The sequence below is a fragment of the Alosa alosa genome, chromosome 14, assembly GCF_017589495.1.
Source record: "Alosa alosa isolate M-15738 ecotype Scorff River chromosome 14, AALO_Geno_1.1, whole genome shotgun sequence".
Taxonomy (NCBI): domain Eukaryota; kingdom Metazoa; phylum Chordata; class Actinopteri; order Clupeiformes; family Clupeidae; genus Alosa; species Alosa alosa.
The window spans coordinates 32,744,414-32,846,702 of record NC_063202.1 but is presented as its reverse complement, the minus strand read 5'-3'; the positions used below and the strand labels follow the sequence as shown (position 1 = coordinate 32,846,702).

The window sequence follows — 102,289 nt, the reverse complement described above, 5'->3', positions numbered from 1 at the left end:
CCAAACAATATTGCAATGTTCATGTTCTGTAAGTCGCTTTGGATAGAAGCATCTACCTAAAACAATAACCATAATATCAGACACATGGCTGTAAGCACTCATGCTGAATTTCATGTCAAGCAACCAAAGATTCTTTCTTTCTGTTTGGTGGCTTTGCTGCCGATTTGCCGTTGCTAGCAGATATCGCTATGAAACTTCCCCAGTTGATTACTTACATATTACATTAATATGAGAAAAAAATGTATTTCTGTAATTTGATGTTTACATATGCAAATTAGGCACTATCTAATTAAATATGCACTAATTTGCACACAGCCAGTTTCAAAATGATGTTTTCATTGTGTTCACATATTAGATGGGAAAAGAATTACAGAGGGATTTATGGATAACTACTTTTGTTATCCTGGAAATCAGAATATGCTGTCAATAGCCTTAAAATATTATTCCTAGCCTGATTTATAAGACATTATTTTTTAGGCATAAAATGTCATATAAATCAGGCTAGGAATAATATATCAACAAACCCCCTGTAAAAATCTTCTAAATATAGGCATAAGACTAGAACATCTGGTGTATGTTGCTTCTGAAGTGGAGATTTCTTGCTCAGAGTGGGAGAGGAAACTCATTTTGAGAAAACAGCCTTGAAACACAGCCAATGAGATTCAGTTCTCAGCCTAGACTCGCCTTTGAACTTTTACGATTGGTTGCTGATAGAAAGGAAGTGTCCATTTGGATCACATAGCGTCATGCAGGATAAACAGAGTTTTCCAACGGTACTACACATTATGTTTCAGTAGACCAGTAGGCCACGGCTGCCCTAAGGAGGAGACTGGCTCCAAAGTTTACTCCAAGGTTTAGTGGCTCCAAAGTTTACTCCAAGGTTTAGTCTGAAGATCAACTGTGCCCACTTTTGTGATGAATGTACAAACAAACTTTATTGTCCATCCTCAGGATGGGGTCTTGAGTCCAAGTATCCAGGGTGGTTTGCCAATTTCAATTCACTGTGTAGGGAGAACCCTTTTGAAAATGAAAAATCCATTCTAAAACTTTTGTGATTGATCTGAAAACCATTTTTGCTAAATTTGGTGAAGATCGGAGAAAATGTGTGACTTGTGATGCTTTAGTTTCATTTTCAATAAAATCCAATGTGGTGGAAAAAACAATATGGTGGGAATTGATGCCCCAAGGATACATTATTTTTGATAATCCGGCATATAGGTCAAAAGTTATGTGTGTTAACGCATGTCCAACGTTGACTGCTCAAGGTGTAGACATGAAACTTGGTGAAATGAATCATGGGACTGTCCCAAATCAGTGAGCCAAATTTCCCAACTTTTTACCATGGGCTTCCATAGATTTTCATGGCGGAAGAAAGATGTGTAATAATTCGGTTTTGGATTCAGCCAAATCTTAAGGTTTTTTATGGTCCAAACCTTTTTTTATCAACCGATCTGAATCCCACACAGTGTTTCCGCCGCTGCTAGAATATGAGCGGCATCACAAAAGCACATTAATAATCAATCAATTAATAAATAAAAGAAAAAACATACAATGGTTAATTGCAGGAACAGCAGTTGGGTAAACGTGCTCGTTCCTCTCCAGGTTTGATGTCAACAAATAATAGTAGGCTAACTTATCTATTGGCTTGCATCTCTCAAGCCTATGTCATATTTAATATTTTCTTAAAATAAAAAACAAGTACATTTACATTAAGTCCAATAATCTTACAATCTCTAGATGCTTCAGTGTGGTGAAAAGATCATCAGCTGAGAAAGGTAGCATTTGCTTATCAGTTTGATACTTCAAAAAAAGCTGGCATTCTTGAACAATTAAGAGGAAAATGTTGGCTTTGACCAGAAACATAGGGTCAGTGCATGCCTTTCCAATAGTTTCAAAGGACTTGCTTTTTGGATGTGGTACTTTACAGTCATTAAGTGTAGGTTCAATGTCCCACTGTTCCCAGCTTTAAAAGCATTGTGTATTATGTGGAGACCACAACTCCCTATGTTCAGGAGTTTGGAGCCAGTCTCCTCCGAACCCCTGGACAGTGTGTTGAATAATTTCCAGTTAACATGTGGGCCATCCATGGATAGCTGCAATAGCCCATGGATCCCATGGAACAGTGTTGCAGTTGGTATGTAATTGCTTGTGGAGGGCAATAGCACATGCATATCTGAGAAAATGTGAGTCAAAAAAAGTTGAGCTAACATAGTCTCAATCCCAAAAACTGAGATATACATGTAATTGTTTTATCTGGAGGGGGCGGTTCAAACTCTCATCGAACAGTAGGACGTATGCATTTGTAGATTTTACTTTTGACAAAAGTAGGGATGATAAATGTGGCACAATACCAAAGTTTGAAAAGTAGGCTGCTTTGTCATCCCCACAACTGAACTTAGAGGCTGTTGCTGTCTGGAAACATGAGGTGGAAATGCCTTTCCCTGCACAGCTGTTGAAGGAGCCATGCTTCTCGACCAAGTCAAGCCAGAGTCCTGCATGGATCCATTTTTGGAGACCCACCCCCGCAAAGTTCAGCACCAGATCCGACCCGTCACCCGTGATATCAAAATTAAATCCGCACCTGCCCGCCCAGACCCGTTAATATTTGCCCCGTTACCTGACCCATGACTGCGATAAATCACACACAAGCTAAAATCATTCCAAATAAAGTGCTTTATTTTTATCTTGAACAATCTGCGAAGGGCAAGCACAAAGACATCTGTGTGACGTGTAGATATGTGGGGTTTTGCTAAAATGACTTACTGCTACTGCCACCTTTGTGTGTGTGTGAACTGTGACTGGCAGTTTACATAGTTCAACAGCTTTATGAGCAAGGTAGAGGACGAGGTTGGCTTTGGTTTCCTTCAATCCCAGGGGAGCTTTAAAGTCTTTGATTGGTGTAGAGTCTTGTATTTTGTATCCCTCATCATGTGCTTTTCCCTTTGTATGGACCTGTCTTGTCCTGACTTTCATGGAGTTTGTGATGGTATAGTTGTTAAATAATAAGTAGCCTATATGTCATTGTAGCCTCGTGCCTTACTTTCAACATTTTCAAAGAAGCATTCTGCCAGATCTGGGCAAGAGTTTATGTCACTTTTCCTGACAACCATCTCCTGCACAACAGCCATGTCATCTATTAAGATGCTATCCAATGTGTGTGTTAATTGCACTGAGCTACTCTGTAGATTGTTCAGAGGATGCTGTTTCTGAAACCAGTCACAATTCATGGATGAAGGCAGACTTAGCTGTAGTGGGCAGCATTAGGCTTGCATATAATTAACAAATTCATATGTTCCCACAATTTCCTGCAAGTCCTGTTAACAGAATTAATGAAGACCAAAGAGCTCATTGTGGACTTCAGGAAGTCTAAAGCTAGCACACACCCCCATTCTCATCAATGGGACTGAAGTGGAGTGTATCACCAGCTTCTGATTTCTGGGTGTCCACATCTCTGAGGACCTCTCTTGGACCCTCAACACCTCTACCCTGATCAAGAAGGCTTACCAGCGTCTCTTCTATCTGAGGAGGCTAAAGAAGGTCCTCCAACCTCCTCAGATCCTGGAGAACTTCTACCCCTGCACCATCAAGCGTATCTTTACCAACTGTGTCATAGTTTGGTATGGCAACTGCTCTTCCCACGACGAAAAGCACTGCAGAGGGTGGTGAAAACTGCCCAACGCATCACCGGTTCCTCACTCCCCTCCATTGAGGCCATCCAGAGCAAGGCGCACAGCAGGTTCAGAGGAAGCTTCTTTCCTGCAGCTGAACTCTAGCTCTGCATCCCGGTGACAACCAACCAACTAAGCCCCACCCCCGCGCCCAATGCCTCCTTGCCTGTGCCTGTTGAGGTGTTCATGACCATGGCAACCTTGACAGGCAGACCCCCATGTATGTTGTTCATACATTGATATATTGTTTTGTTTTTTTGCACTTCTGGTTAGACGCAAACCACATTTCCTTGTCTTCATACTTGTACTCTGCAATGACAATGAAGTTGAATCTAATCTAATCTATTGTGGTGAGTGCAGAACATTACTTTAATTCAAATGATTATTAGGTTATGTGAAGGAAACTTTTAATCAGTCAATGTGTTTTTGCCGGGGTTTTGCCGGGCATAATGGTGGTTACACCCATCACTGGTTGATAATCATGACATCTCATGTCACCCATGGTCATATTTATTACCTAAGTCATTCAATTTTATTAGAAAATGTATGTATATAATGATAATACCTAACATATATCCATTGAAAATGTTTTTGGTGTTCCGCCATCTTGGATTTTGGACCTGTCCAGTCCGGGAAAAAATTGGAAACTGGTTTTGCAAACTATAGGGCAGCCATCACCAAATGGCGGACCGCGGTCCGAGTCCAGACCGTGACGTGATCCTATCCGGACCCAGACCATAATAGCCTAATTTAGATTTTCACGTAAGATTTCAAAGCTGCGCTAAATGTTTCGTTGGTTAGGATAACAGCATTTACTTCAGGTCAGCTTCAGGAACCATCATTTCGCTTGCTGCTACTCAGCCAGTGAAATCTGAATTCTGATAAAGTCGAGTCAGTGGGTAAAGTAGCCTACTATGGAGAAGAGACTGATAGCCTGAAACAAGCGAGGAGAGGAGACGGGACGAGAAACAATCAGATGGATATCTAAGTTAACGATAAGTAAGTTATTTTCAAATCATCGATTGCTCAAAGAGGAGAAAGCTAGACAGCGAGAACAGAGCTTTATATAACGATACGGGGCAATACCACGCAAAACTGTCACGTCCGTAACGCCAACTAAATATGGATGTGACAGTTTTGCGCGGAATTGCCCTGGACCTCTTCTATATATTCTGAGACAGGCGATTTTAAGCGCCAATTTGAAGCACCTCAACTAGACAAAGCATATATTTTGAACAAGCATAGGGTAGGCTAGGCCCATTCAACAGTGAACTGAGACCACAGAATATTTTACGATTTAAGAATGCAATATGATTGATCCACCACAATCTAGTTAAGCCTACATGCATTCACTGCCCAACAACGTGATATTCCTGGGTTTCCAAGGATTTCGGGTCAACATAAAAAAAAAAACGAATGGGTTCCATTAATCAGCAAAGGAACCAGCTGTGGAATATCCATCCTTGTCTCAGCTCAAATTTTATTTTCAGTTCACGTTAAGATCTTAAAAATAGCCAAGGCTACTGAGTTTTTCTCCCCAATTAGGCTACTCTTATCTTGCCTTATTTCTCCTCATTTCGAATGTGGCCTTTTAGGCTACTTATTTTATTTCACATTAAACATTAGGCCTAGGCCTACAATCTTCTGTTTCTTGAATTTCCCCTTGGGGATCAATAAAGTATGTATCTATCTATCCTAATATTATAGCCTACATACATATACATAGCCTAAACACGCACGTTAAACATTATGATGCTCTGGACCTTTGCTTGAGGAAATTTTCCGTAACTGGACCTCGCTGAAGATTAATTGAATACCCCTGGCTATAGGGTCTGAAGAAGTGAAAAAACATAATTTGCAAAAATCTATATGAAATGTTCCAAACACCTTTTTTTGCTACATATCGCCCTGCACTAGTTTGTTACATGACTGTTTTTGCAAAATGCTGTACTCCAGATGTTGATATTAAAAGTATTTTTCCCCAGACTTGTAATGTGAACCTTTACTTTTTCCTATGAATAAAGTGACATAAAATAATGATTGCATATCAATTCATCTTTATTTATTACTTCATTAGTTTCAATTCATTATGCTGCAAGCATTTTTGCTCAAAACCCTTTGATATACACATTGACAAAACATATCTAATAATGCCCATTCTAAGAGGTCATTCTTACCAAATAATAATATTATGGAAGTTGGCATAGACATAAAATAACAAAAACATGAATTACCAATGCAGGACTGGAGTGGGCTGCATAAGTTGATGTCCCATGTAACATGAAGGTTGTGTTAGCACTGCAGTGATGTAAGTGAAGCAGTTTTGATAAGTCATTCTTCTATAAATTGGAGGTATTCCTTGTCTTTTTCTAGAATAAACAGCTGGTTGGTCAGTGTCATGTTTCATAAGGTATTCTGACTGTGAAGGAATGTCAGAGGTTAACTCCATAGTTAGTCATCTCTTGTGATGATCTCTATGAGTGTATGGGAACCATCCTATTTAAAAATGGGAGGGGTAAAGAGAAAGAGAAAACAATGTATAGAGTGGACTTTAAAAATGGGATTGTAGTGTTTGTGAGTTTATAGCTTACCTTCATTAGTTCTTTATGCTCAGGAAGGTCATCCAGATCAGGCAGATCCTGTGGGTCATGAGTCAAAGTCAACATTTGGAGTAATGTTAATATTGATTATGTGTATGTTGGCAGAATTCATGTTCAAGCTATGTATTTGTTTTCTTTGCCTTAGTGTGCATGCATATGCCTGTCAATATAGCTCACATTAATCCAGAGTGTGCTCTTATTTGAAGGAATGGGGGAATCAATCTGGTCAGTAGGCTCAATGTCACCCTTAATGGCTTCCGAGCTGGGACATGAATGATGAATGTCACTGCTCCCAGATTGTGACAGGTCCTTTTCCGATGCAGATTTCTCATTGCGGTCATTTTCAAATATTGACAGGTCAGTTACATCAGGCTCTGATGCCCTGAGGTGCATCTGAATCTTCTTAGTTGTTGAGCAACTTAATGGTTGTTTCACTGCTATTTGGGACACATCAGAAGAGTCCCACAAGAGGGTGAGAAACAGTTTGTCTGAGTGTGTAAAGCATGAATATAAAGTATATAGATGCATTAGCAGTCTAATTGGTTTGTTTACATCCTCAACTACTAATACAATATTCCTTCTCTAAAACGTAGAGAAACCCAAAATAAGACCACAGAGTTGTCTGCACAGACTAAACTTTTTGTTTTTTGTTGTGGTGTCATGGAGCGATGCAAACAATAAATCGGTGGTCGTAACAGTAAATATGTCATTTTTGCGTTCCTCTCTCGGCGTCAAATTGACTGGCATGCGAAACAAACACTGTGAAATTGTGCCGAAATCATGTAATCTGACCAAGCCTAAAAGGCTAAAAATTGGTCAACTACTATGGAATCAAAATTGACCCATACCTTTTGTACATGTGTATAGATAGGGAACTTAAATTCCTCATTGGCTAACCAAACCTGAATTGGCTCTGAATTGGCTCTTCAACCAAAACATCAAACATCAAATTTGTCTTAAAAGTGTTTGTAGTTCTGTAAAAATTACGCCTAACCGCAACAGAGATTTGTAACTGCAGAACAGATTCGTAATTGAAAGACAGATTAGTAACCATGAAATGGTTTGTACCGGTAGAATATATTTGTTGGAGTGAAGGACATATGAGTAACACTGAAAATTGTCACAAATCAGTTTTACAGTTACAAATCCTGACACACACACATACAATATGAGACACTTTTGATCCCCAAGGTGGCGCAAAAGAAACCCCTTCTTTATTACCCATGAAGTACAGTTGTGGCTATCTAAGGTTTATGATGGTAACAGCCCAGGTTTAATCATGTTTTATGAATCATGTTAATCATGACATTAAGATAGAACTTTCCAATACATTTCTTGGAGCACACAATGTTACAACAACATCAAGGATGATGAACACTTTCATTAGACAATGAATATATGTTATTATAGTTTGACTTTATACCTCTCTTCTGCAGTTCTTTGGCCTTGTTCTGCTTTAGCGCTCTGTCTCTGATGGCAGTCATTGCATCCAGGCTTTCCTGTATTTTCCTGCGTTCCCTAGTTTCCCACAGTTCCCTCTCCCTTTTCTCACCTTCTATCCCCTCTGCAGCCCAAGCCTCTGCGCAAGCCCTAAAAACACACAGTCCACAAGAGGGATGTTACAAAAGGGGTTAACAAAAAGCTAACAGTATCTGCAGTGTTAATGATATGAAAAGCCAAATAAATACAGTATTACTTATACCAATAGATATTGTATGTTTATGTAAACAACACCAAGATTACCTCCCTGGGGACAATGGCATCATTGGCAATCCTGAGATTTACATTTAGATTTATTAAAGATCCCATGCCATTAAATCCCATTTTGCCTGTTGTTTTTGAAATAACATAGGTCAAAATGAGTTTGTGACCTGTGGTAAGTTTGAAATCTATGCAGTTTGTCTGCTGTATGCAATAACCAAATGAAAGGAAAAAGCTGAAAAATTGAGCCAATCTGGATAAGCGGTCATTGCTAGGTAGCACTGCCTAATTATTATTCATGGTCCTGCCCACTTGGTTGGTTCATAACCACCCACAGAAATTCTGACAGAATTTAGATTGAGCTAGTGCTACACATAGTTGCTATGGCAGAACAACAGTGAACCTGTGTGTTACGCCTAAACAAACATTTACATTGCATCTCCTGCCTAAGAAAGAGGAGTTGAGGGAGAAATGGTTACAATTGTAAGGATCCTGTCTTGTCCTGTTCTACCAGTCTAATGTTTTTCCATCATGTCTGCTCCTCTTGTGGCTTCCTGTTTGCTTTGTTTACTTCCTGTGCCATGTGCTCCTTTGTTTGTTTTGCCATGTGTTTCTGTTCCCTGTGCCTGTGCCTCTGCCCCTCACCTGATCGTGGTTAGTTTAATTATGGTTTCCACCTGTGTCTTTTTTCTTATTCACCTGTGCCCTGTTAACCCCTGTGTATGTAAACCCTCTGTCTTCCCTCAGTCCCCTGTCGGCCATTAATGTTGTGCTACGTGGTGGTGTGATTAAAGATTCCTGTTTGTGCCTCAAACTTGCTTGCGTCTTGGTCCAGCTTTGCAACCTTGTGACAACAATATATTTTTAGAAAAATACCGGAACACTATTAAATTAGTGCTGTGTTTGCCGCATTTTGAAGACGATGACATTGCAACTTTGGCGAGTACAGCAGGGGGTTTGCATCAAAGCTGGTAATGAAACCTGGAGTTGTGCCATCACGGAGGTTGCCCACCTCTCCACCAGACGTAAGTACATTTATCTACACAAGGAAATCCTATTTAAAAAAGTTATATGTAACTACATGACCTATAGAGTGTGGTAGACACTACCATCATTTTGTATGCGTTCGATTAGCATTTTTGCCTGTTCCGGTTCGTAAGAAAAAATCCCTATGAGCGAATGAATGGGGTTTCGATCATAGACTGTATAGTCTATGGTTTCAATAATCATAAAATTGCTTCTGATAATAATGCCGGCGATTGTTAAATAACTGCTCACGAGTCCCTGCGTTCGTTTCCTTTCAATAAAATTAGCGTGTATGTTGTCTCCATGAGGACTGTATGCTATATCTCTGAAATATGACTGTTGCTAGGCCTCTGCTACCAGCGAAAAACATTAAACTACAAACTACAGTCTCCTACAGTAGCTAAATGTCTCTCAAAACAAGCAGAAGCTATCGTAAAACCACCAAATAAACGATTTTTTTCGAAAATTCTAAAACGACAATTTTTTTAATACTTCAATATAACATTTGGTAAATGTACCTTACATTATTCAGTAGCCATATGTTTGTAGATTTGAACAAAATCTAGTTTGGTTCTTACCGGGGCTTTTACTGCCTGAAATATCCGATTTTGTACCATGCTCAGTGTTTAGTGCTGGGCATCAACGGTTAGACCGAGAATTCTTGTCGCAAATCAAAATTCCACTGGAGCTCCAAGTGGATTTGTATACGCAGCCTTACAACACTGTTTACAGCTCTTTGAGTTACGGTAAAATGTAATTTTTGGTACATAGCTAATTTAGATACACTTATGGTGTGGGTGCTTGCTTTTTCTTTAGGAATCCACCGCCTTGGTTTGTATAGAAATGAGTATGAAATACAGGACGGCTGATAATAGGTGACGTTCCTATAACCATAGTTAGCTTTTCCAAGCGAGGATGACAAGTTTTCTCACAATGATCATGCAGTTAAATAAAATCAACATGTCGATTACAGAAGGGTTTAGCTGTAACAATCGGTTGAATTTTATAAATTAGATGCTATAGACTGTATTGTAAGATACATGAGAAGTCCAGGGCATTGAGTTAGGAGTTATCTGTAATGATGGATATCTCTTAACTGTCCTGCTTGCTGCTGCAGGCAGGCAACGTGCTGTAGTACGCTTATTTTTTGCGGACTACCAATCAGTGCAAACCTTATTTACATATTAAATATTCATGAGAAAAGCAGTCGTCTCCTCTACCAGGCTTTTCAGACAATGCTAGAATAGCTTGAAATAAGCCATCCAAGGCATTTCCAACCCAAATAATGTTACAAACTCGATCAATAGACATCAAGGGTTATAACAAAATTAATGAAATACTGAAGGTGTGGCATTGGACCTTTAACTGTTGCATACAGCTTCAAACCTGGAAATTTCCCAGAGTTTCCCAAAGCCACTGACCTTCACGAATAGGCTAGGCTACAAGCTAAAAGAAGGCTATTTAATTTTCTTTCTGAAAATTAACAGATCACTCAATGGTCAAATTGGCATCATATTAGTTACTTAACATGGCTCATGCTAATGCTCATGAGTCATTCAGTGACAGGGAATTTGTAATGTGTCTCCGCTATTGTTGTTCAGGCTTGTTAGTTTTTTGAACATTTGTTTTATCTAACAGAATGATGATGGAAAAGACAATAAATTGCAATTGCAAGGATGGGTGATATCCTTGCGCTATGTATGCGCAACTATGTTCCATTAGCCTAAAATCGTGAGACTGAAAGAAAATTACTTTCATGATCCTCTTAAAGTGGCAGGCACTACCCCCTTGCAATTAACTGGAACAAAGGAAACAGGAAGTGTCAGGAAGCACATAGAACATGACAACTAGGAAGTGACGCAGGAAGTAAGGTATAAGTATACTCTTTTGATCCTGTGAGGGAAGTTTGGTCTCTGCATTTATCCCAATCTGTGAATTGGTGAAACACACTCAGCACACAGTGAGGTGAAGCACACACTCTAAATACACAAGACTATAAGAAATCAATCCCATAATGATAAAACTAAAGACACAGAACCTCAAACATGGACACCATTATTGTTTAGACTATACACACAAAAAAATGTACCTTTCTTTGGGAAATACAGGCCTGTCATCCAGATAAGTCAATTGATTAAGATGCACTATCAGAGTCTTCCTATAGTGTGAGATGTTTTTGATGACTTCATTCCCCATGAGATTAAGAACACGCTGAAAAGACACAAACGGGTCATTTGAACATGACCAGGTTAGTCAAACAGGTCATCTGAACAGTGATTTAGATACAGAACTTTTTTTGCAGAATTTGCCCCTTTATCATCAATGACTTCGTCATTTAATGTTTATTGTTGTCTTCACTCATTCTTGTATTGCTTCATCCTTATTCCTCTGTCTTCCATAATGTATGATATGGCTGTATTTATGTGTGTAGTGTGCAAATAAATGTAAAAAAGCATTAAGTGCTTCTATTCCTTTTTTTGTGCTATATCAACCACCTATTGACTGAGCATCAAGCTCTTTTACAGCAATGCCCGGAGTTACAAAACATACAACAACAATAATCAAAATAACAAAACAAGAACAATAAAAAATATACAAAAGGGTAATAATAATAAATGGAAAGAAAAGGGGAATGTATAAATAATAATGAGATAAAAGGTCTAAATATTAGTCAAAGCAAGAACATTAGCAAGCCAGATAATCAATCATACCCTTGAATTGGTCTAGTGACACAAACCTATCTAACTTCAATAACTCTTGCAATTTGTTCCATTTACTGTGATGAGTTTTAAACCCATCTCTAGTTATTAAACTTAGTGAACTGTGGTAAACTGCATCAAGTGATTTCAGAGTGGAAGGGAATGCATGCATACACAGTCACCATAAGTCTTGAATAATGGTCATTCTGCTTTCTAAAGAGAAGCAAGACCTAACTGTACCTAATTTAATTTTTACCTTTTTTGTGAGATCAAGCACATGTGTTCTAAATGATAGTTTGTTAATGTGAATTAACTATATACTGATATCAAATATAAAAAGTTGATATAACAAGTTGGGACAAACATAATCTGCAAATCTCTCAGAAATGACAGACATGTCAAATGACTATTTTATAGAAAATCAAAGTTGATACCAGCAACACATCTCCAAAAAGTTTGGATGGGACGACAAGAGGTTGGAAAAACAGTTTAATGAATATGACAGAAGGAGGAACATTTTATAACTAATTGGGTTAACTGACACCATGATTAGGTATAAAAAGAACATCCCAGAGAGGCAGAGTCTCTCAGAAGTGAAGATGTGGAGGTATTCATTACTCTGTGTAAACTTCTGTCGGCAAATAATGAACATGAAATAGCAAATAATTTGGAGATTTCATCATCTACAGTTCATAATGTCATTAAAATATTCAGAGAAATCTTTGAAAACATCTTTGAGCATGTGTTGGCGAAAACCACACTACTGCTGATACAGCCACTGGTGGGTCAAGTGTTTTGAGGCTGTGGCTTACACTGACTGTGTGCCCCTTACATACAGACGCAAACATCCACTTGTCTCTTTTGTGTCATCTTAGCTATCATGCGTGTGGATTTGAGCTAGAGTCTAACATACACCAGCCACTTAGTGAGTGCACACCCAGTTCACCTGTACACCGAGACGGCTGAGGTGACTGAATGTAGCTATCAGGTGTTATTTCAACTTCATTGGAGATGACATTAGCGGCTAGCCATCCAAAAATGTTTTGTATGCAGGGCGCAACCAGAGGGGTATTTCACAAAGGCAGAATTAAGACATCCAAGAGAAGTGATAAAGCAAGGTTTGGCATAGTGTTGTCTGGTCATCCTAGCTAAAATAAATGCAGAAAATGGCGCCATTCACACAAAGTGAACAACCGCTTTTGATATAGACTAACAATGAAGTCTTTGGTCTGTTCATGCCACCTGAGAATTTTAGGGACTGCTCCCGTGATTGCATTGTTTTTCCGACTGCAAGCGTTCATTAGCTTTGCCGTCGGAATGTGCGGAAAACATGGATGCCACAACAATGGTTAAATCATACGCTAACTAATCTTAAAGGTCACAGAGAATCAAAAAATGTTTTACCTAATCTTTTTTGAATAACGGTAGTACGAAAAGAGCTAGACATTTTGAATGTTTCCAATATGTTCATAGAAATTCCTCTTTTAGAAATGTTTGCCAGAAATTGGGCCAATCTGAATGGATACATATTACGTAAAATGTATCTCACTGCCCCCCACTCTCATTCTATTTCCTCCTTTGCACACACCTGCCCTCCCACACCCTATAGACGGTTTTATGGTTATGGGATTTGGCAGACGCCTTTGTCCAAGGTGACGCATATATACAAAAACAACAAAATTTAACAGGGAACAGATAAGAATGTTGGTCAAACTATAATAAGGAGAATAGCAATAATAAACAACAAAGTCAATTCAATCAATAGCCTAATAAAATAAGCAATGAAAATTGGGGAGAAAAGCAATAATAAAAAATAATGTCAAATTAATCAACAGCCTAATGGAAATAAAACATTATGCAAACCATAACGCATAAGAAGCGCTTAAAGAACTAAGTGCATGTTGAACAGGAATGTCTTTAGACCCCCTCTTAAATGACCCAAAACTACCCCAGGAACAGAGAGCACTGGGCAACTCATTCCACCAACATGGAACCACTGAGGAAAAGAGTCTTGAATTAGACTGTTTATGACTGGTCGACACAACAGACGCTCATCAGAAGACCGCAGTGGGCGGTTGAGGAAGTCTTGATTATTGAATTAAAATAAGTAGGAGCAGACCCAGTCGGTGTCCTATAGGCCAAAGTGAGAGATTTAAATTTAATTCTGGCTACTATTAGCCTGGAAAATCCAGACCCTGGTAATCTAGAAAGATTAAGGGTCTGGCCACGAACAATGTAATAGCCCAACTCGAGGGGCGGCAACAAGCGTGCATTTAAAAATCTCACTGCACGCAATTGGATAACATTAGACCAATGTTTACTGTCCTCCAATGTTGCAGCGTTGTCTTCATCAGTTTAGCTGGTTCCCCGGGATTCAAGGGGTAAAAGTAACGTGCATCATTGCCAGGGTGTCTCGCAGAGACAATTCCATTGTGCTCTCGCGAGAACTCTGGATTTCCAGGGTAGGCTACTATAGGGAGCCAATAGAAAGTAACTAGGAGAGGAGTTACATGTGTCCTCTTTGGCTGATTGAAGACCAGGCGTGCTCCAGCATTCTGAATTAGCTGTAATGATCAAGTGGGTAAGCCAGCTACAAGTTTGGAGTTGGCTAATAGTAGGGACTAGTGTGGCAAGGCTAATTTCACATCAGTTAACCATGGTTTTGTTGTGAATTGAAGGCAAATTAATAATGACTAAATTCAGAAACTTTACGTTACTCATGTAGTCACTTTATTATAATAGTATTGCTACTGTGTTACCTGTTTAATGTTTGAAGGTAAGTTAGCCTACCTGTTATCTTGTTGCTGCCATAGTATACCGTAACATGAGTGAATGAACTAAGCAGCCGGGGCAAGATATCTTTACGCAAAGTGTCAATTTCTTTGCCCAACTGAATTGTAACATGTAATTTTCTGGAGTTAGGCTATGTAAAGACTTGTCTAACGATATCCGTATTATCTGTCTCCTAATTAATGTTGTCAAATGCGGTCATTTGAATGTTGGTTGTCAGAAAGCTTGCTGTAGTGAAATGGTAACGTTCAAAGTGGCAAAATTTAACGGTGACCATGACTCGTCTCCTATTCGAAACCATCAAAACGGCCAAAAGTCTTTTTTTTTTTTATGAAACTGGTATATGTCAAATATTTAAATAAAGCTGAAAATATGTTGTCATGAGTTTGGGTGTTTTTTTTTTTTTTTTTTTTTTTTTTTTTTGTTCTCAAACTAATATTTATTTTTCTCCATGTAAATACTGTTATTTGTTTTCTTCATGTAGTTTATCTACCTTTAACTATGAAATATAATTCATGCCCATCACTTGAAATATTTCTATTGAGTTTGACATTTGAGTAGAGTAGAAATGAGTAGAAATATTGAGTTTGAGGACTTTATAGCCCAAAACTCCTTCAGCTCATAAGTCTCAATTCATTTATGGGTGAGTGTTGCCCCCATAGACATAATAGAGAGTAGATGCCTCATTGACCTTTGACAGTGGAGTGATGAAGTCTATAAATATTCTCATCACTATCTAATTTCACTTCATTTCAGGTGAAGGGGATAATTAAATCCAGTATTGTCCCGTTGTTGATTAGCCTACTTAAAACAGGCCTTGGTTTTTTTTTTATTAATGTTTACTGAATATTTTGTTTAAGTAATTATCCGAAATCCAAATAATTTCCACACCTTAAAGGGGAATTTACTGAAATTGAATATTGCTGGCTCAGAGTATTAAAACAAGATAAGAAAATATGAGACAATTTTGGGGATTTTCCTTCTTTGCATTAGTTTTAATTTTTCCATTGAAAAGAAAATATTAAAACTATGATGTTGGGATATTGGTTTTAATCTGTAACATGATTTCTTACATTTGGAAAACATAATTTCATATTACATTAATTATATCACAAACTCAAAAATAACTGCAGCTTCTTGTGATTCAGATTTGACAGTAAATTGGAAAGTGACGTGAACTTTATCCTTTTCAGATGAGTCTCAAAACATGTGAGATCACAATGAGCCTGGCCAAAATGATTGTGAAGGACTTGCAACCCATTTCCCAAATTCCCAAACTGTACGAGAAAGCACAAAAAACGGCAAAGGACTCCATACAATCAGCAAGCAGTCTGGTTTTAACAACCAGCATGTGGACTGCAAGAACCACCAAAGCTTATTTGCATCTGCCAGTCCTTGTCAATAAAATGTCCTGACAGAGTCAGTCTTGCAATCTTGCAACAATCCATGTAGCTGTGCAGCACACAGCAGACAATATATCTGAACTCCTCACAAAAATAACTGATGAATGGGGCATCACCAGTAAGGTTCATGCAGTTATTACAGATAATGGAGCCAATAAGGTCTCTGCTGTGCGTAAAACTTGTTGGATACATATTCCTTGTTTCTCACACACATTGTGAAGGACTCCATTAAGGCTGACACAAGTCTCGAGTCTAGCTTGGAGAAATGCAGTGCTATTGTTCGGTTCTTCCACCACAGCACTAGAGCGACAAACTAGAAGTACAAAATCAGTTGAACTTGCCACAGCATGAACTAATCCAAGCAGTAGATACTAGATGGAACTCGGTGTTGTCTCAGGCCTTTTGAAGAGGCCACTAAGGAGGTGTCAGCAGAGCGGTACATGTATGTAACAATTTCTAAAGTCGTAGCTCTGGTCTCTCTTCTCCAGCACCTGCTGGGCAGAGTAACAGTCTGGCTTCACAACTTGCAGCACAATGCAAGTGACTGTTCCAAAACATTGAACATAACCACACTCTTGCAGCCAGCACCTTTTTGGACATTCGCTTCAGAAACATTGTGTTCTGTGATTCTGCAAATGTGGAAATGATTAAATCACGGATCACAAAGATGCAAGCCCTGGCCTGCGCTGAAACACAGCGTCAACCAGACATGAAGCCGCTGCGACTGCATCAACTGTGACAAGTGACCCAAGGGTCACCTGCTGAGTGTTCATAATCCAAGGGATTATGGCGGGAGTTTGACAGTCGGGTTGTGGCTTTTCAGAGCAAACGCACAGCAAACACAGATGCATATACTGAATTGAGAAAATGCATGGAGAAAAAGGTGATCCCAAGGAGTGAGGACACTTTGATTTGGTGCAAAAAAAAAAATCAGAACTGTAATTTCATCTTGATTTAAACTATTTGACTACACTTCTCTAATGTCACTACATTGGTGGTGTACAACTAATTGACTGCCTGACCCTTTAACCCTTAGAACCCTAAACTGTTTTAAGGGCATTTTCACTACCTTTAGTTAGAAGGATTTATCCTGGTCATTGTGTCAAGTGCCATACACACATGCTATATATTGTGTTTTTTTTTTTTCTTCAGCAGAGTCTAGGCTACCTAAATCTGCCACAATTTCATGTATTAATTCTTGCATTGATATAATTTTGATTTTCAAATAATAAAAATACAAAAAATGTATTATAAAAATTCTTATATTTTGACATGTATCTCACCACTGCACGCTGGCAGCTCGACTTGCCTTACATGTGTGTGTAGAGCAGACTGCCCTGAATCTGGCAATATCATTGCCATTGTGTAAGGATTCTCTGGGGCTGAGCAACTTAGACATATGTGGTGTGCGCCTTACAGAAATAAATGGAATTTTTTGATTTAGTGATGAGAAATGACCTTTCTGCGCTCCATATCTGACACGAACTGATCTGACCTGACTTGACCCGAGTTTGCGTGTTAGCCTGTGTGTGCCTATGGTGTATGCATTCATAATGATTCTCTACAACAACTTTTTTACTGCATTGCCATGAACAAAGTAACGGCAAAAAAGGTGTTTCTTTGTTGAACAAATTGGGATGCAATGTGAGCCTTGAACTGGATGCCTTGCAGGAATTTGCTAGGATCTCAAAACTGGATTATGAACATGCTTTGCCATAGAGAAACACACAATAGCGTTGGATTATAAACATGCTTTGCCACAAAAACAGACAAAAAAGTGGGGTAAGTCCAGCTATATGAAGTTATTATTTTGCTGTCACTTTGTCTGTTTTATAACCCTGAAGGATGTACTTGGTATCAAATGATGGCGCTGTGTCTCCTCTTTCATCTGACATGTGTGGCATATCTATCCGATTATGGGTCCGCGAGTAATTCAAACGAGAGTAATGAGTGTGCAGCATTGGTTTGTGTACATGACGTTATTATATTGCAGTCACTTTGTCTGTTTTTATAAGCCAGAAGGATTGATATACATGGTACCAATGGATAGCCCTGTGGCGCTGTCGTCTTTCATCTGATATGCTTGCCATATCTATGCGATCACGAGTAATTCAAACGAGAGTAATGGGTGCGCAGGTGAACGCAGAGAAGTATAGACTGTAAATATGATGCAATTTAATTTCATGATTTTTTTTTTTTTTTTTTTTTTTTTTCATACTGGATCATACAGACAAGTGCATAGTCTCGTTGGAAAGCCCCACTTCTGTTCTGTCACGCAATAAAGGTTGCTGCGATGAATAGTTCCGGAGCAATGTAACAAAAAAAAAAAAAACACCCCCTTTCTTCTGACTCCCTTTGCATTAATCAGGTTCTAAGGGTTAAGGACGTGAGAGTAGCCTAATTACATTTCTGAGTGGATTAGAAGGCTTGTATCTCACTGTGTTCGGCTACGAGTGTAAATCACTTTTTGCATTGTGGATGCAATATGTGGATGCAATTGGGAATGTCTTCTATGTCATTAGTTAAAATAAATGTTAAATAACTCTAATGAAATCATTCTTGGATCATAGAGGTAAATATCTTGCAATTTTATTAATTTCTATGATTTTTGGCAGCACTACTCAAACTAAGCCCATAAGCTAGAAAACATGACAAGCTAAAAGGACATCTCCAGGTAAACATTTGCCAATGAGCTTCATAGCCTACTGTCTTGATGTCAGTAAACCAAGTAGGCCTTAATTCATTTACTTTCATAGCTTAGGTAGGTTAGCAACACCAGGTTGAGAGATGCAAGTAAGCAGATCAATAACGTTAGCCTTCTATTTATTGTCATCAAAACTGCAGAGGAACGAACACGTTATAGGGCAGACTTTGGTGTCTGCAGAAGTGTGTGGTATCTGGCTCAATATTCTGCGCGAGGGACTGTTGTGGTAGGTGAAATTTCATGGGGAAACTACGATGATTAGTCAAATTTGCGAAAGTTGGTGTTTGGACAAAATTGCGAGGTCACCTATAATTCGCAGGGATTTGCTGAATTTGCGTTAATTGTTGCGATCACAACATCACGAATTCCTGGAGGGACTGGATATCATCGTCCATTGTGATGGTTGACAGACATCACATGGGAAGCAACCATCGTGATGCCACGCCCCAACACACGCCGGGCACTAATTCCTGCTGTAACATAGGCTAAAAAAGTGGTCCCCAAACTACAGCCCGCCACCTCATTTTGGCTGGTCCCCCAAAACATGTCCATAGTGTATATATCATCCGGTCCGCACGGGAGTACAACATCGTCAAACTAAAACCTCCGCAATTTCCCCCATTCATTCTCTATGGCGAGTCTTAACAGTACACATGTAATACTCTTTTTGTCTACTGGTGGTTGTTTTGGCACCGTTTTGCGTTTGCCATCGAAAACGGAATGAAATGTAGGCCTACCTGCAAACAATGTAAGAGGCCTATGCTGACTGCATCAGTGCTCAAAGTATTTTAAAAATGTATAAATTAATTGTTAATAACTAACTAACCTCTATTCAAGTAATTTCTGGGACTTTCTGGGATAATTTTCTATTTTTTTATTCACTCGTTCAAATTTTCATACAAAGAGTTCAAAGTTATCATCAGGTGATTGAAAGTTAGAATGGTGGTCATTTCAGACCACTTCAGCACTTCATTAAATTCTTATAGTTTGAGAATGCAAAGACACAGAATTCAGAGTTCACACATTTTTTAATAAAATATACTTTTGGGACTCCCTGCTAATACTTTTGGGAATGCAAACGTTTTTTTAATAATAAAACGTAGTATTATTTAATTTTACACTGATATGGCATGATGACAATATAAACACAGCTAACAATGGTATTAAATTGCAATAGCCTATGATTAAATGTAATAGAATATTCAACTAAGGTAGACTGCTGTTCACAGCACTAAGCTATTTATGGTTACTGATATAGAACTACTCAGAGTCTTTGGCCAGGCATAGTGAGCTGGCCCTCGGAAGAAAAAGTTTGGGGACCACTGACGTACAGTAAGAACGTGGGATGCTGCATAGTGTACTACTGAAGATTTTAGATGAGTGACCGCGATAGTCTTTAGCTTTTTTGCTAGGCCCAGCGGAGGCTGGCAATGTGGAATATTCCGATGGTTGGAGCATGTGCAATGCAAGTGTTCAGATTTATTGTCTGTCTGTCTTTTACGACGATTTTCTTGGAACAGATCTTTCACACAACTTCAGTAGCCTGGTCAGTATGTATCTTTGCTGTCCACTTTCATCAGGCCGTATAACCTATATAATATATTAGGACATCGCCCAACCCTATTGTTTGCAAACGTATTGTTTGTGAAACTAAGGTCTAGGACCCGTTGTGGTCTAAATGCACGTCACACAAACAAGGATACGGAAATCTGTCTGATAAATAGTGTATTTAGGGATAGAACCTAAATGGTTATAGATCCGTTGAGATCAATTACATTTCTTTTGTTATAAGAAATGTCTTCAAGAAGAGCTTTAATTTTGACTAAACTCCCCTAAAAATAGGGTACTTAGTTTCCACTGAGCCCCGGACGGGCAGACAAATGTCTGTTCAGGAGTTTTTGACCTCATTTTTAAGAATGACTAAACAACTTTTGTAAACACAGCTCTGAAGTTCTTACCCTTTTTATTGAGTTAACCACATTATTAAGTATGAGCCAAGGGCACAGGGACTCCGAGATAGAAAGAGACTCTGAAGTAGTCCACCTTCCTTGGCCCCCAAACCAGGGAATTTGATTCAGATAGAGAGAGCCCCTCAATCAAGTCAACCCTCTCGTACATCCTAAACCAGGGGTGGGCAAACTCCGGCCCGCCAAGCACTTTCATCCGGCCCGCTGAGCATTTCATTTGGTTATCAGGCTGCTCGCTACTTTTTTCATGCGATAGAGACGACGTTGATTAGCTTTACTGCAAACTGCTTTTCACTCTCCTTAGAGAACGTTTACAATGTCAATGTCAAAACATCATGTTAAATAGAGATAACATCATGTTAAACTAAGTTAACTCTTAGATCTGCTGCAAAGGAGATAACTAACGTGAACATGCGATCCATTTAATTGGGAACGCGTCTGCACTCACGAGAGGGGGAGAGAGAGCCGCAGGTTCCAGCTGGCTTGTCATTGTTGATAATTGATATCTCCTTCTTATAAGAAACTTTTAAAAGGAAATCATGAAGGCAGCAGTAGTTCCCACTACTGACCATTTAAAAAGTGTAAGAGGGCCATACCGTAGCAGGCAGAAGATCATTGAGAAATAAACGTGAATTAAAGCGACAGTGCACAATTTATACATTTGTTAAACAGCATAAAATTAGCAGTATTTTAAGCAATTCATATTTTAAAAGAAATATTTTGTCATACTAAATTATAGGCTATAAAAATGTATTTTTTTATGTGTGTGTTGTGGGGGGGTGGGGGGGGGTGGTTGTTGTGCGGCCCGCCGGCCAATTTTCAAAACCCAGTGTGGCCCTTGAGCCAAAAAGTTTGCCCACCCCTGTCCTAAACCCATTGAAAAGGGGCCCTTGCACCAGACACACTGAAAGATACTTCCTCTTTTGCTCTGTGAGCACAGCTCAGACCTAAGACCAGCACACACCTTCGCACACACAGTGTAGCGATCTCTACTGTGTTACGGGAGCCCCGTAGACACCAGAGTGGACACAAAACGCAACACTAGGCTAGATCCGAAGTTTAAATGAAGCCTAGCTATTAAGAGTGTCTTAAGAGCAATGCACGAGTGTTCATGCTACAAGCATGTTTGGGAAACAGTCGGAAAAACCAAACGAACAATCGTAAGATGAATCGTAGAAAACCCTCGTAAGTGCGTGTATCCATCGGTATCGGGAAACCGGGCCCAGCTCCGTCCACCAGCAACAGGTCTCACCTGCAGACAATAGGAAACAGCACCACCACAGGGTAATGGAGGGACATAACACCCCACTAATGGTGAGTCCAGTCTCCATAACGATATCAATTTAATTACCAAAAACAATAATGACCCGTGACTCAATTGGCAGCCCGCGGGCCAAGTACGGCCCGTGAGGTCATTTGTACTGGCCCTTAAAAAAAAAAAAATGTAATATCTAGCAGTAGTCCTGCAGCCACTGCACCTCAGCCCATTGCACAAGTTACAATACAATTCATTATATTTGTACATAAGTTGAACGTAAGTTCCATCTTAGTTTAGTTTCAACATAAATTGGCACTACCTTGGAGTTTATGAACTACTAATATTTAACAGGTTGCACCACACAGTTTCTGTCAACAATATCACAAAAACCACGAGTACAATTTCCGCAAAACTTGGAAAAGTGGAGCAGATCCGACTCAAAGGGAATTTTAAAGTATTTCTATATAGTAGCCTGTTTTTTTTCGCAATACTAGCGAAAGAAAAACTGGGAGAGTGGACGTCTCTCTGTGTCCATTTAGTGAATGATGAATTTGTGCGTAGGCTATTGCTGATGTCACTCTTTTCCACGTTTTACAACATAAAGAAATGCATTAATAGTCTAGTGAAGTCAGAAATGAGCCTGTCTATAGGCCTCTTGGAAATCATGTTGCATGTTACATTAAATGCTCACTCAATTGCGATTCGAAGCAAAAAGTATCACTGGTAGATAATGAAGGTAAATTGCATTATAGTGATAGATAGTATAAATGTGGCGACGGCAAACGTTTTGTATGCACTTGTGGTTAAAGTGAATCGTAGACTATATAATAACAAAAGAAAGTAAAGGAGATGATTTGCACCTCCGTTCACCAAATAAAGGCCGTGGTTGTGTTTCTACAATATGTTGGCATAACACGTAATTTCTGTCAGAAACCAAGTAGTCTAGGCTAAACGTTTTCATTGTCCGTGTGAACTATGACTATGTCCATGTTCAATATGTTTAATTTTTTCAAGCAGTGAAATTTGGTTTAATGCATGGGGTAACGTGACATGCGTCTCACAAAAGACGAATCTGTCCCTCTCAAAACACAAAATAGTGTGATTAGCAATCAGAAAAAAAAAAGTCCCGGCGGAGATACCCCCGGACCCCCGTGTTATTGTTATTATTATTATTATTATTATTATTATTATTATTATTAGGCTATTATGACTGGCCTGCCCCCACTGCTTAAAAAAAAAAATCTAGATGAAACAGCTGGAACGCGGTTCATTCTCATTTAAATGGTGGGAACGTCAAATGTAACAAGTAGGCCTATAAGTCGAGAAGCGCTATGATACCGATTACACATTTAATTCACCTGGACAGTGTTTGAATCCTGTTTGTACTCACTGGAAATCTTGGACCTAGCAGTTACTGCGCAAAGCACAGATTCCATTACTATTTATCTGTTATCACAGATTTCATTAGCCATATTAGCCACCACCAACCGGCTAATGATGTTATGCATACAAAATACAACATAACACCCATATTGCTGCTGTTGTACTTCATTGTCTACAGCTGTTAATGTGATTACTCATATTTCAAGCCGTATTTCTCCAGCTCCTCAGTCCCCATTACAAACTATTTGAATAGCCCTGCTGTAATCTAAAGGATGAACAAACACACCTGACACACACAAAAACAAACAAACATGACAACAGTTACAAAGTAACCGTAGACAAGAAAACATTGACAAAGGTACTATTAGATAAAGTGTGCATCACGTATTTATCGGGTAAGTGTGGATTTACGGATTCATTCACCCAGAAAATATATATCTGTAAGCTTAAATCATCAAAAGGATCTGTGCGTTAATCACACTGTAAAGGTGCGGTAGCCCGTTACCAGTGTTACACCACATCAGACTACGAGCTATCGCTACAAACACACCGACACCGTTTCGCACACAGGCCTTTATTTTGTTTATACCGCACGAACGTGAGCATGCAGCTGGCAGTCACGGAAGCAACAGCATCTGCAACACAAACACAAAAGCGCCTTCGTCAATAAACTACTTAAACTTCAGGAGTGGCCAACTGAAGGTTTAGTACTATGGACAATAAACTTATAAACTTGGCGAACAATAAACGAACTAGCATAAAACAAAGAGCAGGGCTTACCGCTTACGTTGGTCTGTTTACTTCATGGTTTGCGTTCATCAGAAGACCCGACGGTAGCTCTCAAGAGACAATTATAGTTTTGCGGAGTGAACGTCATAGGCGTGAATGGGGCATTGTTGTGTGGGAAGAGGGGTGTTTGTGTAGTTAACAGGATATGTATGTTTATTGTGTTTGTAAAGGTGGTGGTGTTAATGTCTGGTAACCGGGTAATGTATTATATTTCATTAGAGTATTTATATATATTTTTGTATTGGTTCTAGGCTGTTAGACAATGATTGATTTTGGGACAATGATTTGGTTCTGGCCAGGGGCTAGAAGACCTGTGGCAGACCAGACAGCAGGTAGAGTGGGTTAAGGTGAGAAAAGAGCACATGTGTATGACTAGAGAAAAGAGATTTTCCACATTTAGCTATATGTAAAGTGCTATATTATTGAAGCCATTTTGCTTGGAAAAAGTTTAGTTTCAAGTATAGTTAAAAGTATAAATTAGTTTGATTGATTGATTATTATTTTATTTTTTTATTTTTTCTCTTTTTCCTCTGAGATGACCATACCCCTGTTTGGGAAGGCAGATAAACAGCTTTTGGAACATCAGCATCGCCTCGCTGCTCTGTTTTTCTAGGCCGTAAGGCCAGCCAGGCAACACACACACACAGCAATAAAGGATAACATCAGTCTTTTCAGATACAGTGGCTATGTGCTTACCAAATTCGGCATCTGCTCCAATATGTTGAGTATTTGTGGATCACTCAAACGGTTATATGAAAGGTCAAGCACACTGATAGATGGACAGAGGGAGAGATGATCTATGTCAGATGTGGTTTCCAGAGCATTGTGGGAAATCTGCAAAGTACTCAGCACCTGAAGACATGCTGTAAAATACAGAAATATCAACTTAAGTCATGTGCGAGTATGGGTGTGTGTATGTCTGTGGGTTGTCTGGTTTGAGTAGGTGTGTTCTCACAAAGGTTTTGGATGGTTTTGATGTAATTGTTTGAAACATTCAGTTGATTCAGCTTGCTGAGAGCTTGTAGGTTCTCCAATGTGTGAATAAGGTTGTGCTGTAGGAACAGACAGCATAGCTCCAGTTGGTTCTCCAGGTTCTCGATCTTGCGGATCCCATTCACTTCAAGCCATAAGCATCGCAATCCTGTGAATTCATCTAGATTCTCTATCACAGAGAAGCCTAAAAATGATAGAGGGAGAGATTCATCAACCCTTCAAGGAAGTTTTCATATGGTGCTTTAATCATGTTAAGTCCCGAGTGCATTACAATGTGCCGTTTCAAATTCAGTGTCACATTTTATTGTGCACTTTTTTAACATATCACGGCATACTCTCTGCTTGACGCTAAGATTGTGTTTAACTAGTGTATTGTGTTTAAACTGTGACATTTTGTATCATTGTAATGATAATAATGACAAAGTAATTTTGTTGAGGAAAATTTATTTTTTTAAGAAATACTGTTAATTTGATGCTGTTTAAGGTCATCCTTTAAAATATTCTTGTTTGCAGTAACAGCCAAAAAAATAAAAGTAGGTAGGTAGGTCAATATTTTTTTTTTTTTCCAAGATTCAATTTATGTATTTTTAAGACATGTCACTTTAAGACTCTTTTGCCAGCTCCACTCAAATATAGCCTATGGCTAGTGCTGTGCCTATGGCTGTGCCCTCTCAGTTTATAAATGGTCAGTAGTGGGAACTACTGTTGCCTTCACAATTTCCTTTTAAAATGTTCTTAATAAAAGGAGATATCAATTCCTAATTCAATGGAGTAGCATAATGTAAATTAGATCTGCTGCAATGGAGATTACAAAGAATATCATCTCTATGTAACATGCCGTTTTGACATTGTAAACTTTCTCTAAGAAGAGTGTAAAGCAGTTTGCAGTCAAGTTAACCACAATGTCATCTATCGCTGGGGGAAAAAATAGTGAGCAGCCTGATAACCTAATGCGCGGCAGTCTGGATTAAAGTGCGTGGCGGGCCAGATCTATGATAACCTAATAAATGCTTGGCGGGGCGGATTAAAGTGCGTGGCGGGCCGTAGTTTGGTCACCCCTGCTAGACTCTGGCACTAGCACACTAGCCGCTGGTCGGAAGAACGAGTCAATAGTTCTACATTGTTGACACACGTAGCAGTTTGTGATATCTGTCTCCTTCCCAGCATTCAATGTGCTTTACATAAACAAAAGCAAACTGTAATAAACAAATAAAAGCATAGAAGGGCATTATAGTCAAAGAATAGTTCAAAAGGTAAAGATCATAATAAAAAGAAACATAAAACACACAAGGTAAAATCATTTAAAAATAAAGAATAATTAATAAGCACAAAAAACAAAGGCTAAAGTAGTAATAAAAGACAAGGTAGAATAATTTTCAAGGCAAATTCAGAATTTGTAACTCAGTGCTGTTAGCAGGAAGCATCTGAGAACAGTTTGGTCTTAAGTCTAGGTTTAAAACTGGCTACTGTTGGGGCCTTTTTGATGTCATCCGAAAATTGGTTCCAGAGCTGAGCCGCATAGCAGCTAAAAGCTGCTTCACCATGTTTAGTTCTAACAGTAGGTTTTACTAACAGGTTTTTCAGCTGGGACCTGAGAGGACGAGAAGGTGTGTACTGCTGAAGCAGTACAAAACAACTAAACAAGCAATAGTGCTTTAAAGTCAATTCTGTGACTTAATGGAAGCCAGTGCAGGGACTTAAGAATTTGAGTAATGTGGTCAGTTCTGTTAGTTTTTGTTAGAATCCTAGCTGCTGCATTTTGTATCACCTGAAGCTGTTTAATAGTTGTGGGAGAAAATTTGGATTACTAACAAATCTTATTACATAGAGGTGATTAACAATACATTTTCATATATTATGTGTATGCTTTTCTATACATTCAATACTGTGCATCAACTTTGCTTTGTCTGTCATTTGCTCTCTCTGTGTCACGACTTTATAATAAAGGTCATGCGACCCCTTTTGTCATGAGTTAAGGGTATTCTGCCTGAGGCAGAAATATTAGGAATATCCTGACTATGATGGACTATGGTAAGAAAATGCTGAAGGATGTATGTATTGTATTGCACTAATTCTTGAAACTTTGGCAAAAACATGTCCCACTAAGAAAAGTGCTCATTCTGTTGGAAATGAATAACATTTTCATGAATAAAAAGAATCAAGGTTATAATCAGGGGGTTGTTTGCACATATGCAAGGTTCTTTTATAGGTTTATTTTTATTTTTTATTAATTTAATGATTATATTCTGGCTCATTGTCTACAAAATCAGCTGTCCTCGGATAGGAGATAATAATTTCAATTTGATTACAAAAGCAAAAAGTAATAACTGAATTGAATAATATCTTTACCACATGAAGGAGTACATTGTAATATGTATTAAAAACTACAAACAGTGTGTTTTGAACAATATTTACTATTATTTTGTGGTTGCTCAAAATGTGTCCCAAATATTCGTCACCACCGTCAGATATTTATAAAAAGCAATTACTACAACTACAAGGTCAACTACATTCCTGCGGACCCCATTTTCAAACCTTCAGCTCTACTGCATGCTTCAAGATCAGCCAAGCTCCTGTAAGTTTGCTATTTTCTCTTAAAAAATATGAACAAGTTTAACACTGCTGCTGTCGCAACCATAACATGTCACTGTCACTTTAAGACTCTTTTGCCAGCTCCACTTAAATATAGTCAACACCGTCTCTTTTATAAAAAATATTAGATTTGATAATGACGTGTATAATTTTTAAGAACAGGTCTGAGGTAGCTAGCAACAGAGGGGAAATAAGATGGCTAATGTGAACAACTCATGCATATCATGTGAAAGAGTAGGTTTTTGTCACCACCGTGAGACCGAAAACCTGACGGTGGTGACCTACAGTCTGACGGTGGCAATAAAAACCTCCAAATGGTCCTCAATGGAGGCTAGAATATAATTGTTGATCACAATAAATATCAATATGACCTGTAATGTTTTATTAACCTCTTTTCTATTTTTATTTATGTAATTCCCCCTATATTTCTTCCATATAGGCCTTCACTGCATGCTACTCTTAAGCAATATAGCGCGAGTGAGAGTGAGGATGTTCATGGATATCCTGACGGCTGTGGTTCGGCCGCAGCCACAGCCATGAGGATATCCATGAACATCCTCACAAACACGCCACATAGTATACAATATTCCTTGTAGGCTATGCATCTCCAATGACTAAAGCCAAATGAAAATGGCATGACAACATTTAACTAAATCTAATATTCACTGTAATTCCACCAAATTTCATAGTGATTTCACTCAACTTTGACTTTATGTATTTTAGGAAGTTATGGCTAGGCAGCAGCTATCTGTGGAGGAGAGCAGGATAAGAAACAGGGCATATCAAAAGAAGCTATCTGTGGAGGAGAGAAGGATAAGAAACAGGGCATATCAAAAGAAGCTATCTGTGGAGGAGAGAAGGATAAGAAACAGGGCATATCAAAAGAAGCTATCTGTGGAGGAGAGAAGGATAAGAAACAGGGCATATCAAAAGAAGCTATCTGTGGAGGAGAGACGGATAAGAAACAGGGCATATCAAAAGAAGCTATCTGTGGAGGAGAGAAGGATAAGAAACAGGGCATATCAAAAGAAGCTATCTGTGGAGGAGAGAAGGATAAGAAACAGGGCATATCAAAAGAAGCGGAGAGAGAAAATACACAGGGATGCAGAGTTAAAGGAGGAATACCTCAGAACAGAAAGGCAAAGATGGAAGAAGAGGGTGGAGGAAAAGAAGCTAAAAAATATCAATGACTTGAATGAAAGGGAAAAGAGAAGTCAGAGAAAGGCTTGGAAACGTAGACAACAAATATCAAGAGAACGTAAGAGAAAGGGCTCAGATCACCCAGAACAGCAGAACCTCCAGACAGTCCAGTGGATCAGGCCATACACGAGCCAGCTCGAAGTAGGCAGGCTATAGCAGGAGAAAGGGAAAGAAAGAAATCAAGAGCAAAATACTAGAGATGAAAGCTGTGAGAAATAAACTTCAAAAGGTAACAAAGGATGGGAACAAAATGAAAAAGCATTGGCTACGAGAACAAGCTAGGAATAAAAAAAAAAACACAAGAATCACCAAGAAAAAAAACAGTGCAAATGCTGCGGGAAAGCCAACTCAAAAACCCCTCCATTAAGAAAATTTTGTTGTCTGTCCACAACGCACTCATTCATGAATTGTAACAAAACAAGTCTACCCACAAGAGCTTGACTCTGTCAGGCAAGGTTCTAAAAAAATATCGGCTTATTCATCAGACAAGGCAATTTGGCGTGACGTATAACACACTGCGGATGAGGAGGCTTACTGACAAAAAACCTGCATACATTCAAACAATTTCTCAGAAGGTTCAGGATTTCTACCATAATGCAACAAGAATGACAACTGACAAACAGGACACAATAACACGCAAGAAAATAAAGCATCAGAGAATGATTCTAACTGATACAGTATTGAACCTCCATAAGGAGTTCACCAACAAGGAACCAAGAGTGAAGCTCAGTTATTCATCCTTTTGTATGTCCATTCTATGTCACAGCACCAAGACCGTCGGATCATAAGACATGCCAATGTCAGTACCATGAAAATGCTAAGCTGATGCTTGAAGTTCTAAGAGAAAATGCTATTGTCAAGGCTAGCAAACTGGAGGATAGTTTTGAACTTGTCTGCTGTTCACAGACAAGTGAGTCATGTCTTCTGTGCTCCTGCACCCGGTGTCTCCACAAACATACACTTCCCACACCACAGCAAGACCAGACCAATGTTGAATGGCAGCAATGGGAACGAGTTCAGGATCAAACAGCAGATGGGCTCCACTTCAACACAAGACTTGTGATGCACAGTGGCACGCTGGGAGAGCTTATCCAACGATATGAAGACAAACTGAGGACAGAAACAACAACGCACGTGTGCTCAGTTCAGAACCAGACCAGAGAGTACAGGAGCATGATCGAGAAGTGCAATGATAGCACAGTAATTGTGCACATGGACTTTTCTGAGGCGTGGAAATGCAAGTATAGTTCTGAGGTACAGTCATGCCATTTTGGTCAGAACCTCCCACAGCTCAACCTGCACACTGGCATGTACTATACAAAAGAAACGAAGACACAGTTTCAGAATCCAAGTGACAAGATGCGTCTGCCATTTGGACTCACATGGAACCAGTCCTGACAGATATTCGTTTAAAGTTTCCAAAGGTTGATATTGATACTATTCACTTTTGGTCAGACGGCCCCAGCAAGCAATACAAGAACAAGAAGAACTTTTCTCTCCTCTGCAGTGTCCCTCCAACTCTAGGTTTCAAGAGAGCAACCTGGAACTTCTTCCCAACATGGGAAGGGAGCCCCAGACGGCATTGGAGGAACTGTGAAAAGGACTGCAGACAGCCTTATACTGTGGGGGAATGACGTTGTGAATGGGAATATGTTCCATGAGATGGTTGGCAGAAGCCTCTGCAGCACTAAGCTCTATATCATTACTGAAGCTGACATGCAGCCATATGATGCACTCCTTTCTCAACCACTAAAATCTGTACCTGCAACCAGGAAACTTCATCAGGTTACACCAACACATCGAAACAACTCTGAGATCCACTGCAGATCACTGTCCTGTTTCTGCAGTGAGCCACAGATGTGTGAGTGTTTCAGCCCAACACTATTCCAGTTGACTGCCAACACACCCAGGGTACAGGTTGAGGATGATGGTCCTACACTGCAAAAGAGGAAAGATCCTTTGGCAATGCTGATGAAGGAAATGGAACAGGAGGAAAGTGAGCAAGAGCCAATGGAGCAAGAACCACTGACCAAGAGTGGTCCTGATGGGACTGTGACAGATCTATCTGCTCATGTAGTTCATTGCGGAGATTGGCTTGCGGTCATTTATGACGAGAACTGGTGGTTAGCAAAGGCTGTCACTGTGGACGCTCATCATCAAGATGTGGAAGTGGACCGAGTCATGCCACATGCAGAAGTTTTCTGACCGTACTGCAATTGTGGGGTGTATCAGGGACGAGCAAGAGGAGGAGTACAGGAGCCTGGTGGAGGACTTTGTGCATTGGTGCAAACTCAATCACCTTCAACTCAACACTTCAAAGACCAAGGAGATGGTGGTGGATTTCCACAGGTCTAAGCCTGCTCTGCTACCAGTCTCCATTGATGGGGTCAATGTGGAGGTGGTAAGCACCTACAAGTATCTGGGTCTCCACCTGGACAATAAACTGGACTGGTCAGCCAACACTGATGCACTCTACAAGAAAGGACAGAGCAGGCTGTACTTCCTGAGGAGGCTGCGGTCCTTCAATGTGTGCAGCAAGCTCCTCAGGATGTTCTACCAGTCTGTTGTGGCCAGCGTCCTCTTCTATGCAGTAGTATGCTGGGGAGGAAGCACAAAGAAGAAGGATGCTGGGCGACTTGACAGGCTGGTAAGGAAGGCTGGCGCTGTAGTGGGAGCTGAACTGGAGTGCATCACTTCAATATCTGACAAAAGGACCCTGAACAAACTGATCAACATCTTGGACAATGAATGTCATCCACTCTACAGCACTATTAAAAAGCAAAAGAGCTTGATCAGCTGGAGACTTTGCTCACTGCCATGCACAACTGAAAGGCTGAGGAAGTCATTTGTCCCCAGGGCCATTGAACTGTTTAATGCCTCACGAAAGGAAAGAGGAGAGAGACTTCTCTGCTTAGTCTGTCTGCCTCTCCACCCTCTCCATGTTTTGAGTACTGACTGCCCACTACTGCTTTACTACTGTTTTACTAATGTCCACAGCCTAATGTTTTTACTACTGTTTTACTGCTACACTGTTTTTCATGCTATATTAGCACACATGATCAATGGCTGTGGTCAGGCTTCTGCTACAATACTGAATGAATGAATGGCTATAACCCTATTACCTCAACCTGTTCTTGCACTGACATAGTTTTTTATATTACCTTGTCTACATTATACTTTACTCTCCTATTTGTCCATATTATTTATGCTGGTCTCTAGACCTTATTCTTGCACTGTTGGACTAATGTTGGACTACTTTTTGCACCTTCACCATTACACTCACTCTCTTGAACACCTTGCCATGCACACATAACTAAAGGACTATGGTTGGACTATTTTTTGCAGTTTCACCATGACACTCACTCCCTCGAGCACCTTACCAATCCCGGCCCTGTCACTACAAGCGTCTTGTGCTTGATCACCCTCAAGAACATTGGACTTTTTAAATTTAATTTATGTATTTAGTTTTGTTAGTTTTCTCATCTTCTGTCTTTATTGTACAGTGGAGTTTAGTTATATGTTTATACTTATGCTTACCATTTCTGCTGTAAGTGCATGTTGTGTGTCTTACGTCACTAAATAAACTTTCTCTCTTAATAAGCAATAAGAACAGATAAACATAATTGTGTTCACAGTATTATTGTCTATAATCATGTATGATACCAATGAATCATTCTTTAGGACATGATGTGAATAATTTAATTAGTCATGTGAACCGAGCTAGCTAGCTAACGCTAGCTTAAAATGCTATACAAGTGGATGGGAGTAGCTATGGCAATACAGCTATGCGCTAACAAGTGACTAGTAGTTGAAGGACTTCGCTTAAACTTAATATACTGTTGCAAATTCACCTGAGTATAAACTATCTACTTTAACTAATGTCAGTAATGTTATTCAGCTAGTTGTCATTTCAAAGAAATTACACTTCTCCGTTTAAAATGTTACCTTAGCTAAGAGGCTAGCTAGCATGCTAACAACCGGACAGTAACTGGCAGCAGCATGGTCTAATATTAAGTTATTTTATTACAAATCCGAACGCTAACAAAATTACACTTTTAGGCTTGAAATGATCCCAAACAATTACAGATTATGACAATTTTCCAAAAAACCCTCAACAAATCCAGAAAGACATAATGACCAATTTATTGGTAAAATTCCACAAGTCTCCATTGACATTAGTGCAGGGAGGGTTTACTCTGGTCTGCATAAAGGGGGATTTCCCCCCCTCCCCCTTGCAATAATCGAACGCGGAAATTGTCGAACGTTTGCGCCTCTCGCTCTGCTTTAACCCTCTCTGATTAGACATTGCCAGATGGCTTAGAACTCTGCCAGGTGCAAGCCTGTTGAGGAGTACGGTCACAAATATGTGATTAGAATGTTCACAAACCGAGAGTTCCACATTATGATGTCACAATTACCCTCGGAGATTCCCCCCATAGACTGTATAAGGAACACTGACACTATAGATTGTTTGCGTAGAATTCTAGAAGGAACCAGGAAAATAATTCACTCCTCAACAGGTTAAAGGTCCAGTATGTAGGAAATAATGGAAAATAAACTAACCATTCCAAAAATGATCACCATATGTTGTCAGAGAGTAAGGAAACACGATGAATGGCTTATTTGACAACATTACTTTAACCCGTAAAACCCATGAAAAAAAATGAGTTACGGGGTGGAATGTCTTGGAATTTTCGTTTATGTTTTGAACGATTCATTCTAGAATAGCGTATTAATAATGGGCTAGCGCATCCTCCTATTTGGGTTGCCAAATTAGCAAAGGCCAACTGTCAACAGCTGTCAGTTGTAGTCATGAACGCATCTCACGAGGCAGGCAAATTTCCAAAATTTAAACAAGAAACAAATTAAGTGGACATCAAAGGAGCTTCCTGAGATGGTGGCGCGTTTCGTCAAACGAAGAATATCAAGTCTGGCGAGAGCTGGCCATATTTCTCCACAACAGGTAGCCTAGGCTAAACTTCATCTGCATCGCTAACTTCAGCTAAATATGTTACGTTGGTTAGAGAGGTATTTTTTGTTTTCACTGTTTCCGTAATGTGTAGCTGGGTCATGGTTGGAGAAACGTTAAAGCAGCTGCAGGTCAACTAACATTAGCTAAGTCTTAATTACATCTGGCAACCCAGAAGAGGCTCGCGTCTGGTAGTCTTGAGAACGTTCACCAGTGTTTTGATTTTGGCCTGCAGAACGTTCGGTAACAATCCTACAAATCGCACCTTTAAGCAATTAGAGCTGTGATGTCATAATCGAAATGAGAATCCTGAACATTCCGCCATTCATTTCAATGGGGCCGAAAAATGGGAATAACGCGAAAACGAGAAGGGCCAGCGACACGAAAGTGATCGCTCAAACGGTCTAGGAGCAGTAGTTTGTACAAAAAGTGGGTGAACGGGAATAATAAACTAGATTTGCGGTTTATTTTATATATATATTTATATATATATATATATATATATATATATATATATATATATATATATAAATATATAAAAAAAATAAAAAAAAAAAAAATATATATATAATGACCTGTATCAACATGGATTGGCTTTAAAAAAAGATTTTTTTTTTCACATTACCTTTAGAACTGGTGCTGGCAAGGCATTGAACTGGGCTTCATTCGAGGATTCCAACGGTACCTCATATTTGAAAATCGGACATACGGGTCAAAAGTTCCATGCACACACCTTCATATACACAGACAGCCCAGCCCAGCCCAGCCCATTAGAGCTCTGCCAGATGGCTCAGAACTCTGCCAGGTGCAAGCTGAAACAATTAGAGCTGTGATGTCACAATCGGAATTAGAATCCTTGAATATTCCGCCATTCATTTCAATGGGGCCCAAAAACGCCGAAAAACGGGAATACCTCGAAAACGACAAGGGCCAGCGACACTAAAGTAACAAGCAAGTTACACCGGTTCGGGCCTGAATTTTTGGAGTTCGAACTGCCTCGATAGCTCAAACGGTCTAGGAGCAGTAGTTCGTCCAAAAAAGTGGGTGAAAAGGAATAATAAATAAGAAAACTTAAGAAGAACAATAGTGGGCTTACTGGATCAAACCCACTAATAAGAAGAAGAAGAAGAAGAAGAAGAAGAGGAGTGGGCTTGCTGGATCAAACCCACTAATAAGAAAACTTAAGAAGAACAATAGTGGGCTTGCTCCCACAGCGATCAAACCCACTAATAAGAAAACTTAAGAAGAACAATAGTGGGCTTGCTGGATCAAACCCACTAATAATAATGAGAAAACTTAAGAAAAACAATAGTGGGCTTGCTCCGCAAGCCCGCTTTGGGCTTTCTGGATCAAACCCACTAATAAATAAATAAAGTAAACTTAAGAAGAACAATAGTGGGCTTGCTGGATCAAATCCACTAATGAGGCCACTGTCACCACCGTCAGTTCTAAAGTCCCCACCGTCAGAGGGAGTTTTAATTGTTTTAAATTAATATGCTTACAGTATGTTTCTCCAGTGCTTTTGAGTTATTAAAGCAATAGTGTCTTTTAATACAAAAATATGTCTGTTAAATAAAAAAACATATTTTTTTCTATTTAAGCTTATAGTAAACTTTGTATGATGTTAGATCTTTTAAAGGAGTACACGTGAAACAGTATGAAAAAGGAACAAAAGTGATTTAACAGCATATGTGTGTACTAAGAATGCCAGATAATGATTTAAAAACTCTAAATACATATTAGACCAAATAAATAAAAAATAATTAGATTTTTATTGTGTCTGACGGTGTTGACAAAAACAAAGTAATAACTGGAAAAACACCTATTTTATGAAAAATATACAAAATGGGGAGCTGACACCGGTACATTGCTGAACAGCCAAGACCTTGGTCTATAATGATATACCTTCAGATGTTCAAATTCAAAATTAAAACCTGTTTTATCCAAATTCCCAAGAATCAGTGATTGACCAATTATCTGACTTACTTGGAGTAGCCACATGACTTGCGTATGGCGTATGGGTCACATGCTATATCCAAGAAGTGTACATGTATTGTTGTATTTCTGCATGTATGGGGAGTTTTGGAAAAGAACATTGTACTCCTTGACCACATAGTCTTTTTAGGAAGGCCTGTGAACAGTCTATTGCAGTAATCAACCCTGCTGGAAATAAATGAATGAGTTTTTTTTTTTTTTTTTTTTAAGTCATGTTTTGACATAAGCCCTCCAAGTTTGGCAATATTTTTTAAGGGGTTAAAAAGCCGATTTAGTTATCGCTTTCATGTGGCTGTTGAAATTTAGATCACTGTCAATTAATACACCAAGATTTGTTGCACTGGGCCCATTATGCAAAAACAGCAATCTTACCTTTGTAGTGTAAATAAAGGGCATCATTCAGGCTTGGTGTGATGTACAGTTTATTCTTTTTACAGTGGCGCAGAAGAAACTCTTTTGTGATCCTTCAATAAAAGCAAAAAACAGCATGGTATGTTAACTGAAAAATAAGTTTTCCCTTTGTGGAGATAACTTTACACAGTATATAGAATATTTCTCCAACCATAAAGGAAATTGGAGTTGCATAGAGAATTTAAAAATCTGAAAATTTAGATAAAATTCTAAATGCTGCAGTCAAAAACCTCATTCACATAATACACAAAATATTGAACCAGTAGGTGTGTTAACCCTGAAAATCTGCAAATCTAAAATACAAAATAAAAATGAGTAGGCCTAAGGGAAACATGTGGAACTCAAATATCGCAAAAACGTTTTAAGTAACGCTTGCATGAGGTTTTTCCAGACATCAAAATAGCACTATTTTGCAAAAGTAAAATGAAAACACATTTTTCCGCATTTAAGTGAGTCACATAACACTAAATGCATTCAAAAAGATGTGCGTTTTGTGTAGTCTAATGAGACTGTATTTTTATAGTTGGTTTTGAGGTGAGGACATTAGTGCAAATCTATAAGCACTAGAAAAATGTGTTTGTGGTGAAATTAGAAAATACATAATTTAGTCATTTTTTCGACCCTCGCTATATCTCAAAATGGATTTCCGCGACATAGGACTCATTTAATCGTGACGCCCCAAATATTCACCTGTGTAAAATAAAAATTCTAAATGTTTCGGTAGTGAGTAGCCTAGAAATCTAGACGCGCCCCTAGCAGCAGCAAATTACATTTCAAATTACATAAATTACTAGTCTAGCAACTCTCTGTTGGCTTGTGAGCTCCAGAAATCGAAACTCAATCAGGCCAATGAAATCGTGTATAGAGTCGTTAGGTGGGCTTAACATAATGATTGATGGCAGAGTTGCAAGGGTTTGGCTTGAATTCCCTGCTACTTGAAAACAAATGAGATGGATGTTGCTGTTGGCGAACAGTGTGACACGAGTTAAGCTTTTATTAAGTTGGCAAATGTTTGAACCAAATGTTTGAACCAACTAGCTCCGCTGGTGGGAATCCTATTGCGTGCAGAGGGAATTTGAAAGACAACTGATTATCCCGCCCCTCGGACTGAGCACTGCGAACGGTGAGTGCCCAGACCCTACATTTTAATGTGGGTCTGGCTCGTCAGGCTAGGTAGTGAGTGCATTCGTAATTAAGTTAGTAAAACTGCGTTGCCAATATTAGTGTGTGTGTGTGAGTGCGCATGTATGTGTGTGCATGTATGTGTGTATCTTCTGGGAGGGCGACAAGAACATTCACAAAATATAGCTGCAAGCAGCAATGAGGGGGCCAAGAAGATAGGCTGAAGTTGTCATGGCAACTCCATGCAGTGCAGTTACATGAGACGCATACAGTGGGCATTACTTTGAATAATAATAATAACTAGACTGCATTTCCGGCGGGAACTGCGAAAGTGTGCTTTCCCTGGTCCGGTCACCAACGTGAGCAGACAGTGGCATACGCTATGCTGAACCTGGCTTGATGCAGGCATTGTAACAGTGCCTTTCAGTGTTGGAGCAGTGGCAATATCTCAAAAGCTCTAGGAGAGGGCTATTCAACTATTGGCTTGCGGGTTGAATGCGGTTCGTTGGATTTTACCTTTGGCCTGCCTTCGAATTTACCTTCTATGACTGAGATCAAATCAATAAAATAAAATGACAGCAGTGATTGGCTGCAAAAATAAATAATGTCACACGTCTTGCGCCTGTCAAACTGGGCTATCAGGTAACCTACAGAGGAATTGAAATTATGAAATATGACCAAGGCATTAAAAAGCTGCTTGTTTGTCAGGGTACTTTTTCACTGAAATTCACAAAAATATGAGCTATGAGTGTGAATGTTATATATTCCATCTGACAAATTATGTTTTACTGGTTTATTTGACAAATAATCTATATGGATTTGCTCTATAAAGACCTTATGTCTGTTTGGGATTGTTTTGTGAGCCTGGGGTTGTTTTGAGAGCCTATTGATGTAGCCTATCTCAGATGTATCTCAGAATAAAGGAATACTTCATATTACTCTAAACCACCGTCTGTAAATCAACTGTATACTACTGTCTACATTGCACCATATTTCTTGACCTGTCTCTGTATATTTCATCACCTTTCTATACTTTGCCTCACATTGCAACACAGCTCAGATCTTTGGTTGCTATGAAGGCCAATCGTTCTAAATGGATGGTTGCTATAGCCAAAGGCCAGTTCTATCTCTGCCGTTGTCAAGCGGGCATTTCGTAGAATTCTGATTAACCTTATCTTATTTGAAACATCTCTATTTTACTTAGCCCACTTCCATACAGTGGGTCCCATTAAGAAGTGGCCACTTCATTCGCACTAACCGTGATTCACACAGCAGTATTATTAAATGAATCTGTCACCATATGCTATGCCTACGTTTGCAAAGAAAACGTTTTAATTTGATTCACATGAAACGTTACATTTAATGTACATGTTGACAATGAGTAGGCTAGTTTTGGTTGTTGGTGGTGTTATTGCATCCCTTAGTTATGCCTACAATGCAAGTTCCCTCGCGATTGGAAGCTCCTGTAGACAATAGTAGACGCATTTCAAAACATCGCGTTAGGAGTTAGGAGTCCTCGCCACTTCTTTTAAGCGGTCACAGACTTAGACTACTTTTAGGGCTAAAGTGCTAAATAGCAGTCCTAAAGTTACAAGTGACGAAGTTACGAGTGCAAGCATCTCATATCAAATGACCATGGCATTACGCTAAACAACATAAATCCCAATTAGCAACATACATCTCCTCCCTATAGCTAGCCACACAAGAAATTAATGATACTAAATTTCTGCTTAGCATGCTTCTCCGCTTAGCATTCTAATAACAGAAGAGGCACATTTATGTTGACCACTACAACATGACTCATTATGTCTGTAACTCTATAAAACACTTACTTTCATAAAGGACGCACACCATCCAGCACATACACATGGAAACCGATATTTTAGGTACTTGGCCACGAACTCAAAAGGTGTCTCTCTGAAGCTCTGTTCTAGAATCTTTGCTCTGAATGCTGCGTTGCTAGGCAACATCAAATAAACGAAATTAGGGTCTTTTCAAGGTATTAAAAGTGTACGTGTGATTTAAGAATGGATGTGTGTGTTTTGCAATTAGAATAAACAAGAAATAATATTTCCAATAATTTCCCATGATAAATTACATAATATTTGCACCTTCCTTACTTGTGAAGCTCACACCGTATTTAGTGAAATGTAATACAACGTTGCCACCTAGCGTTCAGATGTAGGCTATTTAACCAGAGAGGGTTAAAACGGAGCGAGAGGCGCAAACATTCGACAACTTCCGCATTCGATTATTGCAAGGGGGAGGGGGGAAATCCCCCTTTATGCAGACCAGAGTAAGCCCTTGCTGCACTAATGTCAATGGAGACTTGTGGAATTTTACCAATAAATTGGTCATTATGTCTTTCTGGATTTGTTGAGGGTTATTTGGAAATTTTTGTCATAATCTGTAAGTGTTTGTGATCATTTCAAGCCTAATAGTGTAATTTTTTAGTGTTTGGATTTGTAATAAAATAACTTAATATTAGACCATGCTGCTGCCGGTTACTGTCTGGTTGTTAGCATGCTAGCTAGCCACTTAGCTAAGGTAACATTTTAAATGGAAAAGTGTATTTTTTTTTTTTTTAAATGACAACTAGCTGAATAACAATACTGACATTAGCTAAAGTGAACTTGCAACAGTATATTAAGTTTAAGCGAAGTCCTTCAACTACTAGTCACTTGTTAGCGCATAGCTGTATTGCCATAGCTACTCCCATTCACTTGTATAGCGTTTTAAGCTAGCGTTAGCTAGCTATCTAGCTCGGTTCACAGACTAATTAAATTAATCATTCCATATCCCAAAGAACGATTCATTGGGATCATACATGATTATAGACAATAATACTGAACACAATTATGTTTATCTGCTCTTATTGCTTGTTAAGAGAGAACGTTTATTTAGTGAGTAAGGTGACACAACGCTTATGCAGACCGGAACTGTCCCGTTTTGCTCCCATAGAGCAATTAGTTACTATCTTGCTAGTAATCAAGGATCTTTGATTTAACATTAACGTGACATTTCCTGCTTATTCTTTTGTCAACTCCATGCTTTTAGGAAAACAATCTTTTTATCATAGTTCCCTCTTCAATGAGCGATTGAAGAGGGAACTGTAGCAGCCCTTGGATCCAAAAAGAGAGTCTCGACTGATGCATAAGGTGTTCTTTATTTAGTTCGCCAAACCAGCATACGTTCAACTTTTAATCCATCATCGTCACCTTAGCACCGTGAAAACTGTATTGAAAACATACATACAAACATCACACACTTTCTTTCACGGCTACAAAACATCATTACGTGAACAAACATTTAGAGCGACACATTAATTACACAGCAAAATAGACCATACATATGTGCAAACATTTCCTAAATAACTCACCAAGGAATGCAAAATATATGATAGTCCTTTCTTCCGTCATGAAACGGGCGTCAAGTCATTTAAGTTCATGAATGAAACGAAATCTGATAAAATCCTGTAGGCCCCAACACAGCTGCGTACTACTCACACCCGCCAGCTACCATTTAAAAGCTCATCTTCCCTTGTGCAAACTACGGTGCCACCAAAGGGACAAATTTCAACATTACAGGTGCACAGAATTTCCAGTCAATCACATACAAATAACATTAAAGGCACATACGAAATATAGAATTCATTTAGATTAAGTTACACACATTTACAAACATATTTTACTAATAAACCAACCCATACTTATTTCATTAGATCAACAGCAGATATTAAAACTCCAAAGTGGTCCTTTACAGGAACTATTCACCTATTCATATTAATATGTATGGAGCGCTGCTGACCACTGTTCATTACATGGCCCAGAATGCCTTGCATGTCTTTACAACAAAACAACACAGTAAAACCTAAATGCCCGTAAACATCTGAATGTGCATACTTGTAACATTTTTAATAATACTCTCCCATCATGATATTTAACAATAATGAAAAATTTAATTTGAATACCGTCAATGTGAAAATAACTGTACTACGTCAGCAATAAATAGCTCCTTGACATTTCAGTTTGTAAGTCCATACTATCCCATGGCTGAGCAAGGATTTCATAATTGGGCAAGGCTGCCCAGAGACATTGTGCATACTTGGAAGGCATTGTGATAGGAGTGCAAAGGTGAAAGGTGGCAGTTACCAAATACGGGAGGGTGGTTTGCCAAATGCTGGAAACTTTTGGAATATTTCTTTTTTTTTTTTTTTTTGCTTATGCACCCTCACATTGGAGTCCCGAGTTCATATACAAAATTGGTATCGATATGTGACAGTGTTCCTGAGATATGGACGACTTCCTGTTTCGGAGCTTCGCCGCCGATTTTGTTTGGCTGTGACGGGCAAACGCTTCTGAAAACTCAAAAGTCCTTTCTGTAACTTTTGTGAGGCTTGGTACGGATCATGTACGTCAAGTTTCGTGAAGTTCGGACCAAATTTGTGACCTGTGAAACCTTAGTTTCTATTCAATCCAATATGGCGGAAGAATGACAAGGGTCAGTGACATTATTTTCAATTTCCACACTACACCGGTTCCGGCCGGACGTTCCAGAGTTGGACTGGTGGCGATATCTCAAAAGGTCTTGGAGCAGGAGCTGGCCAAAAATCGGGCTTACAGGAATAAGAAAACTTAAGAAGAACAATAAGTGTGCTGCTTTGCAAGCACACTTAATAATATTTATTTATAAATCACTTTGCATTGAGCATTGAGCACAAAGTGCTTACAGACAAACATGAAGAGCATTTTTTCTATGCACAAAGTGCAACAAAAGTGCTTCACACACAAGACCCAAACAAACAAATAACAAAAATGCCTAACGGAGCGGCGTAATCGCCAGCGTACCCGTGAAACATACAACATGTGAAACATTCAAGACGGATAACAAACAAACAAAAACAAATAGATAGATAGATAGATAGATAGATAGATAGATAGATAGATAGATAGATAGATAGATAGATAGATAGATAGATAGATAGATACTTTATTGATCCCTAGGGGAAATTCAAGGTCACAGTAGCATACAGACAACATACACACACATTCACTAACAGCAGAAAAAGTAATTAAAAGTATATAATATAAAAAACACAACTAAGCAATAAGGACTGTAGAAGATAAAGAATATACTAAAATACAAATTATACTAAATAAAACTTAATCTAAATCAATTCTAAAACAGTATCCACATAGTGGGTAATTAATCAATCAGGTGCGCTTGCAATGACTAAAGCAGGGACTGAGCCTGTGGTCCTCTGTGCATAAGGTAAGGTAAGGTGCTCTTTGTGAATGAGTGTCATGGTGATGGTGCAAATGAGTAAGTCAAACAGTGCAACAGTGCAAGAATAAAGTCTATATATCTATGTATAAATAACTATATTAAGAAAGGTATACGTGTGGTCACAGTTTGGCTGTGGCATGGAGGGAGGGGTTGTGCATATGTTCTAATAAAGCACGCAAACAGTGAGGCAGAAGAAAATGGTAAAGTGGCTAGTGGACAGACAGTTGAAGACATGGAGGTGGTGAAGAGGCAGACAGACTATGCGGAGAAGTCTATTTCTCCTCTTTCCTTAAGTGATGCATTGAACAGTTCAATGGCCCTGGGGATGAATGACTTCCTCAGTCTGTCTGTTGTGCAAGGCAGTGAGCGAAGTCTCCAGCTGATCAGGCTCTTCTGCTTAACAATAGTGCTGTGGAGTGGATGACAGTCATTGTCCAAGATGTTGATCAGTTTGTTCAGGGTCCTTTTGTCAGATATTAAAGTGATGCACTCCAGTTCAGCTCCCACTACAGAGCCAGCTTTCCTTACCAGCCTGTCAAGTCGCCCAGCATCCTTCTTCTTTGTCCTTCCTCCCCAACATACCACTGCATAGAAGAGGACGCTGGCAACAACAGACTGGTAGAACATCCTGAGGAGCTTGCTGCACACATTGAAGGAGCGCAGCCTCCTCCGGAAGTACAGCCTGCTCTGCCCTTTCTTGTAGAGTGTGTCAGTGTTGGCTGACCAGTCCAGTTTATTGTCCAGGCGGAGACCCGAGGTACTTGTAGGTGATTACCACCTCGACATTGACCCCATCAATGGAGACTGGTAGCAGAGTGGGCTTAGACCTGCGGAAATCCACCACCATCTCCTTGGTCTTTGAAGTGTTGAGTTGGAGATGACCGAGTTTGCACCATTGCACAAAGTCCTCCACCAGGCTCCTATACTCCTCCTCCTACCCGTTCCTGATACACCCCACAATTGCAGTATCGTCAGAAAACTTCTGCATGTGGCATGACTCAGTGTTGTAGCAGAAGTCAGATGTGTACAAGGTGAACAGGACTGGAAAGAGCACAGTTCCCTGTGGCGCTCCCGTGCTGCTGATCACAGTGTCAGAGAGACAGTTCTTCAGTCTGACGAACTGTGGTCGCTCCGTCAGGTAATCTGTGATCCAGGTTACCAGGTGAGCGTCCACACCTATCTGCAAGAGCTTGTCTCCCAGTCTGAGGGGTTGGATGGTGTTAAAAGCACTTGAGAAATCATAGAACATGATTCTCACAGCACTTTTCCCCTTGTCCAGGTGAGAATGTGTCCTGTGTAGAAGATAAGTGATGGCATCGTCCACGCCCACTTTCTCCTGGTATGCAAACTGTAACGGGTCTGGTGCATGGCATACCTGGGGTCTGAGCATACCTAAGACGAGTCGCTCCATTGTCTTCATCACATGTGATGTTAGAGCGACAGGTCTGTAGTCATTAAGCTCACTAGGATGTGGCTTTTTAGGTACAGGGGTGAGACATGATGTCTTCCACAGTGTTGGAACTTGTCCAAGGCGTAGACTTAGATTGAAGATGTGCTTCAGCGGCTCCCACAGCTCAGCAGCACAGGCCTTGAGTAGCCTTGGACACAGTCTGTCAGGCCCTGCTGCCTTTCTCGTGTTCAGTTTCTTTAGTTTAGCGCTCACTTGTTTTCCTGTGATGATGGGGGGTGTAAGGGGAGGGGAGGGGGAGGGGTGCATCTGGGATCTGTGTGTCTGATGGCTGTTGACTGAGGTCATTGTCACCTCATTGTTCGTGATCGCTGTGTGGGGTAGGGGTGCAATATCCAGTGATGGTGGGGGTACGATAGCCTGTGATGGTGGAGGTAAGTGTTGCACTAGTATTGAGGGGGTGTGGGGGTGGGGGCTTGGGGATGACCACCTCCTTGATGTCCCTGTCAAAGCTGTCAGAGTCGTGGACGCCTCAGCAGGCACAGGCAAGGAGGCGTCAGGCGGGAGCAGGGCGTGAGGTGGTGATGGTTTAGGTCGTTGGGCGTGAGGTGGTGATGGTTTAGGTCGTTGGGTGTCACCAGGATGAAGAGCTGGAGAGACTGGGAGGTGGGGATAGGGCAGGCACGCAAACAAGAGCAGTGCCTGAGTCTGCAGGGGGTGGTGGACAGACCACTCCCATTGGAGTATAATAGTAATAAGACATTTTAAAAAGAAAACTCATGTTACAGTAAATTAGTCCAGTTGATTGCATCTAGTTAACCGGCTGAATAATCCAAGGGCAATGATGAAGGCACACAGCTGCGTCCAACTCGGAGGATTTAACGTTTTCCTGGCAGTCTGGAGACCACTGGAAGAAATGAACAGTCTGAAGTCGTACTGTAGGTGATCCTACAGATCAGCAACTCGGTTAACAGCGACCGTTTGAAATGGCCACTTCAGTTGCGCATTACGCGGCGTAAAGCTGCGTGAAACTTTAGTACCACTTTCAGCCACTGTGCGTCGCTCTGCCACGGTACATCGCTCTGTCAGTAGCCTGCCTGCCGGCCCTTCTGTAAAAGCAGGAGGCTACCTTTAAACATAATTGTTGCCGAGAGGAATCCCAGCCTACAAATTCAATAACAAAATAAATCATGCATATTTAAACATTACCTCGATTTAGGCTACTTGGGTAGACTAAATAACAGACCCGCCACAATGTGCGGTATGATGATTTTTTACGAGCAAGATGTTTTTGGTGCTCTACGTGCACTGCATGTTCTTAAATAACAATGATCATCAGTAATATTCGACCATTATTTTGTGTAAATGGGCTATGCATTGGGTTAGACAGACACCAGGGGCCATATTCACAAAGCGTTTTATCTTACCACTAGGAGTACTCCTAAACAGCAATAAAAGATTTTAGCTAGGAGTTTCTCTTATTAAGTTATTCACAAAGCCTTTCAGACCTACTCTTAGTAAGGAAAAATTACAACTTCTAAACTAAGAGTGAGTCTTCGTTGCTATGGATGACATTATTACTCATGCACAAGCTTGACTGAAGTGACCACCTTGATTGGCTGATGATTGTAAAACGGGAATGATTCCCTTACGATGATGAGTGACAGGTGATGGGTCTGAGAATGCATGCGCTACACAAGGATGGAAGATGATGAACAACTGAATAAAAAGGCCTAGCCTAAATGAATCAAGAGTAAGGCAAACAAATAGCTTAGTACTTGTAGCCTAATGAAACATACGGACTGATGTAGTATCTTTGTAACATTATTAAATTAATCTGTTACTATGCCTATGCCTACGTTTGCAAAGAGGAGAACATTTTAATTTTATTCACAATAACGTTACATTTAATTTACATGTTGACAATGAGTAGCCTAGTTTTGGTTGTTGTTGGTGGCGTGTTTCCCATACATTGACTTATTTGTGGCGGGCCCACCACAATATCAACATTGACCACCACACAATGATTTTCCTGGTTGTACTAAAAATTGTGCTTAAATCTAGTTAGCATCATAACCATGCTGCGCTAATTTGTTAAAAACTGTTGCATTCAAGTTAATTCTGCAAACCTGCCACCACAAATGGAATTCAATTCTGTGGGAAACACTGTTATGCCTACAATGCAAAATTGCTTCCTCACGATTGGAAGCTCCTGTATAGGTTTTCAAAACATGGCGAAATGCCACAAAAAAACGGTTTGTGAATGGGTCTGTGAGTTAGGAGTCCTCTCAACTTCTTTTAAGCTGTCACAGAGGTGGAAAGGTGTGATTTCTTGGGGGCAGGGCCGGATTAACAATTCATAGACCCCTGGGCACAAATGTCTGATGGCCCCCCCTGCCCCCCAGCCAACGTGAATCGGGCGGTCAGTTAATAGGCCTATATCGTGAAGATTTTTCTTGCCATCTAAGGCACGAGCGCATCTGTGAGGCCAAGCCTCACCAAGTAGCCCGTTTGTTTACAATTAACATTACATTTAATTAAACTGCGTATAGGCTATGCCGAAATAGTTTTCAACATTTTGAATATTAGTGTCGGGTGAATTAGGAAATGTTCTCAAAGTAGCCTTATGGCTGAAAGCTGCTTGGGATCCCCCCCTGTCAAGCAATATAACCATACAAACGCGCGGCCTGCTCACTCATTGTTTCAAAACGAGTAATTTAGGCTTTGTCAGAACTGGCCATTGTAGGCTACGTAAAAATAAACTTCCAAAACTAACTAAAAATATTTATCTTCTTTCAGTTAATTCAAAAGTTTCCAAAAAGTTAAAAACAGATGATGTGATGCGCGTCATTGACATAATGCGCAAATAATATAGCCTAGATATTCCAATATATTCGAATACATGTTTATTTTAGAGGGAAAATTTGAACGTCATTTTTGAGCAATTTTGACAGCCCTAGCCCTATTAACACCTTCCACCTAACCCCAGTGAGTGGGGGTCGCTATAATGCTTGGGGGACGAATGAAGCATAGCCTACAGCTTAAATTATGTAAACTTCCCACAACTTCAATATTTGACAAAATATCATGAATACCGTCGCTCGAGCACCCACAGAAAATATCGATCAAACATCACAGTTGATGTTAAATTCAGCATCTCTCATAATGTGATTGGCTATGTTGCTGTCAATCCCCTACTCCATATCCTAACCACCAATGAGAGCGTCTCTCGTATGAAAATTCCTGACACTTCCCACCTGAAGAATTATTGGAAGGCCTTCAGCCCCGAATGTTTAAAATGTATATAGCCCTGAATATCATTTTAAAAGCTTATTGTTTTGTGACCCAGCTAAACACTGATACCTCATAGAACGTAACATAGCCTAATAATGTGATGAGGTGGTCGCAACTCGCAAAAGTAAAGCAGATATAAAGAACTCACGCAAATCTAGCCTACAACACGCAGACAGCTTCATGCACAGGGGAGAGAGGGCGCGCAACAGGTGTTTTATGATTGTTGGCTTCTGATGGTATCTTGCTAATTCACTGAAGAAAGACTTATGATTATGGATAGAAAGAACATTCTGAAAAGGAAAGGAGTAAGGCAATGAGGAGCAATGCTATAGTGGAATACTCATGTTGCTTAGCAGATGAGAAGGACCTGAGAGTGCCACTGACGACGTGTAGGATATGGCAAAGTTTAAGAACCACTGCAACACGAAATATCATTTCTGTTTATAAAAAGAAAGCAAAGTGTTTTTCCTTTGAATTTGGGTTAACACAATTAACCTTCTGAGTTACGTAAACTGTTCAGGAGTCAAACGTAATTGATCATGCGTGATTTAGGCCTAGTGTAGGTGACTGAAAGTGCACAAAAATTGTGCCTTTGCTTAACAGCATTTAAGAAATGTCCTCGGGGGTGACACCCATGGGCTCCCGCAAACTGTATTGGCGTTTTGTGTGTCGGCCGCTGTTGATTTCCTAAAGTGTTAAAATGCATAGACCAACATTTACTTCTCAAAAAACGTATGACAACAATCCACGGGCGTTGGTATCGGGCATTTAATTGTTTGAGCACCCACTGACAGAAACATAAATCGGCGCCTATGATGAATGGTACTTCCAAGTATGTGATAGATTGCTGCTGGGCTATATGTCTTGGTTCATGTCTGTTAACAACTCATTGCTGTCATGGTGAAGCGCATATCTCGCGGTTATGGAAATAGCATGCACCATAGACATAGTGTTCCACCATAGACATAGTGTCCCGCCATAGACACTTAGCATTATAGGCTGTTTTGCATCCATTACAAACAAACATGCAATGTGAACGTCTGGGATTGGGGAGAGCACTAAATGCTCTACTGAATAAGCATGAAGTCAGACCTTTAAATAAAAAACCCTCTTTAATAATCAAAAAAAAAAAACGCTAATGAAGTAAACTTGTGACCATCAACAATCGTTTACGCCTGTAACTCTGTGATAACAGGACGTAACAGGAAGGCATTTGGCTGAGCAACGGAGGTTAATATGCTCTATATTTTGTCCAAATGATGTCTGTCTATCAACGTTGCACTCAGAGAAAACCGTAATGTTTAATTCGTCCTGCGTTTCTTCTACGGCTGTAAACAGGATTCACTCGCAGTTAACCAAATATTTCTTTATTAGGGCAGGCATATGTCTGGCTATTAAATTATTTCTAAACCAGTCTGCTGAAGTCTGTAGTGAAGTCTGTGTAGGGTTTTTTAGGCTCCATTTCTTTTTACGAGACACCCTGCTCACAAGAGCCATCTGCCGGTTGTTTGGGTTGTTGCAGCGTCGTTGCAGCGTGACTGGAAAAATACAAATTAAAGCCGTGTGATTCTAAGTTTCGTGAAAATCGGACAAACTATGTGAGGCGTGAAACTTTTTAAAGGTTTTTGACCAAATCCAAAATGGCGGAAATTGACGTCATAGGATGCGTTGAACTCGGCTTGGTCAAAGGATTCCAATTTTTGAAGATCGGGAATACGGGTCAAAGATTACGTGCATGGACGTGTGTCCAAATTTGACCTGTTGGTGGCGCTAGAGCGCTCGAGGTGTCAACATAAACAATTAATCATGGAGCTGTCCCCAAATTTCACAACTTTTTACCAGACGGTTCTATGGGCTGCCATAGACTTCCATGGCCGAATAATACACATCAGCAGCTACAGGCCAAAATGCAAATTTCTGCTAATTACAGCACCCCCTAGTGGTCAAAGATCACCAAATGTCTTGAGTGTCGTCTAATGGAGTCATGAGTCCATGTTTCAAGTTTGGTTATGATACATGAAAGGGTTGCTGAGATATGAGCTCACTTCCTGTTTGGCGGCTACGCTGTCGATTTCGATTGGCTGTTTACGGGCGAACGGTTTTAGATATGGCTACAAAAAGCACAACATTTGTTAGGCTTACTGTAGATGGTCTGTGTCAAATTTGGTGAAGATCAGATGAATTTGTGACCTGTGAAATGTTTTTAAAGGTGGATTATGGGATTCGCAAAACGGCCGGCAGATTTTGAAAATATACTCCAATGGTCCTACTCTCTTTCCTCCAACGCTGGCCCTTACTCCACCCATTCGAAGAACATGGACGCGCAGTCATGCACGAGCGAAAACTCAGATGCACGAGAGCGAGCCAGGCTAGTGTAGGTTGCACTATATGAGCTCTAGTCTCCATACTCTCACTCACATCAGCTTCCTACCCAAGCTAGTTCTACGTTCTTTATTCACCTCCAAAAGGGTCATAGTTACACAAATGCCCGAAGGCGCATGATTTTAAATACAGTACATGAGGAAATACAGACTTATGAACTAAGAGACGATGACTATAAAAGATTACAAGCCAATAGCCAGGACCACAACACTGCAATTGTTTGTGTTAGCTACATGTAGCTGCTAATATGCTGACGGCAAGAGCCCATAAAGACCCGTTAACTTTGTGGTTTTACTGTCGTGTAAATGACAAAAATACTCCATAACATGTCTGTGCGGGTAAATAGTTCATCAGCTTTTCAGCATAAAAAATGCCACAGCTGCATCTGTTTGTAGACCTTCCTGATCCTTCAGCTGTTGGCAACATTGGAAAGCTGCGCCTAGGATGACTTTTTCTCTTTCAGCCGTTTTGTTCGCAATTGCTCTCTCAAATGTAGATTTCCTTTTTACGTTTGCTAGTGGTAGTGGTGGTGGCGGTGGAGTCTTGTCTGCCATTATCTTCTAGTTATCAGCTAGCTCCAGTACCGCAGGATAACGTCAAACAGAAGCAACTTGCACTTCGCAATTTCTCTGACTGGGTCGCAAGCTTTGAGTATGTGCACGAAGGGGTCACGGTCATGCGAGTGAGGGGGACTGTTTGATTGACGAACTTACTGTCCAATGATTCTAGGTGGTCTTGGTAATAATTGGATGGAGTTTTTCGAACCCTGCCCGTTCCACAGACGATTGACTTGTTTAATTTACATTTCAGTGCTTTCAACTCGGTGGCTGTAAGTGGGTTAGGAATAGGATTTCAAGTGATTTTGCAAAAATGGCCAAAAAAGAGAATCCCATAGCCTGCATGCAAAAAAAGAGAATCCCATAGCATGCACCCCCGTCAGAAAATTTAGAAAAATAACCCCTTAAATAATGACTTCTAGTGAATTCTGTGTAAACTAATGGACACATTGAGACTTTAAAAATGTGAGACTCAAGGTATATCTGACTGGCACTTTGGGTCTTTCAAGAGGGGTCTATAGGCATAGCCTATCTGATCAGCAGGCACTTAGTTAATTAAGTGTTTTTTATGAGTTATAAAGGGTTTGTATATTATAGGCTAATTTACTATGCTGAGATAACTCTGATGGGATGCTACCTTGTCTCAATACATTTTTACTTTGAACTCTGGCCAAAGTAGCCTTATGGTCAGGTTTAGCACAGCCCCACACATTGTGAACCCACTTATTATAATGTTCAGTGGAACACATGAAGCTAAGTTTAATCCAGGGCTTGAAATTCATTTTTCAAAATGGGGGGGAATTCCCCCCTTCAGTGCTTCACATAGGGGGACTAATTCAGTTAGAAAGGGGGGGGGGATACATTTTACAAACTGAAATCGCATTTTCCTTATAGGCCTAACAGGCGTCAATGAGAGAACACTTACACTTACATGATTTGGGTTTCGATTTTCTAATTGGAGTCCTAAGTCTTTGTGACAACACGTCATGATACATTTGATAATGTTTGATAGTTGTTTTGGTATGCATCTTTTACGTAATTAATGCGCACTCTAGAAAGTGAAAGTAGCCTAACCTAGGCCTATATGCGTTCTGTGTCTGAGCTGTCTGTGCACGTCCGCAATTGATTACGTTCCTCAAATGGAGAACACATCTATCCCATGGTATTGTTTGCCATAAAATGCATGAAACATGCAAGTTCAAAATCCCGCCGATAGCCACGTTACATCTCCGTTTCATATTTGCCTAGGCTACTAGCCTACAATAAATGAATTGAACGAACTCAACTGACAACAGGTAAAGCTACTGATTCGGTCATTGAGACTCTATGAATACGGTACAACAAACTTTCTGTCTTTCTGAAGTTTATTTTTGTATTCCGGGGTACAGTAGCCTAATTGCCTTATGTCTTGACAATAGTTTTTCTTACCGGCTTGCTGTTTAAACTGACTGTGCCGCTCTGAACTTTCCTGCCAGGTTTATGACGTAAACCGCTACATCTCGGCTCTGGCATTGCCTAACTCGTGGGAAATCAGATTATCTGTCAATAATGGGCTTTGAAAATAAGGGATAGCCTATTTTCTTCAGTAATGGTAGCCTACATTTTATAACATTTATAGAGAAATCAAGGGGAAGTTAAATTAGAAATTAGAATCATTGGAAATTGAAAACACACAAAAAAAGATTTGGGGCTTTTGAGAAAAGATTCGGGGCTTGAGCCCCCGAAGCCACCCCCTCGCTCTGCCAATGGATTTCAATATGGCGGCTGGATTGATTACGATGACATCACAAATTGGCATGTGTCGGCCTAAGGAATTTCCCACAGCATTACCAGACACCACTAGTACATTAATTCTAAATTACAGCGCCCCCTAGAGGTCAAAGGTCACTATTTTTTTTTTGAGCCTCCTCCTGATGGGGTCATAAGTCTATGTACTAAGTTTGGTTATGATGCATGAAATACATGAAAGGGTTGCTGAGATATGAGCTCATTTCCTGTGTGCCGGCTTTGCCGCCAATTTCGATTGGCTGTGCTGACCAAACGGTTTTGAATTTGAAAAATCTGCTGGAGGGGGCGCTGTGGCGCAACAGGCTACAACGCCCGTACCATGAACAGGTCCAAGTGCCCACGGGGATCCAGGTTCAAATCCGACCTATAGCCTATTATTTTTTTGTAAATGCATGGCATGACGGTTCGCTCACATATACTTTCGGATTCGGAAAGTTTCCCAGTTTCTGATAGTTGCCTATGCTACAGTATTTTCTGATCAAATAACACCTAGGCTATAAGGCCTAGCTTTGCACCCTGCCCAAGCATCTTCTTTAGCTGATATGTGAGAGCGCAAAGTAGGCTATCATATTCAACAGATGGTGTTTAAATTAATGGTGCATCAGAAAAGGAGACATTTTATTTATTTATTTATTTTTCCCTGAAAAGTGGGGTGCCCACTGGCCTCGTGGCCTCATGAGCTAAACCATTAATGAAAGCAAATCAACCAGATGCGTTTTCATAAAATAAGACACCTTCATAAACAATAACAAGTTAAAGTTGTATCGTGAGACTGCGTGTCGTTTGGAGCAGCGTAGGCTTTATTAACCAACGTTCCTAAACCTGCTCACAGGTGCCATCTGGTGGTTGTTTGGGTCATTGCAGCTTCACTGGGGAAATATAAATAAAAGATTTGTGATTCACGTGTGAGGTCCCGTGAGAATCATGCGTGAAACCGTTCAATTTGAAGTAGCACCCACTGTAGGTAAGAACAGAATCTACGAACACTCAAGAGCACTCTTACGCACATTTGAGAACTGACTTGTTTGTGCAAAATAAATGGTTTTGCATTTTCATCATATCTGCAGGTGTAAAATATAATTGAATTTAAATGACAACTATATATTTTATAATTTATATAATTTATTTTTGAGCAAAAATATTATCATAAAATATATCCCCATAAAAATAATTCTGTGGAAATGCATGGATTCCAGTTTCTTCCAGTAGCAGCAACTGGAATCCATGCATTTCCACGGAATTATTTTTGGAATCTGATCCCTTATCATACCTGTTCATTCTTACTAGTCGCTCGACTTATCGTGACTAAATTCAAGATGGCTGCAAATGCTAAACTTCGTGAAGATACTGTCTGTATAAATCGTCTTGTAAGTAAACTACCAGTGCTTTTTCAAAGTTCTCAATGTCTCGTTTTAAATGTCAGGGCCCTCGGAAGTCTACCAATGAAGTGTGGAGATACATTGAGCCTCGTAAATGGTGTAAAACAGTGATTTATTTGCATGGCTAGCCCGATGCCGAAGCACCACCATTGAAAAAGCTGTTGGTAGCATCGGCTAACTAGCGCCAGATTTTGGAGTGCAGGGGACAAGCCGAAATGGGCTATGAGACATATGTTCACACTCGGTATCATGTTTCAACACACTTTAGGTCAATATCACACTGGAATTCTCCTTTAATAAGCAGTAAGAGGGTGGATGACAAATAAGCCTGAAAAAAGGAATTTAAAAAAACTTCAAATATCATCCCTAAAAAGTGTTTATATGTGTTGCTGTATCTCTAAACTTGACTAATATAAAAAAAAAAAATTTAAAAAAAAAGTGAAATATATATTTATATGTCAATTTGTCATGTTAGTGCCTAAAATTGTCATATGGTGTGACGTGAAAATAATTTGAAATAAAATTAAAATTAGATACTTTTTTCTACTTTAATTTATGTCACTGTACATTTTAATCACATTTGCTTTGATATATTTCCTTGTGAATATTTAGAAGAAAAACCTAAAATTTAACAAGTTATTTTGTCAAGGTGGAGAATGCTCCTAAGTGTAACCAGATATTTTAGCTTAATTCTAATATTTCTTGCAAGAACTCACTCAAAATTCTTGAGGTTCTTGCAGATACCATTTCCTTTGTGTGCTATTGATGTTTTAATGATTTTTCAATTATAAAGTCTTTTTTGTGACATTATTTAATGTCACACCAAATGACATGGTGTCACGCCATATGATGAACTGCACCACTCCACCATGTGTCAGAACAAAGCAGGGTTTTTAATGACAATAAAATCATTAACAATGAATTTTGAAGTCACTGTATGAATGGTGTATGCGTGTAACAGCAAAATAGATGAAAGTTTAGTATTTATTTTTTAAACTTACATGGCATGGTAACATAAAAGAAAAAAGTATGAGAAATATGAATTGTACAGATACATTTTTTTACCCAATTATCACAGATTTAACAAAAAACATATAATATCTGAATTTAAAACATGTTTTTACAAGAACTTTTATGTAAAAATGCAATTTGGTCATAGGGTGTGACAGAAATGTCATATAGTGTGACTTGAAAAAAGCTGTCACACCATATGATGCAGCGTCACACTATATGACATTTTGACAGTTAAGCTAATTTTCTAGACAGTTAAATACAGCTAACTATTATTTAGCATGCAACTGACCACATGGCAGCAGTGCTTTTTAAGAATTCATGAAGAATATTTGTGGAAAATAGCTACTTTTTAGGCAAATGATGTCACACCATAAGACACTAAAATTTGGCCATGATTGATGATGTCCAATTCAAAGCTTTTTATATAAAAATCCAAAAAGCAGAACTCACCTCTTGACCATGCCAATTACTCCTGACATTCTATTGTTACTTCCTGATTTAAGCAGGGTCCTCTTCCCAATAATAATGTCCAAATGAATGCCCGGTCAAAATATACAATGTAGTGTCACGCCATATGACAACCATTTTATGGACAAAATATATTTGATTATAACTTAGTTGGACAGCATGCATAAACATCAAAACTTTCTGTGGTTGTAAAAAACATCCAATTATTTTATATGCATGGTAAAACTTTAAAGTAATTATACTTTTATGGATATACACTCTTTTTAGGAGTTCGCACACATGGTGGACAGTCACACCATATGACATTTTTTATGTTTGGATGATTATTTTAAGTCAAAAGTGAAATACAAATCCAATAAATTTAATATGACAGAACTTGAACCTACCAGACCTACAACATTTCCATATCAATTCTTAACAATTACCATTTTTTATAAGTGTGTGACACATGGACAGTCTGAATTCTGCTATTTGTCATCTACCCAAGAGCAGATAAGCATAATTGTGTTCAAAGTATTATTGTCTATAATCATGTATGATACCAATGAATCATTCTTTAGGATATGATATGAATACTTTAATTAGTCATGTGAACCGAGCTAGCTAGCTAGCTACCGCTAGCTTAAAACGCTATACAAGTGGATGGGAGTAGCTATGGCAATACAGCTATGTGCTAACAAATGACTAGTAGTTGAAGGACTTCGCTTAACCCCTACGAGGCCGACCTTTCTAATTTCGTAAAATTTTTAATCATTTATTATCTCAGCTATCCAAAGACTGATTTTATTTCTGAAATCTTCCCCATAATGCTGACAACATAAGCTTCAATTTGATATGATTGGTTAAGGGGTTTATGGTGCAAAATGTTTTCGATACTTGAAGATGAGTCATGAAAAAATATTTTCACTTAAGTCGTACATTTGTACGGAGCCTGGGAAGGGTCACGTTCCCTCGCAATACTTTTTGCGTTCCCTCGCAATAACTCGATTTTGCTGCTCCCCAAGCGAGCCGCGCCCCATCCCAGGTCGAATTGGACAAATGATACTTTAAAATCCTCACTTTAATGTTACTGTGTGAGGCTGGCAACTATAATTATGCCAGTTCATAAGGAGCCTCACAGCTGTGCAAGTTGCAGCAACTATTTCTCCTCTCACGGATCCTGTTCTCTCGTGAATCCATGTTGCCGTCTGCTGTGTGTGTGTGTGTGTGTGTGTGTGTGTGTGTGTGTGTGTGCATTGAGTTAGCCTACCCTCTCCCCAGCTCTCCCTCCACTAGATCCCACTCACTCACTGTGCGCTCTGATATGACACTGACAATGAACTAATACGCTGACAGCGCTGCATGAATGGGGACTGAAATATACGGAGCCCAAGTTGAAACCTTCTTCATGGAGTACTGAAGATAAATGAATTATGCTAAAGGCCTACTTATTGTACACCTGAACATCAGGAGCCTGATGCCTAAAATTGATTTATTGCGAGTTTGGCTTACTTATAACAAACCCCATGTGATTATTATCTGAAACTTGGTTAAATAGCATTATTACCCGGAGAGAAGAAATACTCTTTTCTGATTGGCTGGTGGGGTGGCTATTAATTCTGAATAACAGGACACAGTTCCATATCAATGCTTATGAATGGTAACTATAACAACCATAGTAGGACGACGATTTGCAGCACTCTAGAATCTTTGGTTGCAGGCTTCGCAACAATGGAATCAACTGTAAACAAGCTAACTGTCCAGGCTAAAGTTGTACAACAAGCTGAACTAGTGAGCTTCTTTTTAAACGGAACCGCGTGTTTCTTTTGCTTTACAGTGGCAACCGGGTGATAAGCGGGATATTGGCCATCGAGGTGTGTCCAGTTATACGGAATTAATGGACTCAGGCGGAGGCCTGACGCTGCGCGTCGGGGAGTTTTTTTTGCCCCTCGCCCTCGTCCATTAATTCCGTATAACAGGACACCTTGGCGGCCGTTATCCCTTACGTATTTCTGACAAGGACATTAAACTTGATAACTATGTATCATTTAGGAAAGATAGAGGATCTAGAGGTGGGGGACTACTAACATATGTCACATCAAATTTGACTGCTGATCTTGCTCTTCCTGAGGAGAGCCCCCAGTATTTTGAAGGACTTTTTATTAACATTACTTTTCATGAAAATAAACGTCTAATTATTGGAAATATTTATAAGCCATCATCTGCTCCAGCAGAAACCACTGATTTTATTTTGTCTATTAATTCCCTAAACCATTCTACTGAAAAAATTATACTTGGTGATTTTAATTCCAACTGGTTAGACCGCTCTTCGCAAAAGGTTCGCACTCTTTTTAACAGTATAAATTTAACAGAAATCATTTCTGAACCTACTTCATCTCTGCTGGACTGGATACTAGTCTCCCACCCGGGCAGAATAACTCAATCAGATGTGCTACCTGATTCTTTTAGCGACCATTCAATGGTATTTTGTGTCTGGAAAATTAAAATGGTCCATCCGCCTCCCAAACTGATTAAGGTTAGGCATATTAATAAAATTAACCCTGAACACTTCATTCAAGACATCTTAAATGTGAATTGGGGAAGACTTCAACTAATTCCAACTGTTGAAGAAGCCTGGCAATTCTTTTATTCTGAATTTCTGCAGGTAATAAACAAGCATGCACCATTGATTTCAAAGAAGGTCAGAGATCAAAATCTACCCTGGATTAAAGGAGAACTTATTGCTTTACTTAAACAAAGAGACAAGGCCTGGGGAAAATTTCATAAAACCAGAGATTCTGCAGACTGGAACATCTACAAGGAGCTAAGGAATAGATGCAAAACTGAAACAAGGAATGCTAAGGCAAGTTACTTAAAGGATAGCCTAGCAACAGATTTAAAAAATCCCAAGAAATTTTGGAAAAAATGTAATAATCTTACGAACAAATCCTCAAAAACCTCCACAACCCATATTAGTTTAAATGACCAAACGGTAAGTGAACCTGTATTGATTGCTGAGGCATTCAGTCATCATTTTGCTACAATAGCAGGGCTCCAGAGTGCGACCAATTTGGTACATGCAACCTAATTTTTCAAAAGTGCGACTAAAAAAAAATCGGAGGTCGCACCGGTGCGACCAGCTATTCGAGAGAGGAAAAAGTGCCCGCATTGAAACTCTACCTTTGGTTCAATAACAGACACATATTTGGCCAATATCGTGGTTTAAACAAATCACAGATAGTGAAGGACGGGACCTCCCCTCTTATTGGCCGTGGCCCAGTGCCTGTGAGTAAATTTGAAAATGCGTGTGCTGCAGAGAGAGAGAGAGAGAGAGAGAGAGAGAGAGAGAGAGAGAGAGAGGTCAGAGACCCGTCAGATAAACAGAGTGGATGTAGTTGCATTACAGTGTGGTCACATAGGCCGAGATAAATGTACCCTCTCCCCACTGCCTTTCGGCGGCTGTTTATCGTTTTTCGTTGCCTACGATAGGCCTATAGTGAAACTTCCCTTCACCGAGTTCAGTCCGAAATAATTATTCACCAGAAAAATAGTTTGAATGTAAACCCGACGTACAGGAATGCCACTTGCGCCAAATTTATAGGAGTCATTGCAGATGAAAAAACATCTTAAAATTGCGAACAATGCATACAAGGCCTTCGCGAACGACAGAGATACAGATATCGCCGAAAAGGAGTCGTCCATTGACCGCAGTTACATGCAGGAGTAACCCGTTTTCAACAGCAATATTCGCTTTCTTGCTACGAAGTTGTGTAAACTCATTCTGATGGCATCAATCAATTTAATCCGGTATTTGGCGCAAACCGAATATCGCTGCTAAATTTAAAGCCCGAATATTCCCTGCATGTCTAACTGTGGTCATTGTGTATGGTGAATTGAATTGGACAAATTTAGATTGAGCATGGCATTGAGCATGGCAAGTCATTGCAATAGCCTATAATAATAGGCCTACCATTTTGTTACTGCATTAACCATAGTGATGTTCTTATTGAAAATTTAAAAATACTAAAATTAAAAAGTAAATTGCATTGTGGGACAGTCAAATGATTATTGCAATCATCATTGCAAAATCACATAAAAATCCCCCAGGCTACTTGGAACATCTTTTTAAATTGTGCTCAAATACATTTCTATAGAAGATGCTAGCATGGCGAGCTGGTTTAGCCAAGGCCTAAAGATCATGAAGGATAGTATGTAAGACATTGAGCCATGAGATGTGCAGTTTGAAGCCCTTTAAAGACGGGCACTGTTAATTTACTCACTGTTATTTTTATTTAATTCATCTTGAGATGTTTTAAATTTCAGCTCAGTGAAGCACTTAAAGCACCAACACTTTATTAAGTTACTTTTCTTGTAGAATTCTAAATCATAAGTCATAGGACAACCTACATAGGACAGTAATTAAGGAAAAAAAGTGAACCTGCTGCGGTTGAAAATTTGGGTGCACCTAACTTTTGTGCTGGTGCACCTAAGAAAAAAAGTTAGGCGCACCAGTGCAACCAGTGCAAAAAGTTAGTCTGGAGCCCTGAATAGGGCAAACTATGTCAGGTAACTCCCATTATGGGTCAACCCTGACTCAGGGTAGGAGTAGCAGTTCCTTTTGCTTTCAGGGTAGCGAATCCAAATTTAAATTAATTGATAAGGGAGTTCCTCAAGATTCATCGTTGGGCCCACTTTTGTTTTCAATTTTCATTAATGATTTGCCTCAAATATGCTCTGATAGTCAAATTCATTTATATGCTGACGACACTGTATTGTACTGCTCCAATGCCAATATTTCTCAAATTCAACATTCTCTCCAATCTGACTTCAACAAAGTGAAACAGTGGTTTCTTTCATAAGCTTCTCCTGAATAAAGAAAAATCGTATAGCATGCTGTTTTGTACTCGACCCAGCTCTCTGCCATTCATTAATTGATCAGTCACTCTTCTTGACGGAACATTATTAGAAAGAGTGGAGGAGTTTAAATACTTTGGTGTCTGGCTGGATTCTCAGCTTTCCTTTAAACCCCATATTAATGCAATTTCCAAGAAAATAACTGGTTGCTTAAAATCTCTTTATCGTTCCGTTGATTGCTTTGCACATAAAGTCCGCAAAAGAATTGTAACTCAGTTAATTATTCCAATATTCGACTATGCAGATGTTATCTATGGCAACACCCCTGAAACACATCTTCGTCCTCTCAACGTACTATATAACAGTCTCTGTAGATTTGTACTTAGGTGTCCTTATAGGACACATCACTGTGTGATGTATGAAACTTTGGACTGGCCGGCACCCAAGACCAGAAGACAGCTCCACTGGTCAACTTTTATTTTCAAATGTATTCACTTCATTGTCCCCTCCTTACTTGAAAGACCTATTATCCTCGAAATAAGGAACACAAAAAGGTATTGCGAGGGAACACAAAAAGTATTGCGAGGAAACTCAAAAGTGTTGCGAGGGAACGCAAAAGTATCGCGAGGGAGCGCAAAACTATTGCGTGGGAACGCAAAACATTTGCGAGGGAGTGCAAAACTATTGCGAAGGAATGCTATTGCGAAAAAATATTTACCAACGTGACCCTTCCCGGGCTCCGCACTTTTGACATGGACAGCTATTTGCCACCTGCACTTCGTTGGAGTTTACCTCGACTGGAAACCACACAGCTGGATAAACTGAGGTAATATATGTTTTTACATCAGTTCTAGTTATGGTTTATCTTAATTTGTAGTCCTAAAATCATGTTATTTGACAGAAATATGCTTTCTCATCAGTGTCAACATTATTGCATAGTGGGGGCTAGTGCATTGTCATGTAACTTTAGCTAGCTGCATTACTCTGAACTGCTTTCAGTATTCTCGTTCGCTTTTGATGTCAGTTATTTTCATCTGACAATTTCATTTAAAAACCTGTTAGTATATAACCTGTAAGTAAGTTTGTTTTTTAGTACCAATTTGCTTGTTAGGTAAGCATTATATTGGCAAGTCAGTATAGCATACCAAAGCTGAATAAATCAATGGGCACCGCGTTTCTAAGTTGCGTCGTTACCAGCCAGCAGTCAGACCAACCGATACCTTGTCTTAGCTGAATTACTGAAGCTAAGCAGGTGTGGGCCTGGTTAATACTTGCATTGGAGACCTCCTTGGAAAACTGGGTTGCTGCTGGAAGTGGTGTTGGTGGGTGGCCAGTAGGTGGCACTCTTCCCTCTAGCCAAAAAGATCGACCCCAATGCCCCAGTGCAGTGACAGGGACACTGCACTGTAGGAGATGCCGTCCTTTGGATGAGACGTTAAACCAAGGTCCTGACTCATTGTGGTCATTAAAGATCCCATGGCACTTATCGCAAAGAGTAGGGGGTTCCCTGGTGTCCTGGCTAAATTCCCAACCTGGCTCATTCAATCTGGCGTCCCTAATCATCCCCCACTGTAATTGGCTCATTCACTCCCTCACTCTCCACCTGGTGTGTGGTGAGCGTTCTGGCGCATAATGGCTGCCGTGCATCACCCAGGTGGGTGCTACACATTGGTGGTGGTTGCTAGTGAGGTCCCCCCTTCCATGTGATGCACTTTGAGTGTCGAGAAAAAGCGCTATATAAATGTAATGTGTTGTTGTTCGTTACGTTCTCTGACCTGAAATAAGTTGAGGGATATTTTTACTCCTCTCAATATGTAGTTGTAGAAAACAAGATGTGAAATCACAGATTCTGTCAGAAATGTTAACTTACTGCCTTTCCTCGGGTTGTTACCTCGCTAGGCAGTTTGTAGTGAACTATTTTAGCTTGCTAACTTCTAAATGACAAACATCAGACGTGCTTGTCTCAACATTTTCTAAGATAGCATGACTTGATAGCTATTCTACTCCTCTCAATATGTAATTATAGAAAACATGATGTTAAACCAGCCAGGCAATCAGATTTAGGGTAGCCAAACCCATGTGTAATAAAATGACTTTTCATACTTCTAAATATTTTTGAGTTACTCAGAATGCTTCAACAGTTTAGGCTACCTCTTATTGTGTATAAATTAATAAAGGTATTACATTTGTATGATTTCACTGTTGTTTCAGATGGAGGATGACAAGACCTACACAGACCTTCTTGCAGGCCTGAAGAGGTAGCTGACTGCTGATGAGCTTGCGCTCACAATGTTTGAGACCATGAGAGGATGGAGGAAGAAGGTATAGATTTAGGTGGTGTGCGCAGGGTGGTGCAGACTGACACTAAAACATTGTGAAATAGACTTATGTTGTTTTTACTCACGTTATTGTCCCAGGCATATGTGGTTTTACCAACAGGATCGGGTGGGAGGTTGTGCTTAGTAGGCCGTCGTATGCAAACACACAGTGCAGGGGCATGGGACGAAGAGACCCCAGAAGAGTTTCACAGTTTTCTGGGATTGATCATTGACATGGGGCTTCACTTCCCTCCCTAATATCCATTGCTACTGGGGAACCAAGTCTCTGCAGGGATCAGGGAGTGTTGATCAAATGATAAATACATATTGTATACACTTTTTCTCCACTGACATTGCCGTTGTCAGTAGTTTCTTATTACTTCAAGTTTGGCAATGCAGAATCTGGTGTTGAACCTAGGTTTGGTAGCTACAGCCAGAAAGACTTTGGAGAAAATCTATCACAACAGCTGGCAGGCATTTCCGTCGAAATTTCAGCCTTGCCTTCAGCTGCTCCAACGACTACTCTGTCGTCTTTACAAGTACTTTTCAAGTACATTTTCCTGTACAGCAGGAGCCAAAGAAAAATTGTTGGCTTTGTTATAAAAAATATATATATAATAACTAGGGCTGTCAAAAAATAACTGATTCATTTTGATTAATTAATTTGAGAATAAATAACTGATTAAAAAAAATAGCACAGATTAATCGATTCCGTATGACGTTTAACCCCGAGCCGTTCTAGTCAGTAACCATTAGACTGTAAAATGAAGGAGGGAGAAGAAAATGTGCTGCCTAGATCATTGATTGGAACATTTACTTCGGCCTGATGGTGTTGATAAAAATAAAGTGTTGATTAAAATAGTCCTCTGCTGCAGCAAAGAATTTGCATATCACCAGATAAGTGTTCGTCAACTCTAAAGTTGCACATCAATGCAAAGAAATAATGTTGACATTGAGGGGAGTGTTAATTTATTTTCATAGTGTCCCCTAGGTTGTATGTGGCCTGAAATGCCTTGAATGTGAAAAAAAACTTTTGAATTTATTTCCTCAGCATATTAGGTCATATCATAGATTATTATGGCCATTATTTGAACAGTGAAAATAATAATAAAAGAGTTTTTGAACTTTAATGTCACTAATGCTGATTATTCAATGATTCATTTGAATTTAAATATTTAAAATACTTTACTTTTACTAAAAGTATTTTAGACAAAATACTGGTTACACCAATTGACATTAAATCGGTTACACTAATTGACCATAAAACGTTTATAGCAATAGGACAAGAAATTGACACAGAAAATAGGCATCAAGGTAAACTGAGTTGGATATTTTGATATGTATTCATGTCATTCATCATATTCCATATCAAATATAATTTCATAACATCAATGAAGAAACTTGTGTTCTATTTGATTTCAGATCAGTTCTCATACAATTTTAGTCTATACCCATTATTTTCAAAGAGAGTGTGATAAATGGCCCTATTTTCGCCATGCAAAACCTGGTGCAAAACGTATTATTATTCTGACGCAAAAAAAATTCCTATCTTACACTTCACTTTTATTAAATAATGTGCCCAGGGGTGTGGAAATTACCGACATAAGGTGTGGTCTGGCACATGATCTAAAAATCGCTATCTTACATCTAAACTGACCAAGAAAAGTCTGGTCTATAGCGAAAGGTGCATATGAAACACAACTGAAGACGCACGGTCACGAGATGTAAGCAGCAATTCCTCTGCAGAATAAATGTCCTTAGGTTATTTATTCAGTAATTCGAACATTATAGGGGGAAGCTTTTTTCAGGTTTTTGCTGGTAACCCATTGTCAGTCAATAGTGAAAGTAATTAACTGTGTATAACTGTTTTGTCGTTGACTATGACACCACGGTGAAGTTAGTTTCACTTTGCCTATAGTTGAATTAATAGACAAGTGCAGATGTGTATAGCCTATACTCTGCTAGGTTTTAGTAAAGAATGGCTTAGTGGAATACCTGTTCCATAATGGTCTTTATGCATAAAGCAGATTCCTTCAAATATACCGCTGACTATCAAAATACTGATGCGCTGTTTGATGTTGCCCTGCTTGCTGTTAAAGGGAATGACAGATGTCCTCCTCATTGGCTTAAAGGATGTTACGCCCAAAAAACACCCATGACTGATTAAGAAACATAAGAGCCACCTTTTTGCGCCAGGCACCTGATGTTTGATAACAAAACCACCCCAAATGTGGACTGGACAAACCCCTAAATGTATTTATGCTATTCGCTAGTGACCATGCATTTTAAATTGCTAAAATAGGGCCCAAAGTGTGTGTGAGAGAGAATAAGAGTGAGTGATGGAGTGGGTATGATAATTTCTTAACAACCAACCAACAGCAGGATCTGCGTTCACTTGCACTCTGTGGCGAGACAAGTTTTCCTTGCTTGTAAGTGGCATCCATTGGGGGACAAGAGGTACATTTTATATAAATGTATTTATATTATTTATTTATAATTTGAACATACTGTTTACATACATCATAATAAAATATTAAAAAATAATTATGGAAGTTTAAATTTAAATGAAAAACTTTGACATTTCAAAAATCGCTTAAATTGCAATCTAATTAAACCCTTTTAAAGCGATTGTTCATGCTAAACATTTAGTCACTATTTAAATTATAAAAATAATATAATTGGCACCTCAAATTACATACTCTTGGCCCTGAATCTGACCAAACTGGTCTCAAACAGAAAAGAGTCAAATGGTGTAACCGGTTCTATTTAAAAGCAAAATTTGCAGGCATTATTATGGACAACTATACACTTCACCTTTATGTGAATATCCAAACACAGTTTTTACATTAAATTTAATATTTTATGATTTATAAACATTTTCAAAAGGTCATATCATTTGACATGTAACCTTAGCTTGCCTGGCCATGGCCTAAAAACACTATTATGTTACTTTAAGAGAGTTGCTAACCTTGACTCATAGTAGTTGGGGTTTTGAAGGGTCCTTCTCTATGACAGTTTCCTGTCACATGATCCTCTGGCATAATACATACAAAACCATACATACCACTTGACATTTTAAGTGGTTGATGTGACAGACACGATTCCCCATATTAATTAAAACATTCAGAACAATGGGGTTTCATTACTTGTATTACATATAGAAAAGTTATTCTGCAAGATCATGCCAGATTATTTTAGAAGGGATTTTGGAGAGAATTTCACATTTTTTTCAGCAAGTGTAATTATTTGGTTCATGTTTTTGTGGTTACACCGTGTTGACAATTTTACCGAAATTCAGTTAATACTTCAAAATTAAATAAATCCAAAACTTTAAGATTAGGGTTTGATGAAAATTTTAACAATTTTAAATGTATGTAACCCATATGTACACAAAAAAAATGAGCGTCACGTCATTGACCCATGTACAGTTAACAACAAAATGATTCATACCCCTGGCAAATATTGATTTAATGCTGATTTTCTCTTTATCAATATGTTTGTTCTGTCACATGCCAAAAGTTTGTAAGACAATGTGGGAAAAACATGGAATTAAAAAAAAGAAGAATTATTCATACCCTTTTTAAATAATAAATGGAAACATCTTTATTTGCATTCACAACTCTTAAAAGGGTTCTTATAATATCTACCAAGCCTCTCCATGTCTCCACAATGATTCTAGACCACACCTTTTTAACAGCAATCCAGGTTTTCAGTTAGGAACAATTATTTGCCATCACTTTTGCCTTGTGGTCACTTTTTTGACGGATTGAGATCTGGACTCTGGCTCTGCCACTCTAAACTGTTGATATTGTTCTCAGTTAACCATTTCTTGCCTTGTTTGGCTGTATGTTTTGGATCATTGTGTGGTTTAATGGTCCAATGATGCCCATTAAGGCAGGTCTCTTGGCAGACTGCCTGATCTTTTCCACCAAAAATCTCAATGTAGGCCCTTTTTTTAGTGTTACTGTTTACTTTGAGAAGTTCACCAGGTTCCATTGTCTGAAAAACACCCAAAACTACATTTTAACCTTCTGATTACAATGGTATGTTTATCCCATTGATGGTCTGTATTATATATATTTTTTTGTGTAAGGTCATCCAGCACCAAAATTGGAATGTTCGGCATGGGCACGAAAGGGTTAAACTCAATATACTATTGCAAGTTCACTTGAGTATAAACTATCCACTTTAATTAATGTCAGTAATGTTATTCAGCTAGTTGTCATTTCAAAGAAATTACACTTCTCCGTTTAAAATGTTACCTTAGCTAGGAAGCTAGCTAGCTTGCTAGCAACCGGGCAGTAACTGTCAGCAGCATGGTCTGATATTAAGTCATTTTTTTACAAATCTGAACCCTAAAAAATTACACTATTAGGCTTGAAGTGAAATTAACACTTACAGATTATGACAAAATTTTCCAAAAACCCCTCAACAAATCCAGAAAGACATAATGACCAATTTATTGGTAAAATTCCACATGTTTCCCATTGACATTAGTGCAGCGAGGGCTTACTCTGGTCTGCATAAAGGGGGATTTCCCCCCCTCACCCTTGCAATAATCGAATGCGGAAGTTGTCGAACATTTTCACCTCTCGCTCTGCTTTAACCCTCTCTGGTTTAGTAGTGTGTTTATGGAATTTTTTGACCATTCTTCCAGAAGCGCATTTGTGAGGTCACACACTGATGAGAAGGCCTGGTTCTCAGTCTCCGCTCTAATACATCCCATAGGTGTAATCGGGTTGAGGTCAGGACTCTGTGCGCGCCAGTCAAGTTCATCCACACCAAATTATGTCATCCATGTCTTTATGGACTTTGCTTTGTGCACTGGTGCACAGTCAGGTTGGAACAGGAAGGGGCCATCCCCGAGCTGGGCTTGGTCCCTTAGTTCCAGTCAAAGGAATTCTGAATGCTTCAGCCTCAACCAAGAGATTTTGGACAATTCTATGCTCCCAACTTTATGGGAACAGTTTGTGTCACTTTACCGTTCAGAGGGGAGAAGGATAAAAGCATGAGTTTTTCCCTCCATATCAACTGTTGCCATGAGTAAACAAAACTAGTCAACAAGCATTGCAGATGTTAAACAGCTAATTTCTGCTGTTTTGTACAGGGCAACTGTTCATATCATTCTCCCGTTTATGCATCTCATTAACTTTTGTTTTGCATGCAACACCCATTGTTGATGACGCCTCCATGGTTCGGGAGTACGGTTCAAGAACGGGTTCTCGAAAAAAACGCCTAGAGAGGTCAAGGCAGACTACAGGAGGAGGATAGAGGACCACCTGAGAAGTAACAACAGCGGGCAGGTGTGGCAGGGAGTTCAGCATCTATCTATAAATTGCAGGAACGTCTGTCTGTGTAGTGCCGCATATCTGACGAACCGTTGGCCCGATTGATTTGATAGGAAATGCAAAAGATATTGTGAAATATATTGGTATGAGAAGCACACGTTGGGTTTTTTCCACTCTACGTTAGCCACTCCCCCTCTCACACAGCACAGTGCGGGACCAGAGACAGAGAGGATAGAAGTGGAGCTATGGTGGCACTGAATCAGGGCACAGCACAGGTCAAGATGTTTGGATTATTATCATGTCTGACGTCAACAATTAAAGATTCCCTGTATGAAGTTTGTTTTGCATAAAATGATTCCACGGTTTTTGCAACAACATGCCAACAAACACGGGTATGCAGTGGCTATTCAAACTGATGGGCAATAAACTGACACTTCGAATAGCCCAGGCTACTTTGGACTTGAGACTTTGAATAAACAAACAACAATTCCGACTGCAAGGTCCCAAATTGAAACGAGCGATAGGCTAATGGTCCCAAATTTATCAACGTTTCAGAATGCCACACAGCTAGACAACGAGTGGCAGACAGAGCGACATGTCACTTATGCTACCAAAGACGCAGGGACACGTGCTGAAAGACTGTGCAGATGAGCTGGCTGGAATCTTCACAAAGATCTTCAACCAGTCCCTGGCGCAGTCCACTGTCCCACTGTCTGAAATCCTCAACTATAGTCCCCCTGCCCAAGAAACCTCACATCTCTAGCCTCAACAACTACCGACCAGTGGCACTAGACCCAGTGGTGATGAAGTGCTTTGAGAAACTGGTCCATAGTCACATCACAGCAGCCGAGCAGGCGAGTCTGCCTACAGAGATGCCATGTCATCATGGTGCAGGGCCAACAACCTGCTCCTCAACACCTCAAAGATCAAAGAACTCCTCATATATGGCTTTCATATATAACCTCTGGAGTATATGCGGAGGTTTGTCAAACGAAGGTCCTAAATATGATGCTAACCTGCGGACCTTATACTGACCTTATACGGACCTATGTGTGAACGACATACACGCACATTACAGAATCTCTGTGTGGTTGTCGAGTGAGGGGTGGGGGCTTGTAGAGTTCACAAGAGGCGAGATATGACTCAGAATATATGCGGCCGCTGTCACAGCTGCTGTTTGTTTACAAAGTGTAGGCTATGCATTATGTAGGCTAAAGAAGAAAAATATATTGTGCGTAGGCTAATACTTGAAGTAGTCACGTAAGTGTGCACTTTAAATTGACCTACAGTATTTGTATGTGTGCTTTGAATAAACACATTTATCTGTTTTCAACGTTATGTAGCAGAATTACTTGGCTATTGAACCCCAAATCTGGTTTGCGTTGGAGAGAGCATGCACGAACTTTAGCACGAGCCAATTCAGTAGGCTAACTCAAGACTTTAAGGCCATCATATACAATGTTTTTAAGCAACATACAAAATACTAACATAACAGTGAAGTGGTTCGTTTTTTCATGGTTTATTTTTCCAACCCTACTGTCCATGTGTCTATTGCATTTACGTAAGGAGCTTGGAACAAAGTTGGGTTTTCTTCGTTTTCATTTTCTCTAGGCATATTTATGCTCAACAAATATCAGCGAGCTCAGCAGTGAGGTCATGAGAAGGCTATCAATGAACAGAAAACCGACCGTGTTGGCTAACAATTTATTAAATACTCCTGTTATTGTCGCCAACGACGTCGCTGTAGGCTACTGCCTTTTCAGCGCCTTCTGCTTATGATGATTTGGCCTTTTGAATTCCTTTGGCCTTTCGATGCAGTTGTAGGCTACATCAACGTGTCTCTTGCCATTCCCTTCATGTGTTCTATCACAATGCTGTCTGCCCTCATGGACAGTAGCTCCGTGATGTCTGCATCTTTCCAGGTAGGAGATTTTCTGGTCAGCACTATGCCACTCCATCATAATACTGGCATTTAAGTCAGATTTAACCACATGGACGCACGAAAGAAACGTCACCAACACGCCCTCACTAGGTGTGAGTTTTAACCGCATGTTCTACGCTTCATTCAGACACAGCACATTTACATAATGTCCGGAGGAAATACTAGGGGGGGAGTAGTAGAACAACCGGCTAAATTCGGACTTCCATATGACCGGTTATGTCGTTCAGATATACGGCCCCCACCGTTTAACATCCACAGAACCTCCAGTCTTACACGTATGTCTGAAAGCGCTTATAGACTACAGGAGAAACAAAACAGAGATCCCACCATTAACTGTGGGACTGTGTGGAGAGGGTGGCAGACGCTTTCCAGGAGTCCTTGGAGGAGAGCCTATCCTGGAGTACGAACACATCTGAGCTGCTGAAAATGGCCCAGCAGACTGTAATTCCTGAGAATACTCAGGAGGAATAATATCACACAAAGACGGCTGGTGTCCTGTTACCGTGCCTCCATTGAGAGCATACTAACATACTGCATATGCGTATGGTACACCAGCTGCACAGCGGCTCAGAGGTAATCGCTACAAAGGGTCATCAACACCGCCCAAAAGATTGTCGGCTGCCCTCTCCCCACACTGGAAGAACTACACAGTTCCTGGCACTTTAAATTTCATTGTACCTGTGACAATGACAATAAAGACACTCTATTCTATTCTCTTCCATTCTGCATCTGCCGATTCTGTAGTGCTCCTTGAGCATGTTTCACTGGTTCCAGAGGATTCAACTTTCAACCCGTTTTAATTGTTGGAGCAGTTTTCTTGACGACTGGATTCTTGGACTATGAAAGAGTTATCTCTAAGCTGGTCTTAACAGTTGCAGTTGAAGATAAGCTGTCAAAACTTCTCAGATCTTGGGAAATCCGCTGTCACATGTATCTAAAATGACTAGTGAGAAGATAAAATTCACATTGCATCACTTTCCATTTGCAATGTGCTTTGCTGAATTTCAACAAATATTGCTTTTATTTTGCGCAAAACTGAAATGGAAACACAGCTAGTGTGCAAATGTGATTGAAGTGTGTGACAAAAGTGTGGTTGTATTTTGCATGAAAGATACAGACAAAGGCCTTCAAAATCCTTCTCATTATCCCTTTCTTTAAAGTTTGTAGGATATACAATAGATTTTGCAATAACTAGGCTGTTTGACATGAAAAATCCAATTTTCTAGTCTGATTTACTTAATTATCCTACCAAGTGAAATATGCATCTATGAAATTGTTTCTGCTCTTCCTGCTAATCTGATCATTTTCCTCATCTTCACTGTCATACAGACCAACTGGTACTGTATCTTTGGCAGTTAATTTATGCCTTCCTAATTGAGCAATTATAACCTTAAGAAATATTTACATTGAAATATTACCTGGTTCCTGATTCTGACACCAATCCACAACTGGTCGTTCCATCCTTGTCTTTATTACCATTTGACATAACTTTATTCCCTGAAAATTACAAAATGAAAAAAATACCTTTAGTGGAGTTATTTGGTAACCCATTAAGCTCATGTTCAATTTAAGCCCATTTTCAACATTAAAGTCAAATAAAAAAAAAAGGTAGAAAAATATTTTCAGCATTTTAACCAATCCAGCAATTCAATTCCAGCATTTTCTATTCACATTCACCAATTTTGTGTTAGCCCCTTCTCACACAAAGTTACCCACTGATGTTTCAGGACCCAAAGTTTGTTTGCTGTGTTTTAGTATTTACATTATGTAAAATGAATGATACATGTTTTGATTTTAAAATAGTACCATATCAATTTACAGTATGCAATTGTTTCTGCATATGCTAGTGCACAGAGATACTCTCTTAGTCAAATCATTAGTCTCATTGAGAGATACAGTGGTAAGGATCTAATCAAGTACGCCTATACACAATGAATGTTTTCTAATTCATTTGACGTTAAGGCGAGACTAGCAGATATCACTATGAAACTTCCCCAGTTGATTACTTACATTAATATGAAAAATATTAAATAAATAAGTTTTCTGTAATTTAATGTTTATATGCAAATTAGGCATTATCTAATTAAATATGCACTACACTTTATTTATTTATGTGCTAATTTGCATACATTTTATTTAATTTCATTATGTTAACATATTAGATACTGAAAATATTAGAGGGATTTATGAATATCTAAGTTACTTATGTTTTTAGAAATAAAATGTCATATAAATCAGGCTAGGAACTATCAACAAACCCCTCTGTAAAGGTCTTGTATATCATTAGGTATAAGACTGGAAAGTTTGATGTATGTAAGCGCTTCTGAAGAGGAGATTTTGTTCTCAGAGTTGGAGAGGAAACTCTTTTTGAGAAAACAGCCATGAAACACAGCCAATGAGATTCCATTCTCAGCCTAGACTAGGCTATGAACTTGCGATTGGCTGCTGATACAAAGGAAGTGTCCATATTTGGATTGCACAGCTTCTTTTTTGTAGAAATGGAGATATAACGTCTTTCATGAAATATGAAGTGTTGCCTGTAAACTTTCCGGGAAGTGATCAGCGAGACCTGGCACCTAGTGATAGACCCACGAAAATGGCCTGGTTTTGACCTGACGTGCATGCGTCACTGATTCAACCCAAAGCGGCAACCGAGTTATGATAAAATGTCCAGATAAAATGTCCAGATTGTGCGTTTTCATGAGTTTTCGATCGTCATATATTTCATTTCCATTCATCACAGAGTTCCCAAAATCACATATAAGGTGTGTTAGAGTGTCTAGTTTCGTAATTTTAAAAAAATATTACGTTTTTTGCACTCAACACATGGGAAGGAAAAACGTAATATTACATTTTTGGCACTCAATGAGTTGAGTTGATTAATCGGATACATTTTTTTTGCATTTTTAAACAACCAAAACAAATAATGCATAACGAAAATGACATGGCTGTAAAATGATCAAGCAATTGCCACAGAGGTATTTATTCTAACTCCAACATTTGGCTCCAAAACTAAGCCCATTTATTGTAATTTACCAATTTAGTGTTTATAAGTGCCAGTGCCAACAATTAAATAATGTTCAAAATGCTCTCTGTAAAATTGCAGCCTCTTGTACATGACTTAGCTGGGCGAACAAAGCTGTCCATACTATGTTGTGAAGTGCTGGGAGGGAGAAGAGGGAAAGCAATTTAATGTATTAATATGCACAAGTTTCATGCTGTAATCTAGACCTGACATCAAAGTAAATATCTGTTTTATGTAGATTTCTACACCTGCAGCATTTGCCATTAGGCTACTAACAAAAAATAATTTCTGGGGTTAGCCTATTTGCTACGTGTGTGTGGAAGATGGGGGTGCATGCATGTGTGTAAGAAGGGGTTCTTTTTTAGGCATACTGTCTTGCAATTGAACGTGAATAAGTTTACTATTTAAAAACATCAAAGCTAAACATTATATCACAACATCGCTACAACAGTATGTGATTTAAAATCAGCCAACATCAATGTAGGCTATAGCCTTGGCTACGTAGATAGATAGGCTAGATAGATTGATAGATAGCCTACTTTATTGACGCTTGGTGAAACAGCATGGAGTGGATGTTTTCGGTTCAGATGCTTGTTCTTTTCTTTTTTGAGTATGTAATGATCCCAAAACTTTACTTGAAAACTTTAGACATTCTCTGCCATTTATGGACATCTTGACTCAGAATGTATCACGATTCACGCACTAGTGGTGTGCTTCCTGAACAACGGTCCGTGTGGAACAATCAGATCCCTGCGCGTATAGTGCGCGTCATAGGAATTTAACGAGGCTTCGAGGCAGGGTTTTTGCCTCGAGTATTTTTTGTAATCGAGTTATTCGAGTAACTCAATGAATCGTTTCAGCCCTAGTGTGTTTGTGTGTGTGCGTGTTTATGTGTGTGTGTGAGTGGTAGTGATGTTAAAACAGGTAAGGTGTGTGGGGGTGTATGTGAGTGTGTGGTGGTGGGTTAAAGACAGCAGGTAGAGATGTGTGTGGGGCAGAATGTGTGTGTCACTTTTATTTATTTATTTATTCATGCTAAATGCAAGACAATACAAGAGCATGAAAGGGCGATCCCTAAGAAGCAAGAAATGCTTATAGCAGGGACCCTATTTTACTCTTTCAATGACTTGGCCATTGATAGAGAGACCGGTATTTTCAATATTATTTGTATTGTTTGTGGAGCGAAATATAATATAGTTTGTTTTATTGATATTTAGTGATAATTTGTTGCACTTAAACCAAGTGTCCACTTTAAACAACTCCTTGTTTGCGGTTTCCTGCCAGACAAGAAGATTTTTGTGAGACAGGATCAGGTTGGTATCATCTGCAATAACACTTTATGAAAGGCATCAGAGACATCTAGGTCATTGATAAAAAGGGTGAACAGAAGAGGCCCGAAAATGGATCCCTGGGGGACCCCAAGAGTGACCGTTTTCTGAACTGATTTATGGTCGAACTGCTCTCTATTCTGAAGGTAGCTTTTGAACCATCTTCATGCCTCTGATCCCATAATGCTGCAGTTTGCTAAGTAAAACATTGGAATCAATGGTATCGAATGCTTTTGATAGATCCAGAAATATCCCAATAGCCTGTTTGTTGTTGTCTATGGCATGACTGATGTTTTCTAGAAGATCAAGGATAGCCATGCAGGTAGTGCTTTGTTTCTTAAAGCCTTACTGAGAGGGGACAAGTATGTTATATTTATCAGCCTCTCCCTAAACTTCCTGGGCCTTTCCTTGGTGGTCATCTCAGCCGCTCACAATGCTCAATTCTAAAATCAATGCTACTTTGCGGCCTAGCTATATGAGAGACATTCTTCATCCTGAGTAATAGTGTTAAGGTTTACATTATTTTCAATGATCAATCAATGTAAATTGATAAATATATTCAGATCAATACTTAAATTGCGTCGTATCAAAGGACTACCTTAAAACGACCAGTTCCAACACTGCACGGAAATAGTAATATTATGAAAATATTTGAGACAGAATTGACCTTGTGTGCAGTCCATCTGTTCCAGTGATGTCTTCTGTCCTTCCTGATTCTGGAAGGACCCCTCACAGTAATGGGGTGGTCACATTAATGTCTGTTTTATATCCACATAATGGCGTTGTTCCAGGAGGACACCACATGCATTCAAGTATTTTAATGTATTTAGATTATTTTTTCATTAAATTACAGTCGTTTTAAGATAAGTAATGCTACCCAGAACAGTTGCACCGGTTGGATACATTATAAATAAATAACCAGCTTCTCAAAATAACAGTTAACAAAGAACAAAGTAATTTGTGTAATTTGTGCAATTTTAACAAAGGGGTCATTCCACAACAGTTCAACCAGGGCCCACGCACTTAGGTCTCAAAAAATTCTGAAAAAATTACCAGGTGTACCCAGGAGACACACTGTAAAATTACTCTTATGTAAGATCAATACTTTCCAAGATACAGCCAGTTTTACAGGGGAGGGGTGTCGATTTTGTTCGGCCTCTTTTTTTTTTGTCAAAGTTCACAAGCCCACAGCGCAAGAACTAAACCATAGGAGGCTCAAATTTTGCATGCTGGTACATAAATAGGAATAGTATGTAGCAAAATAGTCACGTTTGGTCTGGATAATCCTGCATGGTCATAGCTGTCCCTCAAAGTTGATACAAATTTTATTGGAGTTTTTGGCTGGGCTCTGTTTAAGCCTTCAGAAGACATATTTGTACTCAACATAGGCTCTTGATTTATTTTCCTTACTGAGATAAGTAGAAACACTCTCACAAAAAGCAATGAACAGAAAACAAATCCCTTCAGGGTCTGAACAGCAGACCTCACAAGTCTGAAAAATAATTTTGGTTATCATTTTCAGAGCACCCAAACACCTTGTGGGAATATACAAAGATTTTTTAAATATGTTTTTCTTTATTCTCCATGATCCCTTCTTTTTGAAAACACCAATTTCACTTGTCTTATGCAAATCTTTCTTTTTTATTTTCCACCCTGAACATGGGCAAAATGCCCCATTGACATCAATATGTTTTTGACAAAAAAAAGAGGCCGAACAAAATCGACAAAAAATAACAAAATGTGCAAATGTGATCAGTCACTACTTGGCAGAGCTGACAACTAGCATTGTTACAAGCCATCCTCCTTGGCTTTAAAAAGATCATTTCAAGGGCCCTTTGGTAATTGCACTGTTTTACTATTGGACCATTAATGCTTATCTTCATGCAGGCTGTCAGACTGTTGACCTGCAGCCTGTTCCGCAAGTCTGTCCTGATATATATACCGAGAGTGAATGAAGTTTAGATCATTTTATAGTTTTGTGTAATATGGATGGAATTTCAGCGCGGAGCGCTTTTTAATTTAGAGGCCGGAGTGGCCACTCTGTTCCGTGAGGCATGCCCACTAATAAAACCAAGACCGTTCAATTTCAAAGATTGGCCATATAGCCGAAGTTCGTTGATGGGGATGGAGTTATCTAAATAATTTAGAAAGCATACGCGTAGGCACGGAAGGGCCTGGACGGGCCTAGGCCTGTCTATTGTTAGTCTTCTTGTCGATTAGACGCATAAAGTCAACACTGTGCTGAGAGCAGGTGGCTGTTTACTCGGCCGCTTCTTCGGTCAAATTCGCGTCAGGTCAATTTAGCTCCCCGGTCCCAAAGAACTAAGAGCATCGGCAATATATTTCACTCAGAACATTTATTTTAAAATACTGCAACACTGAAGTTGTGGTTTCATCCAATACTAAGTAAGGAAATTCAAGCCTGGCCTGGCCAGGTGTGGTTTTGCTGCCAATCACGAGTAATTTTTCTTGTTTGAAAGTAAGCTTAGTGGTTTCATCCAATACTGAGTAAGGATATTCAAGGCAGGCCTGGCCAGGCGCAGTTTCACTGCATTCATATATGCTAATTAGATCCATTAGCACTCTGCGAGCTCTCCACATACGTCATAGTACGGTTCCAACAATTTGTGGCACAGACAAACGCGACATTCGCGGGTTGCAAATTGTCGGCAACTGCCGAAAATGAAGGAGATCTCCGGGCGTTTACGGGGACGAAAATCACACTTTTCACGCAGTGTTCCTGTTCAACATGCACTTAGTTCTTTAAGCGCTTCTTATGCATTATGGTTTGTATAATATTGTTTTATTTCCATTAGGCTATTGATTCATTTGACATTATTGTTTATTATTGATATTCTCCTTAATATAGTCTTACCATGTCATTGTTTTTTATATTATTGATTGAATGGACATTATTGTTTATTATTGCTTTTCCCCTCATTGCTTATTTTATTAGGCTATTTATTGAATTGACATTGTTGTTTATTATTGCTATTCTCCTTGTTATAGTTTGACCAACATTCTAATCTGCTCCCTGTTATATTTTAAATATTATGTTGTTTTTTGTATTTGTGTGTCGCTTTGGACTAAGGCGTCTGCAAAGTCCCATAACCATAACCGACTGTTTATGCGTCTTACAGTGCATTCAGGGCACTGGCAGCTAACGGATGGTGAGGTGATGTTTGCAGTATGTGGGAAAAAAATAAATAGCTTAGAAACGGCATGACATCGCTTAGAGCACCTTTAAGTAGTCTACATAACTGATTGTGCACCCCAATTTTTCTCTGTGCTTCTAATTTTTTTTTACTTGGGAGCACAAATGCTCCTGGAAAATAGTTAAATGTTACTGTAGCACCCTGTGTTTACCCTACCAACACCTTAGCAACCACTTCAAGTACCCTAGCAACGACTTTGCATCCTTCAGAAAATGCATTTCAAGTTACAATCTTTTCACAAGCTCAAAATGACATTAAATTAATGCCATAGTTCATCACTCTTGTATATTTCCCTTTTTCTTGTAAAACCTTTTAAATTATTGAATCAACTTTCCTATGTTCACTTGTAAGATAGACTAGACCATCGTTTCCCAACCTTGGAAACGATGGTTTAGAAATCCGGGGTCGCCTGAGATACTGGATATCTTACAATTGACCAGTGCATTTCATTAAAATATACATACATTTAATAAAGAAATATTAAAAATCCCATGTACAATCTGGCTATATCAAAATAAACTTAGACAGCCCACATTTGCTTGATTGACTTAATCATGCTTGATCAACATTCCAAAGTAGCAAAACAACCACATAAGCTTAGTCAAACGAATTAGCTGCTAGCTTGCTGGACATTTGGGGAAGATCAAAGTCCCACTCTTCTGTTACAACAGAGATGTTGGAAATGATTGGGGTCGCCAACATTTTGTGACATCCAAATAGGATCACCTGCCAAAAAAGGTTGGGAACCCCTGGACTAGCAACGTTAACTTACCTTGTGTGGTTGTTACTGACTCAACACCGTCTGTTATGATCTCTCTAACGTCGTTATCCACTGACTTCATAGTTGTTAGAAAAGCTTAAAGACTTCCCTGACGAAAGAATTATGTTGCACTTTGTGGTGTTAAACTCCCCTAAAATGAGTTTCGGAGAAGATGAATCAAAAGATTAATGTATCCTCTTCACCACGTTACCTCCGCTTCAACCCTCTCTGAATAAGTTAAGTTGCTGTGTGTTTTAGATGTTGCCATAGCAGCTGTATGAGAACTCGCGTTTAGTCTCGCGGGCTTTATTCCAGTGTACCCCCTCTCTCTCTCTCTCTCTCTCTTACACACACATACACACTAGAGTGTGGCTACCCGAGTCGGGTCGGGTTCGGACAAATATTTAGAAATTATAGTTCGGACACATGGGGGCGATATGCATTGGAAGCTTTACATTTAAAAGTGCACCGGTCCATGCATCAGGATGGCAGTCAGATATAAAACACTGCACAATGTTGCTAACGTTAACGTTAACCGGTTTCACACACACGGTATAAAATACACGATGGTAAATATAACATTCAATACCAAAACACTATTATTTACACGATTACTCCTGAAATAACTGCTATTAACTATATAAAAATCATTGTTTGGAGGAAAGGGTTCGCGTGCTGTTGCCGGTTGAAAATGATTTCGCGCTGGTTCGTGCTGCTTATATATTTTTCAGTGAGGCGCGGTGGTTTATGGGATGAGTAGTTCCTTCGCTCGGAAATAAAAATATGTACACAGTCTTGTACCTTTGACTTTTTTTGGACTTTCTCTTCGTTTTTTCACTCGAAATGATATGTTGTATGCTTATGAGTTACGCCGTAGCTGATTAGCCTAAGACATGCTCTAAAACTCTTTAGATACGGATTTTTCCAAAACGTCAGTGTGAGAAATGAATGGGAAATTTACTTCCGGAAACTAAGCTCTCTCGGAAGAGGGGCTGGACTGTGATGCTCTATACTTACAACCGGACCCGCGTCACACAGAGCAGGTTGTTTGCGCCATGCCCCTTTTGAGGGGAAAACATTCCCTCAGAACAAGCCAGAGTGAACCGGTAGACATGTACCAACCACACATCTAAGAACCCTCCTGAGTTTCTTTTGCCTACCATGTCCTCAAAAAAAATCCTGACAGAAGAAAATTATGGCTACAAGCCATAAGAAGAAAGACCCGTATGACACTTCTGGTCACTGGAGTTGGGGTTGTTGCACCACTTCTGGTTAACTAAAAAATGTTGGGTTAAAAAATGGTCTGGGTATTATTAAACCAACATATTGGGTATGATTCTACCCATGGGAATATCAACACAGCGTAGTTAAATTGGACCATACTGGGTACCAATATTGGGTTATAACTATATAAATGGTAAAATTCTGGGTTATCCATGGGTATTAAACCAACAGCAGATTGGGTTATTCTATGGACCAACACCACATTGAGTTATCCTAACCCAATGGTCTGGGTACATTATTAAACCCAGCAGATTGGGTATGATTCTAACCCAAAACGCTGGGTTATATCAACACAACGTTAGTTAAATTGGCACACTATACTGGGTAGAGGTAACCAATATGCTGGGTTATAACTATATAAATGTTGAGTAAAATTCACACAGTATATTGGGTATAGATTCAACCCAAACCACTGGGTTATATCAACAGAACTGCTAGTTAAAATTACCAATTGTCGGGTTTTCTAAACCCAGTATTTGGGTTGCATTGAGAGAAAATGGGCAACAAATAGCCATGCAATGAAATAAAACAGTTCGACATAATTATTTATTTGAGAGTTTACTTTATTTTTGAATGGATAGCCTACTCTAAAAGCAGCATCAGCATGTGATAAGTTACTTCCATGAAGACAGCTAGATTCCACTGTCCATTTGGGGGTCAGCCCTGTCAATCAAAGAAAGAAAAAAGAGTGAATTAATCACTGCTATTGACAGAACTTTACAAAGACTTTCACGAACCATTATCAGTGAATGATGTTGACAAACATTAAAAATCCGGAGACAAAATATTAGCGCAACACACTCGGAAACCATGACCACCTCATGGAGTTGTTTAACAGCAGACTGACAAAACATCGCTCAGTAATAACGTTAGTGGCAGTGATAGTTCTACCGTTAGCTAGCTTATGTTAACACATTCAGTTAGTTAAATTTAAGTTGTCTGTAACATTAATGTTACCACCAAAAACCACCCAGTAAGTTACATGGCTATAATATGAAGCTACCCTGAATGAATTAATATGTTGTTTGGCATGATGATTACTGTACGTGTGAAGAGACTACTTCGACTGTATGTATGCAGCACTACCACGAAGCATTTAATTAACGTTAGCATACCAACCGTCTGCTAACGTTAACCTAGCCAGCTGTTGGTATGCTAACTTTAGTTCGTTGTAAAAGTTTGTTTTGTTTCTGTTCAGCAGTTCATACCCAGTGAACACAGAACTATGTTTTTAAGAGCCTGTCTTTGTGTAGATTTAACATTAACATGAGCAGTAATTGTAAGTTAATGTTAGCTATCGTTAGCTGGCTTGAATGACACAATTCTTAACCTGTTCTGCTAGGCTGAACGAAATTGGCAGGCAGAATATCCATTCATATCAATGAAGGGTATCTGGGTGGACTTGTAAAATCCGCCTGAATAATAATAATAAAAAAGTTAAAAGCAGATACATACCTTCCAAAATCGCCCGATTTCCACTGCATGTTGACAGCTGCTGGACTGCATGGACGGTTGAAAGAATAACGATTTCCCCAGAACTCTCAAATAACTATGCAACTGTGTTAAAGTTACCCTGGTGCTGGGTAGTGTGCTCACGTCAGGTGGGGGAGAGGAGGGGCGCTGTCCTAAACTATCAACCCAACAAGCTGGGTTACAGAAAATAACCCAACATGAGTAAAAACAACCCCACACAATGACCCAACAGTTTGAACTCAGCGTTTGGGTTGAGAAAATAACCCAGCATTTTTTAGAGTGTTCGTAGCCTACTCAGGAGACTGAAGGGACATGTCTTTTATATTAATTGAATTAAGCTTTTGTAGGTATCTTTCACGGTCAACGACCGGCAAAGTGGCTATGTATTGAGTGGTCATATTGATTTGTGGTATTTTTTGTTATTATTTACTCCTGCGATTTCTGTACGAATTACGTTTATTGACCCTAATTTGCGTTGGAGTTAATGAGAGGGGTTGTTTGTTTTCCCCCCGAAAGGGGCGGTAACGTTTGTCACGAGTCAAGTTCCCGGATGTACCGGTCTAACGTATAGCGGAGTATACCTGGAAAAGTTTCATAAAGTCAGGGCTGCCAACTCTCACGCATTGGCCGTGAGACACACACATTTGATTAGTTTCACACGCTCACACGACACCCCCCGCCCCGATTTCTCACGCTGAAGTGTCAACCCGGTCGGTCAAATGCCTGAAAGATGAGTTTATAGATCTACCTGTTGTACGTAGTAGGCTACTGTTGAGCCACTTATTGCAAGCCGATTGAGCATTTATTCTGATATCTTGATATCAGGCATAGTTGTCATGTACATGTAAGCCATTTTTGTCAACTAGTTAACTAGTGAGCTATGTTTGTGAACTAGTTAACTAGTGAGGGCCAACATATGCACACTAGTTAACTAGTGGGAGCCAAAAGGCTCACTAGTTAACTAGTGAACACATTTTAGCTTCACTAGTTAACTAGTGAGAGCCAGAAATGCCGACTAGTTAACTAGTAAAGGCCAAAATGCATACCAGTCAGCTAGTTGAAGGCGTTTGGGTGTCACTAGTTAACTAGTGACAGCCAAAAATGTGCACATGTTTACTAGTGAAGGCAAAACACCTCACTAGTTAACTAGTTGCAGTAGGTCAATGTCACTAGTTAACTAGTGAACCATAAATGGCTGACTAGCTAGCTAGGTGATGTAGGCTCACTAGTTAACTAGTTGATGCATCATTTGTCCAAACTAGTTAACTAGTGAGGTCATACATGTATACTAGTAAACTAGCCTAGTTCAAGACAAAATTCACACTAGTCAACTAGTGGCGCAGAATTCAAATTAGGAGGCAGAGAATTCCGGTAATTGAGGCTTTCTATTGGCTCCCTATGTCCAAATAGAACATGACAACCAATCACATTGCAGAATTTCACAAAATCCCACCCACAACATTTGCATGTGGCACACAAGTTAACATGCTGGCCAAAGGAACTCTAGCTAGTAAACTAGTGGCTTCAGTGTGACACTTACATGTAAACTAGTGAAGGCAGAACTGCTCACTAGTTAACTAGTGAAGACACAAATGCCCACTAGTTAACTAGTAAGGTCTAAAAAGTGTCACTAGTTTACTAGTGTGCACCAAAACAGCCATTAGTGAACTAGTGATGGCAATTTCCATTCGACTAGTTAACTAGTGAGGTGCAAAAAGTGTCACTAGTTTACTAGTGTGCCCCAAAATGCCCACTAGTTAACTAGTGAAGGCCATTTCAGCCCCACTAGTTAACTAGTGAGATGCCAAAATGGTCATTTGTTAACATGTAAAGGCCAAAATACCCACTAGTTTACTAGTGAGGGTGTTGTGGGCCTTACTAGTTAACTAGTGGCATGCATAATTTGTTAACTAGTTACACCTAAAAACACAAACAAGCTGACCGTTTTTGTCCACTAGTTAACTAGTGGAACAATTTAAGTCTCACTAGTTTGCATGTGTGGCAGTGAAGCAGCTCACTAGTTAACTAGTGCGCACAAGACACACACTAGTGGCTGTTTTTGGAGCTATCTAGTTCACTAGTAATGCAAAAGGTACTGTTACTAGTTAACTAGTGAAACATTGGCCTTCACTAGTTAACTAGTTGACATGTTTGGCCTTACTAGTTTACTAGTAATGGAACAGGACATGCTCACTAGTTAACTAGTCTGCATTATTAATGCCTTTCACTAGCTTATAGAGGGCATTTTGAGCCTTACATGTAGCTAGTGAAGACAAAACACTGTCCATAATGAACTAGCAGGAGAAAAATGCCCCTCACACTAGTAAACTAGTGGAATTTGAATAAATACACAAACGGCTGGCATTTTGTGCAACTAGTTAACTAGTGGGACATAACATTGGCCACTAGTTAACTAGTGCGCAATGTCGCACTTGCATGCAAATGAAGAAGGATTTTGATTGGTCCATTTAGGACTCAGAAACCTAGAAAACATGGCTGACTTCGTCCAGGCTGTTCTAAGAGCAAACTTTATAAACTAAGATCGTTTGAGCATAAAAATATGTTTTGATAACATGTCTAGTGACAAAGTTGTGGTATATTGCTGTAATCTTCATTCAGTTAATGTCTACAATCTTTAGTTTTTCAGTTATTAGTCTGAAAATCGCGATAAAACTGGAGGCATTTGTATATGGTTGCCTAGCAACAAAACGTTTCAGTAACATTGATGATAGCATTGCTGATGTGGCAAGACTAGCGCAAGTGGTTAAGCAGCAGGAGATCATGTGGGAGCAGGGTTCAATTCCTTAGAAGTGCATGAAGTTTTTTCTTGAGCTTTTAATTACTTTTGAAACCATGTGCAGTTAATGTGTACAATCTTTTGTTTTTCAGTTATTAATCAGAAAAGCGCGACTGAATGGATACATATATGTCTGTGGTTGCCTAGCAACAATAAACAAAGAATAATATTAAAGGTGCGATTTTTAGGATTGTTACCGAACGTTCTGCAGGCCAAAATCAAAACACTGGTGAACGTTCTCAAGACTACCACACGCGAGCCTCTTCTGGGTTGCCAGATGTAATGAAGACTTAGCTAACGTTAGTTGACCTGCAGCTGCTTTAACGTTTCTCCAACCATGACCCAGCTACACATTACGGAAACAGTGAAAACAAAAAATACCTCTCTAACCAACGTAACATATTAGCTGAATAGCAGATGAAGTTTAGCCTAGGCTACCTGTTGTGGAGAAATATGGCCAGCTCTGCGTCACACTTGATATTCTTCGTTTGACGAAGACGTCACCATCTCAGGAAGCTCCTCCGATGTCCACTTAATTTGTTTATTGTTTTAATTTTGGAAATTTGCCTGCTTCTCGTAGGCGTTCAGGACTACAACTGACAGCTGTTGACAGTTGGCCTTTGCTAATTTGGCAACCCAAATAGGAGGACGCGCTAGCCCATTATTAATACGCTATTCTAGAATTAATCGTTCAAAACATAAACGAAAATTCTAAGACATTCCGCCCGTAACTCATTTTTTTTTTCATGGGTTTTACGGGGTTTTACAGGTTAGAGTAATGTTGTCAAATAAGCCATTACTTCAATTCATCGTGTTTCCTTACTCTCTGACAACATATGGTGATCATTTTTGGAATGGTTACAGTTTATTTTCCATTATTTCCTACATACTGGACCTTTAAAATCGATCCCTTGAATCTTTGGTGTGGATCACTAAGAGCTCACTTGTTAAAGCATGGGGTTTCCCTGTTATTATTAAAAAACATTTTGACAGAATATGAGACTGCATACTGCAGGCTCTGCTTTACTATCTATACTGAAGTACCGTTGCAGAGCAGTGTGTCACTTTAGCCACTATGGGCACCCATCAGGACCTGATCGCGAGGCTATGAACAGTAAATTTACATTTAGACTGGGTGTGATTCTTACATAATACCCAATAGGAGTCTTCTACCCACCCTCTCATTAGAATTTGCATAATAGCCGTTACAGGCACTAGTTAAGTAGTGAGCTGCTTCACTGCCACACATGCAAACTAGTGAGACTTCAATTGTTCCACTAGTTAACTAGTGGACAAAAACGGTCAGCTTGTTTCTCTTTTTAGGTGTAACTAGTGAACAAAATAAACATGCCAATGGTTAACCAGTAAGGCCTACAACACCCTCACTAGTAAACTAGAGGGTATTTTTGCCTTTACATGTTAACAAGTGACCATTTTGGCATCTCACTAGTTAACTAGTGGGGCTGAAATAGCCTTCACTAGTTCACTAGTGGGCGTTTTGGAGCACACTAGTAAACTAGTGACACTTTTTGCACCTCACTAGTTAACTAGTCGAATGGAAATTGCCATCACTAGTTTACTAGTAATAATAATATAATAAATAATAATAATAATAATAATAAAGCTTTATTTGTATAGCACCTTTCATACACAGAATGCAGCTCAAAGTGCTTTACATTTGAAGCATGTAACACAATAATAGTCAGTCAGTCATTATCAATCACTTTTCTTTGCTGTTTATGTTATACTCAGCAACATATCAAAAATATATAGAAAATGACGCCATAAGACTGGCAGCCTTAACCCTCTTACCCCCCACAAGCACGCCATATGGCAACTGTGGCAAGGAAAAACTCCCATATTCCAGGAAGAAACCTTGAGCAGAACCTGACTTAATAGGGGGAGCCCATCTGCTTCTGGCTGGCTGCGCCCTCCAATAGTAGCAGATGTAGAATAATCTGAAAATGTAGTCTACAGGATAAGATGAGTTAACTAAAAGCTTTCCTGTACAGGTATGTTTTCAGATCTTTTTTTTAAAAATTTTACTGAACTTCGCCTGCTTGATGTACAGAGGCAGGGTGTTCCATAGTTTGGGGGCATAATGGATAAACGCAGCTTCTCCACTTTGTTTGTGGAGCACTTTGGGTAATGATTAAAAGATTAGAATTGGATGATCTAAGTTTCCTTTGTGGTTGATAAGATATTAAAAGCTCAGAGATATGAAGGTGCTATGCCATTCAGAGCTTTGTAAGTAATTAACATAACCTTAAAATCAATTCTATAGGAAATAGGGAGCCAGTGCAGTTCAGCCAACACAGGGGTGATGTGTTCTCTCTTCTTAGTCTTAGTTAAAAGTCTAGCCACAGAGTTCTGTATGAGTGCCAATTTCTTTAGATGTTTTTTTGGGAAGACCAGTGAAAAGTGCATTGCAGTAGTCTAACCTGCTAGTGATAAAGGCGTGAATTAGTTTTTCTGCATCTTGTTGAGTTAAAAAGGGCCGCACTTTGGCAATGTTTCTCAAGTGGAAATAGGCTGTCTGAGTAACTTTACTGATATGGGGCTTAAAACTTAACTCTGCATCTAAGATGACACCGAGGCTTGTTACTTTTGGTTTGACCTGGTGTGCCAAGTTCCCCAGATTACTAAGAATAATATCTCGCTTTAGTTTTGGTCCAACCAGAAGTACCTCTGTTTTGTCATCATTTAGTTTCAAAAAGTTTTTGCTCATCCACTGATTAATGGAGGTTAGGCATGCAGTGAGGGAGCAAAGGCCATCTGGGTTAGTTGGCTCCACAGAAAGATACAATTGGGTATCATCTGCGTGAGCTGTGGAAGTTTACATTATGCTGACTTATGATGACGTTTCCCAATGGAAGCATATATAGAGAAAATAGCAGGGGACCAAGGCAGCTCCCCTGGGCCACACCAAAAGGCAAGTCATGTTTTTCAGATACATGATCTCCTAGACTGATATAAAAAATCTCTGCCAGTAATGTAGGTTTGAAACCAGTTTAGAGCATTATCAGAGAGACCCACCCACTTCAAGTAAGGCGTGAATTAGGATGCTATGATCAATGGTGTCAAATGCCGCACTCAAATCCAGAAGAATAAGGATTGAGACTTTGTTTGAGTCGGTAGCTAGTCTCAGATCATTGACTATCTTTACTAGAGCCGTTTCTGTGCTGTGATTTGATCTAAAACCTGATTGGAATTTTTCAAGGATACTGTTTTCGTTGAGGAAGGTATTTAACTGATTGCAAACAACTTTTTTCAAGTACTTTGCTCAAAAAACGATAGATTTGATATAGGCCTGTAGTTGCTCAGATTGGTATGGTCAAGATTTGACTTTTTTAAGTAAAGGTTTCACAACAGCGGTTTTAAAAGCAGTTGGAAATATACCTGTTTCTAATGAGGTATTTATTACCTTGAGAAAAAAAGGGAGCTAAGCCATCATATACTTTTTTTTGAGGAATGTAGTAGGGATTGGATCTAAAACACATGTTGAGGAGCCGGTTTGAGTTATAATTTTACCAAGCTCAGATTGAGTAATAGTGCTAAAGGACCTTAATTTTGGGGGGGCTGTTTTTGGGTGTACTATCAAACATATTACTTGTGTTACCAATAGCCTCCCTTATAGAAATGACTTTGTTTTTGAAGAAGTCTGCAAATTCTTCGCATCTTAGAGAGGATGCCTGACTGAGTGTATCAAAAGGTGTTTGATGCAATAGCCTATCAATGGTAGAGAACAACACCCTAGAGTTTCCACTGTTTTCAGCAATTACCTTAGAGAAGTGGTTCCTCCTCTCATTCGAATAGCTCTATTATAATTTGCAATTTTTTTTCTTTTTAGAATGGCACGGTGAACCTGTAACTTAGTTTTTTCTCCATGTTCTCTCAGCTTTCCTACATGATCTTTTTAGATCATGGATATTTTCGTTCATCCAAGGTGTCAGTTTGCTACAGGGCCTTTTTTTAGTCTTTAAGGGTGCCACTCTGTCAAGCAGAGCGCCTAATTCACGATTAAGAGCCTCTACCATTTGATCAATGTTTTGGTGCACACTAGTAAACTAGTGACACTTTTTAGACCTCACTAGTTAAGTAGTGGGCATTTGTGTCTTCACTAGTTAACTAGTGAGCAGTTCTGCCTTCACTAGTTTACATGTAAGTGTCACATTGAAGCCACTAGTTTACTAGTTAAAGTTTCTTTGGCCAGCATGTTAACTTGTGTGCCACATGCAAATGTTGTGGGTGGGATTTTGTGAAATTCTGCGCTGTGATTGGTTGTCATGTTCTATTTGGACATAGGGAGCCAATAGAAAGCCTCAATTTCCAGAGTCCTCCGCCTCCTAATTTTAATTCTGCGCCACTAGCTGACTAGTGTGAATTTAGTTAGTTTACTAGTATACATTTATGACCTCACTAGTTAACTAGTTTGGACAAAGGATGCATCAACTAGTTAACTAGTGAGCCTGCTGCCATCACCTAGCTAGCTAGTAAGCCATTTATGGTTCACTAGTTAACTAGTGACATTGACCTACTCCAAATAGTTAACTAGTGAGGAGTTTTGCCTTCACTAGTAAACATGTGCACATTTTTGGCTGTCACTAGTTAACTAGTGAGACCCAAAAGCCTTCAACTAGCTGACTGGTATGCATTTTGGCCTTTACTAGTTAACTAGTGGACATTTCTGGCTCTCACTAGTTAACTAGTGAAGCTAATATGTGTTCACTAGTTAACTAGTGGGCATTTATGCTGTCACTAGCTAACTATTGTGCACAAACATGGCTCACTAGTTAACTAGTTGACAAAAATGGCTTGCATGTTGGCCTGATATCAAGATATCAGAATAAATGCTCAAGCGGCTGGCCAAATTACATAGAAGTTAACAAGTGGGAATTTGACATTCAGTAGTCAGCTAGTAAACATTTTTGTACCTTACTAGTTGACTAGTAAAATATAGAAGTCTTTAAACTAGTTAACTAGTGGACACTGAAATGTGCACTAGTTAACTAGTTTAAAGACTTCTATATTTGAGGGCGGGACATCCGGGTTTTGAACTTGTCATCAATGGAGTTTGACAGGTTGTTTGAATGCTGCGGGGTGTTTTTGTATAAGTCATGTGTCTGGGGGAGGGGTTTTTTGCGTGTGTGTGTGTGTGTGTGTGTCTCTCATGTGCTGGGGATGCGCGGTGTGTGTCATGAGGTGATCATGGGGTGTGTGTTGGTTTTGTGTGTGTGTGTGTGTGTGTGTGTGTGTGTGTGTGTGTGTGTGTGTCTGTGTGGAGATAGTGAATTTGACAGTTTTGTAGGTTTTAGTGTAATTTTTTGTACTTTTTATGATCATTTTGTATGTTTTTTTAGGCATTTCGTGTTTTTTGGCCAGGGGTGGGGGCTTGTGTGTGTGTGTGTGTGTGTGTGTGTGCGCGTCCAGGGGTGTGTGTGTGCATGGTGTGCATGTGTGTGCGTGTGTATGTGTGTGGGTCTCTCATGTGCTGGGGATGCGTGGTGTGTGTCATGAGGTGATCATGGGGTGGAGGTTGTACACGGATGTGATGGTCATGGGTGCGCGTGTGTCCAGGGGTGGGGGTGTACACGGATGTATAGGTCATGGTCAGTGTCCTGTTGGGGATGTCCTGGGAGTGTCATGCGCGAGCCATTATGAGCGGTGCTGTTAGGGAAAATAAAAGTATGGGTAAAGATAGCAAAGTAAGCATGGCTATGCGGGTCCTAGTAACGAGCGGCTAAGTGGGGCCCCTAAGAGAAAACATTAAGAGAAATCATTAAGAAAAGACACAAGAGAAAGCTATAGGCATCTGTTGAGTATGGATGCTTTTGAATTTGGCGGGGGTGCTTTTGTATGAGTCATGTGTCTGGGGGATGTCTGTGTGTGTGTGTGTGTGTGTGTGTGTGTGACCATGGGAGTGTTATGCCTAGACAATTATCAAAAATCAAAAATGATCCAAAAAATATGTCTGTATAAAAAAAGGTTGGCATCAACAGAGTTTTAAATTCAAATTCATCAAGATTTTCATCAAGTCATTGAAAAGAATAAAATGTATCAGACAGCAGAGCGGTGGAGAGAGGGCAGGGGCTGGGCCAAAGGTCTGTGCGTGTGTGTGTGTGTATGTGTGGAGAGGGGAAGAGAGAGAGAGGAGGGGGTTTGTATGACTGTATGTATGCTTCAAGTTTTAGTGATATGAACCTGAATAAAAGAATCAAGGATGTGATGATGCCAAGAGCCTAAAATGGTTTCAGTCATGTGTCTGTGAACTAAAATAAAAAATAAATCCTACATTTAAGCTGAACTTTAAGGTTCAGGGTCATGCATGTCTAATGTCATGGCTCCAGGGCCCTGAGGGAGTAGGTTGTGTGTGTGTGTGTGTGAGGTTGAAATGTTTAGTCATGTTTATGTTTTTAGGATTATTAAACTGAATGTATCAAGAACCTTCTTTCATATATGTTTCTGTGAACTAGAAGAAAAAATAAATCATAAATGTAATGTTCTGGGTAGGCGTGTCTAACGCCATGGCTCCAGGGGCCTGAAGGGTAGGTTGCAAGTGTGTGTGTGTGTGTGTGTGTGTGTGTGTGTGTGTGTGTGTGGAGAGGGGAAGAGAAAAGAAAAGAGAGAGAGGGTCTATGTATAGGTACTTTATGCTGAAGGATGGGTGTCTGTGTGTGTGTTTATGAATAAAGATTGGGGAGGGGAGACTTGCTGTACTGTAGGAACGTGGTGGAGCTATTGATCAATCTAATTATCCATCCAATGATCTGTAGACCGGTCACTGGAATTCATTTAACACTCATATTGTAACTTCATATGGACTTTGCACTCAGAGACCACCTCCTTTTTAAGTTTGTGAAGTTAATGAATATTTTTTTACTGTTTTATCATTTATCATTGCTGTTCAGACCCTGAAGGAATTTATTTTTATTGCTTTTTGTGAGAGTGTTTCTACTTATCTCAGTAAGGAAAATAAATCAAGAGTCTATGTTAGTCCATGCAGGATCATCCAGACCAAGTGTGATGATTTTTCTACATACTATTCTTATTTATGTACCAGCAAGCAAAATTTGAGCCTCCTACATGGTTTAGTTATTGCGCTGTGGGCTTGTGAACTTTGACAAAAAAAAGAGGCCGACCAAAATCGACACCCCCCTCCCCCTGTAAAATAGGCTGTATCTTGGAAAGTATAGATTTTACATAAGAGTAATTTTACAGTGTGTCTCCTGGATAACATAGGTACACCTGGTGATTTTTTCAGAATTTTTTGAGACCTAAGTGCGTGGGCCCTGGTTCAATTGACGTGGAATGACCCACAAGCAATGTTGCTCAAATCTCATCTGATAAATACATGTGGTCCTTGTCTTTCTTCACATGTGCCTACAGTTATCTCTTCCTCAGTGCTATATTGCCTTCATTTTCTGTTGCTGACTAGGGCTTGACGGTTGCTCTGTGTTTAGGCCTGATGGTTGAGTTGACAGTTATGCAGCTACAGTAGGTGTCTTTACACCTTATCATTGTGTCTGATCAATTGGGTTCTGGCGGTAGTATTTTGGAAGTATTTTGGAAAACATGTGATTTCTACATCACAGAAGTAGAGAGATATGTTTAGTGTTTTCTAAATCAATGTTTGTAGCGAAAAGTCATATTGTTGTAACATTACATAATACAGTCTAGTTTTGAATGAAACACCAATGTATGGCATTCAGCTAGTCATTCCAATTGAGCATTCCATTTACCTAATTGTTTTTTACTACTGTGAAAAAAGGAAAACAGGGTTTGTCACAGTTAGTGATCCGTGGTATTACGTTGAACTGATATATTTTACCTCCTCAATGAATTTATCTGACAGAATCATGTGTAAGTGCAGCTAAGTACTGAACCAGGTAAGCAATTGATCCTATGGCAAGTTTTGGTGTCGTCGTTTCATGGTACTCCCATGAGCCTTTTCCCAGAATACATAGGTTTTTATCAAAGCAGTTATGCTAAGAGAACAGTAGAATTTGATGCAGGATTGTGTCTTATGTTATGCTTTGAGAAGAAGTTTGTTGAGAAGTTTTGTTCCTCGACATACAGTATAATGGAAGTGAATAAGAGAATGCTGAGGCCTGACCTATTCATGTGGTTTGTCAAGGCTTCAAGCAGTTTTGTCTTTGTCTATTTTGTCTCAGATATTTTACCTTGCCGTAGTAAATACTTTTCAAGGCTTTTCAATACTTTTCAGCCAAATAGCAAGACTGGTTTTCTGCCTGAGAGACGCTGCCCTCTATGCTAAGTGCACAATATTCCCTATTACAACTTTTGTTTGCCTGAATATCTATCCTCAGTAGGCCTATATACTATAAACTTAATGTTCATGGGATTTAAAATGAAGTCAATCCTATTTTTTACAATGTGGTTATAGTAGTGCAAATATGTGCTGATGTTTTGCTCCTTGAGTGTAAGGTTTTGCTAACTGTGAAATATTTTTGATGCTAGTGTTCAAGCAATAGGTATAGCTAGATATACCTACTGTGGGGGAAAAAAACCCTCCGTGCCATGAAAAAGGGAAGAATATATTGAAAAGGATATATTGGGTGTGAAGCAGAAGGAAGTGTGCGGATGAAACTGGAAACTTTAATTATTTGACTCACTCCTAACTCCTTAATGTTATTATTGATTATAAAATGTTACTTTTAGTTTATTTCATGATATCCTATTAGAGACACCATCTGACTATGACAAAAACTGCATATAACAATAATATAATATGACTAAGTACAAGCAAACCCTCAACTTACTTGCCTTTGGTGCCTTTTTTGTTGATATAATGGACTTTCTCATTTGGTATATCCCGCCCTCTCTTTATTTATTAATGATAAAACAGTAAAAAAATATTCATTAACCTCACAAACTTAAAAAGGAGGTGGTTTCTGAGTGCAAAGTCCATATGAAGTTACAATATGAGTGTTGTGAAATGAATTCCAGTGACCGTGAACAGTCATTGGATGGATAATTAGATTGATCAATAGCTCCACCACGTTCCTACAGTACAGCAAATCTCCCCTCCCCAATCTTTATTTATAAACACACACACAGACACCCATCCTTCAGCATAAAGTACCTATACATAGACCCTCTCTCTCTTTTCTCTCCCCCTCTCCACACACACACACACACACACACTTGCAACCTACCCTTCAGGCCCCTGGAGCCATGGCGTTAGACACGCCTACCCAGAACATTACATTTATGATTTATTTTTTCTTCTAGTTCACAGAAACATATATGAAAGAAGGTTCTTGATACATTCAGTTTAATAATCCTAAAAACATAAACATGACTAAACATTTCAACCTCACACACACACACACACAACCTACTCCCTCAGGGCCCTGGAGCCATGACATTAGACATGCATGACCCTGAACCTTAAAGTTCAGCTTAAATGTAGGATTTATTTTTTATTTTAGTTCACAGACACATGACTGAAACCATTTTAGGCTCTTGGCATCATCACATCCTTGATTCGTTTATTCAGGTTCATATCACAATATGTTATAACAATGTCCATAGAAACATTTCAACGCAGTAATGCAAAAGTAGCCTAATAGGTGTTAATCCCCATAGAGAGTAAAGAAGTTATGCAATAGATTACATTTTTTTTACAGTAGCGAATAATGTGTAGGCTTAATACATTACTTTTTTGAGTAACGACCCCAACACTGAGTAGCCACCTGCAGGCGCCAATAATAATTTCAGTTAGGACCACACACGCATTTGCCAGGGGTTCAGCACCGCATGTAATTTCAAAAGTAGACAGACAAAGCCTATGCTACGCAGCAGATTTTGAGTGATATCACACAAGGTGCTTATCAAAGTAGGCTACGCAGCAAGATTTGAGTGATATCACACAAGGCGCACAGAAGTGAATTAAATGAAATAGGTGAACATTTGAACATTGCAAAACCCACCCAACAAACCCAGAGGCTTGGTAGATGTTTCGGATAAATTACAGCACTTTGTAACCGATTAATAGCCCAATTCTCAGTTTTGCAATAAAAGCAGTATCATCATAGCAGTAGCTATACATCATCGATAATCGTTCACATTTTACTATAGGCTAATAACAACCACTGCCCCTCAGCTGGAGTTGCAGAGGAGTCTCAAAAGTACAGGGAGACAGAACGCGAATGACTTTATGAATATCACACTTTTTGAAAAGGGGAAAAAGACAACGAGTAAAGGGCGAGGCTAGAGTTGGAGGAATTACAGTGCATGAAAATGCACTGTACTGTTCTTCCTAGGCAACTTCAACAACTTCTTCTTCCGCTTACCACTTTTTCCGTACGCAATTTCTCTTGAACAGTTTAACTTAGAAACTTCGTTCAAACTTTGTAACGTAGGTCTTCAAACGGACCAAGCTGCTATGTCTTTTCAACTTTTAAACTTTTATACTTTTTAAACTATTAAAGAAAAACTTTTTAAAAATCCCCATAGACTTAACATTGCCGATTGTGACATCATAATATCGGCTGTTAAGCAATTAGAATCCTATTCACCTTTTGCAGACACGTTGACTTAAGTCACGCGGATCGCTCCATGCTGGACGGCAAAAAGATGGGAGACGGACGGCAAATTGCATTATGTCATAAAGATTATGATGAACTGAACACCATTACTATAACATCTTTGTAGTTCAATGTATTGCTGTTTGGGGTCTGATAGTCAAAGAAGATGCCAGTGGTGTTGTTAGATGAAATGGGTCATGATCGCGAAATGTAAAGTTATTAAAACTGGTGGTAACAGCAAGGGGAGATAACGTTACGTTAGGCTACTGTAATTAACATTATGGTAAATGAACACCCATAAGTATTTCTGGACTAAAATATTGCAAAGCCATTTTGGTTACTTTATTTGTCTTGCTTTTATCAGTTGTAACATAGTCAAAACGTTAAGAATGTCATATCAGAACATGAAATAATAACTAGCTGCCACACTTAGAAGCTAGCTATCCTAGCTAACGCTTATCGAGCTCATAGTGCTAGGGCTAATCTAACTCGGCCAGTTTGTAATGCTGTCCAGCTTATAAACTTATTTCTTACATGTCTTAAGTTAAAGAATTGATAGAAATAGGAAATAAAAAAAAAAAATCTTGAACGGTATTATCTGTTTACATTCAGATCTTGCCAAAGACTTTGCCTAAGTGCTATCTGTCGTCCTGTTCAGAGTCTATGGTTGCTATAGCAACCGCTGCTGTGCTTCATACACTGAGGAGATAAGCATGCAATTGTGGTTGAAATACTCCCTAAAACACAAAGAAAACAAAACCAAAATATATCTATGCAAGAACATGGGATGTTGTTGTATTCCAAACAATAAGCCAACAGTCGTGGAAGGGCATTACTACGGTTAAATCTCACTATAATCTCCTAGCTGTGCGATATGTCCCATTTACAACCCATTGATTTGATTCGTGTTCTTGCCGGCCCACTAGGCTATTTTGCTGTGGCCTTAACAAAACGTGGATCGCCACTTGCAGGTGAATGGCAGGTGTTCAGGCCACCTGCAGCCTCAGGCTTTAAGCATACAATCTGGGTCAATTAAGACTACACATCCTATTCAACTGTTTCCTCTGCCCAAAACTGTTTCAAAATAAAAGTCCTCACTACAATAATCCACTGTTAAACAATGTAACCCATTAAACTACTGAACTTTTACATTCAACTTTTAAACGGTCTACTTTTAAACTATCATTAAACTATCTATCTATTAAACTAGCTGTCTATCAACAACTTTTAAACTATCTACATTCAACTTTTAAACTTTTAAACTTTTAAACTATTAAAGAAAAACTTTTTAAAAATCCCCATAGACTTAACATTGCCGATTGTGACATCATAATACGGCTGTTAAGCAATTAGAATCCTATTCACCCCTTGCAGACCATTGACTTAAGTCCGCGTGGCGGCTCCATGCTAGACGGCAAAAGATGGGAGACGGATCGGACAAATTGCATTATGTCATAAAGATTATGATGAACTGAACACCATTACTATAACATCTTTGTAGTTCAATGTATTGCTGTTTGGGGTCTGATAGTCAAAGAAGATGCCAGTGGTGTTGTTAGATGAAATGGGTCATGATCGCAAATGTAAAGTTATTAAAACTGGTGGTAACAGCAAGGGGAGATAACGTTACGTTAGGCTACTGTAATTAACATTATGGTAAATGAACACCCATAAGTATTTCTGGACTAAAATATTGCAAAGCGATTTGGTTACTTTATTTGTCTTGCTTTTTATCAGTTGTAACATAGTCAAAGCGTTAAGAATGTCATATCAGAACATGAAAATAATAACTAGCTGCCACACTTAGAAGCTAGCTATCCTAGCTAACGTTTATCAGTAGCTCATAGTGCTAGGGCTAATCTAACTTCGTCAGTTTATGCGTTGCCCAGCTTAATAAACTTATTTCTTACATGTCTTAAGTTAAAGAATTGATAGAAATAGGAAATAAAAAAAAAAAACTTGAACGGTATTATCTGTTTACATTCAGATCTTGCCAAAGACTTTGCCTAAGTGCTATCTGCCAGTCCTGTTCAGAGTCTATGGTTGCTATAGCAACCCGCTGCTGTCTTCATACACTGAGGAGATAAGCATGCAATTGTGGTTGAAATACTCCCGAAACACAAAGAAAACAAACCAAAATATATCTATGCAAGAACATGGGATGTTGTTGTATTCCAAACAATAAATAACAGTCGTGGAAGGGCATTACTACGGTTAAATCTCACTATAATCTCCTAGCTGTGCGATATGTCCCATTTACAACCCATTGATTTGATTCGTGTTCTTGCCGTCCACTAGGCTATTTTGCTGTGGCGCGAACAAAACGTGACGTCACTTGCAAGGGGTGAATGGCAGGTGTTCAGGCCACCTGCAGCCTCAGGCTTTAAGCATACAATCTGGGTCAATTAAGACTACACATCCTATTCAACTGTTTCCTCTGCCCAAAACTGTTTCAAAATAAAAGTCCTCACTACAATAATCCACTGTTAAACAATGTAACCCATTAAACTACTGAACTTTTTACATTCAACTTTTAAACGGTCTACTTTTAAACTATCATTAAACTATCTATCTATTAAACTAGCTGTCTATCAACAACTTTTAAACTATCTACATTCAACTTTTAAACTTTTAAACTATATACATTCACTAGCTGTCTATCAACAACTTTTAACTTGTCATCAACTGTCAACACTTTTCATCAACTATGACTCCTACCCACTGTAGCTAGTTAGCATGGTTAACAAAGTTAGCATGTTAGCATTGCTAGCATTGTTAGCATTTTTAGCAAAACTGCTAAAAATTATTAGCTAGGTTAGCTAAGTCACATGTTTAGCATAGTTAGCACGTTAGCATGTTAGTTAGCATTTTTAGCAAAACTGCTAAAAATGATTAGCTAGGTTAGCTAAGTAACATGGTTAGCATAGTTAACATGCTAGCATGTTAGCATGTTAGTTAGCATAGTTAGCATAACTGCTAAAAATGATTAGCTAAGTTAGCTAAGTAACATGGTTAGCATAGTTAGCATGTTAGTTAGCATTTTTAGCAAAACTGTTAAAAATGATTAGCTAGGTTAGCTAAGTAACATGGTTAACATAGTTAGCATGCTAGTTAGCATAGTTAGCATAACTACTAAAAATGATAAGCTTGGTTAACTAAGTCACATGGTTAACAAAGTTAGCATTGCTAGCATAGTTAGCATGTTTAGCAAAACTGCTAGAAAATGTTTAGCAAAACTGCTAGAAAATGTTAGTTAAGTTAGCTAAGTAGCATGGTTAGCATGTTAGCATTGCTAGCACTACTATAAAACATTAGCTAAGTAGCATGGTTAGCAGAATTACAAATCTTAGCATAACTGCTAGCAAACATTAGCCATTCCAACTTTCAGTTATCATCAAATATCTACCTATACACAGCCATTAAACTATTTGAATATCAACATTCATTAAACTGCTAGAAAACGTTAGCTAAGTAGCATGGTTAGCATTGCTAGCACTGCTATAAAACATTAGCTAAGTAGCATGGTTAGCATAGTTAAAAATCTTAGCATAACTGCTAGCAAACATTAGAGCCATTCCAACTTTCAGTTATCGTCAAATATCTACCTATACACAGCCATTAAACTATTTGAATATCAACATTCATTCAACTTCCAGTCTGTCAACAACTTTTAAACTATTTACCTTCAACTTTTAAACGGTCTACTTTTAAACTATCATTAAACTATCTATTAAACTAGCTGTCTATCAACAATGTTTAAACTATCTACTGTCTATCAACAACTTTTAAACTATCTACATTCAGCTTTTAAACAGTCTACTTTTAAACTATCAACTTTTATTAAGCTATGCAAACACCATGTCTATCCTAGCATCACTGTAGTAACCATCTCTGTATTATCTGTTTTAACTATACATGATATTTTACATCACAACTTTAGCATTTTCATGCACTGGTAATTCCTTGGAATTGCATTTCTAGTTGTGTCTTGTTGCTGTAAAGGAGAACGCGAGAATGACCGCCGCTGTAGGCTCACAATTAAGAAGCGTAAATCAGCCTTAAACTGCATTAAGATGTCCACACGTAATGCAGCCTCATTTTTGTCAGCAGAAGTTCGTATCAGCAAATGTGGTTTGGTAAACGGGGCCACAGAAGTGAAATAGGTTAACCTGGTCTATTTGAACATTGCTGGTAATCTTAAGTGATAGGCTATCATGCGAAGGCTTGGTAGCTTAGGCCTACATGTTTCGGATATATCACGTTGCGCATGTATTAGGCCTAATTGAATCTCATGTCGCGCAATAGGCTAAATGTGGTTATCCAACAGATTCATAACTTCAGTAATTGTCATTAGCCTTTATTAATGGTGAACAAACCATACCAAACCAGAATAAAATGTTATTAGATTCGGCTACATTTCAAATCCATCTCTCCATCCCAGAGTGGAGCGCTGTCTGCTCCCTGGGGGTGTAGCCTGGGTGCTCTGCTGATGTTTTGCTCATCGGTTTTGACCCATGGGCAGAAAGCTTAAGGTTTTGCAACAGTGACGCTGCACAAATAGCTCTAGGCTATATTAGATGCGGGCTACTACCGCTATAATGGTTAACACCTCTCCGTTTTTTGCGCGGACGTTTTTTGTTTGTTTGTTTTTTCGTGGATGGTTTTGTTTATTAAAATATATATTTTGAGCCAAAAGTGGAGGGGCCATTGGCCCCCTGGCCACTGTGCTTCCGGCGCCTATGGTGTGGATGCAATTCGTAAAGTAGTTAGTTCAAATAACGGTTCGTACTTCTCCTTTGGACAAGCACTTTTGAGTCTTGGAAAACACTTTTCCATTTACATCGGGATTTTGCAAACATTTAGAGTCAATAAAATGAGCCCTGCATGAGTAACGAATACAAGCAGATCACAGATATTAGGCATGGAAATCATTTAGTCCTGTTGTACTGACCCTTCCATTCCCAAAAATATGTATGGTCTTTTAGATTTTGTGTTGAAATTCATATTTATTCACTAAAATTGTCATATGGTGTGACATGAAAGTTATTGTTTGTAAAATTATAATGGGGTATTTTGTTTTTAATGTGAGCAATGTATTATAATCTTTTATCATTACTTCATCAGGATCTAGCATTTCCTTTCAAATTTATTACATTTTACAGTATATTTCTTCAGCAATACACAGAGTAAGGCATATGTCCTCAATCTCTCAATAAACGTCATATTCATTTTAACATACCTTGATATAAAAGAAAGAAAATGCTTGTGACTTTTGCTGACCCTATTTTCTATCTGTTCCATTGAGATTTGTATGATTTAGAACCCAAAAGCCTTTTTATTTTCATAATTTCTTGATATAACCAAATGATATGGTGTCACGCCATATGATAAATAACACCACAAAACAATCTGTTAATACAAAAATGTGTATTATATGTATTTCACAAGCAACAAAAGACAGTTTAAGACAGGTATATCATGTAAAGGTTCACTTTCAGAAATCACAACTATGCAAAACAGAATGCCACCAAATATTGTATAGCTCTTGGGTTCCCCGAGTTTTTCTCTTCTCAATGGTGGGCTTCAATCTGAATGTTTGTAGTTCCCCTTTGAGTTTATTCTCTTTATATCTGTTAAAAGACAAATTCAACAATTTATTCAGATAATTTAAAAAGTTTTCCTGCATTATAATCAGATTAAATTGTTACAATTACTTATAGTGCTAAAGACAACATTAATATTACTGTTTTCTTTAACACCAGAATTTATTTTCTCAGACTACTACAAGGCTGTAGAGTGAGTGAGTGTGTGTGGGGGTGATTTCTGTGTGTGATTCGCAATACATGCAATAGTTGCACATCTTAAATAATAAATGTTAAATCATGTTAAATATGTCAAAATATATATTACACTTAATTATGAGTTAAACATATGTATGAAAAAACATTATTTATGCATGAAAATGCAGTTTCTATTATACAGTGTGACAAATAAATCATATGGTGTGACGAGAAAACCCGGTCACACTATATGATATGGGGTCACACCATATGAGGTTTCATGTACTTAGCATGACATTAAGCAATGTGCTTTTATGCGAACATCCTAAAAACATGCTAACTGCAATATGACAATATAGTTTTAAAGGTAATATTGACTGAAAAGTAATTTTATTTGGGCATTTTTGCGTAAAATGCATCACACACCAAAAGACAATGCAAAAGGGAACTGAAGCAGGAGTGCCGGATATACTTGATTTTTTGGAAAACATGAGAGAAAACTCACCTTGTAACTTTCAGTGTCCTTTTGAGGTGTTGTTCTTCCCCTACTCCCCAAAGGTCTCCAAACAGGTCTCCCGTTTAAAAAAAGTAATATGGCGTCACACCATGATATCCATTTCTGGGACAAAGTGTTTTAGTTAAGAGTGGCTTCACAATATTATGCCTGAACTTTTAGTCAAGCAGACTTGGAGCTCACAAGCCAACGGAGAGTTGCTAGACTAGCCCTGGCAGCAAATTACATTTGCTGCCGCTAGGGGCGCGTCTAGATTTCTAGGCTAATAAAACAGCATTTTCTGAACAATATCACCATAGTTTTTGATATTTTTTTATAATTTACCTATCTTTGACACATTGGACCAAAAAAAGGCCATGTCATGTCAACCACCCACATGCAGAGGAGGAGCAGCGGGCTCGTTACGAGAGAGGGCGGGCGGGGCGAGGAAAGGCTGTGTGAGTAAAAAGTGCAGCTCAATAAAATTATTTTATCTTATCTTTAATTTAAATAGTAAACCTACAACATAGAACATCAATGTGTGGTGGCCGGTTTTGATTTCGTGGTGCCCAGTCACAGATTAGTCAACGTATGGAAAACACTGAAGGTGTAAAATTAAAAATATTTAGCAGCACACGTTATGTTTGACGAATCGACGCTCATATTTTGCGTCAACGTATTTTTTTGCGTCGACGTCATCGATTACGTCAATGCGTTGTCCCAGCCCTAGCTACAGCACAAATATTTCCATAAAAATAAGCAAGTCTGACCTCTGAATTTATTTTGAAATAAATGCATTTAAAAGTTAAAATATACAAACATTTCTTAAATGCTTACAAAACACCCTTAGGACGACACAGCGTCAGATGAACGCAGGTTCAGGCCGAGGTCCTAGTAGTAGGCCACTTTTTTGTTTTTTTTGCTGTACGGTAATCATGCTGCTGAATAAGCCAAACAAAGATTTCCTATGTAGCCTACGCAGCAAACTTTGGTTGGCCCCACCAAATCTCACTCCAAGGTTTTGTGAAAAGTTTGCAGCCCTGGAATTTCTTGGTATGGCTGTAGTATCTGTAGTCTCAGTATGCTATACAAGCAAATAAGTATGCAGGTAAGTGACTAGTTAAAAGCAGGGATGGATTAACTAACAGGCCTACCAGGCCCAGGGTCCCAGGAGCTCTGGTGTTCTACACAAAGATGCTACTGTAATATAGGCTTGTATTGGGTTTGTTCATCTCATGTCTGAATGATGTCCATTTATATCCACAAAAGTCACCAGCTTACCTCCCAGGGAAAAAAGTTCAGTGTCAGGATTTTTTTTCTACTATCACCCCTGCATCTTGTAACGTCAACTAGGACATTTATGGTGCGGTTTCCGTTGCTAGTAAATCGCGCTTGCAGTGTGGGGGAGCTTGAGTCTGTTGCAATATACCATCTCACAGCTAGGTGGGAGAATTCCCCCCAAGAATGTAATTGCACAACAAATGATTTTATAATTTTGTTCACCCTTGCTTTTTTAAAATCATTTTTACACTCTCAGAGATGCCTTATCTTTAAAGCCATGTTTGAGCATTAATATCTTAAAAAGTATTATTCTTAGCCTGCCCACACTTCGTAGGATGGAAGACAAACATGTTTTCAGTATGGCTGGACTGTTAAAAGATTTAGATTTGGAACAAAATGCAAAACTATTTGAGGGTCTTGTAAACTTTTTTGTACTCACATGGCATCAATCAAAATGAGGGGGAATTCCCCCCCTTAGGTTCTTCATGTAGGGGGTATTTACACAATTTGGGGGTCGTCATCAGTAATATTGAATATACACACACACACAAACACACACGGAAAATAATGGCTTGTGTCATATGTTTCTATTTCATATATTTTGAAATTCATATGAATTGTATTTAGTTAATAATGTATAGCATTTTATAATTGGCATAATTACCAGTAGCTAAACATATTTAATCATTTGAATACTTTATTGATTTTGATTATCTCAAAAGAGACGGGGTTTTCTCGTATTTGAAACGTGGTTTACGAATGCCCAGAGCCGTTTATTGGGCGCTATGAATGTCTATCAAATGCGTCTGTTCGTGGCTCATAACGGCTGTCGTCATCGTCTTACTGCCCTCCCTCCGTTCTGTGATTGGTCCCCTAACTGAGGCGAAAATTTGCTCCATGGTATCCAGGCTACCTAGCAGCGTGAATTAAATCGTGCGCGCAAGGCAGCATGGGAAAACCCAGGCTAGAGCTTAATGGGTTTTGGGCTATAATGTCCTCAAACTCATCAATATTTCAATCGATGGGCATAAATTATATTTCATAGTTAAATGTAGCTAAACTACATGAAGAAAACA

General features: G+C 39.2%; 1 protein-coding gene across 1 annotated transcript; it reads right to left on the bottom strand.

The window, feature by feature from the left end:
* Positions 1 to 5,708: 5,708 nt before the first annotated feature.
* On the bottom strand, positions 5,709 to 77,814 carry dnaaf1 (dynein axonemal assembly factor 1). Its single transcript, XM_048263546.1, has 10 exons — positions 77,568 to 77,814; positions 70,646 to 70,724; positions 36,110 to 36,201; positions 24,944 to 25,165; positions 24,685 to 24,851; positions 11,085 to 11,206; positions 7,692 to 7,858; positions 6,446 to 6,705; positions 6,260 to 6,307; positions 5,709 to 6,164 (listed from the first exon to the last, which is right to left on the bottom strand). Exons 1-10 carry the CDS (start codon positions 77,635 to 77,637, stop codon positions 6,120 to 6,122), a joined length of 1,272 nt encoding a protein of 423 aa, XP_048119503.1. The 5' UTR covers positions 77,638 to 77,814; the 3' UTR covers positions 5,709 to 6,119.
* Positions 77,815 to 102,289: the final 24,475 nt, after the last annotated feature.

Coding starts and splice junctions, on each gene's coding strand:
- dnaaf1 (XM_048263546.1), bottom strand. CDS start 77,637: ATGAAGTCAGTGGATAACGACGTTAGAGAGATCATAACAGACGGTGTT. Junction 25,166..36,109: donor CCTTTATTTACACTACAAAG/GTAAGATTGCTG, acceptor TATCATTTTTAG/GCTTCTCTGTGATAGAGAAT. Junction 6,706..7,691: donor CAAAGAACTGCAGAAGAGAG/GTATAAAGTCAA, acceptor TGTCCCAAATAG/CAGTGAAACAACCATTAAGT.